Source organism: Hyperolius riggenbachi, chromosome 6, assembly GCF_040937935.1.
Source record: "Hyperolius riggenbachi isolate aHypRig1 chromosome 6, aHypRig1.pri, whole genome shotgun sequence".
Lineage (NCBI taxonomy): Eukaryota > Metazoa > Chordata > Amphibia > Anura > Hyperoliidae > Hyperolius > Hyperolius riggenbachi.
In genome coordinates, this window is record NC_090651.1 from 334,640,783 (window position 1) to 334,784,961 (window position 144,179).

At 46.0% G+C, this 144,179-nt stretch overlaps 1 protein-coding gene across 6 annotated transcripts; it reads right to left on the minus strand.

Moving 5' to 3' along the window:
• Positions 1–19,142: 19,142 nt before the first annotated feature.
• LIPE (lipase E, hormone sensitive type) lies at positions 19,143–119,066 on the minus strand. 6 transcript variants are annotated; one of them, XM_068241513.1, is made up of 11 exons: positions 118,980–119,065; positions 61,983–62,521; positions 49,828–49,918; positions 46,050–46,076; positions 44,375–44,520; positions 37,051–37,236; positions 34,612–34,906; positions 29,603–29,830; positions 29,062–29,220; positions 22,566–23,149; positions 19,143–19,481 (listed from the first exon to the last, which is right to left on the minus strand). In XM_068241513.1, the coding sequence occupies exons 1-11, from the start codon at positions 119,029–119,031 to the stop codon at positions 19,191–19,193; spliced, it is 2,598 nt and encodes an 865-aa protein (XP_068097614.1). In that variant the 5' UTR covers positions 119,032–119,065; the 3' UTR covers positions 19,143–19,190. The 6 variants fall into 6 exon arrangements, with proteins under 6 accessions (XP_068097614.1, XP_068097617.1, XP_068097616.1 ...); XM_068241516.1 differs by lacking the exon at positions 118,980–119,065 and adding an exon at positions 85,605–85,623; XM_068241515.1 differs by lacking the exon at positions 118,980–119,065 and adding an exon at positions 70,169–70,248.
• Between the last annotated feature and the right edge of the window lie 25,113 nt (positions 119,067–144,179).

Below are 144,179 nucleotides of genomic sequence, written 5' to 3' on the forward strand. Positions count from 1 at the left end.
GTGAGTGAGTGCCAGGGGGAGCCCCTTTAGGCAGTGAGTGAGTGCCAGGGAGCCCCTTTAGGCAGTGAGTGAGTGCCAGGGAGGCCCTTTAGGTAGTGAGTGAGTGACAGTGAGGCCCATTAGGAAGTGAGTGAGTGAAAGGGAGGCCCTTTAGGTAGTGAGTGAGTGACAGGGAGGCCCTTTAGGTAGTGAGTGAGTGACAGGGAGCCCCTTTAGGCAGTGAGTGAGTGACAGGGAGGCCCCCTAGGGAGTGAGTGAGTGACAGGGAGCCCCTTTAGGGAGTGAGTGAATGCCAGGGAGCCCCTTTAGGAAGTGAGTGACAGGGAGCCCCTTTAGGGAGTGAGTGAGTGCCAGGGAGCCCCTTTAGGGAGTGAGTGCCAGGGAGCCCCTTTAGGGAGTGAGTGAGTGCCAGGGAGCCCCTTTAGGGAGTGAGTGAGTGCCAGGGAGCCCCTTTAGGGAGTGAGTGAGTGCCAGGGAGCCCCTTTAGGGAGTGAGTGAGTGCCAGGGAGCCCCTTTAGGGAGTGAGTGCCAGGGAGCCCCTTTAGGGAGTGAGTGAGTGACATCGAGGCCCCCTAGGGAGTGAGTGAGTGCCAGTGAGCCCCTTTAGTGAGTGAGTGACAGGGAGCCCCTTTAGGGAGTGAGTGAGTGACAGGGAGGCCCCCTAGGGAGTGAGTGAGTGACAGGGAGCCCCTTTAGGAAGTGAGTGAGTGACAGGGAGGCCCTTTAGGGAGTGAGTGAGTGCCAGGGAGCCCCTTTAGGGAGTGAGTGAGTGACAGGGAGGCCCCCCCTCTAGCCGCCGCTCCCCCCCTTACCTTGCAGCAGACCTCAGGATCAGCGGCGACCCGACCAGTACCAGCGGGCGCCGGACGCACCCGCTCGATATGCGGAAGTGATGTCACTTCCGCATATCAGTGCGGGCGCTGGATCCTAGCGCCCGCACGATTGGTCGCCGGCTCGCCGCCTGATGCTGAGGTCTGACTGAGTGTGATGCGGCGGCAGCTGCGCTGACAGAGGGGGTGAGCGGCGGGCGGAGATCCGTGGCACCCCAGGACAGATTGGGGGCACGTGCCCCCCCAAAATAGGGCTAGCGACGCCCCTGTGTGTCACATCAGATTGTAGTGAAGATTACTAAAAGAGAAATGAAATAGCAATAATGCGACTGCAGTTACGTGCGCGGGGCAGAAGTGCATACCGTCCTGCTTCACGCATGTGCCATCCAATCAGCACCGTGTGTGATCACAGTGGGCAGGGCAGTGTGCGGGGTGAACAGACACAGTGGCACGGCCAAACACTGCAGGACAGGGCAGAAGGTGGTGTGTGGGGGACGGAATTAGGCACAGACACACAGGCCAGCTTGGACATTCAGTGGCGTAGCAATAGGGGATGCAGAGGTTGCGACTGCATTGGGGCCTTTGGACCAGAGGGGCCCAAGGGGCACTCCCTCAATGGCAGTATTAGCTGTTTAATGGCCCTGTGCTGGCAGTGATCACTTCTATAGATGCTTTGAGTAGTAGTAATCCTTAAAGGACAACTGAAGCGAGAGGGATATGGAGGCTGCCATGTTTATTTCCTTTTAAGCAATACCAGTTGCCTGGCAGCCCTGCTGATCCTCTGCCTCTAATACTATTAGCCATAGCCCCTGAACAAGCATGCAGCAGATCAGGTATTTCAGACTTTAAAGTCAGATCTGACAAGACTAGCTGCATGCTTGTTTCTGGTGTTATTCTGATACTACTGCAGAGAAATAGACCAGCAGGGCTGCCAGGCAACTGGTATTGATTAAAAGGAAATAAATATGGCAGCCTCCATATACCTCCCACTTCAGTTCCCCTTTAACAAACTGTTCCCCATCCCCTACTTGCCAGGGATGAGCAGAAACTACGCCAGTGAGAATTTACGCATCATAGTTCGCATCTACGCATCGTAGTTCGTAGGTGAAGTTTCAAAACTACGCTTACGAATTTACCGCTATGCGTAGCTTACGCTCACTATCACTATGTGTAGTTAACATGTGTATTGCGTAGTGAACTACGAACGCGTTACTTGTGGCTAATTTTCCGCGTACAATTGTATGCTTACATATTTACGCATTGGAAAGGGGAATGTACGCATAGAAGAGTTCCCGGTATCTGCATTTACAAAGAAATTAATACGTAAAATATTCTGCATACGGGCATAAGCATCCGCATACACGACCCTTCACACTACACGTAATTGCGTATTTTAACTCGTAGTCTACGAAATGCATACGAAGCAAATATTTGATTTCGAAGCCGTAGTTCGGCGAAGCGTAATAGCGTAAAACTATGCGTAGTTCCATCGTAGCGAAGTTGTCTGACTACGACCATCCCTGCTACTTGCATCTCTGACACTGTGGTGGTCCTTTCCAGGCTTTGTGGCATTATATTAATTGTTATATATGAAGTGCTGGGGGGAAAGGGGGAGGATGTAGAACTTGCATTGGGGCCCATAAGCTCCTTATCTACCCCACTGTGGACATTATTATTCATAAATTAAGGTAATCCTGTATTTGTTACAAAACATGACTTCAGGTGTGTGTATGCTACTGCACTGCAAAGCTGTTATTTCACTTATCTTATAAGGCTCCCTATTCAACTTTTCCTCCTAAATTTTCTCATAGATGATATTTTAACCACTTCGTCCACAGGTCAGTAGATATACGTCCTCTGGGACTTCATCTAAGCCACAGGTCAGTAGATATACGTCTTGCAGCAGAAGCAGTGCTGTGCAGGATTGGGCTTGCTCCTGTGCACATTTCTGGCACTATCTGATGCAGGACTAATTGGTGAATGGGAATATAAGTTTCCTGAGCTAATGAGATTGATTTTTACTATTAAAAATACTTGTATTTTCTCATTTCATAGTGAAAAACACACTCTGTAGCATTATTTCAGAATCAAATATCTTCACTATAAATTGTGACAGGAACATAATCTAAGTTTTGTGATAAGCAGTAAGAATGGCCAAACAAAATTTGTGTTTTTTATCTACAGTAGCACTTTTTATTTTTAAACTGGAATTGGTAAAACTGAGAAATACATGTTTTTTTCTATTTTTTCTTTGTTTTCCCATTAAAATTCATAGAAAACAAAATTGTTTGAGGGAAAAAATGGCATACAATGAAAGCCTAGTTTGTCTTGAAAAAAACAATATATATTTCATTTCTGTGTCGTAAGTAGGGATAAAGTTATTTCTGATTAAATAGGGACATAGCTAAACTGTCAAAACTGCTCTGGTCCATAAGTTGAAAACAAGGTCTGGATGCGAAGTGGTTAACCTTATCATAAAATGCCCTTTTAACTACCAGTAAGCAATAAAATAGAATAAAATCTGACATTCATTTTTCATCTACTTTTTGATAATTTTAGTAAATGCAGAGTGCTAAAACGTATTTTAAACAGAAGATTAAAATGTAACTCCTAAATACCGGTACTTGTTTACCAGATACAAATAAAGAATTGATTTTTGAATCCCCATCATCTACAAAACATTTTCACAAATATGAATTTGTTGTGAAAATTCCAGAAAAGCAGATTTTTTTGGGGAAAAAAATATGAAAGAATCCCAGAACTTTAGACAACTTCAGGAAATAAGGAACTAAGCGTTCATTTGACCATTCTGTACATAGCAACAAAATACAGTGCATGTAGACTGGAAATGTACCGTAATCATTGTGGATAAGTGTGCTATAGCTTTTAATTTCCATAGCCTATAAATTCACCTAATCATGGCATACAACACTCTGAGGAGGTGCAACATTGCCATCTAGTGTATAGCTTGCAGTTAACAAATTAGGAATTCACAGTGTTTCTTAGAACTAAAATTAGTCATGCAGCTGTAGTGTGGCATCAGTATGACTAAGGATTAGGGGAACACACCCCTAATCCTTCCATGGGACTAAATAGTACCACTTCAGGATCTTGTGTGTGCCACCAGTCAGGAGATAGCTACAATCCTCTGGGCACCAAGGCTGTCGAAAATGACAGTCTTGATAATGCAGAGTGATATGTGCCAGATGTAGCCGCGTCAGCTGGCACCTATTATAGTCCAGCCTGATGCACAGCAACTTGCTGGTGAAGGCGAGGAGGCTGGAGGATACAGGTGAGTATGGTGTGTTTATTTTTGCAGGTCCTACGCACCTCCCACTTGCATGGTGTTTGGGATGATGTGGTCTCTATGATGTTTGTGGAGTATGTGCTTCCTAATTATGTTGTTGTGGGGATATATATTATTATATTATGATCTAAGATTCTAGAAGTGGTTACTGTGGCAAACCCCACATACACTGCATTCTTTAGGTCATCTTATGGGGCTGATGGCACAGTGGTCAGGGCCCAATTTGTTCTTTGAGGAGGCTGGACGATTGAGGGCAAGGGGGAGATTGGTATCGACTTCTAGTTGCAACCCTACTTTCTAGGTTTACATTCATTAGTTGGCCAGTCCCACAAGCTCTCCTGACCACCAGGGCCAGCCCTAGACTTTTTGCCGCCTGAGCTGGAGGGGTAGCGGGCAGGAAGGGGGTATTGGGCCTAGCGGTGGGGAGGGGGTCGGACCCCCTCCTCCCTCGCCTGGGTCCCCCGATCTGCGCTCCCCTCCAGCTGTAAATAGTTAAGTACCAGTGTATAGATTAAGAGGCAACGGGCAGGGATCAATCACCTTTTCCGCATTCCAAACTGCGCGCCATTGACGTCACTTCCTGCAACGCCGTCCACTTACAATACAGTGGGCGGCGTTGCAGGAAGTGACATCAGTGGAGCGCTCGCTGGAACGCGGAAAAGGTGAGTGACCCCCGCCCGTTGCCTCTTAATCTATACACTGGTACTTAACTATTTACAGCTGGAAAGGAGCGCAGATCGGGGGACCCAGGCGAGGGAGGGGGGGTCCGACCCCCCTCCCCACCGCTAGGCCCAATACCCCCTTTCTGCCCGCTACTCCTCCAGCTCGGTGGGCGGCCCCCCACCCACAGACAGGCGGGTGCCGCCCCCCCCCAGATGTGCCGCCTGAGGCAAATGTTTCACCCCGCCTCATGAGCGGGCCAGCCCTGCTGACCACACCCACCTTGATGCATATACACCCTCAGATTTACCTCTTCAGTGCTGGTTTTAGATAAAACGGTGCCACATGAGTGGGGGCCAGGTGATAATGTAAAATATAAGTAATTTAGATTACCAATGTTTTACTATGCAGTACTTGGCACCCATTCCCATTTCAACCCTCCACTGTATGCCTACCCCTAACACCCCCCACCTAATGCATAACTCCCCTGTTAGTGCTTGACCTTAACAACCACCCTCCCCACACACACCCCTAATGCCTATCCCTAGCCTTCTAGCTACAGCTATTAACCATTTGTGCTTGTGGGTTACAAATAGGTAGGAGCTCCGCAATTTGTGAATACAAATCACTAATGAAACGTGGGCTTCCTAATTATGTATTTTGGGGAAAAACTGTCAAATAATTTGTATTTTGGGAGGAAACACAGCCAAATACACAGAGGATAGCTAGGATTTTTTATTTTTTTAATTTGTTATTTTTTCAATGATCCTGCTAGCTGGGGCCAATTGTGTCAGCATCTGTAGTGTGACTACTGAGAAGCAAAATTTACAGCGTGAAATACATTTCCGGCTTATGAGAAAAACGTTACAACAACAGGACATAGGATTGGGGATGACCAACAAATATATTGAAGAGGATGAGAACAGCTGCATTAGTGTTTAGAATTAGTACAATAGTGACACCTAATGGTGTGTTTTTATTATTACATTACAATATCATATCCCCCCCCCCCCAACAGCTGATTGTACAGTTAGCGCCAATGCACTAATGAATGTTCATAGCCAGCTTTGTTTTGTATCTTTTACACCTTAGTTGGGCATGATAGTGCCAGAGGAAAATGAAAAGTAAGACACTTTATTTAATTTTTTTTTCCACATTAATTCTTTAATCATTATTAAACTACCGATACTTTGACAGCCCCTCTGTTCGGCCACCGCCCGCCCCCAGCTTGGTGGCCCGCCTCTAAGGCAAGTTGAGGGCAGGCAGGCTGCAGCAACAGGGTGGGGTGACCCCAGAGCTCTGGACCTCTCGGCAGACTTCAGGCCATGGCAACTTTTTTCAAGATGAGGGGTTGTTATCAATTAGGGTCATCTTCTAGCAACCAACTAATGTGTATTGCTGTTCATTTGCCGGACCTACATTAGGGGACTAGAAGAGGAAAATTAATTGCGCTTTGTTGTACTGGGGAGGCACCCTTAAGGTGGCCACACACCATACAATGTTTTTAAATATCTGTTTAATTTAAGAATTGCAATCAATTTTTCTGATTGTAACATTTCAAAAATATGACCAGTGTACCACACACCTATGTTTAATTTTTCCCCAATTATGACAAAACTGATTGAAAACTCTGAGAAAATTGCTAGGGTGCGTATATTAATAAATTGACAGTCTAACACACACCATACAATCTTTAAAAAAATTGGAGAAATATCTGGCATTCCAGATCGATATAAATTGAAAAAAAACGGGAAATTTGGAGTTTTCAGTTGAATGAAAAACAAAAAGCTTGATTTTTTTCAGGAGATACGATCGTTTTTATCGAATTGCTGTAAAATCTGATCATTTTATTGTAACGTGTGTGGCCACCTTTACATAACGCGTGCGTAAAGTAGTGTTAAGTCGCATTGAAACTGACAGTATCGCAATATGACTTTTTTGCCACAGGGATGCCAATTTTTATCTATTTGCAGCCCACACCTACTGCGTTGTGATGCAACAAAACGGAGCGTTGTGATCCAACATACAGTTGCCATGCGTTATGCGTAAACATTCATCATGACACACTGATGTTAACAAATGGCAATGCAAGTATGCCTGAAAATAATGCAACTTAATTGCAGCACGCCTGCGCAGTACAGCCCAGAGGATGTCTGATGACGTCAGCGTGCCGCCGTGAGGCGCATTTTGGAGCGCAGAAGAGCCCGACCTGGCAGCCGGCCTGGCCAGGTCGGGTGCGCCACCGGAGGAGACCGGGAGCCTGCAGAGCGGCGCCGAGGGCACGTCCTGCCTGCCACGGGCTGGAGGAAGCCCCAGGTAAGAGGATAAGCATTTTTATTTTATTTTTTTCAGGGATCGTGAACCTACCCTTTAAAGAAAACCTGTAACTAAAAAAAGTTCCCCTGGGGGGTACTCACCTCGGGTGGGGGAAGCCTCCAGATTCTATTGAGGCTTCCCCGTCCTCCTGTGTCCCACCGTGGTCTAGCTGTGCCCCTCCAAACAGCAGGGATGTAAATATTTACCTTCTCGGCTCCAGTGCAGGCGCAGTATCAGCTCTCCGCTCGGAGATAGGCGGAAATAGCTGATCGCTGTCGGCCTGGTCTACTGGGCAGGCACAAGTCTTCTGCGCCTGCGTACTAGAGTAGACCCGACAGAGATCGGCTATTTGCGCCTATCTCCGTGCTGAGAGCCGCAACAGCGCCTCCGCTGGAGCCGAGAAGGTAAATATATCAAGCCTTGTCAAGGGAGGATTCCGGGACGCTTCGGGGGATCCAGCGCTGGACTGCCTGCAGCTACAGAGATGGGGGAAGCCTCATTGGGACCCTGAGGCTTCCCCCTCCCAAGGTGAGTATCCCCAGGGGACTTTTTTTTTTATTACTGTCTCTTTAAACCTGTTGGGATGGGAGGGTTCTGCCCTCTTCCCCTGTTTGCGCTTGTGATTAACTCACAACAATTATGAGGTCAAGCAGAGATGCATTAACCACTTCCCAACTGAGGGGTTTTACCCCCTGACCACCAGAGCAATTTTCACCTTTCAGCGCTCCTTCCATTCATTCGTCTATAATTTTATCATTACTTATCGCAATGAAATAAACTATATCTTGTTTTTTTCGCCACCAATTAGGCTTTCTTTAGGTGGGACATTATGCCAAGGATAATTTTATTCTAAATGTGTTTTAATGGGAAAATAGGAAAAGAATTTATTATTTTTCAGTTTTCGGCCTTTATAGTTTTTAAATAATGCATGCTACTGTAATTAAAACCCATTAAATGTATATGCCTATTTATCCCGGTTATAAAACCGTTTAAATTATGTCCCTATCACAATGTTTGCCGCCAATATTTTAGTTGGAAATAAAGGTGCATTTTTTTCAGTTTTGCGTCCATCCCTAATTACAAGCCCATAGTTTATAAAGTAACAGTGTTATACCCTCTTGACATAAATATTTAAAAAGTTCAGTCCCTAAGGTAACTATTTATGTTTTTTTTTTATTGTAAATTTTTTATTTTTTTTTTAATTACAAAAATAAATAAATTGGGGAGTGTGGGAGGTAAGGAGTTAATTTTTTGTGTAAAACAAGTTTATTTGTGTGTAAAAAATGGTTAGGGTGTAGTTTTACTATTTGGCCACAAGATGGCAACATTACCAATTTGTTTCATGCGACCTGCAAGCGTCCTTCCGGACGCTTGCAGGAAGTAGAAAGAGGCTGGGACTTTGTTATTTTTTCACAATGATCGCGCTGCTCAGCCGAGCGGCAGCAGATCATTGCGGGGCTTAGATCAACGAACGGGAATGGATTTTCCCGTTCGTTGATCTCTGGGCGAGCGGGCGGCGGCGTGTTTACTATCGGCGGGCGGCGTGTTTACGAGCGGGAGCGCGGACAGCGGCGGGAATGCGCAAAGTACAGATTTTTCCGTCCCTGGGGGTGAAAGGATGGAAAAAGGGGCGGAGAAATCCGTACGCGCGGGGGTAAAGTGGTTAAGATGCAAAGAGGCCACAGGCAAGGTAGATTTGGTGCCCTCTTGTGGTCTTTTTGGTAAGCTGAAGTGGAGAGGGGTCAGAGAAGGTGGTAGGTGGGCCCATTGACACCCACTAGGGCCCAGGCACCTGCCTAGGTTGCCTGATGGCGAATCCTCCTCTGAGGTCAAGACCCATACGCAAATACACGGTTTGGATCTTTGCTAAACAGCCTGTTCTACCCAATGGAGAAAGAAGGGGGTAGGAACTGCAACATTGACTGGCAAAGGATTTTGTAACTGGGCTCCACTGGAGGAGAGGAGTCCACAGACTTTGGGGGGCACATTTTCATGTTAGTCATCCAAATATATATGGATTGCTTCAGGCATCACAAATGTCGTTTTAGGGCTCTTTCACACCAAGAAGTTGCATTAGATGCGATGTTAAGGTCGCATAACGTGCCCCTAACGCAACGCATGTTAGCTTTGAAGTTGGACGTTATATAGAGCCGCGTTATACGTCTCTTCATGTGTACGTGATGCGTACTTTATGACTATCGAACGAAAACGGCGCATGCGTCAAATTTTAAAAAACAGCAGTACTGAGCATGTGCAAACATCCGAACGCAGCCACATACGAGTATAACGCACAGAACGCTGCACTTTCATTTACCGTGCTGCGTTATACTCCAATGCAACGTGGGCACTGTGAACAGCCCATTCATTTATCATTGCTGTCAGTTGGGCTGTGTTACAGGCTGCTGTAACGTGCGCCTGTAACGTCCTAATGTGAAAGCAGCCTTAGAGCAGTTTCAGTAATCAGTCAGCCACACAAGCTACAATGACAAAGGAGTGGTGATACAGTACAAACTCGCTATAGAAAACTGATACAGTAAACCTCTGGATATAGAAAACTCAGTCCTCAGCAAATGTGTCTCTTCCTGGTGCCTTGGAGTTTACTATAAAGGGATTATACTGTAACTGGACATTATCATCACCACAAAGCAGTCAGGCAGGTCCATGCTGTCAGGAATGCAGAACAAGAGGAACATCCGGCAGTTTGTCAGAGAGGATCTGATGATGTAATGTACAGGTGTCAGCACGTGTGTGTGTCAAGGCAGACAGGCTTTGTAGCCTGGAAATGACGCAAGCATGACTGCTGGAACCTCACCCATGTGACCTGTAGCTAGCCATAAACGTTGAATGACCATTTCCTGCTTGTGGCCATATCAAGCTAGGGCAGGGCTGAGCGAGCTTTGCTTGGCCCGGGGCCACATGCTGCGGACCACAAGCTGCATTCCTAAGATTCCTCCAGTATTATCCATGCAAGAAAACAGAGGGTAAAAAGTCACCTGATCGTTGATTCCATCGCCACGTCTCCAAGGCGTCAGGATGTGCCAGGGTAGTGCACACTGGCCGCCAGCGTGTAATACGCTGGCACAGCCTGACGTTGTTGAAATCGGCAATCAGGTGAGTTCTAACCCACGGTTATCGCCTGCTCACAACTTTGAGGAATCCGGCCACCAATCGGATTTACAGCTTATCCGGCCCGCAGGTCGTAGTTTGCCCAGTCCTGGGCTCTGCTGTGCGAAATGGGAAATGAGAGCGCACGCTATAGTTAGAAAAAAAATTCAATACATGGAAGATGACAACATTAATACACAGGTTTATTTTATTCACAGGTAAAAACCAAACAGAAAAATAGAAATATTTTACCTTGAAAAGGATTGAGCAGGGCGAGTGTACGGTTCATAGAAACACATATATAGCCAGGCTGTCACAGTGTTAGGGTAAAAGAACAACACACATTTCTAGTTCTTGTCCAGAAGGGATGGCCGTGCCTAGAACTCACGGAGAAGCATGTGATCAGTTTGATCAGCTGACAGATTTGCAAGGCTCTGATTTGCTGGTCATGATCATCCATTAAACCAGGAAGTCATCACAGCAAATCAGAACCTTACAAATCTATCAGCTGATCAAACTGATCACATGCTTCTCCGTGTGTTCTCTTAGGCAGGCCCATCCCTATTTTCCAGTTCACAATCTACACAAGTGCATCCGCTTCAGCTGTACACAGTAAGAAAGAATTCTATATGTACAAAGCAATATATATGTATAAATATTTACATGTCTGTATAGGGTTATATACACTGACACACAAGGGCTTAAAGCAGAACTGAAGATGACATTAAAACAAACAGGTTTACTTACATGGGGCTTCTGCAAGCCCCCAGCAGCCGCCCTGTCCCACGCCGGTCCTTCACTATCCTCTGGTCCCCGCCGCCAGCTAGTTTCATTCCTCAACTTGTAAATCGAGGAGCCACAACCCCTGTGCAGCCCTGCCTGCCAAGCGTATCCTTTTTCCGTGTTCCCATCTGCAATAGCACTATTGTAGACTGTAACTCGCAGGATACACATGGCCAGAGCCGCGCAGGTGCAGTGGCCCGTCGGCAAATCCAAAACCAGCTGGCAGCGGGAGGCTCGTGGAGGACCGGCGCAGGACAGGACAGCTGCTGGGGGCTTGCAGAAGCCCCAGGTAAGTGAATCTGTTTGTTTTAATAATATCTTCAGTTCCACTTTAAAGGAAACCTACACTTAACACAAAATGTGGCGCTATCTAAGTAGCAGACATGAGAACCAAAGTATGTTTCAACTATTCCTTCACACCTATAGAGGATTTGTTGGTATTTTCTATGGGTGATGCCATGTTGCTTGTGGTTTCAGCACTATGCTAAGCACCTTAGCAGAGTAGCACACTGAGCATTTTCTCTGCACAGTGATAACTTATTTAAAGTGTGTATAAAAGGTGACATAGACTTCAAACGTTAGCCTGGAGGTGGTAGGCCAACAAGCACTACAGGAAAAACTCGAAAAATTAGCTAATCTTGCAAAATTCCATTTATTTCAGTAATTCAACTTAAAAGGTGAAACTAATAAATTAAATAAATAAAATGCAAAGGGAGATATTTCAAGGTTTTATTTGTTATTTTGATGATTATGGCTTACAGCTTCTCAGACCATTAGACTATTATGAAAATGTTCAATACTCTAGGCTCAAAGTGTCCGACTCCAATCAGCTGATTAATCCAGAACACCTGCAAAGGGGGTTCTACTTCATAAATTAGTTTTACCTTTAAGTTGAATTATTGAAATAAATGGACTTTTGCAAGATATTCAATAAGTCAGCCAGCCAACTTCAGACTTATACCATAAACACTGCACAGGAGTGTCTGCTGACAGAAGGCCTGCTGGTCCTATTTCACCTGACCAAGCAGCAGTGAACGGAGCTTCTCTGTTCAGTGCCAGGCTGCTCAGTATGGTTACACGACGATATCGGCTATGTCAACCATGGTATTATATCTATGGGGACAATTAGTCACAGAGAAGTCCTTTTTTATCAGCATTGTTTTTACAAAAGGGAAATAGGAATTCTGATGTCCTCCCAACAGCATAGCAACAGCACACATCACTCGATATGATATACCAGAGAGACACATCTGTACAGAGCTTGTTCCCCACAGTGAACCTCATTGAGGTTATCTTGATAAAAATGTACTTGGCTAGTCTCCTTCCTATCATACCTCCCACCAGCACAGCACATACATTTTTACTTCCTCTCGACTTTTATTCTAAAAAAAAATGCTCTCCAATTCTAAAATCCCTCACCCACGACATGCTGTACTTTTTTTCATAATCAGACAATTTGACATTTAAAACAAAAAAAAAAAAAACGAAACAAAACCCTTCATGCTTTAACTGAGGTATTTTGATTGATACTGTAAATTATCAACTGAAAATTGATTAGAAAAAGTTGTAATTTTTATTGATCGTATTAGAATCATTTAAAATTTGAAAAGCATATGGCATGTAGAGAAAGGTACTTGCCGACTTCCAATGATACCTGCATGTAAACGGGTCAATTTATAAACATTCCAAAGTCTTAAGAGTTCACTTTAAGTCATCATTTTCTGCACACGATTTTAAAAAAAGAGTCCTATGCTGGTGTGTTTATATCAGTGTACAGCCGTGTAATAGTGTACACGAGTACATAAAACAGGTGGGTGATCGGACTATGCATGTAAGCGTACATACGACAGAAGCCTTGTGCTGTATATACAATATTTGTATACAGTGTGGCGGTGCACACAGCTAGTATTACACGGACAATACATATAAAACAGTGTTTGCATCTTACTGAAATTCTGAAATCTATTAACCTTCCAGTATTGAAGGCAGATCAAGCACAGCTCCCAACTGTTACTTTTTTCAAGGTCAGGACCAGTCTGGCCTAAATTGTAAAACTTCTGAAATTCAGTGACTAGGGGCATCCCGGGGGCGTGGTGAGAGGTGTGGCAGGGGTGTGTTTTAAAGTGTGCTTCTTTCTTATCTCAAAAAGCTGAGAGGTATGGATCAAGTGGGTACTGATAAGTGTAACAGAGGACTTGTCACCTTACACGGCAAGGCTGTAATAAGCTGAGCAAGCATAGCAAGCTGAGCAAAAGAACCATCTCTTTAGGTGACAGGTACACTTTAGAGCAGGCATGGGCAAACTTGGCCCACCAGCTGTTAAGGAACTACAAATCCCACAGTGCATTTGCCTCTATGAGTCATGACTGTGACTGTCAGACTCCTGCAATGCATTGTGGGACTTGTAGTTCCTCAACAGCTGGAGGGCGATTTTTGCCCATGCCTGCTTTAGAGAGACTGTCATAAAGCAAACCCCTATATTAGCAGGTTTGGCTTCACTGCCCCACACATATTACAGACTGGATGCTTCTATCAGTGCTTAATCAAAGGTTTTCTATTCTGTGACAGTGTCGCTTTTCCATTGTGGTTAGTGATATTTAAAGGATACCCCAACTGAAATGTGACATAATGAGATAGACATGTGTATGTACAGTGCCTAGCACACAGATAACTATGCTGTGTTCCTTTTTTTTCTTTCTCTGTCTGAAAGAGTTAAATATCAGGTATGTAAGTGGCTGACTCAGTCCTGACTCAGACAGGAAGTGACTACAGTGTGACCCTCACTGATAAGAAATTCCCCCTTTGTATCTCTTTCTTGCTCTTTGAAGCCATTTTCTGCTAGGAAAGTGTTTTATAGTTGGAATTTCTTATCAGTGAGGGTCACACTGTAGTCACTTCCTGTCTGAGTCAGGACTGAGTCAGCCACTTGAATACCTTATATTTACCTCTTTCAGGCAGAAAAATAAAAAAAGGAACACAGCATAGTTATCTGTGTACTAGGCACTGTACATACACATGTCTATCTCATTATGTCACATTTCAGTTGGGGTATCCTTTAAAAGTAAAATTAAATTGCAACTAAAGGCAAACTTTTTTTAACCTGCACATTGTAGGGAAGGGTAAAATCGTTTTTTTATTTCAGGCGATATACTGACTGAAAAGTGCCTCCCCACTCCACCCTCCTATTCAGATGACAGGAACGGCTACGGAATAAGATGAAGGTCTTTTCTGGAGAGAATCCTGTATATAATTCTTTGGAAACCCCACGAAGTCCGAGAGGGGGAACAGGATGTTCAGCTCATAACACAACCCAGAAACAGGAAGTGGGAGGAATCAAACAGCTTCCTCAACAGGGCCATGGACAGCAGTATTTATCAAGCATACAAAAACACAACATACAGAGAAGATAACACTACATCCTACACAGACTAAAGGAAGCCATTTTTTTGGAGCACAGATAAAAAGTCTTCAACTCTGCTATGAGGGTGCCAACAAAATGGCCACCTTCATAGAATGGAAGATGTAGATAAATCATCAAAAACAAGATTAAAAAAAAGCAAGGCCTTTATCTGAGTTCCTTGTCAGCGACGCAAAACATCAAAACAAAGACTTTATTATATACCTGTGTGGCTGTAGACCATTATTCATCCAGACACCAGAAACTGCCGTCTTGTTACCATGAGCACTCTGGCTTCACTGCCTAATGGGCCTTGCATGGGTGTGTTATACAGATGTGCCACAGCAACCTACATAGATGACTTAAAGGGGAACTCAAGTGAGAGGGATATGGAGGCTGCCATATTTATTTCCTTTTAGGCAACACCAGTGTCCTGGCTGTCCTGCTGGTCCTCTGCCTTTAACACTATCAGCCATAGACTCTGAACAAGCATATGCAGATAAGGTGTTTCTGACATTATTGTAAGATCTGACAAGATTAGCTGCATGCTTGTTTCTGGTGTTATTCAGACACTACTGCAGCCAAATAGACCAGCAGGACAGCCAGGCAACTGGTACTGCCTAAAAGGAAATAAATATGGCTGGCTTCATATCCCTCCCACTTAAGTTTTCCTTTAACTTTAATGAGGGGGAATCTATCTGGTAGTTACTGGCAACACAGACAGTTACTATTTCAGACATGTATGCGAATCTGAAGAATAACTCTAGTCTAGCAGAAAAAGAGGCCATCTGATAAAAAAAAGAGATACTGAAATCAAGACTACAAATGAAAAGGCTGGAATGATTCATGAACATTTCCCGCACACACGGCTGCTGCCCTGAGCAATGAGGGTCCCAGCTGTGTACACAGTGACAGGAAACGGGAAAATCATAGACAGCAATAGAACATGACAGAACTTCTCATCTCCTCTGACTGAAATTAAAGAAAAAAATGCTTGGAGTCTCTAAAGACTTTGCTCAAAACACGTAAAGTAAACTGAGTGCCATTTTTAGCACTCAGGTCATCCCAATAGCACATTAAATATGCTTGCCAACAATGTGGCTCATAAAAAAAACTTCAATTTTACCTCGTATTGTTACATTTAAAAGTTTAGCAGAGGTGTTTATTACCCTAATTCCACGGCCTGCCCGACTGCAGACATTGCAGGCAGATAAGGACTGATGTAATTATTTTATTGCACACAGTAGCAGAGAGCAATGGTTAGTAGATAAAACACTGCTTCAAGGGGTTTACAGACGTCACAGATGCAATCATCACACCTTCCCCTGAATAATGGGCAGTTAGAAGGGGAGGGGGGGGGGGGACATGGCAGCTCCTATAGCTATTTAAAACCAGGAAAAAAAAGTGGTGCTAGGTTCCCTTTAAGAAAATAGCTTGCTTCTGTATTTACCTCTATGTACCAGCGACTTGCTAAAATGAACCCTGTGTAAGGCGCAGTGGGACAAACTGGGTAGTGGAAGTGCCCTCCAGTGTGTGAAGACCCCTATTTTCCTCCAGTGTCCCCTGGTATATTTCCCAGTTGCGGCTAGTCGTGCTTCACCGCGCACGTGCAGCCTGGCCACGCCCATTGCTGGGAGTGTTCTGAGCCTGAACAAATAGTGTTTAAATTTGCTACCGTTCGCCCCCTAGCACTTCCAAAAATGGCGACTAAAAAGTTTGGACACCCCTGTCATAAGAGAAGAGTGTATGCTGGAGGAAAATACAACCCTAAACACACATGCAAATCAAAATCACATATAAATACAGACAAGGAATGTAAAATGTTAAATACACAATCTTAAAGTTATACATACATAACATATACAATAAACAAAACCAAAATTATAATACTAACTTCGCCACCTGTCATCAAGATGCAGTGAGGCAGCCATTTTGTCATGTGAAGCAACGTTCACAAGTGCGGCTGAAGCCACTGATTGGTTCAGTATGAGAGTGCTTGTGGCGGTCAGGAGTGCTAATTAGTGCCTTGTAGTAAAGCCAGGTGCGATAATCTCAGATAGCGATGGTCATGTCTAGATGAACTCACGGAGAAGCATGTGACTTGTTAGATCAGCTGATAGATTTGCAAAGCTCTGATTTGCTGTGACCATGCGTCTGCTTCAGCACATGATCATGAACAGCAAATCAGAGACATTCATTTCTATCACCTGACCAAACTGATCACATGCTTCTCCATGAGTTCTCCTAGCCATGACCATCGCTAATGTCTTTTTTTTTGAAGCAGTAGCAATGCGTCTTGCAGGGATCTGACTGTTCATGAGAGAATTCTCCCCTCAGCACCTTCATAAAATGAAGTCTAGCAAGTGACATTTGTGACAAGTAGGGATGAACAATGAGATGCAAATATTTCTTCATGCAGAATTATGTAATTTGTTTATGCAAATAAATGCAGCTTGAAAATGGATGAATCAATTTAAACCGGGGTGAGACTTGATTGGTCCCCAGGAGCGTAACTAGGGGGGGCAGCCGCTGCAAATGTAGGGAGGTGTGTGTGTGTCAACTACTAACCTTCCCTCTCTCAGATACTCCACACCAGGTGTTTTGTGGCTACACATGTTACAGGTGTGAGAATCTGATGGCCACACATGTTTTATAAGCCTTGTAAGATAGGCCCCTAGGCTGTGAGGGTCACCAAGGGGCATACATATGAACTGGCCACCAGGAGTCTTGGGCGCAGGATACAGCCCATATATGGCTTACCCTACTCCTGCACAAGTCCTGGAGGCGTTAATTACTATTCCTCCTCCAGGTCCATGTGGATGGTGGGGAACGATGTAATTCTGCTTCCAGCTATTGCTGGTGGACGAATTACAGTGCTTTAAATGTAACTTCAGCTCCATCTTCTGACATCACCAAAGTTACCCTCTGTGCGCCGCTATAGCCGTAATTCCTAATACGGTATATGGTGGCGCCGGCTGTGCCCAAATCTCCTGCGCTGTTATTACAGTGCTCGTGGCAAGGGAAGGGCTGTGAGCATTAAGAGGCCCCATTGCAGTTTTGCTGGGGGGCCCCCATGATTTGTAGTTATCCCCCTGATTCGTCCATTTTCAAGCTGCTTATATTTGCATTAAAAGTGACATAATTCTGCATGAACCTGGAAATCTTTGCATCTCATTGCTCAGTCTCAGTGATAAGGCTCTTGCAAATTATTTTTAAGTTACACATAATTTTACACATACATCTTTGCTTTTTTAAAGAAAACCTATTAAGTACTGAACCGGCCCTAAATAAGTGCCTTCTGCGAAGGCGAGTTTCCTGGCCTTTCGTGACGATCCTCTGACTACAATACTTTATTTATCGCACGCCGAAACAAGCATGCCGATCCGGGGGGGGGGGGGGGTTTGCTTGCTTGGTCTCCATAGTTTTTCTGCAAGTGTGGCCCGAAGTAAAATCCAGACAACTAGCAATTTTAGGAGGTGATCAACAATGGCAGCCTCCATGTCTTTCTTTCTGCAGGTTTACTTTAAGACTTTTAAAAAATATTTCAAGGGTTGACCCGATAATCTTACAATTACAATATATACATTCCCAACAATAACTCTAAAACCTTGTTCACATGCTAGATACTTGGTTCTGTGTTGTCTCAGCCAAGCATCTAGTATGTGTACAGCTGCATAATGAGCACATATCTCCTTTTGGCTTATGTGCCACCCAAATACCCCCCCCCCCCCCCCTCTCAGCTGAGCAAGACAGTTCCCAGCTATAGCTGAACAGCTGCCTGTACAGCTATCACTTTGTACTATATCTCCCTGCAGAGAGTACCGTGGCAGCCCAAACATATGTACATGGTTGGGGGTAGCCACGGCAACCCAGACTCTGCAAGTCGTGGTTTCGTTAAACTCCCTCCAGCCAGTCCACCCCCAAGTGTGCATTTGCATCCAGTCCGATAGGCTGACTTGCTGGTGAGATGAGAATGCACAACGCACCATGGTTTACCACGTATTAAACGGTCAGCGCGAACTCAGCACAGACAATTGTTCGTGAAATCTCTGATAAGAGTCTCGACTATATGTAAAGCTACGTAAACCACATCATTCAATTGCGTAATTACTGATCAACGAGCAACAATTGGGCGCATTGCTTTCTTTACTTCACCACACCGCAGGGCGCCGCTTACTCGCGCGCTGCCTGAAGTCTCTCCTAACCTCTCCACTGAACAGGACGCGCTGCTCAGCTATAGCTCAGCAACAAGTCTGTACAGTGCTCCTCCTTTGACATATCACCTTATCCCTTGGGCAATGATCGTTAAGGGGCAACCAGGAATCACCTAGCAACAGTTACCACCAATCTTGCCTACTGAAGGATCAGGGATCATGACAGAACACAGAATAGGGTCTGAATTCAGTGCCTGTGTGAATGATGTCACATGAAAGAGCCCACAGGAACAGGAAGCAGCTGAAGGGCCACCTGGTGAGGTGTCTACTTCCTCCTGTGAGACATAATGGTCCCCTTTTCTCATGATAGGAAACGTGTCATAACCCAGGAAATACAGGACTTCAAATTAGAAAGACCATCATCTTCAAATGGTTCCCTGACTTGTCTCAAACGTATTCCGCCCTGATACTACTGCATTATGCCAGTCCCAGCAAGGGCCCCATACTACTTCCAGTGCTGATGACAGAAGGTGGCATCATTGATCTATTAGTACAATGAAAGCAGCGTATAACTGGAGTGACCAGAGGAGTTGATGTGTAGGATTATTGCACTTTATATGGAGACAGCTGGTGGGTCCTCAGGCTCCAATCTCTCGATCTGTCACCGCATTCTTCCCCAGTGTCCTTTCCAGCTTGCGGTGTTTCCGGGGAGCGCCAGGAGGTGGCGCTGGAGGCTCTTCCCGCAGGATTTGCCTGATTCGCTGGACGCACACTGTTGTGGCGCTTCTGGTCTCTGGCGAGAGCTGTGAAAGGCTGAGGAATCCATGGGGGAGGTCTTCCACTACTTGCAGGGTGACCGGGCGTTGGAGGGCACGCAGCCGCTTAGCAAACATCACAGAGTCATCCAGCATTGGGTCTAGAGCGCAGGCCTGCATGGGAGAGAAACAGGCATTAGAATGGACAGCACAGCCATACATCTGAGACAAGCTTTAGGCTCCCAGCACACTGCATCCGATTCCAATTTTTAATCGTTACTGCATGCTGCATTTTTTGATCCGTTTTTCTGTTGATTGCATTCAGGGAAAATCGGAATTGGAAACGGAATCGCAAAACGAATTTGCAGTGTGCAGGGAGCCTTAACCCTGGTAAAAACCACAAAGCAAACAGTTGATGGAAGATAGATTTCTTGTGTACATGAACATAATAGTCACATTAAAGTCCCCCACCCCCTACTTAACCATTCAACTCCTGCCTTCTACATCTCCATACTGATGGGTCTTAAAGGGGTTCTTTCGCGAAAAAAGTAGGCAGTTAAAAAATGTGACAGATGACAGGTTTTGGGCCAGTCCATCTTTTTAAAGAGAACCTGTACTGAGTAAAAATATTTAAAATAAACACATGAGGTAACTTCAAATAAACATTACATAGTTACCCTGCCATCAGTTCCTCTCAGAGAAGCTCACCATTTTCTTCTGACAATGATCCCTTCCAGTTCTGACAATATTTTGTCAGATCTGAAATATATCAGTTGCTGTCAGTAAAATATCAGTTGCTGTCAGTTATAGCTGAGAGGAAAACTGATGAACCAGGTAATGTCCATGTTTCCCTATGGCTCAAGTGGGCGATGTTACAGTTTAACTGTGTGCTGACCAGAAAGCTGTTATGGGTAATGGCAATTTTCAAAATGGAGGACGGAGAATTCCCTTGATCACAGTGGACAAACAGGATGCAGGAGAGGAGAGAGACACTGAGGAGTAGACTACATGGAAGGTAAGTATGACTTGTGTATGCTTATTTTGACTTTTAATTTTCAGTTCAGGTTTTCTTTAAGGGGGATTCTCAGGGCTTTCTTTGTTTTCAACAGCATTTCCTGAACAACAGTTGCAAAATCTAACTGACATAATAGTGTGCAAGTGATTAGGGAGGCCGGCTGGTATCTTGCTATTTTGGCAGTTAAACTGCTGTTCAGGAAATGCCGTTGAAAACAAAGAAAGCCCTGAGAATCCCCCTTAAAAAGATGGACTGGCCCAAAACCTGTCATCTGTCACATTTTTTAACTGCCTACTTTTTTCGCGATAGTGGTCCTTTAAAGCCCACCTGAAGTGAGAGGGATATGGAGGCTGCCATATTTATTTTGTTTAAATCAATGCAAGTTGTCTGGCAGACCTGCTTGGTCCTCTGCCTCTAATACATTTAAGGTAGCCATGCATCAGGCGACTTGGCGGCCGATCGACCATCCGATTCAATTATTATGATCGCATTGGATGAAAATCGGTGCCGCCAAGTGCATGCCCGACCAAACGGGGCACAATTTTGCAACTAACCCAACGAAATCCCCAGCACTGTCCGACCTAATGTAGAATGTTCCCCCGGTGCTACGCGTAAAGCATACATCACCTGCCCGCGGTCTGCGCTTGTCCCTCTGCTGCTCTGAGCGCATTCCCCTCTCCATACACACACACCCATGTGGTTTCTTAGTAAGGGTGCACGTATCCCGCCACACACACGTGACCTTACTAGGAATCCATGTGGAGTGTGCGTGTGCAGAGGAGATATCCCGGAGGCAGCGAGGGACAAGCGGAGGCCACGGACAGGTAATGTATACTTTACACGGGGCACAAGGGGGACATTTACAATATGGGGGCACAGCGTCGGACGTGGCTAGTTCCTGATAACTTTCAGCATGAAATTCATCAGGAATCTGCCTGTGGTGTATGAGCAGCTGACAGATCTCTTTCATCAGATTCAATCAGAGAGAGATTTGTCTCTTGGTTGAATCTGCCCATCATCGCTAGATGTATGGCTACCTTAAAGGGAAGGTTCACGGACATGTTTAAAAAAAATAAAATACTAATCCACCTACCTGGGGCTTCCTCCAGCCCGTGGCAGGCAGGACGTGCCCTCGACACCTCTCCGGATTCTCCCGGTCTTCTCCGGTGGCTCACCCGACCTGGCCAGGCCGGCTTCCTGGTCGGGCTTCTCCTTGCGCTCCAACATGCTTCTCACTCGGTCGCGCTGACGTCATCGGACGTCCTACGGACTGTACTGTGCAGGTGCAGAACTACTGCGCCTGCGCAGTGCAGCCTGGAGGACGTCCGATGACGTCAGCAAGACCGCGTGAGACGCACGTTGGAGCGCACAAGAGCCGACCTGGAAGCCGGCCTGGCCAGGTCGGGTGAGCCACCGGAGAAGACCGGGAGCCTCCGGAGAGGTGTCGAGGGCACGTCCTGCCTGCCACGGGCTGGAGGAAGCCCCAGGAAGGTGGATTAGTATTTTTATTTTTTTAAACGTGTCTGTGAACTTTACCTTTAAGGCTTAGACCCCGAACAATCAGGCAGATTAGATGCTCTGACTGACTGTTGGCTGGATAAGCCACATGCTTGTACTACTGCAGCAAAAGGGATCAGCAGGACTGCCAGGCAACTGATATTGTGATAAAGGAAATAGCTACGGCAGCCTCCATATGCCTCTCAGTTCAGGTGTCCTTTAATATCTCATCTTTTTATTGACTAACTGACATACTGTTATGTTCAGTTTAAGTGTTTTATTGTTAGTCTTCACGGTGAAAAGCAGCCAACAAACCTGCCTTATTGATTGAAAAAACAAACAGAAGTAATGACCCTTCGAACTTTCCAGCACTAAAACCTTATCAGAAGCCTTATCTCACGGTTTCTCAGCTGTTTTAGCTTCTGTTTACTTTTCAGGAAACGGAATTAATTTGACAAACTGTTCCACAAGCTCATTTAGGCCTGGGGCCCAGTAGAGTGCTTACAAGAGCGAGTTGCGCCTTCTAGAAATTGTGGGAGATTCAAAAAGAGCCTTCTCCAATGAAAGCCTACAGCTGTGATTTCACAAGAGCAATTTTCCAAAATGGCATTTGCTGTTCCTGCAGCATTTTATGAATAATTTTAGTCTGCAAGAACTACCTCAGTTATCACACAAAGTCTGGTCACCCATAACTACAGGCTTCATAATCTGAATAAGCGTGGGCCTCTCCGTAACCCCATACTCACCACAATGTGAATGGGAGGCAGTCCTTGCAGCATACTGTCAGGGGCCAGCAGAGGGGACATGTAAGGGTTGTTCACAATGGCTGAGGTTTGTAAAGTCATGTGAGCCACTCCGTTCTGGGAGCGCAATGGCTGGAAACCTTCCGGGAAGCCCAGAAGCTGAGGACCGGAGTGCTGGGCGGACTTGTCCTCAATGGAGTGTGCAGGGGGAATGTTCTCTTTACAGTGTGAAGAAGGGTCTCTGTCCAAGGAGTGGTCACCCTCACTGTCGCTGGTCAGAAAGAAATTCACTGGTTCCTGGAGGCTGCTGGGAGACGGGAGATCACTGCCTCCTGATAATGAAGATAGCGGACGCTGGCTGCTTACAGATAGGAAGCCGTTTTCTTGTACTCCAGCCTGGGCCCCTCGCAGTGTCTGCTGGTGTTGTCCGCTCAGCTGGCTCAGAGCTCCTCCTGATATAACGCTCTCCTCGCTGTACTGGTGGCGGCTCAGATCCTGGCAGGTTTTGCTCTTTAGAGATACCTTCCGATGAAGAGGAGACGTCTCTTCTGTCAGGGCTGCATCCGATACACTCTTCCTCACTGTATCTGTAATATGAGCAGATATAATGGATGAGCGTGGTAACATGACTACAGCCAGGTGATCTGTGCTCATGAGGGAACAGGGGCTGCATTTAACTTGTTTTGTGGAAAAACAGACACATTTTAAGAGATTACTTATAAAAATACACAAATTCTTTATAAAACACTAAAGAGGCCATTTCAAGGGAACCTAAAAATAAAGGGACATTTAGGTTGACAGCTCTTTAAATACAACCAATACCAAACTTAAAGGGGAACTGAAGATAGAGGTATATGGAGGCTGTCATGTTTATTTCCTTTTAATCAATACCAGTTGCCTGGCAGCCCTGCTGGTCTATTTCTCTGCAGTAGTATCTGATTAAAACCAGAAACAAGCATGCAGCTAGTCTTGTCAGATCAGACTTATAAGTCTGAACCACTGAAACACCTGATCTGCTGCATGCTTGTTCAGGGGCTATGGCTAATAGTATTAGAGGCAGAGGATCAGCAGGGCTGCCAGGCAACTGGTATTGTCTAAAAGGAAATAAACATGACAGCCTCCATATACCTCTCTCTTCAGTTCCCCTTTAATTGCACTTTAAAGGGAACCTAAACTGCAAAGGATATGGAATTTTAAAATAATACCAGTTGCCTGAGGGCTGGTTCAGACGGACGTTTGGAGGCGTCGCGTTCGTTGGCGTCGCGGCGGCAATGCGTTCGGGTGTTCAGCAGCGTTCGCGTTGCGTTTGGTTGCGGTCGCGTTTTTTTTTCCCCTAGGGGGACATTACCCGTCGCAGTTAACCGCCCCTGGAAGCAACATGTAGCTTCCAGGGGCTCCTTAAACGCCAGTGAAAATTGGGACCCGAACGCCGCGTTCGTGCAAACGCGCGTAAAAGCTTGGTACAAACGCTCCCATTCACTTGAATGGGAGCGTTTAACGCCAAGCCCCGAACGCTGGCAGTAAACGCTCTGCTAGCGTCCGTCTGAACCAGCCCTGACTCTCTGATTCCGTGTCTCTTAATACTTTTAGCCACAGCCCCTGAACAAGCATGCAGATCAGGTGCCCTGACTGAAGTCAGACTGGAGTAGCTGCATGCTTGTTTTAGGTGTGTGATTCAGCCACAACTGCAGCCAAAGTGATCAGCAGGACTGCCAGGCAACTGGTATTGTTTAAAAGGAAACATCCATATCCCTCTCAGTTAAGGTTCCCATTAACCAATCAAAAAAGTAGAAGTGAATGGAGTAGAGACAGATTTGATAAGGGCAATTGAATCTGCTACAAAAACCAACCTGAATACTTAGAAGTCCCCTCTCCCCATCATGTGCACAGTTAGGTCCATAAATACACTTAGATGCAATTGAAGTTCAGACTTTCAGCTTTAAGTGGTGTGAACAGAACAATTGCATAAAAATGTGAGACAACTAAAGCATTTTTAACACAATCCCTTCATTTCAGGGGGCCAAAAGTAATTGGACAATTGACACAAAGAGCAACACAAAAAACCCTGGAGGTCCATGGAAGACAACAGTGGTGGATGATCCCAGAATAATTTCCATGGTGACGAGAAACCCCTTCACAACAGCCAACCAACACTCTCCAGGAGGTAGGCATAATTGTATCAAAGTCTACCGTGAAATGAAAAGAAGACTGCATGAAAGTAAATACAGAGGCTGCACTGTAAGCTGCAAGCTACTCATAAGCCTCAAGAACAGAAAGGCTAGATTGGACTTTGCTAAAGAACATCTAAAAAAGCCAGCACAGTGCTGGAAAAACATTCTTTGGACAGATGAAACCAAGATCAACCTCTAGTAGAATGAGGGCGAGAAAAAATGGAGGTCGCGTGGACAGGGCTGTGGAGTCGGTACAAAAATCTTCCGACTCCAACTCCTCCGTTTACGAAACCACGACTCCAACTCCGACTCCGGGTACCCAAAATGGCCCCGACTCCGACTCCTTAGTCTAATACTTAACAGGGCTGTGGATTTTGTACAAAAATCATCCGACTCCTCAGTTTATGAAATCAACGACTCCGACTCCAACTCCGGGTGCCCAAAATTGCCCCGACTCCACAGCCCTGGGCGTGGAATAGCTCATTAGCCAAAGCATACCACATAATCTGTAAAACATGGTGGAAGCAGAGTGATGGCTTGGGCGTGCATGGCTGCCAGTAGTACTGGGACACTAGTGTTTATTGATGATGTAACCCAGGAACACCTTAAAGGGAAGGTTCAGGGACGCTACAAAAAAAAAAAAAAAAATCCACATCCACTTACCTGGGGCTTCCTCCAGCCCGTGGCAGGCAGGAGGTGCCCTCGGCGCCGCTCCGCAGGCTCCCGGTGGTCTCCGGTGGCCGACCCGACCGGGCCGGCGGCCAGGTCGGGCCTCTTCTGCGCTCCATTGTGCGTTCCACTGAGCCTGCGCAGTACAGCCCGGAGGACGTCCGATGACGTCAGCGCACCGGCGTGGAATGCACAATGGAGCGCAGAAGAGGCCCGACCTGGCCGCCGGCCTGGCCAGGTCGGGTCGGCCACCGGGAGCCTGCGGAGCGGCGTCGAGGGTACCTCCTGCCTGCCACGGGCTGGAGGAAGCCCCAGGTAAGTGGATGTGGATTTTCTATTTTTTTTTTTTGTAGCGTCCCTGAACCTTCCCTTTAAATCCAACTAAACGCAGTCAAATTGAATGGGAGGCGTTTCATGATACAGATGAACAATGACCCAAAACATGCAGCCAAAGCAACCCAGAAGTTTATTAAAGAGAAACTCCGACCAAGAATTTAACTTTATCCCAATTAGCAGCTGATACCCCCTTTTACATGAGAAATCTATTTCTTTTCACAAACAGACCAAAAACCCACAGACAAAAAGCAACTGAAAGCCGCTGCAGTAAAGGCCTGACAGAGCATTAAAAAGGAGGAAACCCAGCATGTGGTGATGTCCATGAGCTCAAGACTGCAGGCTTGTCACTGCCAGCAAAGGGTTTTCAAGCAAGTATTAAAAATGATAATTTTACTTCCAGTTATTTAATTTGTTTAATTTGACCAATTACTTTTGAGCCCCTGAAATGAAGGGATTGTGTAAAAACAATGCTTTAGTTGCCTCACATTTTTATGTAATCGTTTTATTCACCCCACTGAAGTAAAGCTGAGAGTCTGCACTGCAACTGCATCAGAGTTTGTAAATGTTTCATTCAAAATTCATTGTGGTAGTGTAAGGAACCAAAATGTAAAACATATTTATGGTCCTAACTGTATTTATATATTGGAGAGCTGGGCAAATAGCATGGTGTGAAAGGAAAGAAGTACGACAGCCTCTCCCTTCAGGTGTGCTTTAATAAGGAGTGAGAGAGAGATTACTGATAAGACACACAAGGGCAGCATTGCTTTCTCATGTGATCACTATCAGATGACGGCGATCCCCGGCTACAGCTTTCAGTCTCCTCCCTGAACTTGGGTTTGAGGAACAGCCCAAACACAAATTTACATCTCTGCATAATCATTAATTTGTATTAAATTAAATGACCTATGTACATTCTCACATGTTCCTCCATGCAGTAAAGGACAACTGAAGTGAGAGAGATATGGATGATGCCATATTTATTTCCTTTTAAGCAATACCAGTTGCCTGGCTATCCTGAACACCACCAGAAACCAGCATGCAGCTAATCCTGTCAGATCTGACAATAGTGTCAGAAACACCTGATCTGCTGCATGCTTGTTCAGGGACTATGGCTAAAAGTATTAAGGTAGCCATACACTGGTCGATTTGCCAACAGATTCGGCCAACAGACAGATCCCTCTCTGATCGAATCTGATCAGAGAGGGATCGTATGGCTACCTTTACTGCAAACAGATTGTGAACCGATTTCAGCCTGAAACCGTTCACAATCTGTGGTGGTGGTGCTGCCGCCGCTCCCCCCCCCCCCCCACATACATTACCTGCTCCGCCGGCGAGACTGCCCCCGGTCACCGCTGCTCCGTCTCCGGTCTGGTCTCCGGCATGCTTCACTTCTTCCTGCCCGGCAGGAAGTTTAAACAGTAGAGCACCCTCTACTGTTTAAACTTCCTGCCGGGCAGGAGGAAGTGAAGCATGCCGGAGACCAGACCAGAGCGGAGACGGAGCAGCGGTGACCAGGGGCAGGCGCGCCAGCGGAGCAGGTAATGTATGCGGGCTCTATTGCGTTGGTCGTCGGGCACTCGAACGCCGCTAGCGACGCACTCCCTACCCGCGGGCGATCAACGGTAATTTTCCGCACGCAGCGATCGACGGGATAGATCGAAATTTAGCGTGTAGTGGGAACGATGTGACAGCAGATTCGATCCCAGTGATCGAATCTGCTGTCGATCGGCGGGGAATCGGCCTAGTGTATGGCCAGCTTTAGAGGCAGAGGATTAGCAGGGCAGCAACTGGTATTGCTTAAAAGGAAATAAACATGGCAGCCTCCATATACGTCTCGCTTCAGCTTCCCTTTGAGTGGAGGTTCACAAAAAAGGAAAAAAAAAAGTAAGCGAAACAGCTTTTGATTTGTTACCAGCTTTGCTTTGCAAGAAGTAAAATGTTCAAACACTGATGCTGATGAGGGGTAAGTGATAAAAAATTGCACCCCAATAGCACTTAAAGAGGAACTCCAGTGAAAATAATGTAATAAAAAAAGTGCTTCATTTTTACAAGAATTACCGTATGTATAAATGATTTAGTCAGTGTTTGCCCATTGTAAATGATTTCCTCTCCCTTATTTACAGGCTGACATTAATCACATGGTGACATTTTTATTGCTGGCAGGTGATGTCACTAGAAGTAGCTGATGCTTGCTTTTTTGGCAGATGGAAACAGCTGTAAACATCTACTTCCCACAATGCAACGAGGTTCACAGACAGGAAACTGCCAGGACCATGGTCCTCACCACAATATCAGCCATACACAGCCCCCTGATGATCCATTTGTGAAAAGGAATAGATTTCTGATTGGGATTGAGTTCAATTCTTCGTCATGGTTTCTCTTTAAAGAGGAACTTTAACATCATCCCAATCAGTAGCTGATACACCCTTTCCCATGGGGAAGGGATGCGGGGGGAGAACTGTGTGGCTGATATTGTGGTGAAACCCCTTCCACAGTGTGATGTCATGACAGTTTCCTTTCTGTGAACTACCAAGCAACCAGCATCTCCCTCTGTGCATATGTATAAGAAAAAAAAACAAAGCAACATTTTAGCCCATCACGTTACGGGGTGTGGTTATGGATAATGGCAGTTAGTGCTGTCTGTTTTTTTAATGTCTGCCAGTAGTAAAGATGATTACATGCAGGCTAATTGTTGATCAAACAACCTTTACGAATTGCGTGACGTTTGTCAATAATTTCTTGATCTCTTTTCTATTGTTAAAGGGAAGGTCCAAGCAAAATAAAAAAATGAGTTTCACTTACCTGGGGCTTCTACCAGCCCCATGCAGCCATCCTGTGCCCTCGTAGTCACTCACTGCTGCTCCAGTCCCCCGCTGGCAGCTTTCCGACCTTGGAGGTCGGCGGGACGCATTGCGTACGTTTTTACGCATTCCCGCTAGTGCAGGAACATTAACACATACATTTTTACGCATTACTTGTTCAATGCATAAAAATGTACGCATTGAACAAGTAATGCGTAAAAATGTATGTGTTAATGTTCTTGCACTAGCGGGAATGCGTAAAAACGTACGCAATGCGGCCCGCCGACCTCCGAGGTCGGAAAGCTGCCAGCGGGGGACTGGAGCAGCAGTGAGTGACTACGAGGGCACAGGATGGCTGCATGGGGCTGGTAGAAGCCCCAGGTAAGTGAAACTCATTTTTTTATTTTGCTTGGACCTTCCCTTTAACTTTTCACTTTTCCTCTACTTGTAATTTTCTAATGTTCTTTTAACTCTTCCCATAACTAAAACACTTTGGCGAGATGGCGTTTATGTCACAGTGACCTTGGTTGGACTTCTCCTTGCTCCCTTCCATCAGATTGCTCAGCCAGGAGGCGGCTCCCTGTCGGATGTCTCTGAGAAATAGCGCCGTCCCTCGTTTCACTTGGCTCACAGTACTCTGCCTCTCCACCACTCGGTCGTCCACTGGGATGTGCTCTGTGCCTGAAGGAAAGCACAACAGTCAATGCTACTCATTACGTAAAGGTTTCTCCTGAGTTTTCTCACAGGAGAGGTCTTCTCATCTTTACTATCTAACAAGTGGCAAAAGTACTAAAAAGTAGGTAAGAAAAGCCACAATTAAAATGGAAAATGCTAAGAAGGATTTTCTCTTTTTTTTGGTCAAGGAATCAAATGGATTGTTTGGATACAGGATACACTCAGTATCAGACAATGGTGCATGGTATCCCATAGCAAGTAATCTTGAATTATTTTTCACCGTACTAATCTGGTGAAATGTGACTGGTGCTATGAGTCAGTGCAATGTAGACATCCCAGTGTCACTGTTCCCTGCATTGTCAGATAGTATCTTGAATAGAGAGCCTACCTGCGTAAGCGCTGAGACACTTGGAGAGCACACTGAGCGGCAGCAGCGGGTCCATCAGGGTCAGGAGGCGGGAGGGGGAGGCTGTGGCCTGTAACAACGTGGCTGGATAGGCGACCATGAGCCCATCTGGTAATCTAATCCCAACAGAGGCAGCTCGGAGGGCCACAGTGATACACAGGTTACCGCCGGCGCTGTCGCCAGCCAGGCAGACCCTCTCCCCTGTGGAACCTGAGGAGATAAAGGTATGAAAAGGTTATACATAATCATACTCAGCTTGTGTCTGAAGTAAGGTTACACTTTAGTTACATATAGCGGTTTGGCCAACAAAAACACATGGTCTGCTGAGCCTGTTCTGCTCATCCAAATACTCACGCAAGAAAGGAGCGAGGAGTGAGTTTGGCCTCAATTCATGGAGCATTATCAAACGTTTATCAAACACTTTATCAAACGTTTGATAATTTACCTCATGGGTAAAATCTCATTTTGAATTCACTAAGGTGTTATATATTTGTTGAACGTTTTATCGGTAAAACATTCGATAAATATATAACACCTTAGTGAATTTAAAATGAGATTTTACCCATGAGGTAAATTATCAAACGTTTGATAAAGTGTTTGATAAATGTTTGATAATGCTCCGTGAATTGAGGCCAATGTCATCATCACTTAATTGTTGTATAATTTTCTGTTTGTCAATCATTTCCTATTAATATGTATTACAGTATAATCTCATAGTACACTCTGATATAGCAAACATTCTGGTATAGTGAACTTAGGGCTTGTTTCCATTACAGGACAACTGAGGTGACATGTGACATGATGAGATAGTCATGTGTACATTCAGTGCCAATCATACAAATAACTAAACTGTGTTCCTTTTTTTCTTTCTCTGCCTGAAAAAGTTGTACATCAGGTATGCAAGTGACAGTTTCTGCCCGGGTCGGGACCGGGTCTGACTATAGCATAACCCTCACTGATAAGTAATTACAGCTATAAAATACTTTCCCGTCAGTGAATGGCTTCTGAAACCAGGAATTAGATAAAAAGGGTCAATAATTCATAGATTTGAGCTCTGACATACTTCAGTGAACGTGCCATTGAGCAGAGACAATGAAACAGTAAAAACTTAGCCTCCCTGGCGTTATGATTATTTCCAGATTTAGGGTCTAAAAGCCATGCATTTTTTTCATAAGCTTTTAGACCCTAAAAACAAGAAGAAAAACATACCTCAGAGGGGTCTGCAGCAGCTCCTGCATGAAACTCACTCAGGCACGGGTTTACCACCCTTGTTCTGTGGCTTTCCATCCCCAAGCCTTACTAAAGAGGTTAAAAACTAGATTTAAATATAAAATAAACCTGTGGGATATCGAAAAAAACGCCTTTTTTAGGAGAAAGAGGATAGATACAGTAATTTTTCTCATCAGTTTATTTTCACCTCGGATGTCCTTTAACCATGTCACCCTGCGGGTATTTTTCACCTTCTGCATCTGAGCAATTTTCACCTCCCATTCATTCGCCAATAACTTTATCACTAATTATCACAAAGAATTGATCTATATCTTGTTTTTTTCCGCCACCAATTAGGCTTTCTTTGGGTGATACATTTTGCTAAGAATTTTTTTTTCTCTAAATGCATTTTAACAGGAATATTAAGAAAAAATTGAAAAAAAATCATTATTTCTCAGTTTTCAGCCATTATAGTTTCAAAATAATACATGCCTCCATAATTAAAACCCATGTATTTTATTTGCCCATTTGTCCCGGTTATTACACCATTTAAATAATGTCCCTATCACAACGTATGGCGACAATATTTTATTTGGAAATAAAGGTGCATTTTTTCAGTTTTGCATCCATTTCTATTTACAAGCTTATAATTTAAAAAATGCTCGTTATAAAAACATAGTATAGATACACAGAAGATTCAGTACTATCGTAAATGGAGAGTAAAAGGCTTCCTGCATCCCTTTAGATGTGCATGCATGGCACTTGAGGGCTCTCTTCTGTGTATCTGTAAATAGATCCGTAGGCAAAAATGGGGGGGATGTGTTGGGGGGGGGGGGGATTACAGCTGCCCAGAACCCCCCTCAGGCCAGGGCTGGTGCAGTGTCTGGGGACAGGCACAAGTTAGACACCAGAATATCTGCAGGCATCCTGCAGCTCACAGCACCGCCCCCTTTGTTTCCCTGCTACAGTTGACTTTGGATGAAGCAGCAGCGTGTGCACAGAACATGGAGCAGCTCTGGGGAACTTAACAGAGCACAGAGCCAGGTATGAGCACAGCCCTGTGCCCTGCTGTGTGAATGCTTCACTTTCCCCTTCATTACCAGGTATTATCTGTATCCAAACTGCCCCTGATCAATCCCGTTGTCGGTCGGATGAGAAATTGCATTATGTGTACCCAGCATGATGTCCTACCATATTATTACACCCTATTGTGCGTTGCGGAGGGAGACCTTTCAGGAACCCCCCCCCTTGAAAATCCTGGGTTTGCCCCTGAGATCTGCACATGTAAAAGGGTACAAAAAAGCCTCTCTGAATGTCTTATCTACTAAAAAGTGCAGTGTCGCTCGGCACCCAGAAGGGGGACCCAGTGAAAGGTTCTATTTATGCGGCAATAGATGGAATGCTCCCATCTGCCTCTCCGTAGACCTCTGGATCCAATAGGACGTGCTTTTGGTTGTAGAGGATGAAGCAACACTTGAAGTTAGTGCACAGGAGATGGAGACTGGCACTGTCACATTATAGATTGTATTGGTCTTGTCAGCACATATACACAGCGCATTTCAGTGAAGATTAGGCTAGTGACATGAGGTGGAAGCTAGGGGTGAAGCAGGATGGACAAAACAACCATTTCACGCTCAGCCAAGTGCTTGGTCACATGCTTCTCCCAGCTCCCCCTCATCTTCACTGCAATGCTCTGTGTGTATATGCGCTGACAAGACATCTGTAATGTGACAATGCCCGTTCTCTGTCTACTATGTACTAACACTCTTTGAATGTCTATTTTTCCTGCTCTGTGGTTCTCATGTCCTGCATGGCAGTGCATCGGATCAAACAGGGTGAGTAGCATGAGAGGGAGGCTATTCCTATTGGCTCTCTGCTTTAGGGCCGCTTCACATGGACGCTTGGCGGCGTCCTCCGGCCTTCCGTTCTGCGTCGTCACGTTCGGGGGCGGCACTGGGCTTCCTGCGGCGATCGGTGGTTTTCGTCCCCGCAAGGGGACATGAAGGCGCGGCATTGGATCGACCCTAGGGTCGCCTGAAAGGGCGCAGGAGATCGGGAACGGAATGCCGCATTTGCGCAATCGACGGTAACCGCACAATGCTAAATGCTCCCATACATAGCTGTAATCGCCGCCAAGTGTCTATGTGAACCGGCCCTAAGTCTGTCAATGTTACTGCCTGCGGATTGCTAGTTATCAACAGGTCAGAGCTGGTCTTAAGTGCCAAACATTTCCCTTGTTCTACCGAATGCTCTATTCATTGTGAATAGTTATTTATTAGGGTACAGGTGAAACTCGAAAAATAAGAATATTGTGCAAAAGTCCATTTATTTCAGTAATTCTACTTAAACTTGAAACTAATATACTGTATGAAATAGATTCATTACAAGCAAAGCAAGATATTTCAAGCCTTTATTTGGTATAATTTTAATGATTATGGCTTCCAGCTTATGAAAACCCCAAAATCAAAATCTCAGACCATTAGACTCCAATCAGCTAATTAATCCAAAACACCTGCAAAGGGTTCCTATTTAATATATTAGTTTCATCTTTTAAGCTGAATTACTAAAATTACACAATATTCTAATTTTTCAAGTTTCACCTGTACCTACCGCACAAGTTGGTGTTAATTTACGCCACTAGTCGATACTTTTACATCTCAGTGCGGTAACAGCCTTAGTAAGTCAGTGTTTAGCAGGATTTGTTTAGTAAAATCAGCTTGTTTTTTGAATTATCAATTGTGGTAACACTAAGGGCTCGGTCACATCTAGCCAACGCAGATGGCTGTGCTATCAGAACGCAGCGCATCCGATCGCACGCCATCTGCGCCGCTGCCCACTGATCCCATCCATTGACAGTGATGGGATCAGCTCTGCGGTGCGGGCAAAATGCAGGCGGCAGTACGCAAGCGCTTCCCAGCGCATCGTTCTGCTGCGCAGCGCAGTAGATGTGAACGGTAGAAGGGCAGTCTATGCCCTTCTGCCGTTCATGCGTTTCAGCACATCATACGCACTGCCATATCCGCACGGAAGCGCGTATGATGTGAACGAGGCCTAAAGGTGCGTACACACGTCCAACTTTTCCGACCAACTATCTTTCAAACCTGTTGGTTGGACGACAAGATGGACATGTGGACGCCTAAAAGTCCAACTGATAAGAGGTGGTTTGCGCAATCTGCCTGACGGATCCGTTGGGACGACTATGAGGCAAACGACTTTCAAGTCAGTGCGTGTGTACAAACCACTTCTAGTCGCTTGTCCAACTAATAGATGTTCAAACATACAATAATTTAATCTAGTCCATTGTTCTATCCAGTCCATTGCCCATTATAAAGTTGGTTAAACAACATGTAAATTAGGATATTAGCCGCTTGGCTGTTGGTCAGTGTGTACATGGCGTCTGAACGACCTGTTGTCTGCACTTCAAGTCGTTCAAACGAATAGTTTAAACGACAATCAGTTGTAAAGTTGGACGTGTGCACGAACCTTTAGTGGATTGAAGCTATAGTTCTATAATAAGATCAACAAAAGAATAGACGATAAATTCCCTTGTGCTGACTCAGAAAGTGATTGAATATAAGAAATAGGTTTGTATTGACACAGAAGGCAGAGTACATGTACCAATCTGAAGACAACAGAATGTAAGACACAGGTCTGTAGTGGCCTAGAAGGTGGCAGAATACAAGAAATAAGCTTTCATCGCCACTGACAGAATGCAGCAGAAGAACACATAGGTCTTCACCGACCCAAAACATGATAGAATACATGGAATAACGTGTACTGACCCAGAAGGTGGCAGTTCTTCAATGCCCAGCAGTAAGCATAGAAGCATTCCTCCAGGGCTCTGGGGAAGGGAGCCTCTGGGGCGAGTGAGTAGTCCACAGACAAGATGGGGGCCTCCAGGTCCTGAGCCCACGTCTTCAGATACGGCTCATGGGACTTTGAGGTCTGGGCCACAAATCCTCCTCCGTGGAAATGGATGATGAGTTCGGGTGAAAGGGCGGCTGGGCGAGATCGGAGGCGAAGGTCCAAGCTCAGGGGACCCTCGGGCTTTGTGAAGGCGTTTAGCTCCTCGCTCTCCTGTGACAAAGGGGAGGAGTTACACGACATGGTGTAATACCACTACATTACTGACACAGAAGATTCTGGTCTCTTGTTGAAGTGAACCGGAGGTGAGAGTTATATGGAGGTTGCCATATTTATTGCCTTTTAGGGCCTGTTTCCACTACACGCAGATTCTGCATGCAGAAAACTGACTCTAATGAATGCCTATGGGAAATCTGCATCAGAAAAGTTGCGTTCAGTGGAAACAGGCCCATAGACATTCATTGGAGTCAGTTTTCTGCATGCAGAATCTGCGTGTAGTGGAAACAGGCCCTTAAGCAATACTAGTCGCCTGGCTGCCCTGCTGATTCTCTGCCTCTAATACTTTCAGCCATAGACCCTGAACAAGCATGCAGCAGATCAGATGTTTCTGAAATTATTGTCAGATCTGACAAGATTTGCTGCATGCTTGTTTCTGGTGTTATGGAGACACTACTGCAGCCAAATGGATCAGCAGGGCTGCCAGGCAACTGTTATTGCTTAAAAATAAATAAATATGGCAGCCTCCATATCACTCTTATCTTGGGTTCACTTTACAGGAAACCAGAGATGAAGTAAATTACATGATTTATACATACCTGGTGCTTCCTCCAGCCACATCCGCACGGATTACTCCCACGCCGCTGTCCTCAGTCTTCTCCAGCTCCGGGTCCCGTAACTTCAGCCAGTTGAAGCCAATCTGAGCATGCACAGTGCGCTCTCTCCGGTGGAGAATAGTACTGCACAGGCCGGAGAGAGCGCACTGCACATGCTCAAACTGGCCACGAATGGCTGAAGTTACGGGACCCGGTACCGGCGCAGGAGAAGGCGGAGGATGACGGCATGGGAGTGATCCGTGCGGATGGGGCTGGAGGAAGCCCCAGGTATGTATAATTCTTTTAATTTACTTCATCTCCAGTACACTTTAAGGAGTGAAATTACTTGAAAGGAAACTCCACTTTCTTTATAAAATTGCCATACATGTATATTGTTACTGCATGTGTCTTTTGCAATTTACCGATGTTCAAAAATGTTTTCCCATTTCAATTTACAGCTAGTTAAGGAGCACTTCCAGTCTAAAATAGAATCTATAAGACAGTAGCGGCTATGTTTCCTGCAGTTCTGTGGCCACCCCCACCTGCTTGCCGCAGCCCGCCCTCAGCTTGACCACCACCAATTAGGGTGCAGCTGCTAAGCTGGAGGCGGGCAGAGCTTGGGAGACTTTAGAAAAAATGTCACGGGGCTTTGCGGAGGAGGAGGGTGGTATACCTCTATACAGTGTACACGAGTATGTGGGGAAGGGGGGTAAAAGGCTGTTAAGCCTGGGGTACCAATTAGTTCAGAAATGCCCCTGACTGCGCCTTTAAGAAATGTGGGACTAAGGCGTCAAGCAACTTATAAGGTGCCACAGAGCAGGTGAGCATACTCATCCCTCTCCTCTAAGCAGAGATTTCAGATCTTTGGATGAAGGTGCAACCCTAGTCATTATGTGCTATACAGGGGCGTAACTAGAAATCGCTGGGCCTCCCTACAAAACTTTGGATGGGGCCCCCTTTGTAGGATTCCCTATCGGTTGCTGAGCAGATGCAGTCAATAGAACCAATTGTGCAGAGAGCAGAAATAGCAGATGCAGTCAATAGAACAATTGTGCAGAGAGCAGAAATAGAAATTTTTCTCTCTGTACTCAGTATCTTCAAGCATCACTACAATACACAGCACAGCTACAGGGGTAGAGAGGTTGGGGGCAGAGCAGCACTGAACACAAGACCCTGCTGAACACTGAATAGGGACTGTCTACAAATCTCTGTCTGCAAAACTTTGTAGGATTCCTTATCAGTGGCTGAGCAGATGCAGTCATTAGAAGAACTGTGCAGAGAGCAGAGCGTTTTTTCTCTCCGTGCCCTTAGTTGTCAGCCTCTCAGGACTGGGAAAAGAAACATCTCCCCCCACAGGGCTCCCTATGGCTTCTGGGCCCCCTGCAACTTGGTGCTATACTAAGACACTGTAAAGATTAGCGGATTACCGGGTATGCCATCAAATGGTATCCTTCAACTTCACTCTACAGCTGCTAATATTTTCTTTGGGAAGTGAATGGTAGAAATACAACAATCTGCATTGTGCTGTAGGAGGGTATGACTGACCTGGCCCTCGCGCAGCTGGTAAGAGATGAGGCGCATGTGGACGGGGCCGGGCCCGGTGTGAGCCACAGGAGGGTTGATGGTGACGGTGAGCTGCGGATCGGACAACAGAGGGATCTCCAGTGGCTCCGGCGGCACAGTCAGGGTCTTGTTGATTCGGACGGTAGTAGAAGCTATTCCAACCAGAGACTGGGGAGAAAGAGACCATTTACTTCATAAATATGGCCATTGCAGTAAAAAGCTGTAACATCATTGTAACTGTCAGGCATAAAATCAAAAATCAATTATTTATTTTTATCTGTTGAACAAGTAATAAGGATGCTAGTCAGGCAATCCAAAAGTTAAAATCTCTATTACTTTTCTTGTTAATAAATGATCATTCCCCAGTTTACCTGACTCTTATTTGGTACATCTGCCGCACAAAGGAAGTTGCAGGGCATGCTGGGTTGTCCTTTTTTGCTTCTCTACTTTTCCCTCAGACTTAACTAATGCAACTTGATTGGCAGAAGCCTCTTTTCCTCCTGTTTTCCCCTCCCACACCTCTGTTCCTCTCTGATTGGCCAATATTCTCATGCTGAGACAATGCACTTTCTATAGTGAATGGCGGGCAATGCATACACAATCGGGCAGAGGAGAGTAAGGGAGGAAATTACATCAGGATTGGCTTCAAAATAGCCACAGTTAAATGGGAAATGCTAAGAAGGATTGTCGCTTTTTTAACTGTAGAAAAATCACTAAAATCAAAACGTGGAAAGTGCAATACATATGTTATATAAGTAAAGCAAGTATTTATCTACTTACAAGCTGATTGCCCGGCGTTGCCCGGGAATGTATTTGGCTGGTGTTGGCTCCGCCTACTTTTTCTAACCCTAATGCTGGGAATACACGATGCGTTTTTGCGTTCGTTTTTGCCGTCGTTTTCGCTTTCGATCGATTCTACTCTCGATTCACTGCTCGATTTCCCCTCTCGATTCCTTATCTTTTCTTATCAATTACATTCACTTGAATGAGGAGAATCGAAACGAAAGTAGAATCGACCAGATCCAACAGGTTGGAATTTATCTATCGAACCCATCTATCTAAAGTAAAAACTTAACGTGTATTCCCAGCATAACACACAGTTACTCAATTACTCACTGACCAAGTTTGTGAGCTTTGCATTGTTTGGCATCAATAATTTGCATTGAAATGAAACAAATCTAATTGGCTGTGTGTGGCTCCAACCCCTTTTCTGAATTTGAACCCCAGTCACCCAATAACCAACTGTACCAGGTTTGCTACTTAACAGTGCAAGAATGGCAGCAATTAAATATTCCCCTTGAAAAGCAATAGGTGAAGTTTGATTCAATTTTGTAGGCTCCACCCACTTTTCTGAATATTAAACCCAGTCACCCAGTGACCAACTGTGCAACGTTTAAAAACCCTGCCATTAACAGAATTGCTACAGTTTACATTTTCCCAGTGAAATTTGTATTTGTCTCCACCCACTGATGACCCGACGTTGCCCGGGTATGTATTTGACTGGTGTTGGCTCCGCCCACTTTCTAAACCTTAAAGAGGAACTGTAACATAAAAAGATCCCCTGGGGGGTACTCACCTCGGGTGGGGGAAGCCTCCGGATCCTAATGAGGCTTCCCACGCCGTCCTCCATCCGTCAGGGGTCTCGCTGCAGCCCTCCGTGGAGTCCGGGCAGCGGTGACGTCAATATTTACCTTCCTGGCTCCTGCGCAGGCGCTCTGACGGCTGTCGGCTCCGAACTACACGGAAATACCCGATCGCCGTCGGGTCCGCTCTACTGCGCAGGCGCAAGTTTCCTGCGCCTGCGCAGTAGAGCGGACCCGAATGAGATCGGGTATTTCCATGTAGTTCGGAATGGAAAGCCGCCACAGCGCCCCCGCTGGAGCCAGCAAAGGTAAATATTGAAATGACAGTCGGCACAGTCGCCGGCTGTTCGGAGGGCTGCGGAGAGACCCCCGTGGGACAGAGGACGGCGTGGGAAGCCTCATTAGGATCCGGAGGCTTCCCCCACCCGAGGTGAGTACCCCCCAGGGGATCTTTTGAATGTTACAGAGTCTCTTTAAAACACACAAACACTCAATGGCCAAGTTTGTGAGCTTTGGGGTCCTTGGCATCAATAATTTGTATATTCCCATAGAAATTAAACAAATCAGATAGGCTGTTTGTGGCACCACCCCTCTCCAGCATTTGAACCCCAGTCACCCAATGACCAACTGTAGCAGGTTTGAGGCATCTGCTATTAACAGTGTAAAAATGGCAGCAATTTAAATATTCCACTTGAAAATCAACAGGTGAATTTTGATTGGCTATTATAGGCTCCACCCACTTCCCTGAATATTAATCTCAGTCACTCAGTGATCATCTGGGCAAAGATTGGGAACCCTGAAATAAACTGTGTAAGAAGGGCTGCAGTTTACACTTTCCCAGTGAAATTTGTTTTTGGCTCCACCCACTTTTTGTAACCTGGACATAGAGTCACTCAATGCCCAAGTTTGTGAGTTTTGGGGTCCTTGCCATCAATAATTTGTATTTTCCCATGAAATGAAACAAATCTGATTCACTGTTTGTGGCTCTGTCCCTTTTTTGAATTTGAACCTCAGTGACCCAATGACCAACTGTACCAGGTTTGAGGCTTGTGCCATTAACAGTGCAAGAATGGCAGCAATTTTAATATTCCACTTGAAAAGTGACATGTGATTTTTGATTGGCCTTTTTAGACTCCACCCACTTTTCTGAATATTAATCCCAGTCACCCAGTAACCAGCTATGCTAAGTTTGAGAACCCTGCCATTAACAGTGAAGAAGGGCTGCAGTTTACAATTTCCCGGAAAAATCTGTTTTGAACTCCACCCACTTTTTGTAACCTTGACACACAGTCACTACTCAATGACCAAGTTTGTGAGCTTTTGGGTTCCTGGCATCAAAATTGTGCTAATGGAAGCAGTTTATCCAGCAAAGAAATCTGGCTGTTTTTGGCTCCGCCCCTTTACTGAATTTGAATCCCAAACACTTAACGACCGACTGTAGCAGGTTTGAGGCCTCTGCTATTAACAGTGTGAGAATGGCTGCAGTTTCAATATTCCCCTTGAAAATCAATAGGTGAATTTTGATTGGCTCTTGTAGGCTCCACCTACTTTTCCAAATATTAATCCTAGTCACCCAGTGACCAACTGTGTGAAGTTTGAGAACCCTGCCATTAACAGTGTAAGAAAAGCTGCAGTTTACATTTCCCCATGTAAAAAGTTAGTTGTTTTTGGCTCCGCCCACTATTTCTAATCTTGACATACAGTCACTTAATGACCAAGTTTATGAGCTTTGGGGTGTTTGGCATCAATAAGTTGCATTTTACCATTGAAATTAAACAAATCTGATTGGCTGTTTTTGGCCCGCTCCCTTCAGAATTTAAACCCCAGTCTCCCAGTGACTGACTGTAGCAGATGTTAGGCCTGTGCTGCTATTAAGAGTGCATGAATGGCAGCAATGTAAATATTCCCACTTTTCTGAATATTAGTCCCAGTCACCCAGTGGCCAACTGTGTCACGTTTGAGAACCCTGCCAATAACAGAATGGCTGAAATCAATCTAACAAATCTGATTGGCTGTTTGTGGCTCCACCCCTTTAGTGAATTTGGACCCCAGTCACCCAATGACTGACTGTATCAGGTTTGAGGCCTCTGCCACTAACAGTGTAAGAATGGTAGCAATGTGAATATTCCCCTTGAAAATCAATAGGTACATTTTGATTGGCTGTTATAGGCTCCACCCACATTTCTGAATATTCATCCCAGTCACCCAGTGGCCAATTGTGTAAAGTTTGGGAACCCTGCAATGTAAAAAATGAAGTTGTGGGCACCGCCCACTTTTTCTAACCTTGACATACAGTCACTCAATTATCAAGTTTATCAGCTTTGGGGTCCTTGGTATCAATACTTTGTATATTCCCATTGAAAAATAAACAAATCTGGCTTTTTGTGGCTTTGCCCCCTTCCTGAATTTGGACCCTAGTCACCCAGTGACCAACTGTACCAGGTTTGAGGCATCTGCTATTACCAGTATAAGAGAATGGTAGCAGATGAAACATTCCCTTTGAAAATCAAAAGGTGAAATTTTATTGGCTGTTGTAGGCTCCACCCACCTTCCAAAATCCTAATCTGTCACTCAATGACCAACTGTGCAAACTTTGAGAACCCTGCCATTAAACGGTGTAATAATGGCTGCAGTTTATATTTTCCCAGTAAAAGTTGTTTTGGCTCCGCCCACTTTTTGTAACCTTGACCCACAGTCACTCAATGACCAAGTTTGTGAGCTTTCAGGTTCCTGGCATCAAAAATGTGTGATTAGAAGCAGTTTATCCACGAAGGAAATCTGATTGGCTGTATGTGGCCCCGCCCCTTTAGTGAATTTGGACCCCAGTTACCCAATGACCGACTGTAGCAAGTTTGAAGTCTCTGCCATTAAAAGTGTAAGAATAGCAGCAGTTTAAATATTCCCCTTGAAAATCAATAGGTGAATTTTGATTGGCTGTTGTAGGCTCCACCCATTTTCTTGAATCTTAATCGCATTCACCCAGTGGCCAAGTGTGGCAAGTTTGAGAACCCTGCGATTAACGGTCTAAGAATGGCTGCAGTTTACATTTTACCATTTAAAATGAACGGCTGAAATTTGATTTGCTGTTTTATGCTCCGCCCACTTTTCCTGGGTTTGTAACCTCGGTCACCAAGTGACCAACTGTGCCAAGTGTGGGGACTCTGGCTTGATTACTGTGAGAATGGCAGCCTTTTACATTTTTTCCATTGACTTGAATGGGTGGAATCTGATTTGCTGTTTGTAGCTCCGCCCAGGTGTGCAGGGGGGACGCGAGACCCCCAGAACATATCATCCCAGGTAGTAAGGGATCTGTGTACCAAGTTTCGTTCAAATCGGTCAAGCCGTTTTGGCGTGATCACGGCACATACACACATACATACATACATACATACATACATCCGATTTTATATATATAGATATATGTGCTATTTTTCTGAGATAGTATGGCTGACAGCTCCTCTTTAAAGAGTACTTATTTTATCATGTGTGAACCCTCCTCTGTATTTTGTCTGATGAAGCGGGGTGGTCCTGTGAAACACGTTGCATCCTTGAGCATTTTTTCCCCCAATAAAGTCTATACAAATACCATTGATCGTGGCTCCTACTGGAGGGGCAAATCCAGCCTTTTAACTATTTTATATATATTAAATTATATATATATATATTTTATATGTATTTTATATAGCTGGTGCTTCTGTTATCTGGATTGGCCATTGCTTTTGTCCACACTTGGTGGAGCGTTGTTAACCCACCCTACCCCAGAGAGCGACCTCTTCACCTGAGTAGGGTTGGGTTAGTCCTCCCCACCTACATGTTTAGTGGTCGCCTATCAGGGTGACCCTATAATGTCAATATATCTCTTAACATTTTTTGATCCCCCTTTAACATCGGGAATGATTTCACCATATTTGGCTCTTGGTTTCGTTTCTGTTTTTGACACTTTCAGTTAGAAATCACTTTTTTCCTTCTGCACCATCTTTGAATGACTTAAAACTGTAAAATACAATTTTAACTGGTAGTTACTTCATCCTCAGGTAACCAATAACTGTGTGTGAGATGACGGGAAAGTGGTTAGTACAGCAAAGTCCCCTGACACAGGTGGGGATTGCCTGATGCCAAATACGTGTGCTTGTGTGTTTTTAATAAATCGGATATCAAGCCATGGTAACGTGCAAATGTGTATGTGTGATTTGATAAACTGAATTCTAACGTTTCCTGAGTGAAGCCCAAACCGGTAATAGATTTCACCCCCTGGACAATCACTAACCGCAGCTCCTAGTGACACTTTTGCTTAACAGACTGTTTATAATTTTCCCGATCAGCGAAGTTGGAATTAACAGGTTAATAAAGTCAAATCGAGCTGCCCAAAAAGCTGAAAAAATGCACCCATTTTTGGCCAAATATAGGGCCTGATTCACAAAGCGGTGCTAACAGTTAGCACCCTGGTGAAAAGCCCTTTATCACGCCTAAACTCAGTTTAGGCATGATAAGTTTAGGTGTGATAAGTTTAGGTGTGATAAGTTTAGGCGTGATAAGTTTAGGCGTGATAAGTTTAGGCGTGATAAGTTTAGGCGTGATAAGTTTAGGCGTGATAAGTTTAGGCGTGATAAGTTTAGGCGTGATAAGTTTAGGCGTGATAAGTTTAGGCGTGATAAGTTTAGGCGTGATAAGTTTAGGCGTGATAAGTTTAGGCGTGATAAGTTTAGGCGTGATAAGTTTAGGCGTGATACGTTTAGGCGCGATACGTTTAGGCGCGATACGTTTAGGCGTGATACGTTTAGGTGTGATAAGTTTAGGCATAATAAGTTTAGGTGTGATAAGTTTAGGTGTGATAAGTTTAAGCACCAACTGCGTTAACACCGCAGTGCACAGCTGATCAAAAGTTTTGCGCTAGCAAAGTCTGGTGCACTTCGCATAGAGTTTAATGGTGCTGCTTTGCGTGCGGGACATTGCACTCTATCTACACTTATCTAAACTTATCACACCTAAACTGGCTTTTCACCAGCGTGGTGCAATGGTTATCACGCCTAAAGTCTCTAACTGGGATAGCACCGCTTTGTGAATCGAGCCCATAGGATTGATTCAGACAGGCAGGTGGAAGTAGGGAGTCATGTGAGCTTACATGCCGCTGCAAAAATTTGGTACGAATAGCAGTATGGGTATATGTATGAAATCGCCGCCGGGAAACTTGGGTCCAGCCAATATATGGCTTATCCTGCTCCTGCACAAGTCCCGGCGGCATTCATTACTATTCCCCCTCCAGGTCCATGTGGATGGTGGGGAATTATGTAATTTGGCTTACAGCTACTGCTGGTGGCTGAATTACAGTGTTTTAAAAGTAACTTCAGCTCAAGTCTTCTGACGTCGCCAAAGTTACTGACTGTGCACCGCTATAGCCGTAATTCCTATTACGCTCTATGGTGGCGCCGGCTGCGCCCAAATCTCGTGCGCTGGATTCGACATGCTCGCAGTATGACACTTGATTCAGTGTTAGGTACAGCGGTTCTTTACAGTGCAGTTACTATGTCATGCGTCAACTATAGACACACAAGTGGTTACAAAAAGCACCATCCCACTGCAGTCCACAGCTAATGACTAGTGCTTGCTCCTTAGCAAATCAGAGGTGGGACTGAGCAGTATAACTGTTCATGTGAATGAGCCAAGGTCACAGCTTTATCTTTATACTAGGCTCCCGTTCTGGTCTGCACATATCTGCTACTCACCGTCAGAACCTCCATCTCTGTGATGTTCCAAAAACTCTTCCAAAAGTTCACATCTAGATTCTGGGTTATCCTCTCGAACTCTGCTCCTCGCAGCTCTGGGTCTATGGCGTATCGTCCGCTTATAAAGAAGGAGCTGGCGGCTACACCTGTGAGGGAGGTACAAACACAATTCATACATCTGCCTGCTTGCTGGAGAGACATCCTGCAACATCACCAGTGATACGGTCTACTAGGCCTGACATTGCATGACTATCCGCTCAGTCTAGCAACTGTAAGATGGTCATACGGTAGTACATGTCGTTAACTCTGGTCACATAAGCCACAGAGATGCAGCAAAAGGAAAATACAGAAAAAGATGTTATCCAAGGTAGATGTCGATCTAAGGGGATCAATCAAAAAAATCGGATCGATTTCACTAATCTGATATGATTGGTTAAAGCGGAATATAACCCTGCATTTCAACTTTGCTCTAAAACATTATTTACAGCATATTATATGCAAAAAGCATTTTTTTTACTAGACCAGCATTGGAAGGGTTAAACACAGAGGTTTAAAGTTCCGTCGGGAGATATGCAGAAGTTCAGATTGTTACATTCTATTTAGTTAAATGCATCTATTGAGAAATGTTACACACTCTTTGGCTGTCCTCCAGCTCCTTCTCAGTCAGAGAGAGTGAGTCACATTCAACACTTAGATACATTTATGTAAACAAAATGTATCTGTCAGCTTCCGATGCGTCTGCAGAAATCTCCAGGAACTTTAAAGCCCTGTGTAACCCTTCCAATGCTGGTCTAGTAAAAAAAAAAAATGCTGGTTGCATATAATATACTGTAAATAATGTTTTAGAGCAAAGTTGAAATGCAGGGTTATATTCCGCTTTAAGAGATTTTTGTCCATTAATGGTCCCAAACGATCATTTCTGATCATTCATATATCAATCAATAATAGTTAGACAAATAGTATAATTAGCAGCCACATTAACACACTTGCAATATGGAGCTTTCAAAAATGTTTCTCCTTCTGAAAGTATCAGTTATGCACAATGAGATTTCCCATCACATTGCTGGGTCTAATGGATAATTTCAGACATGCCCGATCTGCTCTTTAGCGATTTTCAGATCAGTAGTGCACAAAATTGATCCAGTTATCGATCAAGAGCAGATCAGACATGTTGGGAATGATCCATTCAACTCGTCGATCTGATGGCAAATTGCATTGTGTGTACTAAGCATTACGCTAATATTCTTCAGGCTCTCTGAAAGCTAAGTACCCAGTAGAAGACGGTGGAAGATGGATCGAGGAGATGCACACCGACGAACGATCCAATGAACGAACGTTCTCCGATCAATCCTCTGCGATCGCGAACATTAGTACAGACAAGTTGTTGTACGATCGCAATAATTAACGCAGGAGTCAATGTAGATCGTTCCGAAAGGGCACGATTGTATCAGTCATGGCGGTCGCTTAAAACAAACGATTATCGCATGCAATTGGCCGTCGTTAAGCATTGTTTAACAAACTTTTGTTAAACGATGTTGCATGATATCACGAAAGATCGTTCGTCGTGAAAAGCTCGTTTGGTGGGTATGCAGCTTTAGTCAGAGTGATAACTTGAGAAACAGACTGTTTGATTAACAGCTCCAAATAGAATATACTACACAGAATACACACTTACCGTAGTAGGCGGCAAGAGCTCCCTCAGCTGCCAGTGAGAGCGTAATGAGGAGACAGAGGGGAGACTGTCACGTTACAGCAAACATGGCCACCCCCACACACATACAATTAAACACCTCATAATTCAAGCAACTCCAATGCAATGACAGCACCTCCTCCCCCCCTCCCCCACCAAAAAACAAAACAAAAAACACAATGAAGGATAGTCAGCAAGCAGTTATAATAATAGAATAGTTTTTATAGAAATTGGGCCTTCCTGCACTGGCCCTAAAAATGCTCACTACTAGTTAGGCCAGCGACGTGGGGCAACACCTGTACTCACTCTAGAGTTCCTGATGACTATGAACAATCGTATTGACAGAGGAAAATCTATACTGTCTACATTGGTAAAGACATTTGTAGAATGAGTTTTGTTGTATTTTAACTTAGAGCGGATCTGTAATGACAAAAAATCCCACTGGGGGGTACTCACCTCAGTAGGGGGAAGCCCCTGGATACTATCGAGGCTCCCCCCTGTCCTCCTCCGTCCCACACTGGCCCACGGAATGCACAGCCGACAATTTGCCATGCTGTGCAATATTTACCTTTCCCTGTTCCAGCGGGGGCGCTGTTGCGTCTCTCCGCTCGGAAATAGGTGGAAATAGCCGATCTCAGTCGGGTCCGCTCTACTGCGCAGGAGACTTGCGCCTGCACAGTACAGTGGATCCGACTGTGATCGGCTATTTCCGCCTATTTCTGAGCAGAGAGCTGCAACAGCGCCCCCGCTGGAACAGGGAAGGTAAATATTTACAGGCCCGCTGTTCCGTGGGCTGCAGCGAGACCACCGTGGGACACAGGACAACGGGGGAAGCCTCGATAGGATCCAGAGGCGTCCCCCTACGAGGTGAGTTTTTTAATGTTACAGATCCTCTTTAATGAGGCCATACACTTTTAGATGCCCACCAGATTTGACCATTAAGCCAAGTACCCACTCCAAGACTGAATTGCTGGAAACTGCCAACGAATGAAGTTTCCATGATCTTTACACTAAAGATCTTTAGCGATGGGATGTGGACAACAGCAATAGGCTGCAAGAAGATGACTGATGATCAGAACGTTAAACACAGGAAGATGAATGGGGAAAGTGCCATAGCATATATTGGAAAGATCGTTTAAAGATCTGTACACACAGGGGACATTGAACAAATTGATTCGATTTGATCTGTCATAATGGTCTTTCAAAATGCATGAGCATTGAATAAACACCTCTACAGATGAAATCCAAGCTAATCAAAGTATCTGCCAGATATGGTGAGAAGCCGTCACATCAACTTTCATTTTTATTTTGACGTTGTAGATAACTCCTTTAACATCTAATTGAATAATTATCCAAGTGGAGCGTTTAAGCAGATTACTAAGCCTGACATGTACTGACTACAAAAGGCTTATTAAGAGGACAACTCAAAGATAGTACTACTAACTGTCACTAGAGGGCATAAGTTCACCACAATTTCATCTAATGTACAAGAACACCTATGTAATCTGCTGAAAGCATAACAGGCATACATAGAGCAGCTGATGTCTAAAAGTTCTCTGCTACCCAGTAGGAAAAGAATTACCACTAACTTTAGAGGCTACATGCAGTGTCCCGTAAAATTGTATTAAGCGCTCTCCGCTTTTGCAATCAATGGCAAATGCATCGGGATGAACGCTACCATCAATCTCAATTCGGGACGTAGTGGATCTGTAAACAATATACACGGACGCCGGCAGCCCCCCACCCTACAGTATTTAAAGAGGAACTCCAGTGAAAACAATGCAACAAAAAAGTGATTCATTTTTTACAATAATTATGTATAAATGATTTAGTCAGTGTTTGCCCATTGTAAAATCTTTCCTCTCCCTGATTTACATTCAAACATGTATCACATGGTGACATTTTTACTGCCGCCAGGCGATGTCAGTGGAAGGAGATGCTGCTTGCTTTTTTGGCAGTTGGAAACAGCTGTTATTTCCCACAATGCAACAAGGCTCCCACAGTGTGATGTCAGGACCTCAGAGCTGTGAAGCGCTGACATCACCCTGTGGGAGGAGTTTCACCACAAAATCAGCCATACAGAGCCCCTGATGATCCGTTTGAGAAAAGGAATAGATTTCTCATGTAAAAGGGGGTATCAGCTACTGATCGGGATCAAGTTCAATTCTTGGTTACGGTTTCTCTTTAAAGAGACTCTGTAATAAACCCCCCCCCCCCCCCCCCCATCCCAGGGGGGTACTTACCTCGGGAGTGGGAAACCTCTGGATCCTTCCCACATCTTCCTTAGCCTCAGGGATCCAGCGCTGGCTCCCCCGACAAGTCTGTCGGCTGTCGCTTAAGTGCAATAGCACCTGCAATATTACTTTCCCCAGCACCAATCCAGGCGCAACAGCGCCTTGCCAATGGACTCTGGTGTAAATAGTAGAGCCCGATCAGATCTACTCTACTGCGCAGGCACGAGTCGCATGTGCCATAGAGTGGACCTAATGGGGCTCGGCTATTTCCGCCAAAGCCCAGTCGGAAAGCTGCTACTGCTCCTGTTACCTCTCTGGTGTTTGGGAGCTGCCAGCACTGGAACCGAGGGACAGAGGAAGCCTGATAAGGATCCAGAGAAGCCTTTCTCAACCTTTGTACCCTGGAGGAACCCCTGCAAACAATTCTTTGATCTGGAGGAACCCCTGCATTTATTTTGTCATAGCCTTTAATGGCCCATACACACGGGCTACAACTGTCGCCGCAACCACGTGGCGCGCGCGTGTTGCAGCGACAGGTCGCCCGTGTGTATGATGCGCACGCCCCAAACCGTCGCCCGTCGGAGCTGTCGCCAGGCAATTGGCGCAGTCAATCGCCTGCTACAGCTGTCGCCGCAACTGTCGCTAGTCCGCCGTGTGTATGCGGACTAGCGACAACAACACACTTACCATCGACTGAGCTTCCAGCCGGGGGAGGAACCTTCAGCAACAGCTTCCGCCGCATCTCTGTCCCTCTGTGCGCTGTGTGTACGGCTGCAGCACAGAGGGACCTGGTGACGAGCTGTCGCTGCTTTTTTTTTTTTTAGTTGCGACTGGCAACATTTGTGCCTCGTGAGTACAAGGCTTAAAGGTAGGTGAGGCTGTTTATTTCACTACTCCCTATTACAGTGCCACTCATTTAGTACAATTTAGTGTTTCTTACAGTACACCCTATTATAATGTGCTCTATTATACTCCCCCCCCTCCCCCACGATGGAAGAAAATGCCAAGGAACCCCTGCAGAGTACTCAAGGAACCCTGGTTGAGAAAGCCGAATCCAGTGGGTTCTCCCATCTCAAGGTAAGTATACCCCAGTGGTGTTTTTTTTTTTTTTTTTTTTTTAACAGATTCTCTTCAAAGTACCACTATAGTAAATAATTCAGACTCTGGGGTGACTATAAACTTTTATGTACAAGAAACAGTGTCCAAAAATGTCAGTGTTCAATTCCTGCCAGCTGCTCAGCATGGTTGCAATGCCCCCCCCCCCCCCCCTTCTTCACTTGGCCTTTTCCACCTTACAAGATTTATATCGGACTTACTTGGAAGGTGAAGAGGGGGATCCCTTTGCTCCTTAGCAGACATGCTGACAGAGGGACTGTCAAATGTAGAAAATAAGTATTTCTGTGTTTCTATCCCAAACGCAAATACAACATTTTGCAGCTTTTAAAGAAATAACTATGGCAAGGAGAATGTGAAAAGATCAGCTAGAGTGCTCCTTTAATAAGCCTCCCTTCCTGTCATCAGGAACTTACTTATTCCAGATTCGTGGCGCTTGTAGTTCTCCCCGAATGACACGAGGCCGATGGAGATGGTCTGCAGGAACGGTCGGATGGAGGGAGTGAACTGCAGGCACAAAACAATAACAGGAAATTAAATACAGCTGATGTGTGAGAACCGGAGCAGAGAGATAACATCACACAGACATGGGAAACAAGAGCAAAGGTTACAGGTGACTGTCAGGTGACAGGACACAAGCAGCGCCAAGGGTCACAGTGATAGGAAGCAAGCCTGATGCAAAAAGGCTAAATATGCTGGCAGCAAGGATAGGGCTTACCCAGGGATCCACACTGTCCAAACCTGGACATCTTCAAACGCACTCTTAAAGAGAATCTGTATTGTTAAAATCACACAAAAGTAAACATACCAGTGCGTTAGGGGACATCTCCTATTACCCTCTGTCACAATTTCGCCGCTCCACGCCGCATTAAAAGTGGTTAAAAAACGTTTTAAAAAGTTTGTTTATAAACAAACAAAATGGCCACCAAAACAGGAAGTAGGTTGATGTACAGTATGTCCACACATAGAAAATACATCCATACACAAGCAGGCTGTATACAGCATTCCTTTTGAATCTCAAGAGATCATTTGTGTGTTTCTTTCCCCCTGCAGTTCTCATGCACTGAAGTTTCAGGCTGCTCTTTTCTTCCTGCAAACAGCTTTGCCCTTGTCTGTAATTCCTCACTATGTGAAAGCCCAGCCAGCTCAGAGGACGATTTATCCAGCTTGTAAAAGATGAGAGAAGCTGCTCTAATCTAAAGAATACACAGGCAGTGAGCATAGAGGGGCCTGGAAGGGGGAGTTCATAGCAGAACCACAACACTGAAGAACTTGGCAGCCTTCCAGACACAGGCTGACAAGTCTGACAAGAGAGAGATAAGTTGATTTATTACAGAGACTGTGATAGTACAAAGTGCTGCAGTAAGCCAGAACACATTAGAATAGCTTTTGGAACTTGTAGGATGATAAAAAACAGGATGCAATTTTTGTTACGGAGTCTCTTTAAAGGAATACTGTAGGGGGTCGGGGGGGGGGGGAATGAGTTGACCTTACCCGGGGCTTTTAATGGTCCCCCGCAGACATCCTGTGCATGTGCAGCCACTCAGCGAAGCTCCGGCCCCGCCTCCGATTCACTTCTAAAATTTCAGACTTTAAAGTCGGAAAACCACTGCGACTGCGTTGCCGTGTCCTCGCTCCCGATGATGTCACCAGGAGCATACTGCGCAGGCCCAGTATGGACTTTAAAGTCTGAAATTCCAGAAGTAAACTGGAGGCGGGGTCGGAGCATCGGTGAGTGGCTGCACGGGCACAGGATGTCTGCGGGGGACCATTAGAAGCTCCAGGTAAGTTCAACTTATTTTCCCCCCGACCTCCTACAGTTTCCCTTTAAAACACACCTTTTCAGACAAGCTTATAACATTTTTTAGCCCCTGTTTACTTAACTGTTCACAATGTAATCAGAGGCAAAGGCTCACTGATTACTAACCCCCCCCCCTCCCAACTATCCTTCCTAGTGTGCCTCCCACTACCCGTTAGATTGTAAGCTCGCAAGGGCAAGGTCATCCTCCTAATGTTTACTCTTTGTTGCAATATTTGTGCTGCTTGAGACTCTGCTGTACATTTTTTTGGTTATACCCATGTTCCCTGTGTCGTCTTATTGTGCTTTGTAAAGCGCTGCGGAATATGTTGGCGCTATATAAATACATAATAAACACTGCCCCGTTGCACCATTATCAGAGATCTGCCAACTTGCTTCAAGTTTAGAGCTACTTCAAATTATTTTTTAAAAGTTATTTTGGTACTACACAAATTATTTCGTACTTTATGCAGGGAATTATCTTGCTTGAATAACCTGATGTGAGAGGGATTTGGAGGCTGACATATTTATTTCCTTTTAGGCCCCTTGCACACTTGCGTCACACCATGATACACTTCCCCGCCGCAAGGCCCATGCAGGTCTATGGATACTTGCACAGCAGTTCCCGCGATCAAAATCGCTGCATTCCCAACCCAAAGTCTGCAGCACCTTTTCACAAGATCCGTGCCTACCGCATGGATTGTGCTGTAATGCAAGTCAATTAGTGTTGTCCGGATCATGAACGATTCGGATCTTTGATCCGAATCTAATTTGTGAGTCAATTCATCCGAATCATCAAAATGAGTGATTCGGATCGCAAAAGGAGCGGGGCCAGGAGCGACACGCCCCCTCTCAGCGGGCAGCGGGGTCCTGGAAGCAGAGCAGAGATTGATCGCTCTGTTGGAGGGGACTCAGGGGAGCCAGCCTTGCAGGGACAGGTAGAGGGGACATGGGTGCCACTGCCAGATATGTGTAGAGCACACATACTGGCTGAAATGTGCTGCTCATTATAGGCTGTCTGTTCCGTAGTTGTGCACAGTGATCACATGGGAAGCTTATGGCTCAGCTCAGCACAGCTCAGTAACTTTGCAGGCACTGTGACTGAAGGGCAATATGATCCTCCTGCACTGCTCTAAACAGCTGCACTTATCTTCGGGGAATGCTTTGGGGAATGCTTTCTTTCACTGTGCGATGTTTGCATTCAAAGTATACAGATGAGCATATAGGTGAAATACATGTAAAGCATATGACTGCAGCATGTGGGTATTGTGTGCAAGCAAACATTTCTGCTCTCTGCTCGTCCCTCCTCTGTCCACTCCCTGCCCTCTGTCCATCTTCTCCCCTTCTCTGTGTGTCCACCCCCCTCCCCTTCTCCTGTCCACAGCAGGGAAAGACCTGTCCTGCTAGTCATTTCACCCCCGAATGCTTCAGTAGTAAAATGATCCGAGATTCGGATCAAAGATGCGGATCTTTTCAATGATCCGATTCGAATCATCCGGATCATTGAAAAGATCAGAACTTCCCATCTCTAAAGTCAATGGGCGACGCAGTAAGTGAGGACGAGAACGCGGTGCAACCCGGCGCACATGCGCAGACCGACGGGAATCCCAGTGACGCACTTACTGCCAAGCAGGAAGTGTGTCACTGACTGTGGGACGGCGCTATGCATATGACCCCGACACCCTACTGTAACGCAGGGTCCTATGGAGGCTGATTTATGTGGTGTGATGCGGCTTGCCTCTAATACATCTAGCCATAGATCCTGAACAAGCAGCAGATCAGATGTTTCTGACTGGATTAGCTGCATGCTTGTCTCACTTTTCAGACACTACTACAGCCAAAAATATCGGCAGGATAGCCAGGCAACTGAAATAAATATGGCAGCCTCCATATGTCTCTCAGTTCCGGTGTCCTTTAAAGCAGCCGAATCTTTATAGCCATGCCATGCACTGCTATAGGGATTTGAATGCGCCCAGAATCGCACCGACATGCTATTGACGGAATAGGCTGCGTTTCTCCCGGCGACTTGGAAACAGTACTGGAAACGAGCCCTAAAAGGAAATAAATATGGCAGCCACCAAATGCTTCTCACTTCAGGTGTCCATTAAAGCGGACCTGAGTTCAGGACTTCCTCTCTGCTCTGAAAGGTACGTAACAGCACAATAACCTTTAAAGAAAAACATTTCTTTGGTACAGCTTACAGAACTCCAGCAATGCATGTGCAGTGTCTACTTCCTGCTTTCATGGATGCAGACATAGTGTTAACATCCTGTGTCTACAAATTAGCATCTTTGCCGTGGCAGAGGAGAGTCCTGATCTGACATCTCAGAGGGATTAAATTACAGTGGTGATTAGTCACAGATGAGAGGGAATTAGACAGGTTAAAATAAGTACATACAGGGTGCATTTCTCTGTTTTCCTTCTGTCCTGTGCAAAAGTGTAGTTACATTTTAAAGGCATTGTTACGTATGCAGGTTTGTCTTCTGCAAATATTGCCCCCCCTCCCCCCCAAGAAGGCTCGGCTGGTATGTGGCCTGCCTCTCTTACTGCACAGGTGTCCTTCCCCAGCACAGCTGTGAGATGGCCTGATGGGGCGTCCCCATCCTCTGATGTCCATTCTGGTAACAGGAAAGATAAGTGGGTAGTGGCCCTGTCAATCAAAGACAGCCCCTACCATCACCCATAATTCCTGTTACCAGAGGCGGTGGGATGTGGCAGCCTTCATGGAAGATAAGACTGGATGATCATCTACACAAAGGCTTCCTGGGGGATATCAGCATGTGTTTTTAGCACAGCGCAAATTTTTAGTGTTCTGTTTTAACAATATTGGTGGTGTCGCCAATCTTCCAATTTCCTCACAGAAAGAAGGAGGAAGTTACCTAATCCTGCTGTTGTCAGAGGACTAGCGCAGAGAACCACAGTGGATTCACAGAGCACTGATGCCTGTTCTCAAAGCAAGCCTGAACTAAACTTCCCTTCAGTACATTTCATTTCTGCCAGGTTCAGTCTCTATGGTAAACCTGTTATCCCCAGAGATCTATCAAGCATTGATCAAACAGCAAGAGTGGTACTGCTGGATGCAGTGTAAAGCTCCCACCGGCAGATGTGGCCAGCTGTATAAGGGATATCCGCCGACGAACGCTTGTCCATCTGGCCAAATCTGCAAGAGCCATTTGCAGGGGTGCAAACAATCGTTTACACAATCACATGAAAAACCTGTGCAAGTCAATGAGGATCGGAACGATCCTCAACGACTTAATTGGACACATCGATCATTCAAAAATGAACCATCGCCACGTGTCGCATGCATCGATAAACATTAACGAAAGTTCATTAAACAAATAAATCTTTCGCTGCGCAAAATCGCGTGTTTTAAATCGCAAAGAGCGTATGGGCCACTGATCTCCAAACCCTTCTGGCTTACTATAGAGACTTTCATACTGCCACGTTACGGCACAATGGAAGTGACTTTTTCACTGCATCCCCGTCGCAGGTCCAGAACTACATTATTACGCGGCTTCTGTGTCGAGTTACAGCGATCTGGGTCGGCCTAGAAGTCATGTTAGTCTATGGCGATGCAAGGATTCCTAAATAAACAGATGCGACGTGGCGGCGCGCATGCGTGGAAGCGTATTTTTACAATACGTTTCTGTGCACTTCCGCATACCCCGAAAGCAGAGTGACCGCAAGCGCGCATCACTTTCTGCTTGGCCCAAAGCCAGATGAGGAATACCGCGTAGTAATGCAGTTTTTCCCGAAGGCCTGGTTTTGGCGGTGTGGCGCGGCAGCGGCACTGCCAGTTTGCAGTGTGAAACCAGCCTGAGCAATGTAATCGTGTAATCATGAATTAAACAGAAAAGCTTTACTTGTATTTAATTAAGTATTTATATAGCGCTGACATATTACGCAGCGCTGTACAGAGTATATTGTCTTGTCACCTAACTGTCCCTCAGAGGAGCTCACAATCTAATCACTATTATAATAATGTGTCATGTATGTATGTATGTGTCATGTTGTGCATAGGTCTAGGCCCAATTCAGGGGAAGTCATTAACTTATCTGTCATTTTTTTGGGATGTGGGAGGAAACCCAAGTGCCCGGAGGAAACCCACACAGACACAGGGAGAACATACAAACTCCTTGCAGATATTGTGTTACATGCTGGTTTTGGGGTCCCGAGCAGTGGCAGTGCTCGGGGCCCCGGCCTGTCATGTGCACTAGTGTTTGTATATTTTATTTCATTTGTAGCTCCTTATACAGGTTAGTTAGGAGGGAGGCAGATGAGAGGGAGATTCCTGCATGCTGTTGCCCCCTGCTGGTCATATAGCCCTTGTCTATATGCGACTGAAGCCCTCTCCAACGATTGGCTGTAGTTGCACAGCCTCTGCTTAATGGAGTATTGCAGACTAGGTGTAATGTATTTGCACCTCCTATTGGCTGACAAGCAGTCTGCAGACTACATAAGTGGCAGAGTGCTGTCCGTCAGTGAAATTTTTTTTGGGTGTTTGGTAAGTTGAAGGAGTAGTAGGGGTGAGTTCCTGGTGATGGCAGCTCCAGGGCTTGCCTGTGCCCCCTTATTGTGTTACATGCTGGTTTTGGGGTCCCGAGTAGTGGCAGTGCTCGAGGGCCCGGCCTGTCATGTGCACTAGTGTTTGTATACGGTAGACATTGACCTGGCTGGGATTCGAAACAGGGACCCAATGCAGCAAGGCGAGAGCGCTAACCACTACGCCACCGTGCTGCCCAGTTTTACTATTATTATTTAGTATTTATATAGTGCTGACATCTTCCACAGCTCTATACAGAGTATATTGTCTTGTCACTTAACTCCATAGTCCTGCGCCAATTTTAAAAGAAAGCCAATTAACTTATGTGTATTTTTTGGGGGTATGTTGGAGGAAATGGGGAGAACGGGGACATACAAACGTTGAGCAGATAGTGCCCTGGCCAAAATTTAAACCAGGGACCCAGCGCTGCAAGACAAGAGTTTTTACCACAACGCCACCGTACATCATTTTCTAGGCTTCCAAAACAGAACAAGTTCATCAGGCATGAACGTTTATTCTTTTAACAAAAATGATAAGGATGGTTTCACACTAGGCCCAGTAATGAACTGTTTCCAAAACAGAGAACAGAAGATAAAAGGACATGTCAATGTACCCAATGCTTTTCTATACAGTAGGCCTGTGCAGGCATGTCTGTACCCAGACTCCTCCCAACACCAGAGGAAAACAGGAAGCTGTCATCAGCTGTAATCTGCAGTCCATTCTCAATGTACAGAAAGAGCATGCAAGGACAGAGAACAACTGATACAAAAGCAGAAAATTAAGAACATTAAAGGGGCGTACAATCTGTTAAAAGTGGAAAACATCCCTTGAAACGTTACACAGTTGTTATTCCTATCCAGTAAAGTGTAAAAAGTCCCCTATTCTGGATGTTTATGCCTAGATGTCTGACTAGAAGTGTGGGGAAGGTGAGACTATAAGCGTGTTGGGAATATGCCCTTTAACTAAATATGTTTGAGGTTGTAACGATTTAGTAACTGTAAGGCCCAGGGCCGACTATGGCATGACATGATTTGCACTGCTTTGACTATTAAAGTGTAGAGATGCACATATTTAACCTTTTAAGAACTAAATAGCAACAAGTATACTAAACTCAGCAATCATCTTAAGAGATACTAGCCATTGATTTATAAGGGAAAGTTATTATACACTGTTTATGTATAACTGAAACTGAATGTATATTTGAAAAATCAACAGTATATTTCTCATTGGACTGCTGTAATGTAAAAAGTAAGTTTATTTTTATATTGTTTTAATATGTCTTGGCATATTGTTAAAATTTTTTTGGAAATTCCAATAAAAAAATATTGAAAATGATTTGCACTGCTGATGAAAGCTGGACATTTAATAGGGTCTGTAAGTCAGGTGGCGACGCCGTTCGGACGATTCCTGATTGGGAATCGGTCTGCGGTGTATGGGAAATCAACAGATCTCTCTCCTATCAGATTACATCACAGAGAGTTCTGTCTCATTGTCGATCTGCCCATATATTGCCTGATGAATGAGCACCTTAAAGAGATCCCAAGGTCTTTTTTGGGGGGCAGATGGGACACAGAGACATGTTCTCAGCACCCCCCCCCCCACTATGGCCCTCCGAGATTAGCGACAATATCTATCGATATTTCGGAGGTAAACGTGTGGGAGAGGGATTCCCTGTTCAAAAAGCCTGCAAGGGGCGTTCCTGCAGGATTTCCAGAGCTGCCATTGGGCAGCCCTCTCCTGGCCACGCCCCTGCCACTCCCTCGCCTCCGTGCACTATGCGAATGAGAGAATGAATCTCTCATTCCAGCATCATGAGCTCACAGGAGCGGCAGTTTTGGAGGCTACTTGATCCACTCAGCCCCCCTGGATCAGGTAGCCTAGTTTTTTTTATTTCATGAGCCCACCTCGGGCTCTCTTTAAAGTGAACCTCCGGACTAAAAATCTACTCAGCAGAACTAAAAAAGGCTTGGTGTTTCTTTAAAGGGAAGATTCAGGGAGTATGAAAAAAAAATCCATATCCACTTACCTAGGGCTTTCTCCAGCCCGTGGCAGGAAGGAGGTGCCCTCGCTGCCGCTCCAGAGGCTCCTGGTCGTCTCCGGAGGCCGACCCGACCTGGCCAGGCCCAGCTGCCAGGTCGGGCTCTTCTGCGCTCCAATCTGCGCCTCACGGGGGCGCGCTGACGTCATCGGACGTCCTCCGGGCTGTACTGCGCAGGCGCAGTACTTCTGCGCCTGCGCAGTACAGCCCGGAGGACGTCCGATGACGTCAGCGCGCCCGTGTGGGACGCAGAAGAGCCCGTCGGAGCGCAGAAGAGCCCGACCTGGCAGCCGGCCTGGCCAGGTCGGGTCGGCCAGGGAACCTCCTGTCTGCCACGGGCTGGAGGAAGCCCCAGGTAAGTGGATATGGATTTTTTTTTCATACTCCCTGAACCTTCCCTTTAACAGTTTCACAGAATCAGAACTTTTTTTTTCTTACCAAAGCAGCATTTTTAGCTAAGCTCCACCCATCAAAGAAAACTGCCCAGGCTTTTTTCCCTGATGCTGTGCAAAGCATGATGGGATTTCCTATGTTGTTATTCATGTTGCCTAGCAACTGGGAGGGGTGATCACCACACAGGACAGTTGGAACTGTGTCTCATGCTCCCTGTCACCTTCTTTCAACCAAAAAGATGGCTGCCCCATGCAATCAAACATTTGCCTGTTCTTTTAAAACAGGGTGGGGTAAGAGATTATATTACCTATTTATTTTAATTAGCATATCTAATGTAACTTAATGACAGTATGTTTGTTTAGGCTGGAGTTCCTCTTTAAGGCTTGGTGCCCGTGTGGCCAGTGTAGTGTCCGCTTCGATGGTCCACTGTGATCCGGCAGTAGCCCGGGGCAGATGCATTAACCTCATAGGCTATATGGGGAACGTATCCGCCTGCCCAGGATTATACTGGACTGCACAGAAGTGCGTCCCACTTACTGCAATAGATCCTGCACATCTGTTGCAGGCTGACAACTGTGAACGGCTCCTAATTATAAAATAGGAGCCAATCACTGGCAGCTTTGCAATGAGTGGAAAACAGACAACTAAATGTCCGTTCTAAGCTCAACTCGGCACAGAGCTTTAGAGGCAAGGGATCAGCAGGATAACCAGGCAATGTGTTTTGTGTAAAAGGATTTAAATATGGCAGCCTCCATACCCCTTCCACTTCAGGTGTCCTTTAAAAATAAAATAGATAAGAAGAAAGAATACTCTCTTGTGCACAGTGGCTCTCTGGTCTTTCGTTATCCTCATGTTATGAATAAAAAATATGGAAAAATAATAAACTGTAAAAAGCTGAGAGTAACCTGTGGACGTAATGCTCTTATAATAAAGGACATTAGAGTCCTACTGTTCCAATGACACACAGTGACCTTGGCCTGCTGGATAAGCAGAGAAGGTAGAGAGCCATAGAGCTGGCTGCGCTCCATACAATCTGTGTCCCATCTTATCTCTGCCACCAATAGCAGCGCAGTGATGTCACTGTCACACATTAGGAGAGAAGAGTTCCAGGAAGGTCATGGCCACAGGCAGCTCAGTGCCAGGAAACCGGGAATCTCCCACACAAAGGGACAGTCCATGGAAAATGAAGCAACAAACCTGCTGCATCGAAACTACTGATCTGTGCAGTGCTGGTGCTGCTGGATAGTGTACTGGTAAAGGGCTCTGCCTCTGACACCGGGGACGTGGGTGCAAATCTATTCTTGTTCAGTAAGCCAGCACCTATTTCAATAAGGAGTGCTTGGGCAAGACTCCCTAACACTGCTACTGCCTATAGAGTGTACCCTAGTGCAGTGTTCCCCAACCCTGTCCTCAATGCCCACCAACAGTACATGTTTTGCAGAAAACCACAAACATGCACAGGTGGGGTAATTAGTGTCTCAACAGAGCTGATTAGCTACCTCTGTGGATTTCCACAAAACATGCACTGTTGGTGGGCCTTGAGGACAGGATTGGGGAACACTGCACTAGTGGCTGCAGCTCTGGTGCTTCGAGTCCCCCAGCAGAAAAGCGCAATATCTATGTTCTGTGTTGTTGGTCCCAGAGAAGGAGACCCGTAGGGATGAAAACTGCAAGTGCAGCGCTGGAGACTTGGGCGCAGCCGGCGCCACCATAGACCGTAATAGGAATTACGGCTATAGCGGCGCACAGTCAGTAACTTCAGCACGGTCAGAAGATGGAGCTGAAGTTACTTTTAAAACACAGTAATTCGCCTACCAGCAATAGAAGCCGAATTAAATCATTCCCAACTATCCACATGGACCTAGATGGGGAATAGTAATTAACGCCGCCAGGACTTGTGCAGCAGCAGGATAAGCCATATACCGGCTGTATCCTGTGCCCAAGTCTCCCGGCGGCCCGTTATCTGGCCAAGGGAGACTCGGGAAACCATGCTGAGGCTCCGCTCTCCTTCAGTCAGCTGCTTTTAGTTTCAGAAACTTGCCGCCCCAGGCCGGGTCCTGCGCGCACGTGCCCGCCACGACTGTGCCTGCCCAGATGCTCACCACCCAGCCAGATTTTTTCCTTTAAGACTTATTGATTAAAGCCTGTATTAAAGTGGAACTTTAGTGAAAATAGCATAATGAATAAAATTGCTTATTATTTACAATATTCATTGATAGATTATTTAGTCAGTGTTTGCCCATTGTAAAATATTTCCTCTCCCTGATTTACATTGTGATATTTATCCCTGGTGGTAACATCTTGAGTTCTGCCACGTGATCTGTACGGAATGTTCGTTACCGAGAGTTCTATGCAAACGGAGATACTACTTGCTTGGCAGTTGGAAAAAAAACGTTCCTTCCCACAACGCAACAAGACTCACAGACAGCAATCTGTCAGGACCATAGTCAAGACATCACACTGTGGCAGATGTTTTCCCACAATTTCAGCCACACAATGATCTATTCAAGAAAAGGTAAAGACTTCTGATAGGAAATGGGGTATCAACTACTGATTGGGATAAAGTTCAATCCTGCGTTAAAGTTCCTCTTTAAAGGAAACATCCAAGCTGTACAAAAAAAAACAAACTCCACTTACCTGGGGCTTCCTCCAGCCCCTGGCAGTCGTTCGGTGCCCTCGCCGCAGCTCCTCTCACTCCCGGTGTCCAGCGGTGAAGAAGCCGACCTCACCAGGTCGGCTTCATGTGCGCTCCACGGTGGGGGGGGTCACGTGGTGTATGCGACGTCATCGGGTCTCTACTGCGCAGAGACCCGATGACATCACGTATACCACGTGACCCCCTCCACTGTGGAGCGCACATGAAGCCGACCCGGAAGCCGGCCGGGTGAGCTCAGCTTCTTCAGCGCAGGACACCGGGAGTGAGAGGAGCTGCTGCGAGGGCACCGAACGACTGCCAGGGGCTGGAGGAAGCCCCAGGTAAGTGGAGTTTGTTTTTTTTGTTTAGCTTGGACCTTCCCTTTAAGGCAGATCCTTTATATGCACTTAATGGAACATTATCCTTAGTTAATTATGCCCATTTGATTTACAAAATTGAAAAGGAAAAAACCTGCTGCACCATTCCAAAGATCCTAAATTTATTTGCAGAAATCTTCCCAGTCAGAGGGATGGTGTGGCTTTGGCTGCCAGAACAATCACACTCATCCCTGCATGGCCATGTGACTAAAAGGGGAGTGGTTTGGACTGACTGGGAGAGAGCAGGCAGTTGTAAGGTCTCTGAGAAAACCTTCCATAAATAGTTTCAAATAAGGTTTTATTAAATGGGGATTTAATTGCAAATTAGTTAAATGAATCACAGAGCTCGACATGTTTGATAATAATGTTATTTTAAATGTACTAGAGCATTATTATTTTATTTAACAACTGATCAAGGAGGAAGCAGCTCAGGAGTCTGGTTTCCTCCCACATCCCAAAAACATGCAGATATGTTAATTGGATAGTGTACTGGTTAAGAGCTCTGCCTCTGACAGAAGTTTGCATCTCGGCTCTTCCTGTTCAGTAAGCCAGCACCTATTCATTGTGGAGACCTCGGGCAAGTCTAACACTTACTGCCTACTGAGCGCACCCTAAAGGCTGCAGCTCTGGTTTTTTGATTTGTCAGGAGAAAAGTGCAGTATAAATGTTCTGTGTCTAATTGGGCTCCTCCACTTACATCCCAAAATTGGTCTTTTAGTTGATGAGGTCATTAGACTATTAAAACTGATAAAATAGGTGTCTAAATAGAAAAGTCTGCACTCACCTGAAATCCCATACAACGTCCATAGAAGCAGCCTTTGTGCATAGTGCTGTACTCCTTCAGAAACTCCTCGGACAGGCCTCGCTCCTGCCGGAAGAACAGGTCGCCATGGCGGTTGGCAGTAAGTAGTCTCTGTGCGAAGCAGAGCAGTGCTCTGAGCTGAGTGAGGGCGGCGCCATACGCTTCCAGTTCTGCACAGTTGTGGGCGGCTCGGAAGAAGAGGCTGCGGCGGCTGGCTGTGACGTAGCGGCACTTGTGCAGGATGTGCTGGGTGCAGGCAAGCACCACCTTCATCAGGCTTCTGTACCCATTGGCCGGGGTGTTGGCGTCCAAGTCAAAAAGCGGGCACACTGCTGCCAGAGCCCGGAGAGCTGGTTCAAGTCCGCAGGCCTGTTCTTGGATTCGGGAGAAGGCCTGGACCAGACGGGAGCACACTTCAGAGCTGGACTCTCCAAAGTGCTGGATGTTGTCCTGGCATAGGGAGTCCACGGCTTGGAACAGAGGCCGGGGGTCCATCTGCTCGGCAGGCACAAAAACCACACCTAGGATGACAAAATACACAGCTCATATTAGCTGACATCATCTGACACACGTGTATCTGCATATGAGAGGGACATCCATGCTCAGATTTCCATCCATCAGTCGGTCTCTCTATCCGGCTGCTCTAAATGCCACCTGTACGCTTATCAATTATCTTCTCTACTCCCACATATAGGATTTCTCACATGCTTCTCCCCTCCTCTAAAACGCTTTCCCTAAACCTATGGAGAGGGAAGGCTCTGGATCCCATAGAGCCTTCCTGGTCCTCTCTTCCTTCTCTCGTTCCACCACTGTCCCATGATAAACATTTGTGTCTAGCTGCATCTTCGGGATGCCTCATGCACGCTTCGGAAATACGTCCCCGAGTATTTCTGAAGACGCGTACTGCACAAGCATGAGCCTGGAATCTCATGCACGCAGTTCAGAGTCACTCGTTTCAGAAGTACCCGGGGACGTAAGTACTTCCAAACGCTGTCGGAGGAAGGCCGAAGAGGTATTCAGTTGAAGAACTTCACTAGGGCCCCGGCAGTGAAACAAGGAGACAAAGAGAGGATCAGTAAGACTGTATGGGATCCAAAGCCTCCCCTCTCCATAGGTATCTCTTTTTCACTTCAGTGGTGCTTTAAATGAACCTAAACATTATCATCTTCATGCAAGTTTTTAGTCTCACTTAGGCCATCCTGATACTTTCCGTTAGAAGAGACTGCATCCAAACCCCTAACCATGTTATGCACTGCTATAGGGATTCGCACGCATGAGACAAATTTTTGCTACATGCCATCCGTTTTTTTTTTTTTTACCAGCATACAAAATGTACAGTAGTCCATTGATTTTAATAGACTGCATGTGATCATCTTTACTCCTGGCAGACATAAATAAAACAAGCACCAACTGCCACTATCTATAACCACACCCCCTAACCATTTGATAGCTGTTTTTTATACATATACATATGCACAGGGCTAGATACTGGTTGCTTGGCAGTTGGAAACATCTGTTCCACAATGCAACAAGGTTCACAGACAGGAAACAGTCAGGACCATGGTCATGACATCACACTGTGGGAGGAGATTCACTACAATCTCCGCCATACAGGCCACTCTGATAATCTATTCTAGAAAAGGTAAAGGTTTCTCGTGGGAAAAGGGGGTATCAGCTACTGATTGGGATGAAGTACAATCCTTGGTTACACTTCCTCTTTAAAGGACTACTGTAGGAGGGTATGGGGGAAAAAAAAGAGTTGAACTTACCCGGGGCTTCTAATGGTCCCCTGCAGACATCCTGTGCCCTCGCTGCCACTCACCGATGCTCCGGCCCCGCCTCCGGTTCACTTCTGGAATTTCCGACTTTAAAGTTGAAAGACCACTGCGCCTGCGCAGCCGCGCCCTTGCTCCTGCTGATGTCACCAGATGTGTATTGCACAGGCCCAGTAGAGTCAGCACCTGCGCAGTGCACTCCTGGTGACCCCAGCAGGAGCGAGGACACGGCAACGCAGGCGCAGTGGTTTTCCAACGTAAAAGTATGAAATTCCAGAAGTGAACAGGAGGCGGGGCCAGAGCATCGGTGAGTGGCTGCGTAGGCACAGGATGTCTGCAGGGGACCATTAGAAGCCCCGGGTAAGTTCAACTCTTTATTCCCCCTACCACCCTACAGTAGTTCTGTAGACATATTGTACTGTACAATATTCTCCTTATTAATGACATACAGCTTATTGACACCGTGTTACCCGTACCTTATACTCAGGACACAGAATTGCTTTTTTTCAAATAAAACTAGGTATAAAATCTGTATGCACTCCCTCTCTTCATATAGGACTTGCTCTCAAGTCTGGATCTCCTCTGACTGGTGTCACAGGAGCGACACAGATGGTTGAGGGATTTCACTGCACAATTACATATGGGGAAACATTTCAGTACATAAGAGATCTAGCAATACTTGAGGGGCACTTGTCAGAGGACAGGCAGTACTTGGGAAGAACAAGGGAATACTTAAAGTGAACCAGAGACGAAGCACCTTTATGTATTTACCATATATATCAGTGGGAACATTAGAGAAAACACCTGGCTTTGCTCATAATAATAATAATAATCTGAACATTTGTATAGCGCTTTTCTCCTGTCGGACTCAAAGCGCTCAAGAGCTGCAGCCACTGGGACGTGCTCAAGAGGCCACCCTGCAGTGTTAGGGAGTCTTGCCTTGAACTTCTTACTGAATAGATACTTGACCTAGCCAGGATTTGAACCCTGGTCTCCCATGTCAAAGGCAGTGCCCTTAACCAGTACTCTATCCAGCCACTCATGAATCATTATAGCTGAGTCTTCTCTGGTGTCTTTTCAAGCCCAAGTCTGCCCTCTTCTGGCTCTGCTATAATGATTCCTGAGCAAATCCAGACCGAATGCTCAGTAGGGGATTTTACCAGGGCTGATAACAAGCAGGCTGAGCAGTGCAGAATGAAACAGAAAGCAAGGTAGGTGTTTTCTCTAATGTTCCCACTGATCTATATGGTGAAATACATGAGGATGCTTTGTCTCTGGTTCACTTTAAAAGCAGCCTGGAGTGAGAGGAATATGGAGGCTGCCATCTACATTTCTCGTATAGATGATGCCAGTTGCCTGGCTGTCATGCTGAGCCTTCTGCTTCAGTTCCTGAAGAGATGCACACCTGCAACAAGGATGCAGCCAGCATCATGAGAAAACTCAGAAGAAAAGTGAAATGTATCAGGAAATAAGCTCCGATTTACTGAAACTGCAGACTTAGAGGAACTGTCGCGAAAATATTAAAATTTAAAACACATACAAATAAGAAGTACTTTTCTCCCAGAGTAAAATGAGCCATTAATTACCTTTCTACCATGTTGCTGTCACTTACAGGAGGTAGTAGAAATCTGACATTACCGACAGATTTTGGGCTAGTCCATCTCTCCATAGGGGATTCTCAGCATGGCATTTATTCTTTATAAATACACACCCTGAAAAATCTTTATACAAAGATGCTGGCCAGCCTCCCTGGTCCCCGCACACTATTTTGGCAGTTGGAAGGAGCAACTGTAATTCACGAAGTGCTTTTAAAAATAAAGAAAACCCTGAGAACCTCCCTATGAGAAGATGGGCTAGGCCAGGCATGGGAAAACTCGGCCCTCCAGCTGTTACGGAACTACAAGTCCCACAATGCATTTGCCTTTATGAGTCATGACTGTTGCTGTCAGACTCCTGCAATGCATTGTGGGACTTGTAGTTCCTTAACAGCTGGAGGGCCAAGTTTGCCCATGCCTGGTCTAGTCCAAAATCTGTCGGTAATGTCAGATTTCTACTACTTACTGTAAGTGACAGCAACATAGGAGAAAAGTCATTTATGGCTCATCCTACTCAGCAAGAAACGTACTTCTTATTTGTATGTGTTTTAAAATTTAAGATTTTCGCGACAGTTCCTCTTTAAGAAAAAATGACCCGTCAGGTGGCAAAAACTGAACTGCACTCACAAGTAGCACCAGCAGTGCTACATTTTTGTAATCATTCCAATTCCTTATAGATGTAAAAAAAAAAAAAAAAAAAGTTTACAACCCCTCACATGGGTCACATCAGACCATAGTGAGGCTGCTGAAAGTAGAATAACAAATGCAACTGCATGACTGTGGTGGCAAACACACACCAGCAGTGACCACTTTTTTTTTTTTTTTTTAAATATAAATCTATAAGGAATTGAAATGATTACAAAAATGTAGCACTGCTGGTGCTGCTTGTGAGTGCCATTACAAGTCAGCTATTTCACTAATGCTTTACCAATCCTCACTACAGTCTGATGTGATGCAGGTAAAGGTTAGAAACTGCTGTTACCCAACTCTGGAAGTGATGAAAAAAATAGAAAACTTTGTGCAACTTCATAACATTGCACAGTGCCAACTAATCTTGCTGGTCAGAGCGGCACAGTGTTGCCTCTGCTATGAGGAGCTGCCGTTTTGCTCTCTGTACATCCTGAAAATGGCAGTCCCTGCATTCAACACTTTCTCTGTCCTTAAATTCACAGATTGTCATTAAATCTACTGAATATCTGTGGAGCCGCACACTGTCTACTGGGGGCCCCCCAGGTCTCCCCATCTATGGGCTCAATTCTGGTAGCTATGTGAGGTAAATATTTTTTTGTAGGTAAAATACCTCATGAGGTATTTTCCTCTTCTTTTATAAATTCTGAAAGATTTTTCTCCATTTCCGAACATGAGGTAAAACATGTGGTAAAACATGTGGTGAAACATGAGATAAATGCATAGAGTGAGGTAAAATATGAGGGATTTCAGTGGTAAGCCTGCAGCAAATAAGTAATAGTCTTTAATTGTCTTCCATAAGTTAGGACAGTTTTTGTAAGATGTTTTTTTGTTTCTGTTTTTTGAGGAGGGAAGGTGTATCTGATTATGTAGCAATCTATGAAAAGTAAATTTATAGGCATTCATTATAAAAAAATTTCCAGCTCATTTACCTTTAGAGGCTGGGGGAGGGGTGTGTGTGTGTAGGAGCACTTTTAGAGGCGGGGGGGGGGGGGGGGGGGGGGTGTCGGAGCACTTTTAGAGGGTGGGGGAGGGGTCAGCACTTTTAGAGACTGGGGGTGTGAGTACTTTTACTTTTAGAGGCTGGGGGTCTGGAGGGGGAAGGGGGGGGTTACAGCACTTTTACTTTTAGAGGCTGCTGGGGGGGGACCTCGGAGCACTTTTAACCAGAGGGGGGGAATCGGTGTTTGCCGCAGTTTTACTTGATTTTTAAAAAAAAAATAGAGGCTGTGGGTTGGAGCATTTTTTTCACTTTTTTTTCCAAGCAGAGGTTGGGGAATGGCAATGTTGGGGGGGGGGGGGGGGGCGCAGCAGATGAAGGATTGTACGGGGTTTGGAGCACTTTTTCTTTTTTTAAAAACAAAATGGAAGCTTGGGGGGGGGGGATTTTTTGGTCAGATCACTTTTACTTATTTCAGCAAAATATGGGGGTCCTGAACACAGAACAAGCTCAAAAGGCTCCATGTTATGTGACAGATATCACAATTCTGTCACAGCACTGCATTTATCATGTGGTAGAGGTAGGTCTAATTATGTGAGGTAAAAGACATGCAAACACGCACCTTATTTCACTTCAGAATTCAAGTGTGAGGTATTTCACTACTAAATGCCACACATTTTTAGTAGGAAATTACCACATGAATTACCTCATGAAATTACATGAGATAAAACTTTACCTAAACTACCAGAATTCACAAATTCCATGAGGTAATTATTTACTAGACGCTACCAGAATTGAGCCCTATGTGTCTTACGCTGGGTGCACACTTGGCTGTGCGGGAAAAGTCGTGTTTTCTGTCATGTGCTTTTTATTGCGTTTTACGTGCGTTTCCTGTGCGTTTGCGTTTTCTTCCCACATATGCGTTTTTCGTGCATTTAACGCGTTAGCAGTTTGCATATATAAATTGCATATGCGTTTTATATGCTTTTTTAATATGCATTTTATGCAAATCAGTAGGAAGTCAACAGTAAGCGGAAATACATCATTGACTTTCATTATGTGTGTTTTTTATGCGCTTTTGAAAACTAAGCAACAAAACCAGTGGTAAATCCGTATTAAAAACCGCATACACATGCGTATTTTCATCCGTCCCATTGACTTAACATTATACGCGTTACCGCGTTTTACTCAACGCTAGCGTTTCTGCTAAGTGTGTTGACTGCCTCAACCCCAGGCCGTGCAGAGTGTGGCAACAGAGCTTACATTCACCTTTCCACCAGTGCGTGTCTTCTCTACACCCCCGCCAGGCACTCCTCCCTCTCTCTTCTCTCCTGGGGTGCCCGTGTCAAGTGATACAGGAGGCCGAACACTAAATGCACTGTGGATTTACCTTTGGTGACCACTATAGGCCTCTAGTGTTCGGACTTGCGTTTGTCAAGTGACACAGACGTCCTGGGAGAGAAGAGACAGTGAGGAAATGGTGAGTATATACCTTTACTTTGCCTCTCTGAAGTCCTATTCTTCAAATATAATTAGTGATGAATGTACAGAAGACGAAATATACCTTTGTTTACAAATGACATGCAGGATTCTGGTGCACCTGAACTTTTGCACAGTGAACAAAGTGGACCTGAACTCCTGCACAGGACAGAAGGAAAACAGAGAAATGCACCCTGTATGTATTTAGAGAGTTTAGCCTGCTTAATTCCACCTCATATGTGACTAAGCACAAGTTGTAATTTAATCTCTCAGCTGTGTCAGCTCAAAAATCGCAGCAGAACAGCTAATTTGTAAACACAGCATTGTTAACCCTATGTCTGCCTCCATGAAAGCAGGAAGTAGACACACTACAGATTTATTGTAGGATTTGTATCAGCTGTAACAATGTTTTTTTTCTGTAAAGGTTATTACGCTGCTGCTTATCTTTTAGAGCAGAGAGAAAGCTCTGAGTTCAGGTCCGCTTTAAAGGATCACTATCATGAAAACCGTAAAATTGAAAATACATATAAACACATACAAATGCTGTCACTTACACTGGGGGTGGGGGGGGGGGGGGGGGGGAGGTACTTTCAAATCCGACTGGTTTTGAAGTAGCCCATCTCCTCATATGGGGGGGGGGGGGGGGGTGATGGTGTGTTTCTCAGGGTTTTCTTTATTTTTAAAGGCACTTAGTGAATGGCAGTTGCTCCAGGAGCAACTGCCAAAAAAAGTGTATGATTAAAAGGGAGGCTTGGCCAGCATCCTATGCAATAAAACCTGTCCCTGTGTCCATGTGTTTGCTCTACGGCGCATGTGCAGCACAGACAGCCATTGGGACAGGACGACGGGTGCGTGCGCACGCGGTAGATGGGTACGCGCGCATGCGCACTTACTGGGGGCGGTGGCGGCGTAAAGAGACCTAGAGCCCATTTTTAAATGGGCTTAGGTCAACTAGTCCTTTTCAGGGAGTGTCTTTATAAACAATAAAGGCAATGCTGAGAATCCCCCAAGAAGAGATGGACTAGTCGGTTCTGTCAGATTTCTACTACCTACAGTAAGTAGCAGCAACATAGGAGGAAGGTAATTTATGGCTCTTTTTACTCAGGAAGAAACACACTTCTTATTTGTATGTTTACAGGCTATTAAAATATTACCATTTTTCACGATAGTGGCCCTTTAAGCAGTGGGCATGTAACAGTTGGCAAGAGGTGACACACAAAAAGTGTCACAACTCAGACGTTGGGAAACGCTTGCGGTCTGTACTGCATGTAAGGACACAGTGCTACACAAAACAACCATACAAACACAATACAACAGAGTTCCTCAGGACATGCAACTCTTCCATACTAGCTACACTCAGACTTACAGTTATGAAAAAGTTAGCAGTGCTCAAAACTAAGCACATTCCTGGAAACAGGCAGAGCAAACAACTGAAGTGAAGTCATAGAGAAATGCAATCCTCCCCCCTCACATCTGCAGAGCAGCTGCCCTCTCAGAGCCTCTTATCTCACATACAGCTCAAATAAGTGGAAATCACTGAGCTAGAAGTATGTCACAAGAGAGGAAAGGTCGCCAGAAACAGCTGAGAGCGGAGAGAGGGAAGGGGAGCAGCTCAGCATGGAGGAGACACAGCAGGAAGGGACAGTGTGAAGGAAATGGGTAGAGCAGTAGATTACCCCCCTTCTCTCATACCTGCAGTGACAGCTGCCCGCTCTCTACAGTCAGTACATCCCCAGTGAGGACTCACTCTGATCAGTTAGGCACATCACAACTGTCTCCTCCAGGCTCCTCCTGCCCAGCTATAAACCTGCAGGAGGAGGAGGGCACATGGGCTGCAGCCGTCCCCCTCTGCACAGTGTCATCTCTCCTGAGGATGCTGCCCATTGCCTGATGACATGCGAGGCTCTCACCTGGCACTGCAATGTTGTGCTTGGCAGGGCACAGGCACTACAAGCCAAGTACATCCTCTTCCCATTACTGATGCCAATGTACTTATTCTGTGGCATTCATTTCCCAGTTACTACTGTTACCCCGGGATCAGTGTATCCCACCCAAAAATGTTTGGGTTTATGACATAAGCCTGCTACCTATGTTAGGGCACCAATACCTGCTACCTATACTGGGGCACCTATACCTGGCTACCGGTACTGACAGCGGCACCTATACCTGCTACCTATACTGACGACGGCACCTATACCTGGCTACCTGTACTGGAGTAGCTGTTATTTTTTGTTTATTACCTCCTCAGGTTCACTTTAAAGGGAACTTGAAGCCACACTGAGATCCTCAGTTCAACTTACCTGGGGCTTCTTCCTGCCCCCCGCAGTGGTCCTGGTCCCCTGCTATCTTTCCACTCTTTGTCCCCACTTCAGGGGACAACTGGCACCTATACTGGGTGCACCTATTCTTGGCTTCCTATACTGGGGAAACCTATAACTGGCTAACCTGCTCTGAGGCACCTATACCTGGCTTCCTATGCTGAGGGCACCTACACTAGGCTACCTACCTAGCTAAACTGAGGGTATTTTTTTTGTCCCACCGAGGCTGTAACCTGTGGTACATTTCTGGGTCTAAAAGCCTGTACAAATTACTGTGACCCAGAATGATTTTCTGGCTGTTTCAGGAGAACGTTTTAGAACTGTGTAGATTTGCATAACCGCCTCTGTTCTATGAGCCAAGCAGCCTTCTCTATTCTATGGAGAGGGCAGGGGGACAATAAGCAGCAAACATGCACCACATAATAATGTCGGTGTATGTTGGTTGTCCAGTCACCCGGCATGGCAGATCTTCCCAAAGCCTTGGTGCTACACCTGTACTGATGCAGGGCTTCTACCCACGATGATCATAAACACTCATCTCAGAGGCATAAACACTAGAGTTCCTCAGTTCAAATCAGGGGCTGGAGGTAGATTGTATTTTCTTCCCGTGTTTATATTGGTTTCTTCAGAGTACTCCAGTCAGGCTGGGTTCACACATAATTGGTGATTTTCATCCGATTCGATTATAAAAATCAAATCAGATGGTCGATTGGCTGCCAAGTTGCCTGCTGTATGGCCACCTTAAAGTAGACCCAAACTAAAAATACAAGATTTCAGAAATAAAATCTATTTTCTAAGTTATAATAATAAATAGCAGCCTTTTTTCAGCTGCATGATGACAAATATAAAATATTTTACATTTATTGGAGGAACCCCTCCCTTCCTTTCATATTGCCGGGATTTTTCCGGCAAACTGGTGGAGTAGATGGTGTCCGGCAATGGAGGAATTGCTAATGGCTGCCACCTGTATAACCCTAGTTATGAAAAGAGAAGGGTGAAAAGCATGCACTGAAATGCTCATAGGTTTGAAGGAGTGTTTATTTATCTTTGTATGTGTCAGAGTGGTGCAACTAAATATTTTTAATTAAAAAAATGTTTGGTTTGGGTCCGCTTTACCCTTTTCCAATTCTATGTTGGGATGCGTCAGACATTGGCCTTTCCTCTATAGGACCAATTGTGGATGCAGTCGGACACAGGAAAACTCGCTGCCAATAGGGGGCACTAGATAACTAAGTGGACACACTGATCACCACTAGCCCCATCCCCCGCCGCGCCACATGATATAAATATTGCTGGCAGCGGCATCCCTAGTGGGCGCATTTGGTTTATCTACTCAGGCATGGCGTCACCTTATGTGTAACAAAGTCTTGGACAAACTGCTCTCTCTAGCAGCACCATGTAATAAAATTACGCTGGTACGCATGCAAGGCGGTGGAGCTAAAACATGCTAGCTGGCTGCTCCCCCACCCCTGATTCTGTGTCACGACCTCACTCTAGAGTGAAGAGGTACAGACTCTCGGGATCATCACCGCCCCCACAAATCCCCATCAACCGCGCGCCTTCCCATATGATCGGTAAAGGATTAGAAGGGATTAATGTGGAAATAGTTGACAAGAATTGAATGAATAGTGTGCTGATCAACTTCTACATTCTCATCTATGTAACGTAAATGTTTCTGAGGTACCACAGTTTACATTAGAAGGTGACAATAGAGAAGGGAACAATGCAGACACAATCCACTGCTACTGAAAGAATGCAGAGGTAACCGACAAAGCATAAAATGCAGATATCTGAGGAATGCAGCATCACAGAGACAAAGTAGAGGCACGTATAGAATCCTAGTTCCGAGAGGAAGATACAAATACATGAAAAGAAAAGACAACCAGAGAAAAAAAATAATTACCGTACTTAGGGTTCATTCACCCTACAGAATGCATGCATGAACGCGATTTTGGGCATGCTTCCCTGGCACACATAATGCGCGTCACGGTACATTAAAGCGCAAACGGCGTGGCTGCAACACAATGGAACCCACTGGGAAATGCGTGTCTCATGCAATGAAATGTTCCCAGATACGCATGGGAAGGCACAGCTGTACTGTGAACGGTAAAACGTCACACGTGCCCACGTATACACTGGCAATCACGTGGGGCGCGCACGTGTGTGTGTGTGTGTGTGATCGGAGGATGGAGCATGAAGTCAGCAGTGGCCACCAACAGGTACAGAATACTGCACGGGGCACATTTTGCACCAGGGGTTGAACACATCGCTAGGGGATTCATCGCGCTCGTCCCATTATCACACAGTTACCGCCCGGCACCCGATCGAGCACATTGGCCCAACATCTTGCATCACGACCGATCGATACAGGCAACCAATTTCGAGCCAACATTAGTCACATCGTCGATCGAGCAAGCTCTTGGAGGCGCCGATTTTCATCTGATCCGATTATAGTACTCAAATTGAATGGTCGATTGGCCGCCAAGTTGCCTAATGTATGGCCACCCTAACGGTTCATCAAGCCAAGATCTGATGCAAAGGTGGTGAGATCTGCCAACACTGACAGAGCTTTGTGAACTTCTCCCGTTGTGTAGGTGTGATCTGGCTAATCGCAGTGTTTACATACAGATAAAACACGCCGTGTCACACTCTGTCCACACAGGATTAGTAAACATCAGTGCCTGAAAGCGAGACTCTACTCACTTACCTCTCCGGACGGCCATACTGTAACAGGTAGGAGCAGCTGCTGCACACAGCTACCGGCTATACCACAAGTCAGCTGTGTCCAGGGTAGCCTGTGAGCGGCCTGGTCCTGCCTGGTACCACAGGGCCATGTGATGGGGATTACCGCTCTCCCCCTGTGCTCTATGCTCACACTGCCCTTTGCACAGCATAAGGCATCCCACATTCGCAGGAAACTTGCCAGGCTATTTCTGCTCATTCTGTACAACAAAAACAACAACACACTCTATACAGCAACACAGGAATCAATGGATACAGCATCACTCCACCTCACACAACAGCATACAGGAAGTGACACTGGGTGAAGCTACCACAACACAGGGGACACAAGGATGGCTGCATATCCTGCTCATCCTTATATACAATCCTTATGCAACAAAAATGCTTGTTATAAAAGTTATACACATGTTTACTGCCTGAAACAACCACCATGTACTGTCATTTCCTGCCAGCAGGAGACCTGCTGCTCCATCTCACCTCCTCTCCCCAAAGGCAGGCACTAGAAGGCAAGTATCTATGGCCTGAAGCAGGTTGATGTCAGGCAGCTACAGTGCTAGGTATCATCACTCAGTTGTATACGGTGCTGGGTTCGTGCACACAACCTAGGAGATCGCATTAGATGTCAGGAAGGAGTTAATGTTGGCAGGAGGTTAAAGAGGAACTCCAGTGAAAATAATGTAATAAAAAAGTGCTTAATTTTACAATAATTATGTATAAATGATTTAGTCACTGTTTGCCCATTGTAAAATCTTTCCTCTTCCGGATTTACATTCTGACATTTATCACATGGTGACACTTTTACTGCTGGCAGGCAGGTGATGTCACTGGAAGTAGCTGCTGCTTGTTTTGACGGCTGGAAACAGCTGTAAACAGCTATTTCCCACAATGCAGCAAGGTTCACAGACAGGAAACTGCCAGGACCATGGTCCTCACAGTTTCCTGTGGGTGGGGTTTCACCACAATATCAGCAATACAGAGCCCCCTGATGATCCGTTTGTGAAAAGGAATAGATTTCTCATGGGAAAGGGGATATCAGCTACTGATTGGGATGAAGTTCAATTCTTGGTTACGGTTTCTCTTTAAGCATCAGAAATGGGGCTAATGCTAAAGTGGGATGCAACTTCTATTAACAGAAAAAAACATCCAATAAGAAATTACTTATTCAAGCTTACCTATCCTGTTGTTTTTAGTGTTCACTGTTAGATTTAAAGGTAAGCCGAGGTGAGAGGGATATGGAGGTTGACGATTGTCTTTCCTATGAAATAATGCATGTAATGCAATAATGCACATTGTCTGGCAGCCCTGCTGATCCTCTGTGTCTAATACTTTAACCATAAACCCTGAACAAGCATGCAGCAGATCAGATATCTCTGACAAATCTGACAAGATTAGCTGCATGCTTGTTTTAGGTGTGTGATTTAGACCCTACTGACCAGAAAGATCAGCAGGGCTGCCAGGCAACTGGTATTATTTAAAATGAAATAAATATGGCAGCCTCCATAGATCTCACACCCCAGGCTCTTTTTAACCACTTAAAGTGTACCAGAGCTGAAAATTAAAAAGATTTTATACATACCTGGGGCTTCCTCCAGCCCCATTCGCTCCTGCGCTGCCATCTTCCGCTGCCCGCAGCTTTGGGAACCAGGTCCACGCACTTCCGTCAGTTGGAGCCAGTCTGACGTAAGAGAAGTGCGCTGTTTGCTTATCTCTCCAGCAGCCGCCGGAGAGATACGTAGAGGGCGCACTTCTCCTGCGTAGCTGGTCGCGACTGACGTCAGTGACGGGACCCGGTTCTCGAAGATGTGGGCAACGGAAGATGGCGCGTGGGAGCGAATGGGGCTGGAGGAAGCCCCAGGTATGCATAAAATCTTTTTCATTTTACAGCTCTGAGTCCCTTTAAATACCAGCGGTCTCTGCCCCTTGACCTCCATGGCGGTATGATTTTAGGGTCTTTTCTGAACGTTTCAGACCCTAAAATCAGGAAAGAAAATCATGCCGCCAGAACATGTTACAGCAGCTTCAGGAAGAAGTTAACTTTCAGCCATTTTAGCTGATTAAAGTACCATAATTATGGGTTTCTTATTATGCAGCATAAAACAGTACAGAGGGCACTCATATCTATCACACAGGCACCCAAACTCTCTACAATACACAGACAGCTGTAGCTCCCATGATATGTGCACACTTTCAGTACATTTCAGCCACACAGGTGTTACTGATAATTTCGGTTGATGGTTTAGAAATGACCACTGTACAGACATGCTGCTTGGGCCTGCGCACAGCAGCCTGCTCTGTTTTACAGAGAGTAGGATAGACAAGCGAGTGGCCCCAACTATGGTAATAGTGTAACAAAAAAAACTATAGCATTGGTCATTGGGGATCCATTACAATGGATCACTTATGACATTGTCATGGAATTTGGGTGACAAGTATACTAGATTTTCTACCGATATGATCAAGAATGACTGTTTCAGGTGATAAACAACTAGTGCATGTATGCAGCCAAACAATTCACCTTTCTCAGGTCAGACTGTTGCTGAATCTGAAATGTTATTGGCAGCCATTAGTCTCTGAACATAACCATACTCTGCTCTCCACGTTATTTAAATGGCCACTATACTGTATATGAGTGGGTTACTCATCCAAACATAGAACTTGAGAACAAAGAAGAAATAAAGGGAATTAGGCTTGCACAAGGCAAAGCTTAGACTTTGTCACTAATTCCCAGAGCAACAAATAGAACTACAGTACTACAGTTATGAAAGGCCCACACAGCAAGGCATCAGGCGTTCTCTATGTTACACCACAACAAAGCAAGTTATTTCCCACGTCTGGACTTCAGTGCATCTGCAACACATTATTAACTGCAGAATTTCTATAATAAGACTGGGTGTCATGGCAAAGAGTCCTGAAATGTGAGAACTTCTGCTGAAGAAGGCATTGTGAACCTCTGAATTAAAGTGGACCTGACCTTTTACACAGGACATAAGGAAAACATAGAGAAATGCACCCTGCATGTATTCAGAGTTTATCCTGTCCAATTCCCCCTCATCTGGTACTAATCACAACTGTAATTTCAGATTTCTCAGCTGTGTAAGCTGGCTTCCCCAGCAGAGCAGCTAATTTGTAAACACAGGATGTTAACCCTATGTCTGCTTCCATGAAAGCAGGAAGTGGACACGCTGCAAATTTACTGCAGGATTTGTATCAGCTTTAACAAAGAAATGCTTTTTGTTTAAAGGTTATTATGCTGTTGCTTATCTTTTAGAGCAGAGAAGTTCTGATTTCAGGTCCGCTTTAAAGGATACCTGAAGTGACGTGTGACATGATGAGATAGACATGTGTATGTACAGTGCCTAGCACACAAATAGCTATGCTGTGTTCCTTTTTTTCTTTCTCTGCCTGAAAGAGTTATATATCAGGTATGTAAGTGGCTGACTCAGTCCTGACTCAGACAGGAAGTGACTAGAGTGTGACCCTCACTGATAAGAAATTTTCCTTTTTATTTCTTTCTTGCTCTTAGAAGCCATTTTCTGCTAGGAAAGTGTTTTATAGTTGGAATTTCTTATCAGTGAGGGTCACACTGTAGTCACTTCCTGTCTGAGTCAGGGCTGAGTCAGCCACTTACATACCTGATATTTAACTCTTTCAGGCAGAGAAAGAAAAAAGGAACACAGCATAGTTATTTGTGTGTTAGGCACTGTACATACCCATGTCTATCTCATGTCATATGTCAGTTCGGGTATCCTTTAAAGAGACACTGAAGCGAAAAAAAAATTATGATATGATTTGTATGTGTAGTACAGCTAAGAAATAAAACATTAAGATCAGATACATCAGTCTAATTGTTTCCAGTACAGGAAGAGTTAAGAAACTCCACTTGTTATCTCTATGTAAAAAAGCCATTCATTTCTACGACTTTCAAAAGTCGTGGAGAGGGCTGTCTTCTGACTTTTATTATTATCTCAACTGTTTACTTTTTCTCTGCCAGAGGAGAGGTCATTAGCTCACAGACTGCTCTGAAAGAATCATTTTGAATGCTGAGTGTTGTGTAATCTGCACATATTATAGAATGATGCAATGTTAGAAAAAACACTATATACCTGAAAATAAAAATATGAGAATATTTTCTTTGCTGCTAATCTTCTAGTAATTATTCATAGTACACAACCAATTCATTATATCATATTTTTTTTTCGCTTCAGTGTCTCTTTAATGCTAAACTCCACAAACTGTTTTTTTTACCTCCGTCTCACCAACTTGACAATAGCAGAAAAAGAAAAAAAAAATATAAATACAAAAAAATGTAACAGGCTTAGTAACAAAAAATAGTAGTAGTGCCTCTAATACTGTATAAAATGTAGCGTTTAATAAGCGTTGTTTCTAAAAACATACATGGATTGCATGTACAACATGTAGAAAACGTTGTCAATCAAAAAGCGTACACATGCAAGCATGCACCGTAACAGTCTAAAGGTGCCTATACATGGTACAATTTTTTCATTTATTTTTTATTAGATTATTTTATTCGATTATTCCGTTAGTTGGAATATAAAGATTTTTCCAACATGTCCGATCAGATTTTTATTGAAAAAACTGAATAATCGTTCATTTTTCTTGATCGAAAAAACATTTATTCGATTCGATTATTTTGGTCTAATAAATGGGAAAATCAAAGTTTTTATGGTACCGTGTATGGCCACCATTAGGCAGGGTTTCAAACTTGCGCAAGTTTGCAAGCGTTCTACAGCACTGGGAAACGGGAATGGCAAACTGACGAAAACCCAATTGTGAAGCTACATACTCACCTCGAGATGCGGGAAGATGGATCCAGGGACATCTCCCTGACAACGAGCGCTCCCCCGATCCATCTTCCGGCTGGTGTGTATGCGTGATGTCACGCGACGTTAGACGACGGACACGAGAGAGACTGCGAGCGATCGTGATGCTTAGTGCGGGAGTTGTCAGGGATCTTAAAGATTGGATGTGACGTCATTATCGCAGTGCGACACTAAGCGATGTTCACGTGATCGTGCGCCTGTACTCACTTCGCAAGATCGCGGAAACAATCCCTCCAAAAAATCGCCAGTCATTGGGAAAAAATTGCAAGGTGGGCTCGGGCCTTAAAGTGAACCAGAGACGAAGCACCCTCATGTATTTTACCATATACAGTGGTGTGAAAAACTATTTGCCCCCTTCCTGATTTCTTATTCTTTTGCATGTTTGTCACACTTAAATGTTTCTGCTCATCAAAAACCGTTAACTATTAGTCAAAGATAACCTAACTGAACACAAAATGCAGTTTTAAATGATGGTTTTTATTATTTAGTGAGAAAAAAAAACTCCAAATCTACATGGCCCTGTGTGAAAAAGAAATTGCCCTCTGAACCTAATAACTGGTTGGGCCACCCTTAGCAGCAATAACTGCAATCAAGCATTTGCGATAACTTGCAACAAGTCTTTTACAGCGCTCTGGAGGAATTTTGGCCCACTCATCTTTGCAGAATTGTTGTAATTCAGCTTTATTTGAGAATGTTTCCACTGATATATATGGTAAAATACATGAGGGTGCTTCATCTATGGTTCACTTTAAGTCAATAGGTGGTTCATGGCAGTTCACATTGCCAGACTAATACCATTGGTGCTGCCTGCCTGATTTATAATGGGACAGCTGGCACTAGATTTTTAGATACGTGTGCTTCCTACATTTTCTACTGTGCTGCTGTTGACGACTATAATTTCGCATTCAAACAGGTTTAATTTCTCAAAATACCGAGTGCGAAAACCCACTGCATGATTTTGGCATAACCCAATGTGAGCTTTCCCTCAGTCTTTGGATCTAATATATCAAGCAAACTAGTATCATGCCTGGTACATACAATGAAATTTCCCACCAGATTGACATCTAAACCGATAATTTCTGATACATCTGAACTGATTTCCGATCTTTTTTTCTGATCATTTTTGTATAGAAGAGATCAGAGAAACGATTGCAAACTAAATTAGACCTGTCAGAAATTATCTATTCGGCCGCCAATCTGACGGGACATTGCATCATGTGTACCAGGCATTACACTGCTTAGTAAAGACACACAACAAGGTTTCAAGAACCACCACAAGCTGAGGAGCGGAGATTGTGGTGCGTGTCCCCTACCAAAAACAAAGGTGGGAGATCAGGCCATTGAGACAACATGGTCACCCGTCTCCAGAAGAAAGCCAGACCAAGAATTGTAGTGTAGAGGACAGAACTGCCACCTTGTAACCCAAGGGTTACAGCATCAAATCCTTGCCACTATCTGCATTGAGTTTATAAGTTCTCCTCCATGGGTTTCTTCTAGCCACTCCAATTTCCTTCCACTTTCAAAAAAAACATGAGGGTAAGCAGAGTGGTTCCCTGAAAATTGTCATTATACTGTAGTATAATGCCGATTTTTAGGGAAGCACTCAGCTTAGTGACCGTCCTTCATGGACAGTTAGTAAGAGGACTATGGACCATATACAACGTTGTGGAAAACACCAGCGCTATACAAATGCAAAATACTAAATACTAAAAGCAAAATATACATATTGCTGTCTTACCAAACCAATTCAGCTAGCTTAATCTCACAGCACCAGCATTTCCATAGAATAAATACCTGAGCAGCAATGTAGACACATACTTCCTAATGTTGGGAATACACGTTAAGTTTTTCGTGTTTGATTCTGCGCGCAATTAGCCATTCGATTTTCCGCTCAATTCTCTTATCTTCCACTTATTTTTCTTATTTTTTTTTACATTCACTTCTATGAGAAATTGAGAGGAAAAGAATCGAGCAGAAAATCGGGCATGTCAGAATTTTATCATCGAAGGCATCTATCGGAACGATCCTTCGCAAAAAACGTAACGTGTATTTCCGGCATTAGACTCTGCTTTTCTCCATGGCCGATATACTGGGAGAGTGCAGTCTCACTCCACCCACTTATATGACCAGCTGCCTCTCCCTGTGTCACAGACATGTATTTAGATTTATTTTAGCAGTGCTGTCCATAGGATATACTATAAGGTTAGACTCACACTAGTAAGAATTCCAAAAGACGCTGTAAGTAGCAGCCACTAAATACGACGCCAATCAAACACTAGTTTGAACGCCGCCATTGAACTCCTCCTCCCACATCCACTTTTCCATCTGTGTGCCCCCATCTTTTACCTGCTGCTCAATGCTGGAGTGAATTTAGCTTTTCATTGCTCGTACCAGAGAGAATCACCTGTCTTGAAATCTCTACCTGAGATTAGAATAAGTGTGACTCCACTTTTGTATAGAAATGGTATTGCAAATGCCACTGATGCACAAGCATACTTATAGAAGTGAAGGTGGATCCGCACAATGTCGGTGAAAAAAATATTACAGTAAATATTTCAATTCAGTAAAAAAATCAGGCATAAAAACGTCTTCCACCACCATGATGGCGTAAGGATGCTTTTTATGCTCGATTTTTCAATGGATTGAAATAAAGTTAATATTTTTTTCACCGACATTGTGCTGATCCACCTTCACTTCTCGATCTATTGAGGTCTGAACAAGCCAGCTCCTGCACTGTCTGTGGACAGAGGTCAGAGTGGAAAATCACCTATAAAGCATATTTAAAGTAAACGAGGGGCGTTCTAAGTTCCAAGACAAGAGAAATACGGTAACATTTATATCACACTTTTCTCCTGGCAGACTCAAAGCGCCAGAGCTGCAGCCACTAGGACGTGCTCTAAAGGCAGTAGCAGTGTTAGGGAGACTTGCCTAAGGTCTCCTACTGAATAGGTGCTGGCTTACTGAACAGGCAGAGCCGAGATTCGAACCCTGGTCTCCTGTGTCAGAGGCAGAGCCCTTAACCATTACACCATGCAGCCACCATGAATAATAATAATGAAGAATAATTTAAACAAAACTATTTTTTCAAGTACGTGATTCAGACACTACTGATGTATGAAAGATTGACAGGACTGCCAGGCAATTTGTATTGTTTAAAAGGAACTAAATATGGCAACCTCCATATTCTTCTCACTTCAGGTTTCCTTTAAAGCAATACTGACGTGAACTTGGGGAGAAAAAAAAAAAGTCAGATACTCACCTATGGAGAGGGCTGTGGATCCTATAGTCCTCTCTTGGTGTCCTCGTTCCAGTGATGTCCCCCATTCAAACTGTATCCCCGAGTGCTTCCAAAGATGGGCGGCTGCATACTGCACAGGGCTGTGGAGTCTGAGCAATTTTTGGGTACCTGGAGTTGGAGGTTTCATAAACTGAGGAGTCTGAGTATTTTTGTACCCACTCTATAGCCCTGCAAGGGCCATGGGGTTGGCATTGAGGAGTCAGAGTTTTTTTTGTACCCACTCCCACAGCCTTGGGACTGCTCATGCACAATTCAGGAATCATTGCTCAATTGGTAGGCTGTGAAGTTGTCATCCATATTATCTACAATTCTTGTGCATTTGTTTCTTTAGCAGAACCTTGTCTTAGTGCCTGACCACGTCAGCAGAATGTTATTTTGTTTTGCCATAACAAGGATGAAGCACTGGAAACAGTTCAACCCATTCCACCATCTTGTAGTCATCCATGAGAGCATCGCTCCTTGCCCCAATTTCCTGGCAGCAAACTATATTTTATCCCACGCAATCAAAAGCAAACAAATCCTCTCATGATGCGAGACCTCTTCCATCTGTCCTGAGGGATCTAGATATCTGTAAACAAGAAAACCAACTGCGTCCTCTGTACAGATATCCCAGGCCAAAGATGGCAAGAAGGACGACATGGATTTCTGGACCACGTGCTGGATAGAGAACAGCTTGGACTTGTGAGTCACAAGAAACAGCAACGCGGGGCTACTTGGCAAGAGTGACCGTGAACTTCATAGAAATAAGAGGACATGCTATTCTCCCAAAGCCAGGAATGCCATTTTGATGATGGATAACAATGAAAAACACTTGTAGGACATGTGAGCACTGTAAGCTTAAGTCAATCTGTTTATCAACACACATTCTATAATATAACTGGGTATTGTGGGGTTTGTTGAAAAGCTAGGATCACCTTACGTAGCAGTAGAGCCAGAGTGAAGTAAAGCCCCATAATTTTCGATTCCCAAGCGGACCATTCACTTCAGTGAGGGAGGTGCACATGTGCAAATCTAGCAAGTGTGACCCCTGCCTTAAAGAGACACTGAAGCGAAAAAAAATTATGATATAATGAATTGGTTGTGTACTATGAATAATTACTAGAAGATTAGCAGCAAATAAAATATTCTCATATTTTTATTTTCAGGTATATGGTGTTTTTTCTAACATTGCATCATTCTCTAATATGTGCAGATTACACAACACTCAGCATTCAAAATGATTCTTTCAGAGCAGTCTGTGAACTAATGACCTCTCCTCTGGCAGAGAAAAAGTAAACAGTTGAGATAGTAAAAGTCAGAAGACAGCCCTCTCCACGACTTTTGAAAGTCGTAGAGCTTAATGGCTTTTTTGCATAGAGATAACAACTGGAGTTTCTTAACTCTTCCTGTACTGGAAACAATTAGACTGATGTATCTGATCTTAATGTTTTATTTCTTAGCTGTACTACACATACAAATCATAATATCATAACTTTTTTTTCGCTTCAGTGTCTCTTTAAGGGGGCCACATACCATACAATATTTTGTATTATATTTCTCTTCAATTCAAGAATTACAACCATTCTTTCTGATTAATTTTAAAACTTGAAAAACTGACCACACACGTTACATTTTTCCCAATTAGGAAAAAAATAAAAGGAAAACTCTAAAAACATTCTTTGGGTCCTAGTAATAAATTGACAACATACCTTACACCATTCAATTTTAATAAAAACTGATCAGAAAAAATCCACCACTCCCAACATATAGAAAAAAATGGGAAATTCGATCAGATTTCTCAAACTAATAAGAAAAAAAGCTCTTGATTTTTCTGTTTAACCGAATTTCTAGAAAAATAGGATCATTTAATTGTATGGTGTGTGGCCATCTTTAGATAGATCCTGAGATATTGGTACAGAGAACACAGCTTCTACCTACTTTTACAGAGGTTTCTGATGGTGGGTACGCACAATGCAACTTCCTGTCCAATTGATGGGATCGCACTATGTCCGTCATGTCCGATCTGCTCCCGATCGATAACTTCAATTTTGGGAAGTTATCAGAAAATCGATCTTATCAATTGGGAGAAGTTTGGACATGTACACATGACGCAACTTCCTATCAGATTACCCATTGATCTGACGGGAAATTGCATCCTGAGTTTCCAGCATAAAGCTGAACCTGTGTACCATTTTGTGTTACAGCCAGAAGTCTGGCCCACTTCGGATTCTGGACGGTCAAAACTAGAAGTGGCCGTCTCACTGCAGCCAATGCCTGAAGTGAATGGATTACTGGTGGCTCCGTTCCTCTCCCCTGACTCCTCCCCCGCCCCTTCCCCTATTGACTAATATCAGCTGTGGACACACCCAGTCGTTTCGTCGCGGCAGGGAAGCAGAGCGGGAATGCTGCAGACATTGCTTCTGCCAGCACCCGCTCTGCAGGAGCGAACGGGCACGAATCCCTGCTTCCCTGCAGTGACGAACGACTCCGGAAGCATGAGTGTGTCGCCGGCTGACAGAAGTCAATAGGAGGGGGCAGGGGAAGGAGCCAGAGCCGTAAGAGAAGAACGGAGCCCCCAGGAATAGATTCATTTTGGACATTGGCCGCAGTGAGATGGCCACAACCCGAAGTGCTCAGAGTTCGGGTTCTGGCCATAACATATACACAAAAGGGCAGTAAAGTGAACCTGTCACACGAGATAAGATTACAATAGTGTAAAATGGGCTGATAAACTTCAGAAACCGCCACAATTGCAGAATAACCTGTAGCTGAACATCAGATTTTGGCATTGCTAATTGTAATCCCTTTTACATTGAATGGATGATCAGTATAGAGCTCTCCGCACAGGTCTGGGCCTACAGAAAATAATTCAGAAATGGTCCATTTCTCCTTCAGCCAACAAGCATCTCTGAGAGCATGCAGTCATTTTCTGTGAGGCGGAAATGCACAAGAATCCCTCAAGGCATTGTCCATGCAGCCGCCCTCGCCGTCACTGGGTTTTTCCCAGCATTTTGTACAGCGATTTTTTTAAGTGATTTTATTTTAGTGCTTGCGTTTGCAGATCGATTGTGATTGGCAACATTCATTTTTTTGGGGTTTCAGGTAGTAAAATCGCTGCACAATTGCTTTAAAACGACTGAAAGGCGACTTTGAAGCATCCAGGTCTTTTGTATTGGAGTGCAATCACTCAGAAAATGCTGCAGGTTTATTATAGGCCGCGCCCACTACACCAATTTCCTAAAGACCAGTGATTTTTTGAGCAGCGAGCGATTGTTTCCGCAATCTTGCAATGTGGGTACAGGCGAGCGATAACGCAAACAACGTTTAGCGACGCACGGCTTCGACGACTGTCACAGCAGATGGGATCTTTAAGATCCCTGACGTCTCTGTGCAAAGTACCGTGATCGCTTGACTTCCCATTTGCCCCCGTCGCGTGTTGTCTGTGGTAAAATGGAGCACTTGTCGTTGGGGGACATCGCTGGGATCCATCTTCCTCCTAAATAATGTTCAATGATGGCCAATTGCGTGAGATAGTTGCTTTGAATGACAATTATGGCGGATCCAATTGTGGACGGTCATTCCGATTGCCATTGACCCCCGTGTTTATTAATGCGACTGTTCAACACCCACACATGAAGTTTGTTTCCAAGTTTGGGATTACGGAAGATGGATTGAGGAGCAATCGTTTGCCGCCCAATCCATCTTCCGCGTTGTGGTGAGTATTCAGCATTACTCTGCAACCAGGGTGAATTTGTTGCTGTAACTGGGTTCAGATTTGGCAAAAATATGTTACCATGCCTCACAGAATCGACAGGTTCTCTTTAAAAACTAACTTTAAATGACTACAATTAAAAAAAAAAAAAAATACAAAGTGCATGCAATAAAAGTACATCAAAGTCCAATGAAAATGAGCGTGCTGAGGAGTGACTGGTCTGGGCATGACTACTCACAGTGTGGGTGAAGCCTCCCTTGCAGCTCTGTCACAGGGTTGCAGCATGTAACTGTTCAGTGTTTAGGGAAACTGTGAGAGGTCAGAGGCGGCCAATAGGCAGAGGGCCAGCAGTGGTGTGATGGGCCGGCCTGCTGATCACTCCACAGGAGGGGGAAGGGGACACACTATGGCCTCCAGCCCCTGTTATCTGGCAGGACACACTCTCTGCTTCCCTGGGTTGTATCACAGCAGAAAAATGACCTAAATGATGGCAAAGGAGGGACAGAACTAATCAGTGGAGGACTCTGGATCAATAAAGGCACAACTAGAAAAGCCTTATACAATGTGTACATGAAAAAGAGGCGTGGAGAGATATGGGGGCCCAATCTGTGCAAATAGAATATCGGTAAATTTACAGATATTCTAAGTTTTGAACGTGTAAATTACGATAGTAAAATATCGGTAAATAATACTAACAATATTCTCACACAGAGCCCTTCCTCTAACGATGCCCACCCAACACCTAACCTTAAGGTGGCCACTAACAGTCCAATTTCTAGTGAAAAATCATTAGATGGGCAGCACGGTGGCGTAGTGGTTAGCTCTCTCGCCTTGCAGCGCTGGGTTCCCGGTTCGAATCCCAGCCAGGGCACTATCTGCAAAGAGTTTGTATGTTCTTTCCGTGTCTGTGGGTTTCCTCCGGGCACTCCGGTTTCCTCCCACATTCCAAAAGCATACGGATAAATTAATTGGCTCCCGTTAAAATTGGCCCTAGACTACAGAACTTACACTACATAATATAGACATATCGCAATGGTAGGGATTAGATTGTGAGCTCCTTTGAGGGACAGTTAGTGACAAGACAATATATATATATATATATATATATATATATATATATACACACACACACACACACACACACACACACACACACACACACACACATATATATATATACACACACCGTACAGCGCTGCGTAATATATGTCGGCGCTATATAAATACTAAATAATAATAAAGAGTGATCAGAAATTCTGATCGGATTGGTTGAAAATAATGTCAGTTGATGGGCACAATCAATTATGAACGATTATAAAAAAAAATCGTCTGGATTTTTTGTCAAACCAAAATTCGGATTTTCTTGATTGGTTGTGATAGATAGGAAGCTTTGGTTCGTTTCATTGGTTTGTTGATGGTGTACTGAACGATTTTTCTTCCGATCAGAATTTCTGATCGCTCTAACGATTTTTCACTAGAAATTGGACCATTAGTGGCCCCCTTTAATCCCCCCAACCACACCTTTCCTCAAAAACACTCCCCATGACTAAGCTTAGGGCCTCGTTCACATTGTCAAACTTAGATGCCCAGGAAAAATCGGACCGCAACACTAACAATCGCACGACATCTGTGTTTGCATGCATTGCGTTGCTGATCAGCCATGCGTTTTGGGAAAAAATGCGAGCAGCATGCGTTCACACACCGCACTGGTACACAACGCATGCAGTGTGAACATCAGACAGTGCAGTCTATGCGCTTCTGATGTTCGTGCGTGTCTGTCTCCCGCACGCATTGGCGAAATACGGACCGCAACGCGTGTGATGTGAACGAGACCTAAAGGACAACTGTAACGAGAGCAAGCAATACCAGTTACTTGGCTATCCTGCTGATCCTCTGCCTCTAATACTATTAGCTACAGCCCCTGAACAAGCATGCAGAAGATCAAGCGATTCTGACATTTTTGTCATATCTGAAAAGATTAGCTGCGTGTTTGTTCCTGGTGTTATGCAGACACTACTGCAGCCAAATAAATCATTGGGGCTGCCAGGCAACTAGTAGTGTTTAAAGGACAACTGTAGCGAGAGGGATAAGGAGGCTGCCATATTTGTTTCATTTTAAAGGGAATCAGAGAGGAACGTACAAAAAAAAAAAAAAAAAAAAGAAAAAGCTTTTATACATACCTGGGGCTTGTTCCAGCCCCATAAGCCTGGATTGCTCCCACGCCGCCATCCTCCGATTCCTGGATCGGCGGTACCAGGTCCCGTCACTTCCGGCGGACGCGGCCAATTGTCCGCATCACAGCGGTTCCCTTCATACCCGTACGCATGCGGCTGCGCAGTAGGCAGGCTCATGCGTACGTATATGGAGGGAGCCCCGTGTGATGCGGACAATTGCCCGCGTCTGCCGGCCGACTGGCGGCCATGACAAGACCCGGTACCGGCGGATCCAGGCAGCGGAGGACGGCGGCGTGGGAGCGATCCGTGCGTATGGGGCTGGAGGAAGCCCCAGGTATGTATAGTATCTTTTTCCTGGGGCCTCTGGTTCCCTTTAACCAGTTTACCCCCGCCCGTACGGATTTCTCTGTCCCTTTTTCCATCCTTTAACCCCCAGGGACGGAGAAATCCGTACTTTGCAAACTCCCGCCGCTGCCCGCGCTCCCGCTCGTAAACACGCCGCCCGCCGCTAGTAAACACGCCGCCGCCCGCTCGCTCAGAGATCAATGAACGGGAAAATCCATTCCCGTTCATTGATCTAAGCCCCGCAATGATCCGCTGCCGCTCGGCTGAGCAGCGCGATCATTGTGAGCAATAACAAACTCCCAGCCTCTTTCTACTTCTTGCAAGCGTCCGCAAGCGTCCGGAAGGACGCTTGCAGGTCGCATGAAACAAAAAGTTACTGTTGCCATCTTGTGGCCAAATAGTAAAACTACACCCTAAGCATTTTTTTAGACACAAAGAAACTAGTTTTACACAAAAAATTAACTCCTTACCTCCCACACTCCCCAATTTTTTTTTTTTGTAATTAAAAAAGAATAAAAAATTTACAATTTAAAAAAAATACATAAATAGTTACCTTAGGGACTGAACTTTTTAAATATTTATGTCAAGAGGGTATAACACTGTTACTTTATAAACTATGGGCTTGTAATTAGGGATGGACGCAAAACTGAAAAAAATGCAGCTTTATTTCCACCTTTATTCCGGGATAAATAGGCATATACATTTAATGGGTTTTAATTACAGTAGCATGCATTATTTAAAAACTATAAAGGCCGAAAACTGAAAAATAATACATTTTTTCCTATTTTCCCATTAAAACACATTTAGAATAAAATTATTCTTGGCATAATGTCCTACCTAAAGAAAGCCTAATTGGTGGTGGAAAAAACAAGATATAGGTCATTTCATTGCGATAAGTAATAATAAAGTTATAGACGAATGAATGGAAGGAGCGCTGAAAGGTGAAAATTGCTCTGGTGGTCAGGGGGTAAAACCCCTCAGTTGGGAAGTGGTTAAGCAATATCAGCTGCCTGGCATCCTGCTGATCCTCTGCCTCTAATACTTTTACCCATACACCCTGAACAAGCATCCAGCATATCAAGTATTTCTGACATTGTCAGATCTGACTGGATTAGCTGCATGCTTGTTTCTGGTGTAATTCAGACACTACTGCAGCCCAGTAGATCAGCAGGGCTGCCAGGCAACTGGTATTGTTTAAAAGGAAATAAATATGGAAGCCTCCATATCCCTTTCGTTACAGGTGTCCTTTAAAAGGAAATAAGTATGGCAGCCTCCACATACCTCTCAGCCCAGTTGTCCTTTAAAAACACCCGCACCCCTAACCTTAACCCCTCCTTTCCCTACCAAAAAAAAAAAAAAGGATAATTATCAAAACTGCAAAAAATGATAATTATCGGTGCTCATACAAACGATTATTTATAGTGTGATATTTAAGCGCCCACTATGAAATCTGCGACTTTCTGTGTAACAGGGCTGTGGAGTCAGTACAAAAATTATCCGACTCCAAATCCACAGTTGATGAAACTACCGTCTTCAACTCCAGGTACCAAAAATGGCTCCAACTCTGACTCCTCGACTCCAACTCCTTAGTCTAATACTTACCAGGGCTATGGATTTGGTATAAAATCATCCGACTCCAACTCCTCAATTTATGAAAGCACCGACTCGAACTCCAGGTACCCAAAATTGCTCCGACTCCAACTCCACAGCCCTGGATTGTAATTCTCAAATTGAAAGAAAAAACAAAACAAAAAACACACAAAAAAAAAAACCTTAAAACTAATCAAAGCAACCTAAAGTGAGACTGATATGTGATAAGTGAGGCTGCCATATTTACAGTTGCCTGGCAGTGCTGCTGATCTTTCTGGTAAGTACTGTCTGAATCGCACACCTGAAAAGCATGCAGCTTTCTCATCTGATATGCTGCATGCTTGCTAAAGGCAGCCATACACTGGTCGATGTGCCATCAGATCGACCAGCTGACAGATCCCTATCTGATCGAATCTGATCAGAGAGGGATCGTATGGCTGCCTTTACTGCAAACAGATTGTGAATCGATTTCAGCCTGAAACCGATCACAATCTGTTCAGCTGCTCCTGCCGCCTGTCCCCCCCCCCCGTATACATTACCTGATGCGGGCTCCCGGGCGTCTTCTCGGCATCTTCTCAGCGCTGCACCCGCTCCATCCCGGCGCTTCCTGTGTCACTCCGTGACCAGGAAGTTCAAATAGAGCGCCCTCTATTTGAACTTCCTGGGTCACTGCAGTGACCCAGGAAGCGCCGGGATGGAGCGGGTGCAGCGCTGAGAAGATGCAGAGAAGACGCCCAGGAGCCCGCATCAGGTAATGTATTTTTCATCGGATCGGCCGCCGCTAGCGACGCGCACTTTACCCGCGGGCGATCGAGGGTAATTTCCCGCACGGCGCGATCGACGGACCGATCCGATTTCGGGAGGAAATCGGATCGTCGGCGGCGTTTACCGCGAACGATTGGCAGCAGATTCGATCCCAGGATCGAATCTGCTGTCGAAACGGCCGGGAATCGGGCCAGTGTATGGCCACCTTAAGGGCCAGTGCACACCAAACACCTCTAGCAGATCCTCAGAGCCATTCTAGGCATGTTTAGAGAGATTTTCTAAGCTTTTCAAAAAGCCAGCGTTTTAAAACGCTCCGGAACTGCTCTGGTGTGCACCAGCCCTGAAAGTATTAGAGCTAGAGAGTCAGCAGGATAGCCAGGCAATGTACACTGTTTAAAAGGAAATTACCTATCTAATGCTCCTGAAACAATTTGGGCTCCCTGGACGCTATGGACAATTCTTAAAAGAATATCTAGGAAGGAGCCACTATGTACTAGAGTATCCTGTACTATGATTTATGATATTGTTGACCTCTGATTGTATATAAGCTTAATTCTGTCCTGTTGTGGCCTCATGGCAATGTTTTGTTGTATTAAAATCAATAAAATGATTTGTTAAAAAAAAAAAAAAAAAAAAGGAAATTACCTCATGTTCACATTCAGTAAACACGCGCACGCACGCACACACACAATTTCTTTTTTTTTTTTTAATTAAAAAAATTAGAATATATTTTTCTGATTGACTGTAACATTTTAAAAATCTGACTGATATATCACGATATATCACACACACGTGTTAAATTTTTCCCCCAATCTCAAAAAAATAAAATGATTGAAACTGAAAAAAAAAAATGCTTGGGTCCATAAATGGAGTAATTGATAATCCATCTTACACCATTGAATTTACATAAAAATTGATTGAAAAAGAAAAAAATCAGCCACTCCTGAAAGGAGCCTCAAGCACGATGTTTGGGGCCAAGGTTTCCCTTTCACAAGGATGATGTTTTGGGCCAGCGTTTTCCTTTCTCAAGCAAATTTGAACCCTGTGTACGCCTTTGTCAAGCAGGACTGTTTGGGACCCGTGTATCCTTTAATTAACCTCCCTGGCGTTCTGATTCCAAGGTTTTTTTTGCATATTTTTTTTTCTATCATGTAGCTAGCCTATCGATAGCTACATGATGCCCCCCCCCCCTGCGGTGTCCCTCCCACCCCTCCTATCACCACCGGCGCGCTTGTCCATAAGAAAATCCCATTCTGAACGGGATTTCCTTTAGGGCTTCCCCCGTCACCATGGCAACAATCAAAATGACGTCATCGACGTCACAGGGCATCCCGATCCACCCCACAGTGCTGCCTGGCACTGATTGGCCAGGCTGCGCAGGGGTCCCCTGGGGGGGGGGGGGGGGACACACCCTGTTGTGCGTCAGGTAGCGGCGAATCGACGGCGATCGCGTACAACACGCAGCTAGCTGCGTGTTTTCTAAAAAAAAAAAAAAATGTGTGCAAATCGGTCCAGCAGGGCCGGAGCCGTGCACAGCGGCGTTACTGGACGAGCTCAGCTCGTCCAGAACGCCTGGGAGGTTAAAACACAGTGGCTGCACAGTGTAATGGTCTAGGGCTTTGCATTCGAATCTCGGCTCTTCCTGTTCAGTAAGCCAGCACCTATTTAGTAAGGAGTTCTTAAGCTAGACTCCCTAACACTGCTACTGCCTACTGAGCACGCCTTAGTGGTTACAGCTCTGACGCTTTCAGTCCGCCAGGTGAAAAATGCAACAAATGTTTTTTGTATTGACACAATGTTTGGGGCAGTGTATCCCTTTGTCAAGCACAACGTTTGGAACCACAGTATCCCTTTGTCAAGCACAATATTTTGAAACCAGGGTATCCCTTTGTCCAGCAATGTTTTAGTCATGTGTATCCCTTTATCAAGCAGTATGTTTGAGACTATGTAGCTCTCTCTGGCATTTGATAAAAGGGCTACATTGGCCACAAACATTGTGCCATTTTATGCTGTGATATTTATTTACCAATATGGATTTGCATCTGACGTTTGGTTGAGTCACAAATTGTTTCCTGCCTACGGTATACAGATTACAACCAGGATCTGGACTTTGATCTGATCTGAGGTTATATGAACTCCTGCCCACAACATCTGATAGTTATGACATTTTGTATTCCATTACAAACAAAGAGTTATGACAATGTATGCTCAGTAGTTACAGAAGTATTAAAAGGGAACCTGAAGACAGAAGAATACAGACGTTGCCACATTTATTTCCCTTTAAAGGGGTTCTGTGGTTCTTTATAAAAACAAAAACTGACACTTACCTGGGGAGTTCCTACCGGCCCCCTGCAGCTGTCCTGTCCCGCACCGTGCTCTAAGATCCTCCGATCCCCTCAGCCGGTTAACTAACTAGACAAATGCAACTGTGTCTGCATCCTCACTCCCGCTCATGTCCACAGAACCCCTTTAAACAATACCAGTTACTTAATTTAAAATTAAAGGGATATGGAGGCTGCTATATTTCCTTTTAAACAATGCATATTGCCTGGCAGCCCTGTTGATCTTCTGGCATACGAGGTGTCAGAGTCAACACCCTGGAACAAGCATATGGCTAATCCAGTAAAACTTGGGTCAGCCGAGTCTGAGTACCTGATCTGCTGCATGCTTGTTCAGGGTCTATGGCTAAAAGTATTAGAGGCAGAGGATCAGCAGGGCTGCCAGGTAACTGGTATCGCTTAAAAGGAAATAAATATGGCAGCCTCCATATCCTTCTAAACTCGGGTTCCCTTTAAATAAATACATCAGCCTCCATATACCTCACTTCAGGTTCCCTTTAAGTCAGCAGCTGTTTAGGAACTACAAGTTCCAGAGTGCAGTTTCAGGAGGAACCTCGGGAGGTTGAGCAGCAAAGCTTGGACTTTTAATGCCTTTGGTATCTGGGAGAGCTTTTCACCCAGACCAGCACTAACAACGTGCAAACCATTCATTCATTCCATGCCCAATATCTGCAACCACGACCACCAGATAAAGCCTTTATAAATTACCGTCTGAAGACGCCATGTCTGCGGTGAAGCTGCCTGCATCTGCCATTGCCTGAGCTCCTTGCATGGAGCACTGCTCATCAATATTGTACACAGGATGGAACTAAACACTGCAGATCCAATGACAGCACCCTACGCCTGACACCTTATCAGTATATCCTGCTGTGCAGCCTTACCAAGAACCAACAACAACATTTCTATTGTGCTTTCCTCCCATAGGACTCAAAGCGCTTGAGGTGGCCACACACCATACAATTTTCTTTTATTTTGATTCAATCATTCCGATCCAATTTTCTGATTCGATCAGAATCTTTGAGGTACCACACACATATTTTCAAAATTGCCGCAATTTCAAGTTAAAAGACTGTAAACTCTGAAAATATTGGCTGGTTAGAAAGATCAAGAGAAAAAAGTGAATAAGTAAAGTTTGGTATGTACTGAATAGTTTCAGGCTGCTTTCAGAGTGGGACGTTACTGGCGCACATTAGAGCAGCCTGTAACGCAGCCCAACTCACAGTAATGAAAAATCAATGGGCTGTTTACAGTGCCCACGTTGCGTTACAGTGTAACGCTGCACGTTCTGAGAAAGTGCAGAATGCTGTGCGTTATAGGTGGTTTTAGCCGCGTTAGACTGTTTGCACATGCTCAGTAATGTTGGAGGAGGAGAGTCAGCTATTGTGCCTAGCCATATGGCTAATTACTATGCACTGTGTGACGTACAGTGTTTACTTCCTGGAGCAACCGCTTTGTGCAACGATTGGCTGGCGGGACCACGTAATGCGGAGTGTTCCAATCACGTGGTCTCCACAGTCTTGACACATGCGCCGTTTTCGTTCTACAAGTATCGAAACGAAAACGCTGCACCAAGAGACGCATAACGTGTCTCTATGTAGCGTCCAACTTTAGCACCACCATGCGTTGCGTTAGGGGCACTTTATGCGACCTTAACGTCCCCTAAAACGCAACGTCTTGGTGTAAAAGAGGCCTCATACAATTTTTTCTGGTTCAATACAATTTCACAATCCATCACACACACCATAAAATTCGTGATAAAATTAGTCTGACTTTTCCAACATTTCCAATCTCAAAAAAATCGAGACATTGGATCAGATTTCTCGATCAAAAACAAAAGTTTTAGATTTTTTGGGACAATCGATCATATTTTGAATTGGTGTAAAATTAGATCTTTTGATTGTATGGTGTGTGGCCACCTTTAAGAGACCCAGAGACGAACTAACAGTTTTAAACATACCGGGGGGCTTCCTCCAGCCCCATCAGCCTGGATCGCTCCCACGCCGCCGTCCTCTGCTGCCTCTATCCGCCGGTACCGGGTCCCGATGCAAGCGCATTGCGCTCCCTCCGTACTGTGCAGACGCATGCGTAAAGATACAGAGGGAGTCCCTGAGGATGCGTACAATTAGCCACGTCTGGCGGAAGTGACGGGACCCGGTACCGGCGATAGATGCGGCGGTGTGGGAGCGATCCAGACTGCTGGGGCGGGAGGAAGCCCCAGGTATGTATAAAATCCTTTCCTATTTTTTTAGTAGCTTCGTCTCTGGTTCCCTTTAGGCTCTCCCAGATTCAGTAATTGGCAGTAGGATGAAGTATTAACACAATAAACTTATATTTCTGCAAATGGCAAACCAAACTTAAAAAAAATAAAATAAAAATCGACCAGAAAATTGTATCATTAGTGGCCACCTTACGATTTTCCTAATAAGCATAATTCTGTATCATAATAATTAATAGTTTTCAATCATCTCAACTTTATTTGCATCTCAACGACAATGACTAATAAGGACTTTGGTACTGACTTTATCAATTGCCAAGTTGCACATAGTGATCTTCACTAGTGACTGGGAATTGTAATTCTAGCATTCACTTGCTTCACACTTATTACTTAGTGGCTTTCCTATAACTGACAAATGTAATGAGAGGGATATGGAGGCTTTCATATTTATTTCCTTTTAAACAATACCAGTTGCATGGCTATCCTGCTGATCCACTGCCTCAAATAATATTGGCTATAGCCCCTGAACAAGCATGCAGCAGATCAGGTGTTTCTGACATTATTACCAGATCTGATAAGATTAGCTGCATGCTTGTTTCTGGTGATATTCAGACACTACTGCAGCTGAATAGATCAGTAGGGCTGCCAGGCAACTGGTATGTGAGGTGGGGGGAAGAGTTGAACTTACCTTCCACCGGTTCACTTCCGGAATTTGCAAATTTAAGGTCGGAAAACCACTGCGCCTGCACGGCTGCGTCCTCTGTCCTGCTGACATTACCAAGAGCGTACCGTGTGCAGTACGGTCTGCGCCTCTACAGGCGAGCGAGGATGCGGCCACCCAGGCGCAGTGGTTTTGTAACTCTGAAGTCGCAAATTCTGAAGTGAACCAGCAGCGGGGACTGGAGCATCGGTGAGTGGCTGCGTGGGCGCAGGATGTCTGCAAGGGAACATTAGCCCCAGGTAAGTTCAACTTTTTTTCCCCCCTACAGTAATCCTTTAAAGGAGAACTGTAGTGAGAGGTATATGGAGGCTGCCATGTTGATTACCTTTTCAGCAATACCAGTTGTCTGGCAGCCCTGCTGAGCTATTTGCCTGCAGTAATGTGAATCACACCAGAAACAAGCATGCAGCTAATCCTATCAGATCTGACAAAAATGTCAGAAACGCCTGATCTGCTGCATGCTTGTTCAGGGTGTAGTGCTAAAAGTATTAGAGGCAGAGGATCAGCAGGATAGCCAGGCAACGGGTATTACTTAAAAGCAGGGCTGTGGAGTCGGTCCAAAAATCCACTGACTCCGACTCCTCAGTTTAGGATTCCACCGACTCCGACTCCACGACTCCGACTCCTCTAATTTGCATATTACAATTTTGTTGATTAAAAGTATGTAACATGAAATTCGTCTCTTAACTGCCAACGCTTAGGAATTTTACAAGACAACTGAAGTGAGAAGGATATGGAGACTGCCATATTTATTCCCTTTAGACTAAAACTAGTCCTTGGTAAGAGTACTTGTAAAAGGTACAAACCGGAACAAAGAACATCTATCAGGACCTAGGCAATGTAAGTGTGGGTACATGTAAGAATGATGTGCAGGTACTCTGCAGGGGAATGAGGAGATTGTAAACAGACAACACCTCTGTGTTCAATGTGCACAGCATTCTCAGTGGATTCCCTGCAGCTCTGTGGGGAGTGCATATGTAGAGTATAGTACTACTGTGTAACAAAGTAAACCTGAGACAGATGAAATTAAAGTTTTATACATACTTGGGGCTTTCTCCAGCTGCCTTCAGGATAATCAGTCCCTCGTTGTCCTCCTCCACCACCTGGATCTTCTGCTATGAGTCCAGGTACTTGAGCCAGTCGGGCGTAGTGCGCATGTACACACTCCGCCGCCAGGAGCATACTACACCTGTGCAGCACTATTGCGCAGGTGCAGAATGTTCCTGGCTGTGGGAGCGGCATGCGGCCGGACAGCGCTGACTGGCTGAATTACCAGGACTCATAGCAGAAGATCCGGGTGGTGGAGGACAGCGAGGGACTGATTAGCCTGAAGGGGGCTGGAGGAAGCCCCAGGTATGTATAAAAAAACCTTTACTTTTCATCCGTCTCAGTTACCCTTTAATTTGTAGTCACCAAACCAAATTTTAATAACATATCAAATTATTTGATTTCATCAGCAAAGGGAGTGCATACATTTGCATAAATCAGCATCAATGCAGAATTATTTCCATCTCGTTGACCATCTCTATATAGTGACACAGCTACACATCAGGCTTTATTCTTACAGCATAGATGTTATTTAGTATATATAAGAGATTCCTGTGTACACATTATATATACAGTCACAATCAGATATGTATATCTGACCTTAAAAATACGGGGACTGCTTTATTGAAGCAGCACAAGTAACTAATTTTGATTGGTTTATTTCATTTTTGTGGACTAAGCACAGCTATTACTGTATATATGCTGTATATATACATTATTTTTAATGACTATTATCTAAGAAATAGAACATTTTATCATATTTTCTATTTTAATTACAGTTACAAATTCATTAGGAGTCGGAGTCGGTGCATTTTTTCCCGACTCCGACTCCAGGCACCCAAAATTGCCCGACTCCACGACTCAGACTCCACAGCCCTGCTTAAAAGCAGGGCTGTGGAGTCGGAGTAGCAGAAGAAATAATTTTGGGTACCCGGAGTCAGAGTTGGTGATTTCATAAACTGACGAGTCGGAGTCGGGACTTGCATGATTTTTGTACAAAATCCACAGCCCTGGCAAGTATTGAACTAAGGAGTCAGAGTCGAGGAGTCAGAGTCATTTTGGGTACTAGACTGAATGCTCAGTCAGGGATTCTTATCAGGGCTGATAACAGGCAGATTTAGCAGAGAAGAATGAAACAAAGAGCAGGGTAGGTGTTTACTGTCATGTTCCCATTGATATATATGGTAAAATACATGAGGGTGCTTCGTCTCTGGTTCTCTTTAAAAGGAAATAAAAATAGCAGCCTCCATATCCCTCTCACTACAGTTCTCCTTTAAGTCATTAGAAAGCAAATTATTATTTTTTTTCTTTTAAAGAGGATCTGTAACATCAAAAGATCCCCTGGGGGGTACTCACCTCGGGTGGGGGAAGCCTCCGGATCCTAATAAGGCTTCCCACGCCGTCCTCTGTCCCACGGGGGTCTCGCTGCAGCCCTCCGTACAAGATGACGTCATTATTTACCTTCCCGGCTCCTGCGCAGGCGCTCTGACGGCTGTCGGCTCCGAACTACACGGAAATACCCGATCGCCGTCGGGCCTGCTCTACTGCGCAGGCGCAAGTTTCCGGCGCCTGCGCAGTAGAGCGGACGCGACTGAGATCGGGTATTTCCGTGTAGTTCGGAGCGGAAAGCAGCCACAGCGCCCCCGCTGGAGCCAGCAAAGGTAAATATTGATTTTACAGTCGGGTCTGTCGCTGGCTGTTCGGAGGGCTGCAGCGAGACCCCCGTGGGACAGAGGACGGCGTGGGAAGCCTCATTAGGATCCGGAGGCTTACCCCACCCGAGGTGAGTACCTCCCAGGGGATGTATTTGAGGTTACAGAGTCTCTTTAAAACTTGACTGATGCCTTGACAGAAACAATTTTGGCAATAAGCAAGACTTCTGCTCTCTCCTTTATCACCCAAGTGTCCCATCTCTAAAGGATCTAAGTAAGACATCTCCCCACTTGTTATCAGTCTCCTCTGTCCAGTCTGCCTGTCTCTATCCAGTCTACAGCACCTAAACCCAAATGCACAGCCACAGAGTGGATGTATCAGCAGCAGCATCACACCATGGTCTGACTTTGAGGAAATTGTTATAGAAGGTATCTCAAACATTCTTCTAAACCTCCACCAGACTACCAGTGACCTGACCCCTGGCCCAACACAGCTCATGCTGAAGTGTCCTGGCCTGTTTATACCAGCATTTCACAATATGATTAAGGGCTGGTTCAGACGGACGTTTGGAGGCGTCGCGTTCGTTGGCGTTGCGTTCGTGATGCGTTCAGGCTTTCAGCAGCGTTCGCATTGCGTTCGGATGCGGACGCGTTTATTCTTCCCCTAGGGGGACATTACCCGTCGCGGTTAACCGCCCCTGGAAGCAACATGTAGCTTCCAGGGGCTCCTTGAACGCCAGTGAAAATCGGGATCCGAACGCCACGTTTGTGCAAACGCGCATAAAAGCTTGGTACAAACGCTCCCATTCACTTGAATGGGAGCGTTTAACGCCAAGCCCCGAATGCTGGCAGTAAACGCTCTGCAAACGTCCATCTGAACCAGCCCTTACTCTTGCTTGTAAGCAGGGAGTGGATTAAGGCTTCTGAAAGCTCACACCATGATCCACAGTGCTTTGTAGCAGACATGCTGCTTTCAATATTATTTCTCAACGCGGTAAACAATGGAAACTAGCATCCAAAGAGGAATTCTCAGAACTGATAGAACTTATATTTAGCACATCCTGCAGTTTTCCATTGAAGCTGTAATGCCCTTTGGCTTCATATAACTCGGTCTGGAAATAAAAACAGCCCCACCGTATAATGACCTTGAGGCGTACACTCATAAAAAAGCTGGTCCGGCAACTGATGAGAATCAGAGACTTTCATTAACATTAGTGATCTTCTTTGAAGTACAGAAAAAGAAATATATACAATAGAAGATATGGAAAGAATATACCAGTAATACAGATTCACCTACACTGCTGGCTGCTGAACGTAAAGGATATGTCCAGGCAACCTGAAAAATAAAAATCCACTTACCTGGGGCTTCCTCCAGCCCCTGGCAGCCGCCCTGTGCCCTCATCGCAGCGCCGGTGGCTCCCGGTCCCCTCCAGTGCAGATGCAGGCCTCGCCAGGTTGGCTTCTCTGCGCAGGTCACGTGGTCTGGCGGACGTCGTCAGGACTGTACTGCGCAGGCGCAGTAGTTATGCATCTGCGCAGTACAGTCCCAATGACGTCAGCCAGATCACGTGACCTGCACGGTGGAGCGCAGAAGAAGCCAATCAGTAGCTGATACCCCCTTTCCCATGAGAAATTGTTTCCTTCACAAACAAATCATCAGGGGGCTCTGTATGGCTGATATTGTCTGTGAACCTCATTGCATTGTGGGAAATAGCTGTTTACAGCTGTTTCCAACTGCTAAAAAAGCAAGCAGCATCTCCTTCCACTGACATCACCTGCCAGCAGTAAAAATGTCACCATGTGATAAATGTCAGAATGTAAATCAGGGAGAGGAAAGCTTTTACAATGGGCAAACACTGACCAAATAACTTATACATAATTATTGTAAAAATGACACTTTATTACATTATTTTCACTGGAGTTCCTCTTTCACCCAGGATTGAAATTGAACCCAATCGGTACCGAAACTCCCACTGCCACGAGAAATCTTAAACTTTTCGCAAACAGATCATCAGTGGGGGATGTGTGGCTAATATTGTGGTGAAACCCCTCCCACAGTGTGATGTCAGGGCCGTGTCCATGGCCGTTTCCTGTCTGTGAACCTCGTTGCATTGTGGGAAATAATGGTTATCTCCCATATAAGCAGCACACACTTGAAAGCGCACACACACCCCTTTTTTTTCTTGTCTGCCAAGGCAGGCTCAGGGAGGATCAAACAACATGAACAAATTACACAGTGAATAGCAATAATTTCTTGATCTATCTTCTATATCTTTTTTTTTTACTTCTCACTTTGCAATGTATTGATTTATTTTTTCCCCTCCAACTACTATCTTTTGGTAAAGTCCTTCTTTAAGTGAGCAGAGCCGCTGGCAGTCTATATCTCCCATCACATACCAGTCACAGTCCAAGGAGAAATCTGACATCTTTCATCAGTCAGATATTGTGAAACTGAGCGTGATTCAGCCTTGAGGTTCAGCTCACACCACATTTACTGCGCCCTTAGAGTCACACACTGACTCTGTAACAGTCCACTGTACTTCATGCTGCTGTCCATGACTAATGCAGCCTTTCCATAACTCTGTCTAGGGTTTCCTGGATTGTACTGAACCCGAGAGGAAGTGAAGTGAACCTGTAATCTCAAAACCTGAAAACAATGCTAGCCATGCACGTTTCACCTGTGTACAATATACAATAACATTTGTAAAGCCCTTTTCTCCCATAAGACTAAAGCACGTAGATATGTCTCAGATCAATACTTAGTTGCAGGCTATGCTGTGTTACAGAGGGAATACCCGTATATGCTTGCATATAAGTCGACCCGTGTATAAGCCAAGGTACTTTCCCCTCAGAAGTCAGGAATAAGTGATTGACTCGCATATAAGCCCCCTCCACAGTAGCCAGATGTGTCCCCAGTACAAGTCAGCCCCCCCCTTCTCATAGCCAGATTTGTCCAAGGATGATATACCTGTGTCTCAAGACACCACTACATGGTGTCATAGACATGAGACGCAGCGATTGCCACACGTTGCTTGTACACTCCGTTCCACAAGCCGGGGGACACAGGTAGTCTTGAGCAGCGCACTCTGCACACAATGTTGCAGGGGGGAGGGGGGGGGGGACACACAGCATGGAGCCAGCTGGCAGGAGCAGGATCACTAGTGAACGATCCTTAAATTTCTCTGCTTGTAACAAAACCTGCTCATTGACTTGCATATAAGCCGAGGGGGTAACTTTTCAGGAGGCTTTTCAGTTTGGACTTAAATGCTTCCAGGGATAGAGATGTCCTGATTGGGTGTGGCAGGGAGTTCCAAAGTGTAGGGGCAGCATGACAGACGGCTCTGTCTCCAAAGGTTTTGAGACAATTACAGCAATGGAAAATGAAACTAAGAGGTAAAGAACAATCAATTAATCCCAATTGTATTCACATTTTATTAAATGAGAAAGCTAGTAGCTCGATTCCACTGAATCAAATAGATTATTTTTGGGTTGGGTCACACTATGCAAGACCAGCTAATGCAGATAACGTACCCAATGCATTATACCTGTTCAAGTGGTTTGGTGAAGGAAAAATAACAAAACATTTGTAAAGTGCTTTTCTCCCTGTGGACCCAAAGCACATAAGCGTGTCTCCGATCAGTACATAGTGATGTGTACAGGTAAAAAGTTATGAGATCATAAATGCCCGACCAAATAGGTAGACCACTTAACGACCGCCTAACGCCGATAGGCGTCGGCAGGTCGAAGTGGTGTTTCCATGGAAATGGCCGCTCGTTCGAGTGGCCGTTCCATGTCAGTTCACGGAGGGTGTCTCCGTGAACAGCCTGCGAGCCTCCGATCGCGGCTCGCAGGCTAATTGTAAACACGCGGGGAAGAAATCCCTGCTGTTTACATCATATGTAGATCGGCGATCCTCGGCCTCTGATTGGCCGGGGATCGCTGTCATTTGATAGGCTGAAGCCTATCCTTCAATGCGCAGGACAGATATCCGTCCTGCTCAGCCCATGGAGGGAGAGGGAGGGACGGGAAGGCAGGGAGCGCCGAAAACGCTGCGGAGGGGGGCTTTGAAGAGCCTCCCCCCCCCCCCCCCGCAAAGCGCAGCAAGCCGGCGATGATCAGACCCCCCCAGCAGGACATCCCCCTAGTGGGGAAAAAAGGGGGTAAGTCTGATCGCCCTGGCTCTATCCTGATCTGTGCTGCGGGCTGGAGAGTCCACGCAGCACAGATCCTGCAAAACACCCCTGGTCCTTAGGTTCTGTGGTTCTTTATAAAAACAAACACTGACACTTACCTAAGGCTTCTACAGGCCCCCTGCAGCTGTGCTGTCCCGTCCTCTACGGCAAAAGGAGATTGTCGATCCCCGACCTCTGATTGGCCCGGGATCGCCGCCATCTGATAGGCTAAAGCCTATTGGAGGCGGTACAGGACGGATCGCCGTCCTGTGCCGCCCAGATTCAGAGCAAGAGGGAGGGAAGGAGAGGGAGGGAGGGAGGGAGGAATATCACTGCGGAGGGGGGCTTTGAGGAGCCCCCCCGCTCGGCCACACAAAGCGGCGGCGATCAGACCCCCCCCCCCCCAGCAGGACATCCCACTAGTGGGGAAAAGGGGTGGGGGAAGTCTGATCGCCCTGCCATAATCACGATCTGTGCTGCGGGCTGGAGAGCACACACAGCACAGATGACACAGAAATCCCCTGGTCCTTAAGTGGTTAAGGGACCAGAGGTGAGATGGATATAGAGGCTGCCATATTTATTTGTTGTAAACCATGCCAGTTGTCTAGCAGTAGTGTCTGAGTCAAAGCCCTGGAACAAGCATATGGCTAATCCAGTAAAACCTGAGTCAGAGTACCTGCTCTACTGCTTGTTCGGGGTCTACATTAAAAGTAGAGACATGAGATCAGCAGGGCTGCCAGGCAACTAGTACTGTTTAAAAGGAAATAAATATGGAAGCCTCCATATACCTCTCACCTCAGGTTCCTTTTAACCCCCTTGGCGGTATGAAAAATACCGCCAGGGGGCAGCGCAGCAGTTTTTTTTTTTTTTAAATCATGTAGCGAGCCGAGGGCTCGCTACATGATAGCCGCTGCTCAGCGGCATCCCCCCAGCCCCGCCGATCGCCTCCGGCGATAGGCGATCAGGAAATCCCGTTCAAAGAACGGGATTTCCTGGAGGGCTTTCCCCGTCGCCATGGCGACGGGGCGGAATGACGTCGGGACGTCATTGGGAGACCCGATCCACCCCTTGGCGCTGCCTGGCACTGATTGGCCAGGCAGCGCAGGGGTCTGGGGGGGGCGCGCCGCACCGGATAGCGGCGATCGGGCGCGCGGCGGCAGCGGCGGCGATCGGGGTGCTGGCGCAGCTAGCAAAGTGCTAGCTGCGTCCAGCAAAAAAAAAAAATTATGTAAATCGGCCCAGCAGGGCCTGAGCGGCACCCTCCGGCGGCTTACCCCGTGTCACACACGGGGTTACCGCCAAGGAGGTTAAAGGATACCCGAGGTGACATGTGACATTATGAGATAGACATGTGTATATACAGTGCCTAGCACACAAATAACTATGCTGTGTTCCTTTTTTTCTTTCTAAGCCTGAAAGAGTTAAACATCAGGTATGTAAGTGGCTGACTCAGTCCCAACTCAGACAGGAAGTGACTACAGTGTGACCCTCACTGATAAGAAATTCCAACTATAAAACACTTTCCTAGCAGAAAATGGCTTCTGAGAGCAGGAGAGAGATAAAAAAGGGAAATTTCTTATCAGTGAGGGTCACACTGTAGTCACTTCCTGTCTGAGTCAGGACTGAGTCAGCCACTTACATACCTGATATTTAACTCTTTCAGGCTTAGAAAGAAAAAAAGGAACACAGCATAGTTATTTGTGTGCTTGGTACTGGCACTGTACATACACATGTCTATCTCATCATGTCACTTCGGGTAGCCTTTAAGTTTTGATTTAAACATGTCCAGGGTTGGAGTTGTGCTAAGGCATTCCAAAGGGTAGGGGCAGCATGACAGAAAGCTCTGGCTCCAAACGTTTTTAGTTGGACCCCAGGGGTGGTCAAGTTTTTAGATGCTCTGATCTGAGGTTGTGGGAGGTGTGACGCAGATGCAACAAAGAAAGAAAGGAGATTTCCAAGAACGGTTAAATCCATATTTCTATTATGGCATGTTTCAACGTGAACCGAAAGAGAGGCTTCGACATGCAAAGCATGTTTTTAATGCCAGTTTTCTTTGTTGAATACAGGGAGAGAGGACGGCACATGCACATCTCTAGCTGCTGCAGCTACGAGTATCTGCAAGGCTAACTTAAGGACCCGGGAGAACAGTAGGGAATGAAAGTGATTTAGTAGTTGCCCTCAGTAACCACCATTCGGCACCAGCAGTCTAAGAACTGCACTAAGTAGCTTGACATTCTCACAGCTGTAGCAGATAGCAGATCTACACCATAGACATTCAAGCAGTTAAGGAAATGTTTTGGCTTCAATCAGAAATACACAGTGATTCATCAAAACAAGTGCAAGTAAAGCTGGGGCAAAAACAGACCAAACATTACAAGAACAAGGAATCTGATTGGTTGCTCTAAGGCCTGGGGCCCACTGGCGGCGCTTTGCAAGAGATCAAAAAGTGCCTGCGATTTACGAATCGTGGAAGTCCTGCGATTTTTCTCTCTGCAGCCATGAATGCAATAGCTCTGGGATCGCTGCTAACATGCTGCATGCAGGTCTTCCTGATCACGTAACAATTGGAACTACCCCCATAGGCTTCCAGTATTGCAGTGCTTTGCTGATCGGCAAGCACTGCCAGTGGGCCTCAGGCCTAAGCAATCGCTCCACATCTGCCCTGGCTTTGTATTTTTCTCCACTGTAGCTCGCACTGGTTTGGATAAATCAGAAGGACTATCTATCAAGATCAGTGCAGGGAAACTGGAGCAAAAGTGGGTCTGTTGCTAAGAGCAAGCAATGAAAATCCTGAATGGACGTAACAGATCAAAACCTTGTCAGCTGCTGTGGCCAAACATTCCATGTGAGTTCCAGTTTTTCCCAGCAGTCTCTACAGATCAGCCTCAGTGATGGGTTCCTGGAATGTACAGCAACATGTGACACTAGAGAGGGGACATTTCCAGGAACAATCACTGCTAATACAATATAACCCAGCATTATTCCATATTGTACAAGGGTCACTTACGGTATATCACCTTACTGAAGACGACATGCTGGGGCATTCACATTGACATGCTGGGGCATTTACACTGAGAGGCGCTCACACGCTTTATGGACCTGAACCAGTTTTATATGCTCCTGTACTGCCTGATGAAGCGGGACTGTTGATCGCAAAACGCGTTGCGATTTTATGGAGCTGTGAATAAATTGTATATTTTTTACTCTGCATTTTAGTATATGTCCACTACCAGAGGGAGGTAAGTCCACCTCGACTTCCCTCTTTTTATCATTTTTTAGAACATTGTTTTACTCTGCTTGGCGCCTCTGTTCGTACATATTACAGCACATTGACAGGCCAGGATGGCTGACAGGGTAGAGTGTCAGCTTCCTGGCCAGGAACTTTGTTCCCAAAAGCAATAGCCATCTTAATATACGGTAGCTTTAAAAAATTCTAAGCTTTGGCAGAGATGAAATGCCTTTTACACACTTACACACTTTCAATCTACAAAATTGTAATATGCAAATTAGAGGATTCACAGTCGATGCAATCGGATGATTTTTGTACCGACTTACTTTGTTCTGTAGTTGTACCAACTGGTTCACACTTGCTTTAAAAACGTATCAGTGAGATACGCTTTTAAAAGCTCCTCAAAAACGCAGGAAGCTGATCCTACGTTAAAAATAGGATCCGCTTCCACGATCCGTGTGCCGCGGAACGCAAGACGGAACGGAACGTAGAGTCCGGACTGTGCACTTTTTCCCGGACTGGAAAGAAAAGGGTGCCCAGTGAAAGCCTATGAGAATGGACTGTAGGCTAGTCGCTGCATCCCGCGTCGCCCGTTTTCCTCGCATCCACGCCGCCACTGTCACATAATACTCATGTGTCCTGCCACCTCTCACTTCCTTGAGAACAGCCGGGTGGTGGGGAATCTCCATTGAGCTGCTGCAGACCAATAGGAATCCTCAGCAACAGGGAGAATTCTCATTAGTTCATGTTGGACTAATGTGAATTCTCCCTGTTGCTAGGGAGACTTGGCCTGTTGCAGCCTATGGGGAGCCATGCTTCTGCTGGCCCCCGGGATGCTGAAGGGACCGAGCGCAGGACGAGCGGCGGCGAGCGGTGATGCGTACGGGCCGACCTGACGCTGAGGACAAGGAACGGTCGGGTATTTCGCGCAAGGCAGATGCAGAATGGATGGAACGTATGCGCCTCGCGGATGTGCGTTCCGTTTCTGTTCTGCATCCACACCGATGTGAACCGAGCCTTACTGAGGAAAAAAGTAAGAGCAATATAAATCCATACCAGTACTCTTTTAAACCCTTAGGCAGGGTTCACACTTATTGCAAAAAACTGTACATTTCTCAAACAAAAGTCAATGGGAAGTCTCAAATGATGAGCAAACTTGTGCTGCAAAATGTAAGGTTTGTCCTTGCATGCAAACCCTTGAACACGATTTCGCTAATTTTAGCAGAAGCGCGATTCCCCATTGACTTTTATTAGATGTGCAGTGAACGAGTTTTTGCACACCCGCATGTGAATTTTAATAAGTGTGGACCCTGCCAAAGGCTGCTTTTCCACTTGCAAGCGCAATTGCGCTTGCAAAAGCTTCCTTCTCAACTTGCGGCGATTGGGACGTGAGCCGTCGTCAGTGAAACGCAATCGCACCAATTATCCTGCCGCCCAACAATTGCCATTCACAGCAAATCAAAACACGCTAATAGAAAAGTGCATTGTGATTTAACATGTAATCGGCAAAACACTAGTGATCTGATTGCAGCTAGCTGAAAAGGGGCCTTATACTCTCCTAGTGGTTGCAGCTCACCATAAGCTATCTGAGCACTCAGCATAACAATATGATGTTCAATGTAGAATCTGCTACCGGTAGGTTAGTGCCACCTAGCGGACACACGACAGCTACGCACAACTCCAGAAGTATCCGTGTCAGCGACTCCTCTGATCCATAGGTAAAATCCCGCTGCTCATTATCCACACCACAGACAAACAGCTACTAAGCTGACAGACGCACCTAATCTATTTACGTCCAATAGCAGCGACACGTGAAGGATTTGGTGGTAATTACTCAGCTATGGACGAGAGATGCCAGCACACGGGACAAATAAACAGAATGAAATGCTTTATGAACAAAAAGAAAAAATAAGTTCTGTATAATTTAGATGCAACAGATGTGGTTTTGCCGTTTCCAGGCGCAGCATGGAGATTCTCACACTGGGAGAATGTATAGGAATCCTCTCTGACACCCCAGCAGTTGGTGAATGGGGGGTAGTTGGAGAATAGTAAGATCTATGTACATAAACTGCAGCATGATACAACATGTGAGGCAGATTTCTTGTAGGCAGACATTCTTTGCTGAGAATTTACAGAGACATCTCACGCAAGTTACCAGTCTTTCTGTTTTTTTCCTCCATTGCTTCAGGAAAGTAACGACTGAGGCACTAGAGTGGAAATCAGGGCTGTGGAGTCGGTATAAAAATCATCCGACTCCAAATCTGACTCCGCAGTTTATGAAACCTCCGACTCCAGGTACCCAAAATTACTCCGACTCCACAGCCATGTCAGGGCTATGGAGTGGGTACAAAAGTCATCTGACTCCGACTCCTCAGTTTATGAATCCACCGACTGAGTGGGGAAATGCAAAATTCAGTTTTGGCTTCTGACTAAAGCACTCCACGCCCAGTGTTCTCCCCAGAATTTTTTTCTAGCCGGGTGGTATGAAAAAGCAGCCGGGTGGGGCAGGTTGAGAGAATGCAGGGCTGGTTCTTTTGTGTGCAACTTTGCCTAAAGTAAAGGAGGAGGTGAGCTGATGAAAGCAGCCGGGTGCTCACCAAAACTAGCCGGGTGTAGCACCCGGCTAAAAGACCCTGGGGAGAGCACGGACGCCCCTCTATATCCTCCCGATACTTCCTCCTCCCAAATGTGACGGACGAGGTATCAAGAGAATGGAGAGGGGCAGAGAGCACAACAGACAGAGGCAACAACCAAAGGTGAGTTCAAACCAACTGCTGCTGCCTGTGTATAACCACAATCAGTTTCGCCTAAAGCAAAACTGAATTTCTCATTTGCCCACTCATCCTTGGTGGCCAGTGTTTGGGTTCTTGGCCAGGTACTACACGGGATTTACTTGACACCCGCTAATAAAGGTCTGCTGCTGCTGCTTGCCTACACAGCTCTAGGAAAACATTGTGTCTGAAGTCATACTTGACATGACTCGAAACTTGAAGAAAAACCAAGTCATACTTGACATGACTCGAAACTTGAAGAAAAACCAAGCATACTGGCTCAAAGTAGGTGGAGGAGCTTTATATTCAAACAAGACAAAGGCAAAAAGGTAGACAAAAGGTAGACATACATCTAGTGAAGATGGGCAGATTCTGACAAGAGAGAGATCTGTCAGCTGCCCATACACCAATTTCATGCTGAAATGTGGAAGGGAAGTGTAGCAGCTGATTCAGAAGAGGACGAGCACCGCGACTCTGGACAGGTAATGTATAAATGCACATACGCACATTTACATACATAAATAGAGCAGGGAGTTTTGTCACTCATCCCGATATTGCTTGACGTTACCGCTGTGCACCCAACCGACCATGATGACCCGACATCTTGTAGCATGTCCGATCGATTAATGCGACCAATTTCAGCCCAATAAGAATGTATTTATTTAGCTTACCTATCCTGTTATTTTTAGTGTTTACAGTCAGATTTAGGAAAAGTGTCATATGTAAAAAGAAAAGAATATCTCTGCTGGTTCGCATCTTTACTGTGTCTCTGCGATGCCAAAAGCGACGTCACTTCCGCCTTTTTTTATTATCGAAGCTCAGTGTTAATTAATTTACTGCTTACTTTAGATGACTGTCCCTCCCAAAGCAAACATCACCTAGATGTTTACATCACTATGTAAACTCAAAAGGATGGGGATTAAATTACCTTTTAATCACAGTGCACTTATCTGAAATGGGAAGTTTCTGTTATTTGCATTTTGAGATAAGCTTGTTACTATAAAAAAACAAACAAACAAAAAACTTCCCACAATCCTGTTGGCACTGCACAGTTCTGCACAAGGCTTCAGAAAACAGGACTGTATTTGACCCAGCAGGTTGAACAGCTCAGAGAAGCGTTTTTGCATAGATAACTGACTTTTTTTTTTTTTTAACTCTTCCCGTACTTGAGAACAATATGAGACTCTTCTTTGCTGCTAATGTTTTATTTCTTGGCTGTACTACACATACAAATCATCATCTCATTAGTTTATTTCCGCTTCAGGCTTGCTTTAATAAGAGGAGGAGCAGCGGTGTGGTACTACAAGCTATAATTACCTCACTGCAAGGTATCACCAGATGACACTGTCTAAATTCTCCTGACATCCTGTACACTCTGACTCACAGATAGCTGGAACAACTGCAGTAGCAGATGAGATCTACTCGCTGGCACAATCGCTATACTGCTTCACATGAAAGAATGTGATGTGCCCGCCTTTAAATGTGTGAAATGTATGAGCTATCGTGACCAGGACAGGATACCATACGAGTAACACAGCATGCCATATCACATTATAACCACACACTGCAGCCGTTTATCACCTGGATCCAGAGCTGATGGGACGTGGCAGTGATTTTTCACATCGCTATGCATACATTTGCTGAGCACACACTACAAGGTGAACACACCTGATAAACAAGCATGGTTTCACAAACACGGATAATGCGCATTCAGCCAGCCAATAGGAAGCTGAAGACTTTCAGCTCGTTCTTAAACTTGTGGTGTACAGGAATGCCAAACCATATCCTGAAATTCAATACCTGAGTTAGCTCACATCACAGGACACCTACAAGCTGACTCACACTCTCAGGGGAAGGACACAAATTTAACACACACTTTTTGGTTAAAGGGTATTTCTACTTAAAATGGATCCGAGATAAACTTTTACACATTGGATAATTGTGTTCCTTTCCTATTGTTTATAGGGCATTCCTCTGCCTCAAGCCAAATACTTTGTTTTAATACTCTAATTCCCTATAAACTAAATAAGCCACGCCCACATGTTTTCAGAGAGCCAAGGCATTTTCAGACAGTAGCAAGGGCTCGTGGGAGCTCAGTCTGGGCAGGAGGAGGGGGAGGTATTACAAGCCAGAGATTTCTGAGGCAGAAGGGAGGAGGAGGGGGAATTTTTTTTGCTCAAGATGCAGATAAGTCTGCCTCTGTGTAATGTTTACAAACAACATGGCTGCTGTCATAGCATCACAGGAAGAAATAATCATAGTCTATTAAAGCTGTTTGCAGCTAGATTTGCTGTGCAAACTATCTAAATTTTAAATAAGATATATAGACAAGTTACTTGTTATAGTTCGTTTTTCATCTCAGATCCGCTTTAAAGCAGAACTGAAACTTAAAAAAAAAAAGCAAAAAAAAAAACAAAACAGTTTCACTTACCTGGGGCTTCTGCCAGCCCCATGCAGCCTTCCTGTCCCATGCCGGTCCTCCACAATCTTCCGTTATCCCGCCGCCAGCTACTTTCGGTTCGGTCAAAGCAGCAACTGTGCCAGCGCTCTCCGGGCCATGAGTAGGTTTCTTCGTGTTCCCGCCCGCTATAAGCACAGGATGCTATTGCGGGCTGGAACGTGAAGAAAGCTAAGCATGGCTCAAGGTGCGCAGGCACCGTCAACTTACAAGGCAACAGTATAACCGACCCAAAAGTAGCTGGCGGCGGGAGAACGGAGGATCGGGGAGGACCGGCGCAGGACAGGAAGGCTGCATGGGGCTGGCAGAAGCCCCAGGTAAAAAACAAGTTAGCTGATGGTTCCTCTGATGCAGTCTTTTAGCTGTTTTTAGAAGTATGGAGGGAACAAAACCGAGTAACCTACTACTACCTTAAACAGTAAAATATGGCAAACATAAAGGGATGTGACTGCATTTCCTGGCATGCAGTGTGGCAGCTGGCTAAGAAAGCGTGCTATCGCCAGCACTTCAATATGTGGGTCTTTCTGGAGAAGAAGGAGGAGCCCATACAGAAGTGGGGCCGGGAGCCGCCCCCTGAAGGTAAGTAATGATTGGCACCCCCACAAATCACAACTGCTTAGTAACGGCTTAGTAGCATACTGCTAGTGGGTTCCAGGCCTAAGGGGAAGGTTCATTTTTATACATTTTAGTACAGCAGTGCTGAGTTGTCTTTAAAGGGAACAAATACTGTCACAAATATGGAGGCTACCATCTATGCACACAGCCCATTACCAATTTTTAAAGGGAATAAAAACAGCAGCCTCAACAATGCTCTCACTACAAGTTTCCTATTAAAGTGTAACTGTCAGGCATAAAATCAATTCTTTATTTTTATTTTTATCTGATAAACAAGTAATAAGGATGCTACTCAGGCAATCCAAAAGTTACAAGCACTATTACTTTTCTTGTTGATAAACGATCATTTCCCAGTTTACCTGACTCTTATTTGGTACACACAAAAAGGAAGTTGCAGGGCATGCTGGGTCATCCTTTTTTGCTTCTCTACTTCCCCTCAGACTTAACTAATGCTTCCTGATTGGCTAAATCCTCTTTTCCTCCTGTTTTCCCCTCCCACAGCTCTGTTCCTCTTTGATTGGCCAATATTTATCATGCTGAGACAATGCAGTTTCTATAGTGAGGGGCGGGCAAATCAGGCAGAGGAGAGTAAGGGAGGAAATGACACCAGGATTGGCTCAAAAATAGCCACAGTTAAAATGGGAAATTCTAAGAAGGATTTTTTTTTTTTTACTGTTGAAAAATCACTAAGATCAAAACGAGGACAGTGCAATACATATGTTATGTAAGTAGAGCAAGTATTTATCCACTTACATTTGTGGTTTTTTTTTTTCTAAGATAGTATGGCTGACAGCTCCTCTACGAAGAGAGTCTGAAGGGACTTTTTTTCTCTTTTTCATTTGTTAGACTGCAATCCTCATTAGCAATACTTTGCAAAGTGATCCGCAGCATATCCACAGCAGAAGGAGAAGCTGAGAGTATGTATGGCCATTAGACCTCTGCGGATATGCGTAATATACACGTTGAATCTTGAAGACATGCACCCTGTCTGTAATGTTCATCGATGTGCCCAGCAATGGAATCACCACTCCGCCAATAAGACAAATAAATCCGCTGCCACCATCTGTATTATTAGCTCTTTTATTCAGTACTGTCACATAAGCAAAGCCATGAAGTTTCGGAGTAACCTCCTTTATCAAGTGAGTGACAGACTGATATACATGAATACATTCACATTCTATTTATACCCTCGCTCTATCTAATACAGCCAATCATCTATCTATGTTTGAATCACCCAATCGTCTTAGGGCCTGTTTCCACTACACGCAGATTGGATGCAGAAAAACTGACTCTAATGAATGTCTATGGGCTTGTTTCCACTAAACGCGATTTTTCTGATGCAGATTTTCCAATCGCCATTCATTGGAGTCACTTTTTACTGCATCCAATCTGCGGGTAGTGGAAACAGGCCCTTACACTAACGCTATCGCAGACCTGATGGGGAATTTATGCTATGCTAGAAGAGCCAACCACTGTGCTTGCCACATACCTGGTGACCATCGTAGGAGGTACCGGAAGATAAGACGTGACTACTCCGCACGGAGTGCACGCCCTCCTGCCGCTCGTCATGTCCCCGTCTCCTCCTCCAGGTCAACGGACCTGATGGGAGAAGGGGCTACCAACACATCATCTCTGGTAAACGGCCAGAGAGAAGCGACCAATTGTCGCACTGCGCAAGCGCTGCCCGCTCGCACATCATCCACCGAGGTCCTCCCCACTCCCGTCACTCAGCAACCAGATCACGCGTTGCTATGCAGCCTCTAGGGTGTCACTACCAGACCCAGCATGCCCTCCCGCCTGCCATACCTATGGTGTCACTACCAGTCCCAGCATGCCCTCCTGCCTGCCATAGCTAGGCTGTCACTACCAGAACCACCATGCCCTCCTGCCTGCCATAGCTAGTGTGTCACTACCAGTCCCAGCATGCCCTCCTGCCTGCCATAGCTAGTGTGTCACTACCAGTCCCAGCATGCCCTCCTGCCTGCCATAGCTAGTGTGTCACTACCAGTCCCAGCATGCCCTCCTGCCTGCCATAGCTAGTGTGTCACTACCAGTCCCAGCATGCCCTCCTGCCTGCCATAGCTAGGCTGTCACTAACAGAACCACCATGCCCTCCTGACTGCCATAGCTAGTGTGTCACTACCAGTCCCAGCATGCCCTCCTGCCTGCCATAGCTAGTGTGTCACTAACAGAACCACCATGCCCTCCTGCCTGCCATAGCTAGTGTGTCACTAACAGAACCACCATGCCCTCCTGCCTGCCATAGCTAGTGTGTCACTACCAGACCCAGCATGCCCTCCTGCCTGCCATAGCTAGTGTGTCACTACCAGTCCCAGCATGCCCTCCTGCCTGCCATACCTATGGTGTCACTACCAGTCCCAGCATGCCCTCCTGCCTGCCATAGCTATTGTGTCACTACCAGTACCAGCATGCCCTCCTGCCTGCCATAGCTAGTGTGTCACTAACAGAACCACCATGCCCTCCTGCCTGCCATAGCTAGTGTGTCACTACCAGACCCAGCATGCCCTCCTGCCTGCCATAGCTAGTGTGTCACTACCAGACCCAGCATGCCCTCCTGCCTGCCATAGCTAGTGTGTCACTACCAGTCCCAGCATGCCCTCCTGCCTGCCATAGCTAGTGTGTCACTACCAGTCCCAGCATGCCCTCCTGCCTGCCATACCTATGGGGTCACTACCAGTCCCAGCATGCCCTCCTGCCTGCCATAGCTAGGCTGTCACTACCAGAACCACCATGCCCTCCTGCCTGCCATAGCTAGTGTGTCACTACCAGACCCAGCATGCCCTCCTGCCTGCCATAGCTAGTGTGTCACTACCAGTCCCAGCATGCCCTCCTGCCTGCCATACCTAGTGTGTCACTACCAGTCCCAGCATGCCCTCCTGCCTGCCATACCTATGGGGTCACTACCAGTCCCAGCATGCCCTCCTGCCTGCCATAGCTAGGCTGTCACTACCAGAACCACCATGCCCTCCTGCCTGCCATAGCTAGTGTGTCACTACCAGACCCAGCATGCCCTCCTGCCTGCCATAGCTAGTGTGTCACTACCAGTCCCAGCATGCCCTCCTGCCTGCCATAGCTAGTGTGTCACTAACAGAACCACCATGCCCTCCTGCCTGCCATAGCTAGTGTGTCACTACCAGACCCAGCATGCCCTCCTGCCTGCCATAGCTAGTGTGTCACTACCAGTCCCAGCATGCCCTCCTGCCTGCCATACCTATGGTGTCACTACCAGTCCCAGCATGCCCTCCTGCCTGCCATAGCTAGTGTGTCACTAACAGAACCACCATGCCCTCCTGCCTGCCATAGCTAGTGTGTCACTACCAGTCCCAGCATGCCCTCCTGCCTGCCATAGCTAGTGTGTCACTAACAGAACCACCATGCCCTCCTGCCTGCCATAGCTAGTGTGTCACTACCAGACCCAGCATGCCCTCCTGCCTGCCATAGCTAGTGTGTCACTACCAGTCCCAGCATGCCCTCCTGCCTGCCATAGCTAGTGTGTCACTACCAGTCCCAGCATGCCCTCCTGCCTGCCATAGCTAGTGTGTCACTAACAGAACCACCATGCCCTCCTGCCTGCCATAGCTAGTGTGTCACTACCAGTCCCAGCATGCCCTCCTGCCTGCCATAGCTAGTGTGTCACTACCAGGCCCAGCATGCCCTCCTGCCTGCCATAGCTAGTGTGTCACTACCAGACCCAGCATGCCCTCCTGCCTGCCATAGCTAGTGTGTCACTACCAGTCCCAGCATGCCCTCCTGCCTGCCATACCTATGGGGTCACTACCAGTCCCAGCATGCCCTCCTGCCTGCCATAGCTAGTGTGTCACTACCAGTCCCAGCATGCCCTCCTGCCTGCCATAGCTAGTGTGTCACTACCAGTCCCAGCATGCCCTCCTGCCAGCCATAGCTAGTGTGTCACTACCAGTCCCAGCATGCCCTCCTGCCAGCCATAGCTAGTGTGTCACTACCAGTCCCAGCACGCCCTCCTGCCTGCCATAGCTAGTGTGTCACTACCAGACCCATCATGCCCACCCGCCTGCCATACCTAGTGTGTCACTACCAGTCCCAGCATGCCCTCCTGCCTGCCATAGCTAGTGTGTCACTACCAGTCCCAGCATGCCCTCCTGCCTGCCATAGCTAGTGTGTCACTACCAGTCCCAGCATGCCCTCCTGCCTGCCATACCTATGGGGTCACTACCAGTCCCAGCATGCCCTCCTGCCTGCCATAGCTAGGCTGTCACTACCAGAACCACCATGCCCTCCTGCCTGCCATAGCTAGTGTGTCACTACCAGTCCCAGCATGCCCTCCTGCCTGCCATAGCTAATGTGTCACTACCAGTCCCAGCATGCCCTCCTGTCTGCCATAGCTAGTGTGTCACTACCAGTCCCACCATGCCCTCCTGCCTGCCATAGCTAATGTGTCACTACCAGTCCCAGCATGCCCTCCTGCCTGCCATAGCTAGGCTGTCACTAACAGAACCACCATGCCCTCCTGCCTGCCATAGCTAGTGTGTCACTACCAGTCCCAGCATGCCCTCCTGCCTGCCATAGCTAGTGTGTCACTACCAGTCCCAGCATGCCCTCCTGCCTGCCATAGCTAGGCTGTCACTACCAGAACCAGCATGCCCTCCTGCCTGCCATAGCTAGTGTGTCACTACCAGTCCCAGCATGCCCTCCTGCCTGCCATAGCTAGTGTGTCACTACCAGTCCCAGCATGCCCTCCTGCCTGCCATACCTATGGTGCCTCTACCAGTCCCAGCATGCCCTCATGCCTGCCATACCTAGTGTGTCACTACCAGACTCAGCATGCCCTCCTGCCTGCCATTGCTAGGGTGCCTCTACCAGTCCCAGCATGCCCTCCTGCCTGCCATAGCTAGGGTGCCTCTACCAGTCCCAGCATGCCCTCCTGCCTGCCATAGCTAGGATGTCACTACCAGTCCCAGCATGCCCTCCTGCCTGCCATAGCTAGTGTGTCACTACCAGACCCAGCATGCCCTCCTGCCTGCCATAGCTAGGATGTCACTACCAGTCCCAGCATGCCCTCCTGCCTGCCATAGCTAGTGTGTCACTACCAGACCCAGCATGCCCTCCTGCCTGCCATAGGTAGTGTGTCACTACCAGTCCCAGCATGCCCTCCTGCCTGCCATAGCTAGGGTGCCTCTACCAGTCCCAGCATGCCCTCCTGCCTGCCATAGCTAGGATATCACTACCAGTCCCAGCATGCCCTCCTGCCTGCCATAGCTAGTGTGTCACTACCAGACCCAGCATGCCCTCCTGTCTGCCATAGCTAGGGGTGTCACTACCAGTCCCAGCATGCCCTCCTGCCTGCCATACCTAGTGTATCCCTACCAGACCCAGCATGCCCTCCTGCCTGCCGTACCTAGTGTGTCACTATCAGACCCAGCATGCCCTCCTGTCTGCCATAGATAGGGGTGTCACTACCAGTCCCAGCATGCCCTCCTGCCTGCCATACCTAGTGTGTCACTACCAGACCCAGCATGCCCTCCTGCCTGCTATAGCTAGGGGTGTCACTACCAGTCCCAGCATGCCCTCCTGTCTGCCATAGCTAGGGGTGTCACTACCAGTCCCAGCATGCCCTCCTGCCTGCCATACCTAGTGTATCCCTACCAGACCCAGCATGCCCTCCTGCCTGCCATACCTAGGGTGTCGCAACCAGACCCAGCTTGCCCTCTTGCCTGCCATAGCTAGTGTGTCGCAACCAGACCCAGCTTGCCCTCTTGCCTGCCATAGCTAGGCTGCCACTACTAGTCCCAGCATGCCCTCCTGCCTGCCATAGCTAGTGTGTCACTACAAGTCGCAGCATGCCCTCCTGCCACCTCGCCTGGCACTGCCGGTTTCACTACAAGTCCCAGCATGCCCTCATGCTCCTCCCCTGCCTGTCACTGCTGGAGTCGCTACAAGTCGCAGCATGCCCTCCTGCCCCACACCTGGCACTGCTGGTGTCACTACAAGTCCCAGCATGCCCTCCTGCCTGTCACTGCTGGTGCCACTGCAAGTCCCAGTATGCCCTCATGCACCACCCCTGCCTGCCACTGCTGGTGTCACTACAAGTCCTAGCATGCCCTCCTGCCTGTCACTGCTGGTGCCACTACAAGTCCCAACATGCCCTCATGCACCTCCCCTGCCTGTCACTGCTGAAGCCACTACAAGTCCCAGCATGCCCTCATGCTCCTCCCCTGCCTGTCACTGCTGGTGCCACTACAAGTCACAGCATGCCCTCATGCCCCCTCGCCTGGCACTGCTGGTGCCACTGCAAGTCCCAGCATGCCCTCATGCTCCTCCCCTGCCTGTCACTGCTGGTGTCACTACAAGTCACAGCATGCCCTCCTGCCCCCTCGCCTGGCACTGCTGGTGCCACTACAAGCCCTAGCATGCCCTCATGCTCCTCCCCTGCCTGTCACTGCTGGTGCCACTACAAGTCGCAGCATGCCCTCCTCCCACCTCACCTGGCACTGCTGGTTTCACTACAAGTCCCAGCATGTCCTCATGCTCCTCCCCTGCCTGTCACTACAAGTCGCAGCATGCCCTCCTCCCACCTCGCCTGGCACTGCTGGTTTCACTACAAGTCCCAGTATGCCCTCATGCTCCTCCCCTGCTGGTGCCACTACAAGTCGCAGCATGCCCTCCTGCCCCCTCGCCTGGCACTGCTGGTGCCACTGCAAGTCCCAGCATGCCCTCATGCTCCTCCCCTGCCTGTCACTGCTGGTGCCACTACAAGTCCCAGCATGCCCTCATGCACCTCCCCAGCATGGCACTGCTGGTGTCACTACAAGTCGCAGCATGCCCTCCTGCCCCCTCGCCTGGCACTGCTGGTGCCACTGCAAGTCCCAGCATGCCCTCATGCTCCTCCCCTGCCTGTCACTGCTGGTGCCACTACAAGTCCCAGCATGCCCTCATGCTCCTCCCCTGCCTGTCACTGCTGGTGCCACTACAAGTCCCAGCATGCCCTCATGCACCTCCCCAGCATGGCACTGCTGGTGTCACTACAAGTCGCAGCATGCCCTCATGCCCCCTCGCCTGGCACTGCTGGTGCCACTGCAAGTCCCAGCATGCCCTCCTGCCTGTCACTGCTGGTGCCACTACAAGTCCCAGCATGCCCTCATGCACCTCCCCTGCCTGTCACTGCTGGTGCCACTACAAGTCCCAGCATGCCCTCATGCACCTCCCCAGCATGTCACTGCTGGTGTCACTACAAGTCGCGGCATCCCCTCCTGCCCCCTCGCCTACCACTGCTGGTGTCACTACAAGTCGCGGCATGCCCTCCTGCCCCCTCGCCTGCCACTGCTGGTGCCACTGCAAGTCCCAGCATGCCCTCATGCTCCTCCCCTGCCTGTCACTGCTGGTGCCACTACAAGTCCCAGCATGCCCTCATGCTTCTCCCCTGCCTGTCGCTGCCGGTGCCACTACAAGTCGCAGCATGCCCTCCTGCTCCCTCGCCTGGCACTGCTGGCGGATTATGCAGGCGCTGTCATGTCTGCACTCACTGGCATAGCGGTCTCTCTCCAGTCCTTCCTCTCCCTCCTCGGCCGGCGCCATCTTGCCGAGACGTCATTCGCCTGACAGCAAAACACACTCGGCAAGCCGCTAGCTCGTCCAAAACCACGCCCACACCCTGCAGACTCCGCCCCTGGTGCAAGGAGATGAGGATGCCGAGCCACAAGGAGCTCGTAGGGCTACAAAAATGGGGAGAGCGGGACGAGGGCGCCATCTGCTGGCTACAGGGAAATATAGCTTTCATTAGTGAGAAGACATCTGAAAATGGTCTGTTACATAAAAAAAAAATTAGATAGATAGATAGATAGATAGATAGATAGATAGATAGATAGATAGATATAGATATAGATATATACTGTATATACTTACCTTACTAGTTAAAAGCATTTGAATGACACAAAGGCTCCCTAGATCTTCATCCTATATAATAAAACCCCCCTGTCCCTAAGTCATCCTGCTGTCCCTTTGTCCATGCTTTTCACTGCTGCGCATGTGCAGCACAGACAGCCGTTGGGACAGGAGGACGGGGTGGGGGGGCCGGGTGGGCGGACGTGCGTGCGTGGATAGTGCATGTGAGGGTGCACGCGCATGAGGCGGTCACAGGGGCAGGCGGGAGAGGAGGGGGGTTGCTGCCAGAGTCTAGCGCCCATTTTTAAATAGGTCTTAGGCCTAGTCTAGCATATTGTTTTAGTGGTGGTAGGTCCCTAACCCATGGAGTTTTTGTAGATAGTGTCTGTACGAAGCACATGCGCATTCATTCTGCAGGGAAATCGTAAAGAAGGTTCTGCACTCAGGCTGTATTCAAGAACTGTGCAATTTTTATTGTTCCATCACACACAATAAACAGCATCTGACCATTATCGACAACAGCGATGGGCTTCCGCTTCCGAATAGGAAGCCATTCGAATTCGGAATTAAAATGAGGCTTAAAGGGAACCAGAGACGAAGCACCCTCATGTATTTTACCATATATACCAGTGGGAACATTAGAGAAAACACCTACCCTGCTCTCTGTTTCATTATTTACTGTTCAGATTGCTTCTAATCAGCCCTGATAAAATCCCCGACTGAGCATTCAGTCTGGCTTTGCTATAATGACACAGCTATAATGATTACTGAGCAGAGCCACAAGGGGGCAGACTTGGGCTTGAAAAGACAGCACAGAAGACCGACTCGGCTATAAAGATTCCTGAACAATGCTCAGTCAGGGATTTTATTAGGGCTGAAGCCTTGGAAAAAGGGACCGGATTTGCCACTGAAACGATCGTTGGCAATAATGCTGTGTATTGTGTGTGATGGGACCATAAAAAATGCATAGTTCCAGAATACAGCCTGTATGCAGAACCTACTTCACGATTCCAGCGGTTCCAGCAACCGGCAATAGCTCACTCAGACCGCTGTGCGATCTTCTTGGTTGGACACTATTCATTATGCAGAGCATGTAAAGCCGTTTGCACACATATTTTTTCTTGTGTTCCAAGTATTTTCTTCTACTGGGTGTGCGCAGACCTTACTTGTCCATGCCCATTCCAGATGTGTTCGCCCACAGCTGCTCTCACAACCAGAAGAATCCTTTCCAACTGCCGGGAGAAGAACAGGTAAAGTGAGACCCTGAGCTAGAGAGGTGAGGTGTAGCACGACCATCCAGAGGGGCTTCCCGCTACTGAGGTGAGTATTTTTTTCACAGTAAACCAGACAAAAAAACAGATATTTACCTAGGTAGAGGGAAGTCTCTGGATTGTCCAGACGTTTCTGGTGTTATCCTTGTCCCTGCTACCGCTGCCTGAGACCCTCTAGAACATTGCAACCACACTCTTCTTCATGCACAAGTGCGTCCATACTGTGCCCAATTGAGTACGGCCGCCCCTGGGCAATAACAAGGAGCCGCTCGTGGATGAGTGGCTCCAGCTGATTACGCAGGCGTGGCCATACTTGTTGCAGGTGCAGTATGGCCGCACTAGTGCATGGCGGGGAGCGCGGACACAAGAACATATTTGCCAACAAGCTCTTGTCAAATACAGTATGTTTTGGGGTTCCGTGTGCAGCAATGGTGGGGGTGAGGAGGACTCAGGACTATCCAGGGGCTTCCCTCTACCTAGGTAAGTATCTGTGTTTTGTTTCAGCTTTCACCTTAGGTACCAGGGGTGCTCGGATACCCCTTTTCAAAATCCGAATTGATCCAGATCCGGATACCCAGATATCCGGATCCAGATTGGATTTGAATATATGGATAGAAAAAAAACGTAAGTGACCTTTAAATTGCTTTAAAAATGTTTTTTTAGGGTAAATGAGGCATGTAGCATCATTATTTTTTTAAAGGGAAACACTAATTGATGATGTGGGAACTTAAAATCCCCCCCCCCCAAAAAAAAAAAACAAATGGCTGTCAATTAACATCAGAACTAGGTTCCAGACAGCGGTCGTGCAGCCCACATTGTGTCCAAAGTCCAACCGCACAACTGGGACATGGCAGTTTTCAGCCCAGACACCCCCAAAAAATTACGCAGCAATTGTGTTTTGGGTTAAATATAGGTGGTATCAGCACAGCAGCAGTGGCCTGTGGCACCCTGGCAGCGTGAGCAGCAAAGGCAGCAGGAGCATGCCGAACGTGGCACTTGGCAGTGGCACGTGGCACTTTGCGTGTGGCACTTTGCACGTGGCACTTAGCACGTGACATGTGCTAGAGTACTACTACTCTAACAACTACTAGCACTGACTGCAGTACTACAGTACTAAGTAACTACACAATAACACAGTAATCCTATTCCCTAATCCCTAACTTATACTGTAGCTAGCTAAGGCTAATAGCTGGCCAGCAGGCAGCAGCTGGCCTGGTCTGTGCACAGCACACACACGGACACATAGCAGCTGCAGCAGCCCTGCAGCACACACTCTGACTGTCACATGGTGAAATCAAGCTAAATAACAATACAACAATAGTGTAGTGATAGTGAAGGGGTTAATCACTGAACAGCTTTAGGTTTATCACTGTGTACAGCACGTGCTAGGCCAGCAGCACTGGAGCATGTCTCTCCGTGAGCTTTCACAAGCAAGGACGATATTTCTCATCATGGCAGCCCTCATTATACAGGGGGGAAGCCCAATCTAGAGGGGAGGTATTCTGAGGAGAGTGTATTGAGTGCTACAAATACAACCTAAGGAGTCTATAAGATCTTGGAGCAAGGTGAACGTCCTGATTGCATCAACCAACAAGCTGTGAACTACTCACTACTCTATTGTGAACTGTCACGAGTTTCCCCCAAGGTTTTGCTGAGCAACAGAACTTTAAGTAGCCAAGTAGAGACTGAGAACTGATTCAATATCGGACTGAACTGCTCAGTAGACCAGTCCTATCCCCAGGCCACGCTCAACATCGGCACTGTGAATTGTATATGCTGTAAAGTGGTTGATTGTTGTATGAGAAGACCTATTGTAGCTCACTATAAGTTCTGTGTAACTAACCGTTTCCTTCTGCAGCTTTCACCGGCAGTGAAGACCAGAAGATTATGTTATTTGACCTTTGATGTGCAAGGAAAGTGTATTTTTATAACTGATTGATTCTTTTCTACAGTGACCACTGTTAGGTCACAAATAAACCTTTGATCATTTCATCTGAGTCAGTGTCTGGTAGATTCCACTTAGCCGAGTGCCTGGTGCTCACGGATCAAATGGGTTACAGGAGCACTCACGCAGCCAGACTGCGCATGTGCAGTTAGCCTCAGACAAGAGGACTTTCTGAGGCCAACTGCGGAAGAATGAGGAGTCGGAAGAGGACGGCGTAGGAGCGATCAGCCTGGAGGGGGCAGGTATATATGTTTTGTCTATATGTGCCCATCTCAGGTTCCCTTTAACTACCTGAGGACCGCAGTGTTAAACCACCCTAAAGACCAGGCCAATTTTTAACAAATAGGCCACTGCAGCTTTAAAGAGAAACCGTGACCAAGAATTGAACTTCATCCCAATCAGTAGCTGATACCCCCTTTTACATGAGAAATCTATTCCTTTTCACAAACGGATCATCAGAGGGCTCTGTATGGCTGATACTGTGGTGAAACCCCTCCCACAGGAAACTGTGAGGACCATGGTCCTGGCAGTTTCCTGTCTGTGAACCTCATTGCATTGTGGGAAATAGCTGTTTACAGCTGTTTCCAACTGTCAAAAAAGCATGCAGCAGCTACATCACCTGCCACCAGTAGTAAAAAGGTCACCATGTGATAAATGTTAGAATGTAAATCAGGGATTTAAAAACTTTTACAATGGGAAAACACTGACTAAATCATTTATACATAATTGTTGTAAAAATGATGCATTTTTTATTACTTATTACATTATTTTTACTGGAGTTCCTCTTTAAGGCCTTGATGCAGGGCCGCACAACTCAGTACACAAGTGATTCCCCCCCCTTTTCTCCCCACCAACAGAGCTTTCTGTTGGTGGGGTCTAATCGCTCCCCCAGTGTTTATTTTGTTTTAGCAAATATTTTTGTTCTTTATTTTTAAATAAATGTAGGCATTTTTTTTAATTTTCATCTCCCTCTCTCCCCCCGTCAGCCAGCCTATCAGCGCGATCGGCTGTGACAGCGGATCGCTTTTGTGCATCTGGAGGGGACAGCCGAGTGACAACGGCTGTCCTCTTTACAGCGCTGCCTTAGATCGCAGCGCTGTACGTAGTAAATAGACGGCGGTTTCTCCATCTAACAGTCTCCTAGCGGCGATCACCGCTGGAAGACTGAAAAGCGGAAATGCGCGATCTACTGCAAGAGAAGCCCCAAGGACTTTAAGCCGATCGGCGTTAGGAGGCCCTGAGGCTGCCACCGCGGCCACGTTCATCGGAGTGACGCGGTCAGCTAGGAGTTAAGCTAAATACTCAACACCCCACAGAAGAAGATGGATCCGGAGATGTCAACGTTAATGTATACTATTTTCCTTTGAAATTTTAAAATCTATTTTCTCAAAAAATATAAGGTCTTTTTTTTTAAAAAAAAAAAGGTTTCCATCTTGTTCCCACTGTTCATACCGCGGGATGCGAAAGTTTGAGCAACCTTGTTAATCGTCGTTATTTTCCTGCATAAATCGTTGGTTGTTACGATAAAAAATGTCAGTGAAATAAATTATATAGGAGGCACACACAGTGATATTTGAGAAGTGAAATGAAGTCTATTGGATTTACAGAAAGTGCGCAATAACTGTTTCAATAAAATTAGGCAGGTGCATAAATGGGGGCACTGTTATTTATTTTATTGGTTTCAAAACTTTTAGAACTAATTATTGGAACTCAAATTAGGTTGGTAAGCTCAGTGACCCCTGACCTACATACACAGGTGAATCCAATTATGAGAAAGAGTATTTAAGGGGGGGGGGGGGGGGGGTCAGTTGTAAGTTTCCCTCCTCTTTTAAATTTCTCTGAAGAGTAGCAACATGGGGGTATCAAAACAGCTCTCAAATGACCTGAAGACAAAGATTGTTCACCATCATGGTTTAGGGGAAGGATACAGAAAGCGGTCTCAGAGATTTCAACTGTCTGTTTCCACAGTTAGGAACATATTGAGGAAATTGAAGACCACAGGCTCAGTTCAAGTTAAGGCTCAAAGTGGCAGACCAAGAAAAATCTCGGATAAACAGAAGCAACGAATGGTGAGAACAGTCAGAGTCAACCGACAGGCCAGCACCAAAGTCCTACAACATCATCTTGCTGCAGATGGAGTCACTGTGCATTGTTCAACCATTCGGCGCACTTTACACGCGGAGATGCTGTATGCAGAGGAAGCCTTTTTTCCGCCCACAGTACAAACAGAGCCGCTTGAGGTATGCTAAAGCACATTTGGACAAGCCAGCTTCATTTTGGAATAAAGTGCTGTGGGACTGATGCAACTACAATTGAGATATTTGGGCATAACAAGGGGCGTTATGCATGGAGGAAAAACAACTCAGCATTCCAAGAAAAACACCAGCTACCTACAGTAAAATATGGTGGTGATTCCAAGCTGTGGGGCTGAGTGGCCAGTGCAGGGACTGGGAATCTTGTCAAAGTATTTAAAGAGGAACTCCAGTGAAAATAATGTAATAAAAAAGTGCTTTATTTTTACAATAATTATTTATAAATGATTTAGTCTGTGTTTGCCCGTTGTAAAATGTTTTAAATCCCTGATTTACATTCTGACATTTATCACATGGTGACATTTTACTGCTGGCAGGTGATGTAGCTGATGCTTGCTGTTTTGGCAGTTGGAAACAGCTGTAAACAGCTATTTCCCACAATGCAACAAGGTTCACAGACAGGAAACTGCCAGGAGTACCACGGTCTTCACAGTTTCTTGTGGGAGGGGTTTCACCACAATATCAGTCATACAGAGCCCCCTGATGGTCTGTTTGTGAAAAGGTGTAGATTTCTCATGTAAAAGGGGGTATCAGCTACTGATTGGGATAAAGTTCAATTCTTGGTCGGAGTTTCTCTTTAAGGGGGTTAATTGTAAGTTTCCCCCCTCTTTAAATTTTCTCTGAAGAGTAGCAACATGGGGGTCTCAAAACAACTCTCAAATGACCTGAAGACAAAGATTGTTTACCATCATGGTTTAGGGGAAGGATACAGAAAGCTGTCTTAGAAATTTCAGCTGTCTGTTTCCACAGTTAAGAACATATTGAGGAAATTGAAGACCACAGACTCAGTTTAAGTCAAAGCTCGAAGTGGGAGACCAAGAAAAATCTCGGATAAACAGAAGCGATGAATGGTGAGAACAGTCAGAGTCAACCCACAGACCAGCACCAAAGACCTACAAAATCATCTTGCTGCAGATGGAGTCACTGTGCATCGTTAAACCATTTGGGGCAATTTACACAAGGAGATGCTGTATGCAAGAGCGATGTAGAGGAAGCCCACAGTACAAACAGAGCCGCTTGAGGTATGCTAAAGCACATTTGGACAAGCCAGCATTTTGGTGTGGACTGATTAGTTATTTGGGCATAACAAGGGGTGTTATGCATAAAGGAAGAAGAACACAGCATTCCAAGAAAAACACATGCTACCTACAGTAAAATATGGTGGTAGTTCCATCATGTTGTGGGGCTGTGTGGCCAGTGCAGGGACTAGGAATCTTGTCAAAGTTGAGGGACGCATAGATTCCACTCAGTATCAGCAGATTCTGGAGACCAATGTCCAGCAATCAGTGAAAAAGCTAAAGCTGCAGCGGGGCTGGATCTTTCAACAAGACAACGACCCTAAACACTGCTCAAAATCCACTAAGGCATTAATGCAGAGGAACAAGTACAACTTTCCGGAATGGCCATCTCAGTCCCCAGACCTGAATATAATTGAAAATCTGTGGTGTGAGTTAAAGAGCTGTCCATGCTTGGAAGCCATCAAACCTGAATGAACCAGAGATGTTTTGTAAAGAGGAATGGTCCAAAATACCTTCAACCAGAATCCATACTCTCATTGGAACCTACAGGAAGCGTTTAGAGGCTGTAATTTCTGCAAAACAGGATCTACTAAATATTGATTTCATTTCTTTTTTTTTGTGGTGCCCAAATTTATGCACCTAATGCACCTACCTCATTTTGTTCAAACAATTATTGCACACTTTCTGTAAATCCAATAAACTTCATTTGTCTTCTATCGCTGTGTGTGTCTCCTATATGATGTATTTAACTGACATTTTTTATCGTAACAACCATCGATTTATACAGGAAAATCATGACAATTAACAAGGTTGCCCAAACTTTCGCTTCCCAGTGTTCCCACTGTATCTGGCAAATTTGTTGTTTCTACAATGTAAGGGGACTTAGATGTTAACCGCTAAAGTCTGCAGGTTTTGGTGGCTTTTTAATCATGAATACTTTTTCCATTTTTCAGTTTTTCTCAAAAACTAAAAGTTCTTTTTGAACTTTTTTTTTTAAGTTGTAGCCCCTTATCACCTTTATAATCCATGCAATTTGGGGAATTGTGAATTTTCGTAATTGTCTCATTCATGGAAAAAAAATCGGGTTGAATTTGTGGGTCCTTTTCAAATCCGGTAATTAATCACGGAATTTCCGGATTTTTTTTCAACCAGCTAGCCTAAACCTGGCTAGCTAAATTGGGCGCACCCAGGGCCGGGCTGAGGCATAGGCTGGAGAGGCTCCAGCCTCAGGGCGCAGTGTAGGAGGGGGCGCAGAATTCATTCAGCTGTCATTCCTAATTGTGTTTGAAGCAGAAAGAAATAAGAAAACGGATACATGGCAGTGACTGCAAGCCAGATAACTAGATATTAAGGTGTTGGGGAGGTTGTGGGCCCTGTAGCCCTCTTAGTCTAATAGCAATCAGTGTGTGACGGCTGGGGTGGCAGGGATGGAGGGGCGCACTTTGGTGTCTCAGCCTTGGGTGCTGGAGGACCTTGTCCCGGCTCTGGGCGCACCTATACCTGGCTAGCTATACAGGGGGCACCAATACCTTCCTTCCTATACCTAGCTACCTACCTATATTGATGATTTTTATTTTTTTTTGCTGTTGGGTGTTGTGCGATCTTTCCAAATCGTGGGGAAGCAGGGGTGCATCCTCTCATACTTTCTTCAGGCCGAAAAAAGTTTAGAACCGGCCCTGCCGCTACACAAAACACTAACCCTGCTGCTGCCACTACACCTACTACTCTTGCACCTAACACTACCATCACTACCAAGGCACTTAATACTAACCTTACTGCTGCTACACCTCACACTAGCCTTACTGTTGTTACACCTTACAGTACCCCTGCTGCTTCCAATACACCTGACTTTGATCTTGCGGCTGCCGCTACACCGAATGTCGCACCTACCACTTCCCTCACTAACGCTCTGCCTAAAACTAATCTCACTACCACTACATCTAATACTAAGCTCACTGCCTCTACACCTGATACTAATCTTACTGCCGATTACACCTAACACTGACCTCATTATGATTACAATTAACACTAACACTAACTTTGCTTTCACTACACTTAACATTAGCTCACACCTTCTGAATCTTCTTACCCACCGCTTTCTAAATTGTCACTGCCATAGCACCATTGCTTGCCACATGGTGCTGAAACTAAACACCTCTTCTCATTATAGCAGCAATTTAACATTGGCGGTTGTAGTGCAGCCGATACTTGAGGCAACAGTTGCTCCAAAAGTGAGCACTTTGTTGTAACACATTTAGGGCTTAAAGAGACACTGAAGCGAGACTAAATCTCGCTTCAGGTCTTATATATAGCAGGGGCACGTGTGCCCCTGCTAAAACGCCGCTATCCCGCGGCTTAACGGGGGACCCTTCACCCCCAACCCACCCACCGCAAAAGATGGTCGGAAAATGGTCGCTGGCTGTCTCTCTTCCTGGAGGCAGGGCTAACGGCTGCAGCCCTGCCTCCCAGCGCGTCTATCAGACGCGCATCGCCGCCTCTCCCCCGCCCCTCTCAGTGAAGGAAGACTGAGAGGGGCGGGGAGAGGCGGAGATACGCGTCTGACAGACGCGCATGGGGCAGGGCTGCGGCGGTTGGCCCTGCCCAAACCAGGAAGCGCTCCCCCGCTGCACGGAGGGGGTTTGGGGGGACAGGGCCCCCCGTTAAGCCGCGCTATAGCGGCGTTTTAGCAGGGGCACACGTGCCCCTGCTATATATGAGGTCTGAAGCAAGATCTATTCTCGCTTCAGACTCTCTTTAAGTCACTAAACTTAACACAGCGTAACAGCGTGAGTTATCTGCTGTTACGTGCGCTAGTGAATCAGAGGCCCTTAATTTTGTGCCCTGCACAGTACGCAGGCTATTGGCAGCATAGTGTGCATAATCAGGGAGCCGGCGCTCACTGCACACTATGCTACTGAAATTACAACATAGGGAGTGCTAACAACATAACGTGGCTCCGCTCCTCCCGCCCTGCGCACCAGTGGGTCCAGTCACATTAAAGAACCTAAAAAGAGAGAAAGCTGGTCTGGCACTGTAGCTTTAATAAAAATCAGCAGGTGTACAATAACAATAGCGGTGGTGTACCAAAAGAATGATACACATATATGTGCAGGTACCTATCGTGCTGCTGCTGGGGTGAGGGAGACATCTGTGGGCGCCAGTGGGTGCACGGCCTTACAACCGTTTCGCAGTGGGGTGAGCCTTGCTTCTTCGGAGGCCTATGTGCACATATATAATCGGGTTGAGAATAAAGTTTAGAGTCAATCAAACACATTTTTAGTAGAGAAATATATATATATTTACATGGAAAGAGGGACAAAGTCCTAAAAGAGGGACAGATGAGGGTGAAAAAGGGACAGAGAGACAGGGCTCCCAAAAAAAGGACTGTCCCTCGGAAAAGGGACAGTTGGGAGCTATGAGGTTATTAGTAGTAAAGGCTTGAAAAAACCCACAAGGTAAGGAAAGGCCAGCATGATGAGGCTTGGCCACTCAGGGGTTGTAGACAGTGGCAGGGATATAGACAGTGAGGGTCCCAGTTGGTAATGAATTAAGGCTGCTAGGACATAAGGAGGGTGGTCAGCAGGGACGCTCAGATAGACCCCGAATGCGAATTTTACCCGAAAATTCGGGCGATTTTTAAGGTTTCCCGAATCCGAACCCGAAGATTTCAAAACGATCCGAATCCGAATGCGAATTTTCCCGATTGTGCGCACTCCAATTCGGCCGGATGGCCGAATGGGTTAAAATTCGAATTCGGAATTCAGGGATGACGTCATTAGGCCAATAAAATGTCCTCCAGCCGAGGACCGGGCAACCAATCAGAGGAGGGGAACCTGGCCCTCCCCTCCTCTATATAAGGCGACGGCCATCTTGCAGAGCCACGCACTTGTGTGACTGTGCCACACGTCGCTCCTGCTGTATTTATACCCCCTCACCCCCTCCTCCCGGAGGGAGGAGGGTCTCATCTGTCAGGGACTTGTAGAATTTCAAAAGCCAGCTTATATACCTTGGCCAGGAATTGAACCCAGGTCTGAGTGCGTGGTAGATAGCTCTATTAACCGCTATACCACCACCAACACTACATTCTGAAACCAACCTAGCATGTACCATTATGATATATCCTAGAGAAAAATGAGCTTGCTTAAGGATGTGTAGTATGTCAAAAACCAACTCACATTGGCCAGGAATAGAACACAGTCTCTGTGGCACAATTGGTTAGTGTGTTTGGCTGTTAACTAAAAGGTTGGTGGTTCAACCCCACCCAGTTGTCCGAAGAGAACCCCAGATAGCCATGTAGATTCATCTCTCTCTCTCTCTCTCTCTCTAGTAGGGATGGTCACCGCTTTCCGTGGAATTGTATTTTCCGTAATTTTGGGCGGAAATTGGTCATTCCATTCTGTTTGGTCGGAACGGAATTGCTTTTTCAATCCGGCAGAATTCTGAAATTGCCTGTGAAATTCTGCTGGTATCCATTGATGCCATTGAAGTCAATTTTCAGCTTAAAACCATCAAGTCTTAGAGAGAGAGAGAGAAAGAAAGCAAATTTTTCTCTTGGGTATATCACAATTGTACATGCTAGGCTGGCTTCAGCATGTAGTGTTGGTGGTGGTATAGCGGTTAAGAGAGCTATCTACCATGCACTCAGACCTGGGTTCAATTCCTGGCCAAGGTATGTGTAAGCTGGCTTTTCAAAGCCTACAAATCTGTAAGCAAGCTAATTTTTCTCTAGAATATATCATGATGGTACATGCTAGGATGGTTTCAGAATGTAGTGTAGGTGGTGGTATAGCGGTTAAGAGAGCTATCTACCATGCACTTAGACCTGGGTTTAATTCCCGGCCAAGGTATGTGTACGCTGGCTTTTCAAAGCCTACAAATCTTTAAGCAAGCTCATTTTTCTCTAGGATATATCATAATGGTACATGCTAGGCTGCCTTCAGCACGTAGTGTTGGTGGTGGTATAGCGGTTAAGAGAACTATCTACCAAGCACTCAGACCTGGGTTCAATTCCTGGCCAAGGTATATAAGCTGGCTTTTGAAATTCTACACGTCCCTGGAAGATGAGACCCTCCTCCCGGAGGGAGTGGGGGAGTTGAGGGATACACTGCCTGATGTTGTAAAGCAGTGTAGGCCTGGCATTGAATGAGATTTGTGGGTCCACACAATACATTGCCTGCTGTCAATGCCATATGTCACTTTTTTGTTTTGTTTTTTTAAATTACACCTATTTCAATGTGATTTCTCTTTAAAAAAAAAACAAAAACGCATCCGAATTTCCGAACACAAATTTTTTACTGAATTTTGAAACCGACACCCGAACCGAATCCGAACCGAATTTCGCAGTCGAAGGCGAATTCGTATCCGAATGTCATGCGGACCCGAATTCGAATGTACCCGAACCGAATTTTGGTACATCTGAGCATGCCTGGTGGTCAGTAGGAGGGTAAGTCCAGGGACAGACAAAGTACAGGACAGGAAAAGGAGGAACATTATCTTCCAGGCAGCATGGTTGGAAGGATCTGTCTCCTCTGTCCAATGATCCATGATCCAGTGATGGCTGACCATGCTAGTTTGGCGTAGCAGGTCCGGGGTTCCGCTACTTTTGATTCATGAGCAGCTGGGCCCTCTGCTCTCTGGGCTTGGGTAGGCTTCCCCCTCCACTTCTGGGGAGCCACACGCTAGGCAGGTCTGCAAGCCTGAGTGCCTAAGCCCTGATGTAGCTCCATTCATAGCCAGGCACCGCTATGGGAGCCCCATTCAGGACCCTCCAACTTCTTGGCCCAAGTGTGCTCAGTTTTGGCTGCTGGAAAGCTGGGAGTTATCCCTGACCTCGGCTAGGATCACACAACAGGGTGGCTTCTGCTGGGCCTTCCGCCCCCTGACACTCTTCCGGACCAATCAGCTCCTTCCAATGGGCATACCTGATCTGTGAGGCGTTCCCAGCATGAAAAGTCTCGCCAGGATGTGAACTCTGCTCCAGGTTGCACAGCAGCGGCCTCCAAGAGTGCAAGGCTAGCCCACAGCACAAGGGGATCACATGCTCAGCAGAGGAAGAGCGGATGGTAGGCTAGCATGCCTGCTACCAACAAGGGTTAGAGGAGCCAGCAGCAGACTTCTGGGGCCCGGGTGTCCAGTGTCTGCGTCCAGGCACCTAAGACAGTGCTCCCTGCCCAAAGGAGGTTCAGGACCTCAGTGACCTGGATGAATGTGAGCTGTCCAGCTTCTCTGCGGACAAGCCTGTTGACACCACTGTCTCCACTGGTCTGTTGGCAGGTGGATTGGGCCCTTTGGCTGTGGCTGGTTAATACGCATGTCCAGGGCAGCCTGGTGAGTAAAGCACTTTTGTCTACTCAGATTGCAGGAGTTAAAGGAGTTATCAGGCTTTTCATACCCCCCCCCCCCCCCCCCAACTACTTACCTGTGGCTTCCTCCAGCTCGTTCCCAGTGTCCCATGACGCAGCTCCGCTCGCAGCCCGCGGCCCGGTATCCCTGTCGGTACTGAGGGTTGGCCTCGTACTGCGCCTGCACGAGCGGCACTGTCAATTACCCCCATGTTGTCTGCGCTGTACTGTGCAGGTGCAGAACTACTGTGCCTGTGCAGTACAGCGAGGACAACGTGGTGGTGATTGACAGTGCCGTTTGCGCAGGCACAGTACGAGCGGAGCTGCGTCATGGGACATGGCCCGGGAATGAGCTGGAGGAAGCCACGAGTAAGTAGATCAGGGGTGGGGGGCATGAAAAGCCTGATAACTCCTTTAAGGCGTGAGGCAGTTAGGTGTGGAAGGGGGTCATGGGGGGTTACTGTTAGACAGCAGTTTTGTTGATATTCCAAATGTCTCTCTACTATTCCTCCGGTTGCTTCTGCTTTTCCCTGTTTCTTCCTTTGAGGAGTCTTTGGGGGTGCACCTGAAGCCAGAGATATGCGAGAAGATCTGGAAAGGTTATTGCGTGGAGATTTTCTCCCTGTTGCCATTGGAAATATGTAATCTAGATAGGGTGGAACGGAACCGGATGAAAGCAAGAAAGAAGGGAAAGAGAAACGCTGCTGTCATCTTATTCTGAGAACTTTCCAGAGTTGGCTGCAAGTATTCACAATTTTGGCCAGTGTTATTGGTGAGAAGCAGCCAGACAGCTGTTTGGCCTTATTTTCTCGATGTAATTCATGAGGACATACAGGGAACTGGCCTGGCTCCATTACAATGAGCAGTTCTGGCAGGAGAAGACAATTTGACTAGCACAGTTGGTAATGTGGCTCATAATGCAGGTGAAGAGTCCAGGTCAACCTTTCCAGGTAGGGGCCAGTGGTAGATCCCCTCAGGGCAGCTGGCCGCAAAGAGGAAGGATACATGCTGGCAGTTCAATGAAGGCTCCTGACGATTCTGAAACTTTGCAAAGGTTTTTGTCCTTCTCCATCTTTTCCCCAGACAAAAAAATTACGGTCAGCCATGCATCAACTGTCATTTGTAATGGAGGAGTTGGAAGTTGGTTTAGGTCACATGTCAGGCCCTTTCGGGGAAGTGACCACTGACCATTCCATGCCTGGTTGTTTCGCCTTTGCAGGTGGTTCCAAGTTTTGGTTAATTCATCATCTTTCATACCCCAGAGGTGCTGCTGTAAAGGATTTCATCGACCCAGATTTGTACTCTGTAGTTTACACGTCTGTTAAGGAGATGGTATCATGAGTTAGGTGCTGCAGGTGAGGGGCACTGCTGGTGAAAACTGACATCGAGTTGGCTTTTCCCTTATCTTTGCACTCAAACACTTTCCACCTGCTAGGCTGTTTCTTGAATAGCGCATAGTATGTTGACAAATGCCTTCCTATGGGCTCTGTGATTATTTGTTTTCACTTTCAGTGTTTGAGCACCTTTGTGGAGTACTAGTGACTGGCGTTTCGTCTTTCATCCATTACTTGGACGATTCTTTATGCATTGGTCCACCAAATTCAGGGTTTTGCCAGTTGTTATTGACAGTGATGTAGCAGGTGGCTTCGAGATTTGGGATATCGTTGGCCCCGGACAATTTGACCGCCATCAAATTTTTGGGACCTTTATTGATTCTGTGGCAAAGGAGTGCTGCCTTCCAGAGGACAAATTGAATGTGTTGTTGGAGGAGGTTTGAGGAGTGGGGCAGAAAGGCAAAAACCAACAGCGGCAGTTGCAATCGCTACAGGATCATCTCCATGGGGAGGGTCTTCTAACGGAGACTTGCATCAGCTACAGTGGGCATATCACAGCCTCACCATTTTGTTCAGCTTACGAGGGGTCATCATAAAGGTCTAGCAGTTTGGGTAACTTTTTTGAAGTAGTTCTATGGCAGGTCATTGTGGATGGATGACAACTTCGATAATTTTCACCTGTAGCTAATTTTCTCCTGCTCTGACGCCACAAGGTCAGTAGGTTACAGTGCAATGTTTGGAGTTCAATGGATCACAGCCCTCTGGCCTGAGGTGTGGTGTGAGCTGGGCTTTATAAAGAACTTGGTGTTGTTGGTGCTTTTTGCCAATAATAGTCGTGGTCAAACTGTGGGGTCAACTTGCAAGGCCAGGATTTTTTTTCTGGTTTCTTGAGACCTCTGGTTCGGATCAGTGAATAATGGCGCACAGCTCCTATGCATTAAAATGGCGCCACTTTAAAAAGATACACTTATCGCTATTTATCGTTAGTACTGCATAATAATGGCGCACAGGAAAAAAAGAAGAAAAACGCCACACAGTAACGTTATTTATCACTAGTGGCACACACTAACGTTATTTATCAATAGCGCCCTACATAAGCCAAACTGCAGACGTTATTTAACTGCAAAACGGTGAATGGATTTAATGTAACGCTGTCAAGGTTAGGGTTAGGCACCATCAGGGGGGTCTTAGGGTTAGGCACCATCAGGGGGTCTTAGGGTAAGGCACCACCAGGGGGGTGGTTAGGGTTAGGCACCACCAGGGGGGTCTTAGGGTTAGTCTCCACCAGGGGGGTGGTTAGGGTTAGGCACCACCAGGGGGGTGGTTAGGGTTAGGCACCACCAGGGGGGTCTCAGGGTTAGGCACCACCAGGGGGGTCTTAGGATTAGGGATAGGTAAAGGTAGGGTTCTGTGTGAGAGTAGGGTTAGGTATAGTTACTGTACAATATACACCACCAGGGGGGTGGTTAGGGTTAGGCACCACCAGGGGGGTGGTTAGGGTTAGGCACCACCAGGGTGGGTTTATGGGTTAGGGATAGGTACAGAGAGGGTTCTGTGTGTTAACGCTAAATAACGATAAGGCTTTAATGCTAAATAACAATAAGGCTTTAACGTTAAATAGCGATAAGCGGCAAACGGATTAGCGGCAACACCGTGCGTCATTGTTCACTGGGGCCATTTTCAGATGGACGCCTCTGGTTAACTGAGTTCTGGATAACAGGGGTTTTTACTGTAATAAATTTGATTATCAAGGAAAGGTGAATTTGTGCTTCTGAATGTTCTTAGGTTTCCAGATCAGCACATCTTGTTCAGTGTAACTTTACTTAAGTTGCCTTTGTTACCATTCTCAATTACAGAACAGTTTAACCTTGTCAGCCAGCTGTAACAATCTTGTATGAAGTTCTAAATGTCAAAACTTTGACACACTAAATCTTATAATGTAATGTTTTCTGAGTGATGCCAACGTATTGTTCCAGTAGTTAAACATAGGAACATTCAAACTGAAGATTACAATTACTTTTTGGCAGGTGAACCAACTTGCCACTATGCAACTTGTTTAGTTACAAATTTAAGTTGTCACTGTACACAAGTCACTTCATCTACAAACTTTCAGAGCTATCTTGGTTAAAGGACCACTACAGATAGAAAATTAAGCAGTTAAAATCTGACAGGACTGGCAGGTGTTGGACTAGTTCATCTCCTCAGGGTGGATTCTTAGGCCTTTCTTTGTTTTCAAAAGTATATCCGGAATGGAAAAGGTAAATCGGGCACAAAGGAAAAATTCTGGCAAGCTGGTGGCAGTGTGTGTGTGTGTGTGTGTGTGTGGGGGGGGAGGGGGGTGCTAAAGTTATTGATACAGGTAAACTGAGTGAGATGTGCGCCTTATAGATATGCCACCTCTATGGGCCACAATGCTAATAGCAGCTATAAAAGTGCCGACGTGGTAATTTGGACAACAGAAGCACCGGTTTGGCTATGGTATAGTATAGCTGAACTCTGGCTGGGGTGGGAAATGCGGTAGTAGTCCAAAAGTTCAGGTGTGTAATCAAACCCAGGTTAATGGTGATTACTGTGTCCGTAATGACAGAAGGGGGTAAAGAGGCGCCCAATGAAGTGTAAAAGGTTTAAAACACACTTAAAACTAAGGTACAAAAAACTATAGGATATAGAATGAGGGGATTTGAGGCAGACGACCACACCGGTTTTTGTTATAAAATTATCAAAACGATTTTTATTTTAATTTTAACAATTAATATACCTATGCAAAACACATATATCAAAAAATGCATAAAAGAAAAGTTTACCTGAAAGAGCTCCCTAATCTACACCCTCCAGGTCCCACCCGCCTGAGATACCCACCCACCAAATGACCTATCTAACATGCCATATATTGATGTAAAAACTGACAGCTCAAAAATTGGAATAACATATGCAGTATGCTCAATCGGTATTGACACCTTGCTAGAAATCTGTACACAGAAACATGCTAGAGTGCAACAAGCCATGCAGGGTTAGAGAGCTGAATGAACATACATAGCAAACTCAGCCGCTATTAGTAAGCAAGTGTGATGTCCACAGGCCGCCTTCAAAATGCCAGGCAGATCAAAAAATGATGCAGCTGACATGTGCACTTGTATTGACTTCCTCAGTTGAAGCTGTTAATCATGCAAAAGCATAAGCAGATGATAGAAAATAAAGTTGCATGCAGGGCAGTACATCAGAAGGAGTCCCAGATATGGCTGATTAGAGCGCTTGCCAGTGACTCATATGCTTAGCTTGATTTCTAAAACGTATGTAACATCAAACATTGGAGAGGATGCATCCATATATTACCCAACCAGAGAGATGGTGAGGTCTGATGTCCAGCCAAACGTGGCTACCGTCCGGGTAAGGGGGCTATCCAGGTACCCACAAGTGTAGTCCTTGGATCGGTGGATCATACAGAATCGTTGGAATCGTTGATGATTCAGGTTAGGAAGGCAAGGCTCTGCTGGTCAGCAGTGGGATGTAGCTCTGCGGTAGGGAGAAGGAGCGGGCAGATGGCAGCCCTCAGAATCGCCACGCCGGTAGACCCGACATGTTTCGCTGGCAATCGGCCAGCTTGCTCAAGGAAGGCGTGGTTTGGTCATCTACGTCCTATCTGGACGTTTTATAGGCCCTGCCAAAGGGGATCCGTCAGAACGACGTCACGTTCCAGGATGGCCGACCAATCCCCGTACGCCCATACCCAGCGCGGGGACCATAGACACCCGCAGCTGGGACAGAACGGCAAGGAGCAGAGGGCACGCTAGGTATCCTCCCACAACTTCCGCCGCGTGGAACGCGGAAGTGGAATACATCCAGCGCTCACATCACGGAAGAAGAAGAGGAAGAAACACTTAAAACTAAAGCTTGAGGTGGCTTACCTCATAGAAGACAACACACTTAGAGTAGGAAATATTTATTAACAAGCACAGGCAGCGCGTTTTGTGGAATCCCGCCCACTTCCTCAGGCCAAATAAAGTGCTAATGCAATCTAACAGCCACGTTTGGGGTGAACCCACACCACCTCACAGTTTTAGAGTGCATGAGGTTTTTCAACAAGAGAGCGACCGTCTCCAGGATTGCTGGCTTACCTGAGTGGTATAAGACACTCCACCTGCTTTAAGTGGTTGGTTGCCCCATGCGCAATCCACCTTTGTGAGTATTCCCTTTTTTGAACACCTATACCTACTGTAACGATCGGTGTAACACAGAGAGGGTCTGATTACCGGTGAACTGCAGTATCACCGAGAATACAGAATATACCCGATTATTGATGATCTGCAGTATCACCGATAATCAGATATATCTACTAACCTCTGGACACCTGAGATAACCAGTGAGTGTTAAGTGCAACAGCAATACCTTGAGTACTACACAGAGGAATGTTCCTTCCGTAGGCCTAGACTCTCCCGGGGGAGGAGCTAGGCTGAAAGTAGGAAGGACAGAGTGTGAGTGACACCAGTGAGAGGGTGTCACTAACAGGTCTGGGAACTGCCTCTAACAGTAAGGCCAGTTCTCGAGGTCGGGCAAACCAGGTCGCTAACACACAGACAGATAAGGTACAGATTCAGGAGACAGATACGGAATCCGATGAACAGGCAGGGTTTAGCAACGGAGAATCAGAATAACGAGGTACAGAATCAGGAGGCAAATACAGAGTCCAGGAACGAGCAGAGTTTGGCAACAGGATATCAGAAATAGCAAGGTACAGAATCAGAGTTCAGAGGAATAGTCAGGCAGGCAGAAGGTCATAACAAATAATACAGTTCAATATTCCTAACGCTAAGGTGTGAGCTCCGTGATCATCAACACCTTTGGAAACTATGCTAGAACACAGATACTGACAAGGTCTGAGTGCTACCACGTAATGATCGCAACGCCAGACACCAGAGAAATGACCAGCTCCCAGTATATATACATCAGCGCTTCCAGCGCCTCCCCTAAGTGCTAGACCAATGAAAAGTGGTGGAAATGTCAGCTGACCAGCTTGGTCAGCTGACCTTCTTCTGGCTGTCATATAAATTCTGCATCTCAGCGCGCACGTGCGTCATTCTCAATCTGTGTGGACTATCAGTCCCAGCCACACCAGTCACGTTTTGCAATGTCTCTGCTGGCCTGCACGCGGGGTGGGACGCACCGCTATCTGTACATGCGGCGGCCTCCCCGCGTTTGGTCAGACTGTCAGTAGCAGGCCTGTGCGCGCAAGCCGCCGCGTCAGACGCGGCGGTTTCTCCGCGTTCCGCTATGCCAGCCGTGGAAACAGCCGCCTCATCCTGCGTCCATGCGGCGGCTTTTCCGCGTTTCTTCACATCTACCCATTCATCTGTGACATACTGTACAATTTGGGCTCCCGTTGTCTCTGTGTTTCTTCTCCTAGTACCGTTTACTCCGTAATGACAGGATAATGGGATAGCAGTGGACTGTGTCGGTAGCAGCATAGACTCCGGATATCAGTGGTGGATACACTGGGGCTGCAAAGCAGTTCCTATTGGCCCTTCTCAAATGGTATCAATTATAATATCTAAAACATGAACTGAAGTGACAATAAACTCATGATATAATGAATTGGTTGTGTAATACGGATAATTAATAGAACATTAGTAGCACAGAAAATAGTATCATATTTTTATTTTCATATATATAGATTTTTTATAACATTGTATCATTCTCTAATAATTGCAGTTTCCACAATACACTCAGCATTTTAAATAATTTTTCAGAGCAGGCTAATGAACTTTTGAACTTTTCTCTGCAGAAAAAACATAAACAAAGAAGAAACAATGAGACAAAGTTGAGATGAGTGCTTCAAAAAACAGTGCTGTCCACGACTTTATAAAGATTTTTGCATAGATAACAACTGAAATTTCTTAAAGTGAATGGGAACCCATATTTAAATAAAAACATCAGATACTCACCTAAGGAGAGGGAGGCTCTGGGTCCCACAGAGCTTTCCCTCTCCTCTCCTGGTCCCCGCTGTTGAGCTGCCGAAGGGAGGCTTCGGAAATGCTTCGGGAGCCCGAGTGCTCCCAAAGACGCATGCGCAAGCGCCCTCTATGGCGCACTCTCGTGTGCACAGTATGGAGCCACCTGTCTTTGGGAGGACTCGGCTCCCGAAGTCCCCTCGGTGGGGGATGTGAACGGGGGAGCCAGCGCAGCACCGGGGGCACCGGGAGAGGAGAGCGATGGCTCATTAGGACTCAGAGCCTTCCCTCTCCTTAGGTGAGTATCTGACTTTTTTTTTATTTACAATGGGATTCCCATTAGCTTTAACTCTCCCTGTACTGGAAACAATATGAGACTCATATCTGTGCTAATAATGTTTTATTTCTTAGCAGCACTACACATACAAATCATTATATCATACGTTTATTTTCACTTCAGATTCACTTTAATAATTGTATAGTAAAATGGGTAACAAACGCATACCATCACCTAACACAGAGACTTTCCAACGTTCCTGTCTATTAACAAGGCTTCATCAGGGATAACAAACAAATCAATGGATAAAATGCAGTGCTAACATAGTGTAACAATCATAGTGACATAGTAACGGATCCATCTGAAAATGGCGCCTGCGAATAATGGCGCACGGTGTTGCCGCTAATCCGTTTGCCGCTTATCGCTATTTAACGTTAAAGCATTATTGTTATTTAACGTTAAAGCCTTATTGTTATTTAGCGTTAAAGCCTTATTGTTATTTAGCGCTAACACACAGAACCCTCTCTGTACCTATCCCTAACCCCTAAACCCTCCCTGGTGGTGCCTAACCCTAACCACCCCCCTGGTGGTACCTAATCCTAACCACCCCCCTGGTGGTGCCTAACCTTAAGACCCCCCTGGTGGTGCCTAACCCTAACCACCCCCCTGGTGGTGCCTAACCCTAAGACCCCCCTGGTGGTGCCTAACCCTAACCACCCCCCTGGTGGTGCCTAACCCTAAGACCCCCCTGGTGGTGCCTAACCCTAGCCACCCCCTGGTGGTGCCTAACCCTAACCACCCCCCTGGTGGTGCCTAACCCTAAGACCCCCTGATGGTGGCTAACCCTAAGACCCCCCCAGTGGTGCCTAACCCTAACCTTGACAGTGTTGCATTAAATCCATTCACCGTTTTGCAGTTAAATAACGTCTGCAATTTGGCTTATGTAGGGCGCTATTGATAAATAATGTTACTGTGGGCAATAACGTCTGCTGATGGCAAATGAACGACACTATTGATAAATAACGTTAGTGTGTGCCACTATTGATAAATAACGTTAGTGTGTGCCACTATTGATAAATAACGTTACTGTGTGCCGTTTTTCTTCTTTTTTCCCTGTGTGCCATTATTATGCAGTACTAACGATAAATAGCGATAAGCATACCTTTTTAATGCGGCGCCATTTTTATGCATAGGTGCTGTGCGCTATTATTCACTGATCCGATAGTGACAGCCCAAGTCAGAGCTCTGGCTCTGACTTTGACTCAGGAAGTTGTACCCTCTTAAGATGGCCACACAGGATACAATAAAATGGTCCGATTTTACAGTAATTCGATAAAAATAATCGTACCTCTCGAAAAAATCGAAAGCTTTTTTTTCATTCAACTGAAAAATCTGATCGGATTTCCCATGTTTTTGCGATTTAAATCGATCCAGAATGCCAGATATTTCTCTTCAATTTCTACTAAAGATTGTATGGTGTGTGTTGGATTGTTAATGTATTAATATACATACCCTAGCAATTTCCTCAGAGTTTCCAATCATTTTCTATCATAATTGAGGAAAAAAATGAACATAGGTATGGGGTACATTGGTCATATTTTTGAAATGCTACAATCAGTCAGAAAAATTGATTGCAATTCTTAAATTGAACAGATATTTAAAAAATTGTATGGTGTGTGGCCACCCTAAAGAGTGTCCCAAAGGTGTTGCTAATGTATTTCTATGTGTAAGGTAACTTAAGCATATAAGGCTAAATTTCGCCTTAGATGCTTGCCTGTGGAACCAAAACGGTGCATGAGAGAGAGAGGAGGTGCTGTAATAGTCGCATAGACTGTTGCTAAGCGAACAAAGCACACAGAGCAGCGGAACTTTCCAGAAGCCCCACGCGGCCTGTCAGAAGCTACAGTGCAGGTGCGAAGGGGCAGAGCTAGAATGTTGTAGCCGGAGGGAACTGGCTGGAACTAGCCAGGGTGCGCCAGAGTGAGGGGAGTGAGACAGAGAGGAGGGCGTCTGCAGCAGTCACCCCAGAGCTTGAGAGGGGACCCGGCGGCCATGCAGCTACCTGAGCAGAGCAGAGAGACAGCGGCAACCAGGCCAGACATTAACCGGAGACCAGAGGCAGTGCACACAGAGTCAATCTGAGCTGGCCTGGACAGAAAAGGAAATCCGGCAGTCAGATTAGTATGGGCCTTAGAGCCTAACTACAAGTACAGTGTGTGTCCGGTTGGTAGCCAGTGTCCAGCGGAGGCTTGCTGAAATAGAAATATAGCCACCCAGAACCTGGAAAGGCCAGGCCTATTCATATTGCTGTTACTAGAGAGTGTCTGTGTTCAAAAGGCCTTGAATATACCGAGACATTGTGTGATGATACAGTTGTCGCTGCCATTTAAAGTAAAGTGTATTGAGTGTGAAGTCTTTGCTGTTATAAGGGACATTATCAGCCTCCATTAAGTACCTCGCTGAGCTGACATAGCTACCGCTTGCTTAAGGCTTGGTTCAGAGACAGTTTGCCTGTCAAGTCCGTTTCAATTCAAGAGTTAAAGGGAACCAGAGATGAACGTTTCACACAAAATAAACATATTAGTTGATAGCTTGTAAAGAATAAATGCTCTACCTGATAATTTTGCCGCTCTGGTGTGCCTTTTTTAGTGTTTTTTATCCATTATTGCTCCAGGAAAAATCAAATATGGCCGCCGGCTCATATCTCTTCTCCTTCCGGGTTATATGAGTTGTTCTGGATGTGCTGTCTAGGCTATATGAGACTATGCTGCTATCTAGGCTATATGAGACTAGGCTGCTATCTAGGCTTATGCAGCCTTTCATCTGTGTGCTTTCATTTTGGTATGATCTGCCTGTAGGAAGTGTCACTGATAATAACTGCAGTTTCATTCCTATGAGAATCTAGTGCACACAGAGCACACAGGGATCATATTACAGCCACAGGGCTTCTCTCTCAGGAGCAGCAGCCCCTCCCAGTCATCACAGCTCTCAGTATGCAAAGCAGGAGATCTAAGCCAGGAGGGGGAAGGCTTGGGCTTGAAAGGACTCCACAGAAGAGTGACTCAGCTATAATGATTCCAGGTCAAACCTCGACTGAATAGTCGATGGATTCTTATCACAGTTGCTAATAGACTAATTAAGCAGATAACAATAAAACTAAAAGCAGGGTAGGTGTTTACTGTCATGTTCCCACTGATAAATGTAATAAAATACATGAGGGTGCTTCATCTCTGGTTCTCTTTAAAGTTCAAGTATTCTTCTGTGTTATGTTCTGAAGTGTTACAAAGAGAGTGATAGAAGAAGTGAACCAACGTGTGATTTATGCATATTACTTAAGTGTACGGTCCTAAAGAAACCGTAAATTACTAAGTCCGTGATTGCAAAGAGAACCTTTCAGTGTTAACAGAAGATAAGTGAAAAAGGAGGAGTTGCATTGCGTCTTTTGACACTAAAGAGTGCTACAGTAAAAAAGTGAACTGTCATCTGACCAAGATACAGAATTAACTTACTTGGATAACAAGTTTTACATTAACTCTAAATTAGGCCCGGTTCACATTAGCGGTGGCCGTCCGGAATCGCCGTGCCGGAGCCGGACCGCTTTCAGAACGGACGGAACGGACGCACGGCATGGCAATGAAAGCCTATGCGTCCGTTCACATGCGTCCGTTCTGCCGGACCGGAGCCGGACCGGATCCGGGCCGGATCCGGACTCCGGCGTCCGTTCCAACATGCGCTATTTTTTGGTCCGGCTCCTCCGGCAGCCGTATCCGGAGCGGAGCCGGACTGCACCATCCGGCCAATACAAAGCAATGAGAGCCGGAGAGCGCACAACACACTGGCTACAAAAACCGGACGTTCTACCCCACTTCCTATGCATTTTGGATGGGGACCACATGGGCCCAGCGAAGAGTGGGGCAGCAGCGATTTCATGCTGGAGCTCTTTTTGCCAGCAACATGTCTGATATGTCTGAAGGAGGCGAACAACAGAGAGAATTCCCAGGTTTACGAGTAAAAAATGCCTGGATCCATGGTCCCAACTGCAGTCTCTGTATCCACGGATGGTCTCCACACGTCCACCTGTCTCCAACAATGACCCCAGACCCTTCTGCTGACCTCCCAGACCCCAGGTAATTAAAAGGATGTTATCTCCTTAAGAAACCGGATCCGGACTGCAACCGTGTTCACACCGCACGGAAACCGGATGCAAACGGACCGGATCCGGATAGGAACCGTACGGATCAGGTCCGGTCCGGATACGGTGCGGTCCGGACATCCGGTGCGGTTTTTACTAAACCGCAAGTGTGAACGGGGCCTTAGAGCTGATTCAGCCTAAAAGTCAAAGTGCACTAAAAGAGAGCTATATTGTGGGAGAGTGATTTGGGTGGCATTCCTAATCTT

What these genes read in the sequence shown, in the direction of transcription:
- LIPE (XM_068241513.1), bottom strand. Translation starts at nt 119,031, where the DNA reads ATGGCGCCGGCCGAGGAGGGAGAGGAAGGACTGGAGAGAGACCGCTAT. An exon ending in CAGAGATGGAGGTTCTGACG is followed by an intron (nt 37,237 to 44,374) that starts GTGAGTAGCAGA and finishes CTTTCTCCCCAG; the next exon opens with TCTCTGGTTGGAATAGCTTC. An exon ending in CAAGGAGAAGTCCAACCAAG is followed by an intron (nt 23,150 to 29,061) that starts GTCACTGTGACA and finishes CTCATATTACAG; the next exon opens with ATACAGTGAGGAAGAGTGTA.